The sequence below is a fragment of the Fistularia commersonii genome, chromosome 1, assembly GCF_037954325.1.
Source record: "Fistularia commersonii isolate RoL2024-O1a breed Wild chromosome 1, RoL_Fcom_v1.0, whole genome shotgun sequence".
Taxonomy (NCBI): domain Eukaryota; kingdom Metazoa; phylum Chordata; class Actinopteri; order Syngnathiformes; family Fistulariidae; genus Fistularia; species Fistularia commersonii.
The window spans coordinates 23837165-23981343 of NC_141284.1; the positions used below are offsets into that span (position 1 = coordinate 23837165).

The following is a 144179-nucleotide window of genomic DNA, read 5'->3' on the forward strand; positions in this document are numbered from 1 at the left end:
GCCGTCATGTCATTTTTACATCTCCATGTATTAATCATCGAAAATAAGATCGGACAATACAACTGTTTCTAATATATCTGACTGTTACCGCTGTGGCTACATTCTGATCCGACATTATCTCGAAGAACATCTTAATCTTGCAAATATGCAGTTTTGCAGGCGCAAGCGGTATTTTGTTTTTGTTTTTGCAACAACTGCAATTTCTATCATTTATTCAATCTTAATGTGTAATCAAAGACTTGCCAACTTTTTCCACCAACATTTGATTCTCACATGTGACCTCCTGCCCTTGTTGTTACCGACAGCTCTGGTAGAGGGTAGCGATGGAGTGAAACGGGAACCTCCTCTCAAAGTATTAGTGTAGATGTTTTAAAATGTGTGTGTGTGTGTGTGTGTCGGGGGGGTGGGGGGTCATTGATCAATCATCTGAATTGAATTCAAATGGAATAGTCAGTGATCATTCCAACCCACAAAAAAAAAATCCTAAAAAACACTCATCCGGCAGTCATGCTCTCATCATTGGGTTTCTTATTAATGTCATTCGAGTTGAGTTATATTGACCAGAAAAACACCCATGTTCCACATTTAGCTACATACCTGACTGTTGTTGTCATTTGATGGTGAAAATAACAGCAAAATGTAAAAAAAAAAAAAAAAAAAGAATTACATAGGTTAAAAAAAAATGGTCAATTAGTGCAGCGAAATCATTTTATTTTTTGAGTCTTTTAGTTTAAAAAAATCACCACATTCCCTTCATTTTGTAATGGCTCCACACGATATTGTGTATCTTTCAAGGGTAACCTTGGCTGCATAAAGGAGCCAAAAAGTCCTTTATGTCGACATTTCTATTCAGTGAACTGTGCTGCTGGATATATGCATAGGAAGCACTAAAAAAGGCACTTTATAATGGTTCAAGGATACTCAGCCTAGAAGAACCTAATATACGCCTCACTGCCAGCGAAGGGAGGACTGCAGGTCGAAGCACTCAAGGAGAGCAGAGCGAGGTGTGAACATACAGGGTGTATTTACAGTGAATAGATGGCAGATGAGATGAGGTCTGGCTTTAATAGAGCAGAGACCTGTTCTCACAGCCAGCTGCCTTCAGAGGCCTCAGAGGAAAAGTGCCAAGGAGAGGTGAGGAGTGAGGAGAGGGGGCTGGGCTGGGCTGGGCTGGGCTGGGCTGGGCTGGGCTGGGGGGGGTGTTTGTATGCATTTAGAGTTCTTGGGGCCCCGGCAAGAATAGACCCAGATGAATCGTCACCTGTGAGGACCGTGCTCAAAACATCAATAACAAAAAGCTTTCAGAGAAGCCAAAAAGGAAAAAATGGTTGAGGTTCAGTGGGAGGAGTGTGTGAGTGTGTTCGGGTGTGCTGTTGTTTTGTTTGTATGTTAAACTATTCCAGGACAGATTTTTGTGTTAATCGGCAGGATGAATGTTTATTGGGAGGTTGGATTTGCCAAAGAGGTGAGCGCTGACTATCGGCCTTGCTATTGACGTCCAACGAAGAAATGTGTTCAAGGGTCACGGACAGCTAATTCATGGAATCGCTTCTCATATTAGAGCAGGAGTAGGCAATTATTTTGGCTGGCGGGCCACATTTCTTAATTCATTTTTATGCGCAGACCAACTAGTTATCATGTCAATGGAACAAAATGAAAATTGCAATTTAAATATTGAAATTTTAGGGCATTTTATTTCAACTTCAAAATCAGTAGTGATCATATAAATGTACTGACATTATTTCGTATGTAATCATCCATAAAAAATTCAACAAAAGGAAAAGCACGGATTTTTTGAAATTCAAATTGATTGAAAATACTTATTAAGATATTCAAAGAAAATAGTTTTGCGGGCCGGATAAAATAACAATATGGCCCATAAAATGCCCAAGTCCGTATTAAAAGAAAGAAATTTTCTGCCATTTGGTAATCTCTCCTTTTTTGAACAATGGGTATTAGTAGAAATCTCTTCCTATATCCCATACCAAAACTGGACGGAAAAAGTTTTTTTTTTTTTTCTGCAAAAGCTTTCATTGCAGAGTCCTCCCGAAGTTTGCAAGGCGGTTTTCTGTAACTGCACGTAAGCGTTGTGCTTCTGCACACCGCCATGCCAACAGCGTGTGTATTATGGGATGCCTCTGTTACAAAACACAAATGCCAATTCCTTGGAAGTCTTTTTTTCTTTGTTAGCGACACTGAGAGACAGACAACCTTGGATGGTGATAATAACTTTGACCCCAATGTTAGGGTCAGAGAATCATGGTGCTTATCGTAGTATAAACCAAGGTCTCCCTAATATGGAGGATTACAATTCCTTGGTTGCAAACCAATGTTAAAAAAATCAGCTTTTCTTTTTTATTTTGCATTTTTGGTCACTCGTTGACCATTATTTGGGATAATAGCAAATCAAGGGATAACAACCAACACCCAACAAGCAGCTTGTGATTTCTGGAACCTGGACGAAGTTCACTAAGAGACAAAACGGTTTGCTTGATTTGAGACATATAGATCGTCATGGGGTTTCGGAAGGATGAGGATTTAACAGAAATTCATCCATTTTTTTGTTTTTTTACCTTCTTCTACACCAGATCCTCATCTGCCAACCACAGTGGAGGGTTGCTCTTTACAGACCTTTCCCTTTCTGCATGCCCATCATCTCCATCTGTAGTTGTCCAAATTCAGCTGAATTATCATTCTAGAAAGTAGTCAGCTTCTTATTGTTTATTAAGCATCATTATTTTATGCTGATGTTGCTGTGCTTCCCGTCGGTGTGTGTGTGTGTGTGTGTGTGTGTGTGTCTGTCTGTTTGTGAGTTTGCGCAATCTGGGTCAGTCCATTACCTCTGGGTCTGTCTGTCCTTTTTGAAACATCTACAAAATAAGTGCTTGGCGATGAAACCATTCAGATGCATTTTTCTTTTTAGGACAAGGAATGCTCCGTGGATGTTGATACAGACCTTGAGAAAGTAGATTCAGGAATGCAGTGGATATTGTGTTCTGGTGCGTTACGCTGTATAGCGATACGTGCTATTTTGTGGGTCTATGACCCGAGAGTGCTTGAGTTTAGCTCAAATATAGGCAACAGAACTTCTCATTTAGGTTTTTGAAATTTGGTACTAATATGAATCGATGCTAGAATAGAGTTTTTCAACGCCACTGTAAAAGTCTAAACCGGTTAACCCTATAACATGTGAAAGTAAAAAAAAAAAGGTCTTGGAAATGGGTACAAATCTTAGAGACTATCCCAAATGTTATCGGGGGTTCATGGGCCGACCACATAGAGACGTACACACATTTTGTGACTGGGAGGAAACCGGAGAACCTGGAGGAAAACCCGTGCAGACACAGGGAGAACATGGAGACTCCACACAGGCCGAGCCTCCTGGCAGAATCGAGAAACGTATAAGCTAAATATAAATATTTTAAATCACATTTTTTTAATATATATTATACATGGATGAATATATGTTGTTTGTTATTTTGTTAATCGTTTATTTTCTTTTTATAACTTTATTCACGGGGTTATGGTAATGAAAGGTTGTTTTTTTTTTTTCATTTAGTATTTAGTATTTTGGCTTCATTTATGTTTTGTCAAGTGTTTCTTCTTTCCTCACCCTTGGAACCTGGCTAGAAAGACTCATCAGCCTCTGCATTTGCAATTCTGTGCATGGGACATATAGGAGGCCATTCCTTCCTACTATCAAGATATCTGCCATTTTCCTTCAGCCTCTCTCTCTCCTTCCCTCTCACACACACACACACACATGCAAATATACAAGCGCAAACACACTGATACAAACACACACAAGCCTTTACAGGTTCTCCCACATTTTCAAACACAGCTTTTAAAGCATGTAACGGAACAGACCTTCTTCTTCTTCTTCTTCTTCTTCTTCTTCTTCTTCTTCTTCTTCTTCTTCTTTCGGCTTTTCCCTTCAGGAGTCGCCACAGCTAATCCACTTTCTCCATCTAACCCTATTCTCTGTATCCTCCTCTCTCACACCAACTAGCTTCATGTCCTCATGTAACAGAACAGACCTTCGAATGGAAAGCCTCGGACGTATGCATGAGCATCTTAAGATAACCTCTTCTGTCCCACATTTACAGGCACACACACACACACACACACACACACTTTGGTCATACTGGTCCCTTAGAGCTGTGACATAACGACAGTTAACCGATGTTAATGACCCCGCACACACACACACACACACAACCACACATCCTTTGACTTGTGTTCTCAAATTCTTAAACAGCAATTTGACAGCTGTGTTGGTGCTTGCCAATGATGTCATGCAGAAAGCTTTTAACACGGCGAGGTGTGTAATATTCATAAGGAGTGCACCAGTTACTGTGTAATAAACGTCTGAAAGTGTGACTGTGAGCAATACTGATCCGGTCCTTTGGTGATGTGGTCTGATATAATATTAATACTAGATGTGTGAGATAGTTTCTACCCTGCTGTTCATTCTGCCCCATTTCTCACATGCAACCCACTCCCTCATACACTCGAGCTATGGCACAGATTCTCAGTTGGAGCTTGTTCAGTGTCATTCCTCAAACCGTAAATAGAAAACACCTGAGTGAACATCCTTTTGCTTTTGCCTGTCACAGATGTGCTTCTGTTGCTTCAACTTAAGAATGTCGTTTGTGAGAATATCGTTTCTGAATAACCCAACTGGCCGCTACACGATTAGATATTCGGCTGTTGTTTGGTCGGTCTGAGACCGGAGCCGAACGACAAATAGTCGTAATGTTTAAACAGCAGAGGAGCAGCAACGGCATAAGAGGAGATCACGCATCGAGACGTCCGTGAATCAGCCTGGGATTAGACCGTGGAAAATCCCAGTTTGGCATCAACAAGGCATATTTCTCAGGTCTCTCCTGGTTCATGTCAGATTTCCAGGGGGTAAACAATGGCTGCATATCAAATTCTCCTCTTGAAGGAAGTGGCTAGAATCCAAATGCATTCAGAAAAAAAGTAAAATGCCAGGTGTCGCCTCAAAACCCGATCAGACGTCCAGCAAACATTTTTTTTTTTTTTTTAGTGCAAAGACTGTTCCTTCCAATTTAAAAAAAAAAAAAAAAAAAAACGCCAGCCAGGTCATTAAACACCTTTTGGCAGCACAAGCCATCTTGTTCCGGAAAAATCTCAGCCGCACTGAGCGGTAATTTATCCTCAAAAGCTACTGGCCTTGCTATCCACCACTTCAAGAATCATGACACATAGCTGGGATTCTTGGGAGCTGGCTGAGGAACCAGAGGGAGAACCGCAGATAAAGGACAGATTGCAGATACCATTCAATGGAAGTTCACCAGAGGACCGGTCAATGCGAGTGTTGTGAGTCATTCGGCACAAAGCGGATTCTGAGTGGAGATGACAAAAAGCCGACTGACTCAGGGCAGGGATTCGATTCCATGTGGGGTTACGGCGAGAAGGGCCTCATTTAAGACACATCAGACACGGGTTAACCGAGATAATGCGGTCGATCGATTAGCCAGCACAGAATTACTGCCCATTTCTGAGAATTTCCAATGTCATTGTCATCTGTATTAAAAAAAAACACATTTAGCGCATATGGAAAACATACAGGACTGTCTCGGAAAATTAGAATATTGTGATAAAGTTCCTTATCTTCTGTAATGCAATTAAAAAAACAAAAATTACTTTCTCGTGATATTCTAATATTTTGCGATAGGGTTTTTGAGTTTTCTCAAGATGTAAGCCATAATCAGCAACATTAAAATTATAAAAGGCTTGCAATATTTCAGTTGATTTGTAATGAATCCAGAAAATATGACATTTTTGTTTTCGTAATTGCATTACAGAAGATAAAGAACTTTATTGCAATATTCTAATTTTCTGAGACAGTCCTGTATATGCTGAAGATATATTGATGCATATCACTGATTTATTTGTCTGTGATCTCCCAACATCAAAATCAGTCAATTCCTGCAAAAATGGTCTGAGGAATGAATCAATTTCAACACATCCTCACTTTCTCCCTCTTGATTTTGTCCTTGTGTGACTTAAATCCTTTAAAAGCCACTGACGGATGCAATACGGGTTTTCGTTTTATTTTCCTGCCAACATTTTTTTGTGAGACAATTCAGTACACCGTGGAGGTGTCATCCATCTTCCACTGATTTCTTACGGCACACAATCTAAAAGAAAGATATGTCTTATAGCTCTCTATCTGCTCCATCGGCCAATTTTTTTTGCACCTCCCTGGTCACTTTAGACCACCGACATCCTCTGGATGACTCCATACTGTCGGTCGTGTCTCGTGTGTGACGGGAGTGGAGTTGCACAAAGACATACGCCGACCAACTGAACACGAGTGGGAATATCTCGATTTAAAAGGAGCACCGACTTTACAATCTTTAGACTGGATACACCCTGAATGATTCACGACTTCAAAACACAGTAAAATAGACATGTTTTAAAAAAAAAAAACCCAGCCCATAAATAATATGGCCTACACTTGACTTTTAATCACAAGTTGAAAGTCTTTTAGCAGCCATTTATCTTGCTGGCATTCACATAACTGAAGTACATGTAAGGAAATAGCTTATTATGTGTGTTACATTGTCCTTGGTTGGTTTACTCTTGACAGTTCAAGGTTGCTGATTATTAAAAAGGGAACATGTGGTTTCACTCGGGTCGGGAAAGATTGATGAATATGGTTTGTTGGGGATGATGTAATGTGACGTGAATCAATCGCCGAGACCTTTTGTCAAAAAAGTCATGCGGCGGCGGCGGCGGCGGCAGGCATGGATGTGAGGAGGCGTAGGTGTCGTGCCGCTCGATCGAAGAGAGAGCAATATTCTTCGCAGCAGTGAGGAAGGGGAGGAAGCGCCCTTCACTTGTACCTGCGCTGTATGAAGTTCTTTGTGATGCGGTGGAGAAAAGGACGCCGCACAATTACGCTGAATCATAAAGTACAGAGCGTTTCATGAAATCATCACTGGCACATGAGACTCCTCTCACTGAAGCCGATCTTGCCTGCTTTATGTAGGACAGATGGCTCACACGAAAAACACATTTCACATTTCTCGCTCTCAATTAATGGATGTTAATGCATGCAGTCTTATGTGTAACGCAATTCACTTTCAAATTCCAAGGTGAGCGTACGCTCAAATTTGAATATTTCTATACTATAAATATCACACATTAATATACAGGTAACCCTGATTAACATGGAGGCGTGAACATCCTTGAAACTCCATTTGTGTTTCGTCAACTGCTTATTGACCCCTGACAACGTCACCGTTCCTGTTATTTTTAACAGCAAATCCAAAATGTTGGATTATCTTCTCATGGCTTGTTGTTTTGACCTGTGGGCCAGTGTCCAGCTGAGATTGACCCCCATTAATATTAAGCCAGATGTTGGTTTTGATGCTCAGTGCGTGGAAAATGTATATTTATTTAATGAGGCCTTATAATGACAAGCCTGCTGGCCATCTGGACACCGGGGACAGACCTCGATGAAGAGCGGTAAACAGCGAGCGGTGAGAAAAACTGTGGTATAAAGACAACAACATCGTAAAGTTGTCAGAGCTAACTAGCGCTGTTTTTTTTTCAGTAGAAGTCGGAGGAACAGTACTTACCGATAAAAGAAAAGAAGGGGACGAGGTTTAATACACTGCGGGAGATTTGTGAATACGATGTTTTCAACAAATTTAAAATACTGCGTCATCAATCCTGCATCCAGCAGGTCTTTTCAATTCATGTGTAATAGAGATGGAACCCAGCAGTGGCTTATACTGTATGTGACGGGATTACATTTTGCTATTGCTGCTGAGAAATGAGCACATAGTAGCAGAACATCACGAGGGCACTGAGCGGCTCCTTCAGCGATAGACTCCTTCAGCCCAAGCATGTGAAGGAGAGATTTCGCAGATCCCTCTTGCCGGCTGCTGTTTGACTATATAACACCGAGTTCTGCTTTCAATAGACTTCGCTTTCAATCATTCATTCATTCTTTCATTCATCTTCTCAAACGTCCCACGCATTCACTCACTCGGACACTGTAGGCATTACTACCGCGGAGCTACAACTACAAGTATCGCTGTTGTTCGGTGCTCATTGCAACCGTGTACTGTTTGTACATTGTTATATTGTTCAGGTGTAACTTGTTAAGACAAGCTCTACCTGTTTATAAATACTGTTAACACTGTTTATTCTAAGTTGCTTTATTTTTGATAAATTTCTTGCACTGTCTACATCCTGCTGTGAGTGGTTGAAATGTCCCCACTGTGGGACGATCAAAAGATTATTCTATTCTATTTTTCTATTCTAGTCAGTATTTTAAAATGTCTTCAATGTTAAATCTCAACCTTTTTTTTTTCCTCATGAAGTGAGCACTGCAGTGCATTCATTGACAATTTGAAAGAGCAGAGGGGGCTGCCAGCTGCTGCTGTCACTGAGGCAGGTTTAAATAAAAGGTGACGCACAAGTTGCGAATGCACGTGCACTTACTGTTACTCACTACTCAGTTACTTTGTGCCCCAAAGAAAATATAATCATCTGCAGGAAAAACAACCGTAATAGATTCCTTGATGTATTTGTTTTGTTTTGTTTTGTTTTGTTTTGTTTTGTTTTGTTTTGTTTTGTTTTGTTTTGTTTTGTTTTGTTTTGTTTTGTTTTGTTTTGTTTGAGCGGCGCCCACACGGAAACAAATGCAAACTCCACTTTCTTCTACAGGGAGTTCATTTTACCATCACTGAAACAGTTGAATCTCTGTCATGACAGTTCAAGCAACTGCACAAATATGACAATTTGTCAAAATCACAAAATCACTGAGTCCCAGTAACATTTATATGGGAAAGTTTCGAATAACGTTTCAAAATGCATGAAGTCATTGTACGGTGCACTTTAAATTCAGTTCACGTTCTTAATTTCTTATCTCGCTCCATTTTGTTCCTATTATTCCGCCGACTACTGCGGTCTCGTGTTAAATAATTATTTTTATGTTATCTCTGGTTTTTAAAAATTAATTCATTCATTCATTCATTTATTTTGATGTATGCAAATTGGCTGCTACTTCGCTGTGGGATTAATAAGGAGCTGCGTCTCTCTCGGTGGATATCAGCGGAGGAGGAGAACATTGTTGTACCTTCTCCGCACGTACGATGCACCGACCTGTGTTTTAGGTCAGACTAAGCTTTTTCTGAAATCTCTCTTCCACTTCAGCGTCATTTAATCTCAATTCCGTTTTCTCCCTCCAGCCAGCGGTCAGCCTGGAGGAAAGATCAATTTACAACTTTGAGAGATAGCAGCTCTTCTACATGCCGCAACACAATTTATATGGGGACCTCATCAAAAAAGAACATTTAAAGAAAAGTGAGGAGAGCTCGGTCTACCGTTCAAAACATATTTATTCCTTGGGCCTCATACAGGATTGAGGTTAAGAATATGTTTAATTTCTTTTGCATCAACAAGCTGTTGTGCCAATGTGACTCCCACTCCCGCTCATAGAGGAACGAGAATTCTTCTCCCGCAGCCAGATACGCCACGGAGGGACATCAGGAGGCAGAGCAGCAAAGCCTGCAGCTTCAAACATAAAATATACCCTTTGCTGCAAACCGGGGTTTTAATCTTAACATTTTTACATGCACAGCTTTAAAGCAGTAAACCTTTTTCCAAATCTGTATTCAAGAACAGATGCTAGACTAGTTTGTTGTTTGAGCTCTCATGTCTCACCGTGCCTCCTCTTCTCCCGCCCTTTCTTTTTTCCTCCCTCCCCGAGTTGTCGGTATCCTCACCCTGTTGTTTCCCACCATCACTCCATCGCTCCGTAACTAATGGTCCTTAAATGCAGCTCCAGCTGTCGCGGCATTGGGACTGAACGGCAACGATCATGAGTTATTATCAGCGGCGTGCTGACTGATTGTGCTAATGTCCGTGCTGATCGTATTAATGCCAGGACTGATTGGAACACATCCATCATAATATTTCTTGCCGTGAAGAGGCAATAACTGGCATTATGCCGATAATGAAAAAGACTGTTAGTCTGAAGATTAAAACTAAACAGTGATAACAAGGGACTTCATATTGGAGAATTACTGAGCACATAAGGGGAAAGTGCTGCCCTGCCCCTCCCCCAACTCGCTGTTATGACTTTCTGATGATGTCCTTCCTTTTTCTCCTTTACATCCTATTTCATCCCTTTTACTAATTGCAGACTAAATACCCTATTTTCAGCCTCTTTCAAAACGTTCACTCACTCGTTCACCGCTCTCCCTTGCCGCGTCCTCTAACCCTGCGAAATCCTCGCCTTGGTTTCAGACCCCCCCCCCCCAACGCCCTTAATTCAATCCTTTGTTTTCGATCTGTTTCTTTTTCCTCATTATCCCTCCTCTTTGGCAACTCCTCGCCATCTTCATCTGACTTCTCGCAATCCTTCCCGCTCCTTTCCTCGTTTTGTCATATTTTTCCTCGACAGTCCTCGCTTTTGTTTTTTTTTTTTTTTTCACTTTCTCTCTCTCTCAATTTCTTACGTTCTCTCATCTTCTATTGTTTGACAACCCTGGCTGCTTCACCTATTTATACCCTGCAGCTCCTGTGTCTGTTTCTGCATAACAGCGAGGGGCTCTTACCGTTTATGAGAGAGAGAGAGGTGGGTGGGTGTTGGTTGGGAGGCAGAGAGGGAGTTTGAAGAGTTTTAATGAGCATTGCTCGCACTTGTGACAGGGCGGGAAAGTGATGGAAAATAAAATGCGCGTAAGCAAAACCATGATGTGTGTGTTGGCGGGTGGAAAGTGCACGAAGATTTCCTTATTGGATTTTATTAATTTTTAATTGAGGTTGGGGGGAGGGGGGTTACTTTGTCAGCGTCCTGTGAGGATCAGCGGAGTAAGGGCCCATCCAGCAGAGACACTGTTAACTTGTGCAATCAATATGCGGGTACATGTATAGTCTGTGTGATTGTGTGTGTGTCTGTGTGTGTGTGTTAAACTGATGAATGGCCTCGCTCTTAATGTTCTCAACCGCTCGGTAGACTAACTAGATCATTTAATCACCCCCACCCTCCACCCGCACTCCTCCGCACTGTTTCTGCCTCTCTGCCAAGGCGTACTGCGGAGGTTGGGCAACAGTTATTTTACAATTCATTACCCCCCGGGTACGCGCAATAGTGCGCACTAGCGCGGGAGGGAGGAGATCTGGGAACGAGCTGCATCGTCCTGCCTGCTGCTCGCAACTTTGGTGCGGTGTGACAGAAGGGAGGAGTTCAGGGTGGAGGTAGGAATGCATCAGGGATCAGCTTTGAACCCCCTTCTTGTTTCACTACGGTGATGGACAGGCTGACAGATGAGGTTAGACGGGAATCACCGTGGACCGTGATGTCGGCGGGTGACACCGTGAGCCGTAGTAAAAGCAGGGAGCAGGTGGCGGAAAATCTGTTGAGGCGGAGGTATGACCTGGAAAGGAGGGGAATGAAGGTTAGCTGCAGCAAGACAGAATATATGCGTGTGCATGAGTGGGATACAAGTGGAACGGTGAGGCTACAGGGAGTAGAGATGAAGAAGATGGAGGATTATAAGTACTTCGGGTCAACGGTCCAGAGCAGTTGTGGAGAAGAGGTGAAGAATTGCGTTCAAGAAGTTTGGAACAGATGGAGCAAGGTCGCAGGGGTGAGGCACAACAAGAGAGCAGCAGCCGGAGTGAAAGGAAAGGAGTGCAAGGCGGCCACCTCGTCTGGTTTAGAGACAGCGGCATTGAGGAAACATCGGGAGGCGGAGATGAAGATATTGAGGTTAGATGGATTTGGAACGAGTCCATCAGAGGGACAGCACATGGAAGATGTTCCAGAGATAAAGACAGATGGAGATGGTTTGGACATGTGCCGGGCAGGAGGTCTGGAGGACGACCTAAGATATGGGGTGTCAAACTCATTTTCACCGAGAGACACATCAGCATAACGGTTGCCCTCAAAGGGCCGCATGTAACCGTAACAGTATAAATGTAACTAAATGTGATGTAAAATAAATATAGCTGCGTGACTCTTCGGCACGCTGGGTTTCAATGTTTCCTGACAGTTCTGTAACTCGGTCTGCGACGGCGATATTGGCAAACTGACATTTTTAAAAGTCTGTTTCTGGTCAGGACACACCTGCTCACAGACCTTCAGCATGTATTGATTCAAAAAGACAAAATCTGCAAAAGACTTTGACGCTCGGGCGATTTCTTCAGCCACAATCGAACTAGCTTTCACTGCTGCAGCGTTTTTGGACGCGGCTTTCGTGAACGCATTCCGCTGCCGATGTAGTTTGGCTTTTAATTCTCGGACAACTTGTTTTTTTTCTGGAAGGCTAACTTTGACATACTTAGCTCCGTGTTTGGTGTCAAAATGCCGACATAGATTGAAATCTTTGACAACCAACACTACCCAAAAATACAAAAGGCATAACGTTTTTTCTCCTTGAAGCACAAACGTGTTCACCTTTGCATTGAAACAGCGTTCCGTCTGCATCACCTTTTCTCTTCCTAGACATTTAGAGATTATTTGTATTTCTCAATTGATGTGGAGACACTGCAATCTTACGGCGGGATGCCGTCATTTCGCGGATAAATTGATCGGCATGAATTGTGGGCAATGTAGTTTATGGTCAATGCGTGAGTTTGACTTATTTATTTTAAGGAAGTCAGACCTTTTAAGACATTCTCACGGGCAACATAAAATGACATGGCAGCCCACATTCGGCCCTTAGTCCTTGAGTTTGACACGTGACCTTAGAGGAGATATATGGATGGACTGAAAGAGGATGCAGGAAAGGGTTGGATGGAAGCAGATGATTTGCTGCGGCAACTCCTGAAGGGGAAGAAGAGGAATACCTGAAATTAGCGTTAATGCTGAGGAATTGTTGCTGCAAACATCAGCAACTGGAAAAAAATAAGTTTTCGAAGCTGCTCTCAAGTTCAATGCATCAGCGTGTTCATCTGGTCGGTTCTTAACTGAAAAAGACTGGCTGCAGGTTAAAGAGCGGGCTTTATTTTTATCTTTTATTCATATCATATTTTACGACGAGTGATCATATTTTCATGCGTGTGTGTGTGAGTGTGTGTGTGTGTGTCGACAGCAGTAATGAGCGCTGGGCAATGGGATACCCAAAGGCAAGGTTCCCTGGCAGGGTCGGACTCAAGGTCGTCTGGATCCGATCCAGGCGTCCAGCCTGCAGTCTGCGGGAACACACGCGCTGATGGAGCCGCTGTTAAACAACGGAGGGAAGCTGTTTGCTTTTTTTTTTTTTTTTTTTTTTGTGAATAATGCTTGCAATTTTATGGGAGGAAGGGGGAGTTCTCCGCTTCTCCTCGTCCCGTAGTCACAAACACACACACACTAACACGCACATAGAAACACACTTTATTCGTCCCCAAAAGAATGAGAGATTCACGCTCCGCCAGCTAAGACTCTTAGAGTCTAGGTTATTAATGAGAGCGTGTCCTTACAACGTAGCAGAGGAGAGGAGAGGAAGGAGGAAATATAACAGTAGAGTAGGACAGTACGAGGGTGGTAAAGGAGAAAAATAGTCAGGGAGGCAGGAGGAAAAATGGGAATGACGAGAGGTGAAAAGAAAAGAAAAGAAAAGAGAGGACAAAGTACGAAAAGACACTGGTGGAAAGGTGAATATACGGGGAAAAAACGAGTCAGGGAGCAAAAGAAGGAGTGAATTAAATGGGCGGAGAAGAAGGAGAGGGGAGGAATGGGGCAATTTGGAAATGGTGGTAGGTGGAAAATACAGTAAGTGGGGTAAAAAAGGTGGGCTGAGGGAAAGGGAATGACAACAAGAGATGGATAAGAAACAATAAAGAAGGAATCTGGACAGGAGAGATGGGACAACTGGAGGCAGAGAGGATGAAGACAAAACGGCATGAGTGGATTTTTTTTTTGTATAGTACAATAATAAACAGGGACAGGAGAAGATTGAACGTAAGAATAGATCCGTGAGAAGAAGTCAGCATGATTCTCTCCAGAATCGTCCCCATGACGCCTGTTCTAGTTTGAAGACAGCGCCACCTAGTGCTCAATTACATCCACGTCTTCCTGTACATTAACGGTGGCCAATCTGGAATACATAAGGACACACACCGTGTGTGTGTGTGTGTGTGTGTGTTGAGTATACATGAGGTTAAGTTTTCATTAAATGTGTTTTTTTTTTTTTTTTGACAACTTCCACTGAAAAAAAAGCTTGGCTTAAAGATGACCTGAAGATTGATTTTTTTTTTTTTTTTTTTTTATTTTTCCAGATTTTTAACACCAGAGTCAAAAAGATGCTTACCTTCTCAAAAATGTTTCACCTATTTCACACACACACACACACACACGCCAACTGGATGCTGAGATGGAGTCAGGTCCACGGGCTTTGAGACATCACAATAAACGTAACCAGAACAAATAGACTTCTGTCGGTGAAAAGAAGAAAAGAATTTTTCCTTTTCAACACATGCCAAAATCTCCATCCGCCATTTCTGCTCTCTGTGAGCTTTATCATTCACACCCCGTGTTTCAAGCTGGGCCTCGTGTTTGTGTGTCACCAGCGGGGGAATCATTTCAAATCAGATGGAAATGAAGTGCCTCCCCTTCTTTCATTTTCACCTCAAACCTGTTTTTAAGGTAATCTGCTGATTTTTCACGGCATTTTCGGAGTTATCAGCCTGTGCGAGTTACTCACCCACTGTCCCGAGGACAAGGCGAGACCGGCTGAGGGCTTGTTTTTGCTCCTGATAATGTGGAACTGACTTCATCACCACACTGCTGTTTATCTGAGTGTGTAAAACGCAGGCAACCGCAGCGCTCGGGGCACTCGCTCAAATCTCTCGAATGTGTGTGTGTTCATCAGCGGATGGTTGAATTAAGCCTACAGGAGGGCAGTGCTTGAATCTTAGCACTGCGAGTGTCGCTTTGACTGAAATTTCGGACAGGATGAAATTATATAGAGGCAGCCGTATCGAGACCTCCATATAATTGCATTTGCAGTTTTGACCTTGCCAAATGTGTTTTATCCCATTTAAATGGCAAATTCTCTGTTGTTCTATTAGTGATAAACCTCAGACTGATCTTAAAAACCAGCAGCACAACAAATGGGGAAAAGATTCATTTATTCATTCAGTCACGCTTCTGCTGAATTCACCCACATACAGAGACATCCTACCATTCACCCTCTTGTTTAGGATTGGCAGTTAACTGACTGCGTCATTCTGGACTGTCGGGGGAAACCGTCGAAGAAACGGGGAAAATATGGAGACTTGACACAGGAGCGTCGTCCAGTCTGATTTGAAGCGCCAACCACTGCGCCGCCCACTTAATAGCAAAACAAACTTCCATTGAATAACAAAGACAAACTGAACATTAGAATGTGGCAGTTCAAAGAAAAATCCATTTTAGTCTTTCTTCCAAATCCTCATTTGTTCAAAACTCTGCACTTAGAGTCTCCATAGTAACCCAGCATTTCAATAGCCAAAAGCGGGACGGTGAACTCTGTCACAACCATTTTGCCAAAGCTTTTCTTGCAGCCTTTTGTGTAACATAACTTCTGGCCTGCAGCATATGTGTTACTACAAGGTGACCGGTAGCCAATGTTGGCATATAACATCTGTTCGGGCACCTGAGGAGACCGGTTTTAAAGAAAATATATTGCAGCTTATATTGCTGTTGTAAGATAGAAAACGGATGACGGGTGCTATTTTTTGACGTTGACGCTGGATTTCCACCACACACATGGGCAACAGAATGTTCCGATGTCAAAAATCTCCTCGAGTTGGACAGAAGCATATAGTATCGGCCTGTCGGACGGCCTCAGAGCTGATACGGGCCGGCCGAGGAGGCTGCCCCTTCGACGTCTGTGGTGTTTTTTGAGATCTTGACTGACATTCCCATCTTTGGAACACATGCTTTTGTTAAGACATATTTCTCCATTGCCATTCATTGTGAACTGAAGTCCTTCCTCCTCTATTTATCTCAAAGATGAGGCTGCTGCTGATCTCATTTACATCATCAAACACAAGGCTGACATTTCTATCAGACAGTGGGCCGTGGTGTGATTTTCCAATTTCCACGTTATGATAATTCTACTGGCCCTTAACTCGCTTTCTTTTCCTCCTCGGCGACGATTACACGGACCTTTGCGGAGGTCTGCGCTCTCTAAGCGCACTTCTCGCGGTGAATGTGATCTGCGGAGCATTATAGGACCAAAGCGATAAGCTCACTGGTATCTAATCATATTCTGTGTTCCTTATCGGCTCCAGGACGCAGGCTGAGGACGGGGGGGGGAGTTGGAAAGCGGAGCAAATATGTGAGGGATATGAGAGTTTAGAGGGGGCGGGTGGAGATTTAAGGGTCTGCTGCACTAAAAGCATATAAGGAATCAGTGCCAAGCCTCATGTTCCTATTCACCCCACCACACACACACACACACATCGTGTAAGAAGAGCTGCCACTTTAATACAACTTTGCACCGTGTACATGCATTTGTGTGCATGTGTGTGTTGAGGTTATCAAGGGTGCTGAGGATGGGTGGTAATTGAATAATGACAGTAACACCCCTGATGGATTACCTGTCACTCTTCCCCCTTCTCTCTCTCCATCACTGTCATCCTTCTCTTCTCTGCCGCATTCGCCTCACAACCCACGGTCAAATTGTCTCCTGTCCGCGCTGTCACCCATGCCAGCCCAGATAAAGACGCACGCAGACACACAAGTTGACACGTCATCACGGATTCGCACGGGCTAAACCGCCGCCGTAAACGTGTGCACACATTCAAAGGCGTTGTCTCAGAAGACAGGCATCCACGTATCATACACAGAAAAACAGCCAGGCGGGGATTAGGAATTCAGATGCCCCTGGGTACGATATGTTCCAACTCCCCCCCCCCCACACCCGAAAAAAAGAAAGTAGAAATGACTCCCAATCCTTTGTCTTTCTGGAATTGACGCCCACAAGTTTGTTGGAACATTTAATCGGCAGGAACAGGTTTTGTTCTGTTTTTTTGTATTTTTGCATACATGCATTTTTGCATGCAGTTTTTCTGACAATACTAAGATTGTCCTGCTGTTCACATCATCGGGACATTATTTCTATTCTTGTATCAGCTTCACTGAGAGCACATGCTTTGTTTAGGCTGCAGGAATATGGACGCAACATGGGTTTGAATTGTGAATTTCAAGGACCAGCGGAATGAGAAGTATGTCAAGAACGTTCCAGCCTACAATTTTGCATTCCGACACTGTAATTTGCATTCATTAAGACGAGCGTTGAGAAGACTTCCCGGCTCAGATAATAAAATACATCCTTATAAATGATAGGCTTCTGTTGATACTGCAGTCAAACACTTTATGCACCCGTCACGGTGTGAAACTTGCTTTTCATCAGTAAATCTCGCATTATCGCCTGTGCAAAGCCTGCTTAAAACCAATGTATACAACATACAGCGGTTCCCCCGCTGTTGTATGTGACATTCTAAAGACCAACACGTAATTCAACTCGTCTAGAATTGGTTCCTAGTTGTACTTTATTCCCTGAAAGAAAGTTAGATTGAATTAATTTTTCTGAAAAGCAGGTCAAATAATAGTTGCTCTGAAAATAAGCTTTCTTTTTTGCTTGTTCTATCCAAACATAATTATGGCAATAAAGTTCCTCCAAACAGACCTTCAGATGCAAATTCAGTGATTGCACCCCTGTGGGCCGATGACTCTGCGGTCGGAGTTCAGTAGGTCGGTAAGCAGAGCGTTCATCGCCGACACTCTGCCTGCCACATGAACCCAACCACGCAACCCTAATACAGGTTGACATTTGTTTTCTTTTTTCTGCAAACAAGCCTGGGGATAAATCTCTTTTTGTTTGCTCTATCAGATTTTCAGCTCAGTCATTAATGGGATTTGTAAATGGAGAAAACTTTGCACGTCCCCGCTGCGAGGTTGGAAAGCGATCACTCCTGTTGTTTGTTCATGTTTTAGGTTGATTGAGAAAGCATCGGTGGGGTTTTCTCCATAATTTTTACCTTTCATTATCCCCCCATTGTGACCAGTGTAGAGGATCTCTATACACTCCTCCTCAATCCTCAGGGCTCTTGCACATAAAATCAGCACTAGCTGAGAAAATCTCATGTTCTCTACCACGTATTAAAATGAAAAAAAGCCTAATTACGTATTAATTCATAGATAGACTCCTTCAGGGGGAGTCCTTCACCGCAGCAAAACAAAATACAAATATATACTTGATGGCAACAGCATCACCATAAAGAAAGGGTATTTTATCAGTCAGTGTGTGTGTGTCTTATTAAGAATTATCCTTGAGGCGAAAGTTACATTTTATTAAGTCTGTGATCGTCATGGTAAATTCCTTGCAAACAATCACCTCGGAATTTTAAAAATTTCTCAAAACCTTTGTCGGAGGAGACGGGGGAACGAAATTGCGGTGTTTTTCTGAAATCATTTAAATCCCAATTTGCATCATTTAATGTTTAACATGTGTGTCCTTGTTGCTCATATTCCGAGGTATTTACAATGGTGCTGCTCACTATGCACTCAAAGAACACTGTCTTTTTTTTTTCTTTTTTTCCTCATCCCCTCAGGGTAATGTCTCCTTTGCAGAATCACACTGCCACTTAAGGACAAGGGTGAGTAATGCCAGAGATGTAAATGCAGTTCATGTGGGCGTGTGGAGGCAAAGACTGTTTCAAATATTTTTGACAAGTGTTACACCCTGCATGTGAGTGTTTGTTTGAAGGCAAACGACAGCCTGTACTCCAAGGTGCTGTAAAAGTTCAGATCCTGTGGGCAAAATGTGGATGAAGTTTCTTTTGTTGTTCTCGCGGGAGCTCGATGAAAGGCAAATATTGGACAAGAATTAATTTAATGGGCATTTCCAGTCCTCCACATTAAGTCATTACTTTAAAATAATAAACTTCCCAGTTTGTACTGCATAAACTGACATCCCGTCCTATTTCTTTTCTAAAGCCTCTCTTCATCCCATCACCACTCTGAATCTTGATAAGCCGTCTTCTATCAAACTAATATTTCATTCGTTCAGTAGAGGACATACATATTCAATGTGAGCGATCATTTTTGCCAGTTTATACAAAAATGCTCTTAATGAATGCTGTCCAGTGATTAATTATGGATTGCTCCCTCCTCCTTCATTGTAGTGGAATCATATTCAGCTTGAAACTGCATAGCTCCTGTGGTGTTTTGCCATTTTCCCCCAAATGGGTGCGTCGGGAGGAGAGGAGACAGTGAGGGCGGTTTTGAGTGACACCCAAAAAAAGCCTTCCCTTGCTTCTTGTACTTGCTGTTATAAAGAAGCTGCCCTGCGGTGGCTTCATGTTGATAATATAGAGGCAATGAAAATGTGGGACATTTTCTCAAGAGAGAAGTGGGACAGGGAAAAAAAAAAACGGTTGCACGGCCCACCGTAAAGTGGGACACCTGGTCATTTTATAGGAAAAGTGTCTTTCTAAATCACACTTCTAAAACCGACTGGGCTCCGTTAATCTGTTGGTCTCATCACAAAGCCCGCACATTGTCACAACATCCATTTCTCCTCTCTGCACAGCATGGAGGAGATGATCACCAAGAATGCCTTTATTGGTGAAGAAGGCCAACAATTCCCACGTCAGTACAGAAATGTATCTCAGAGTTCAGCCTGAAATTAATAACAGGCTTCAGCAGTCTGAGATGTACATATCAAGGGATACATTCAATATATGGGCTTTTAAAATTCATTCATTTATATATGGAAGGAAGCCAAAGAACCTGGAGGAAACCAACGCAAACACAGAGCACAGAGACTCCACAAAGAAAGGCCTCCTGTAGGAATCAAACTGTGAGGCAAATTCCCTTTTATATTTGTTTTGTCCCCTAAGATCAAGAATCTAAAACATCCGTCGGCACAAGGTCAGAAATATCTGCAGATGAGTTTCCGTTTTTTATTGTTGTTGTTTTTTTTTGTATTTGCCCATGACTGATGGGTGGTCTTAAAGAAATGTAAATACACAATAATCTTATTTTGTCCCCCCTGAATTATTTTATCATAGTGCTTGTTTTAATGGTTTGCCAACATTTTTGTTCCTTTTGTAGCAATCCGCTTCATTCTTTTTAAGAAGCCTCAGGAAAATGTCTTTCGGGACAAACAAGATACTGTCCATAAGTACACAAAATGAGCTTAAAATGAATTGTACATTAGCCAGAGAACATACAAAATCTATTTTTTGAAAAATAAATGATGTATTCTATAGTCAAATTAATGATACTAATTCTTTTTTCTTTTTCTTTTCATTTTCTTTTTTTGCTTGTAAAGGGCCTGCCTTGTAAATGCCTAAATCTTGATAGCCAACACAAATACACCCACTCAAGACGACAGAACCGAAGCTTCTGACTAAAACCTATCATAGAATATGTTTTTTCCGCAACAAACAAGGACTTAGTCATTTTAGGAAGGATTCGTCTCTCGGCCAACGTTAAGGGAGGGAATCACCCTCGCCAGCCAGCTCACTGTCAACTTGGAATTACATTTTCAACCACTCAAAACAAAAAAATATTGCTCCCTGCAGAAATATATTCTTCTTTCTGAACTGTTGCTGGCAGTTTATTACCGCTCAGACATATTCGGCCTGTCACATCTGCAAACTGAATCAATAGCAGAACTACTGAGTCAGCCTGCAGTCATACAAGAACTGGTGTGACACAAATACTTTATAATCTGTGTCTAATATCATTTATTATCAGATCAATTTACTGTGTAGATACTGTAATGGCAAACAGATTACATAATGTCACCGAGGAAATGAAACACATTTGTGTGACAAGTCTCCTTTTTCTGACAGACTATCTGCCCGCCTGCAGGCAGAAGAACAGCGGCGACGTTGGACGAATCTGCTGGTGAGGAGCCACATGTCGTCACCATGGAGACCCCGCTTTCCTTTGACCGTAAAAGATTTATGAAATGTCTTCGATCCACGAAATCATATTGCAACTGCTTTCAAATAAAAATGTATTAAGCTATAATATAGATGATATCTATATTTAATAAGATGTACATAAAGGCCACATGTACAGTGAACTTCTAAATTACTTGTTACTTTTGAGAACTTTCCAGAGTTTCAGCTTTAGATTTACTTTATCTGCTTTATATTCTTTACCTTTCTTTATTTGACACCAACAAAACTCAGCTTACAGGCATTGTTTCACAGTGAGTTTAAAGGCTCTAAATTCTTATTGTCAGTTAATAAATCAATAAAAATATTGTCAATGAATTAATAAACATTAACTCACCCATATTTAATGTATATAATCTTTGATATTATCATCATTCATATATAAAATTAATAATGGTGATAATGACATTAATTTATTATATTTTGTCAACATTTAATCCTCCATTAGATGAATAAAAAAAATTGTGGATATTTTGACAGTTTTCTCCCCTGGTACTCCCTTCTATAGACAGACATAGTATTAAATACTTTTTTCTGAATTGAGACAACCATATAATTTACCAGAATAAAACCAGACAAGTGCACATGCACTGTGAGCAGATGAAAGAATTCCCACTGGCAACAAAATAAAGTCAAAGTCGCATTTGAGTCCTTTTAATATGCCTACAATTTACTAACTTAAATCTTTTCAGCTGCTGGGTGACAAAAAAGATCCAAGCGTCGAAATCTTAAGTGGAGGAATAAAAGACTGCTGAATGACTTCCCGATGGTTGAAAGACTGCAAAGAGGCTGAATGGGTTGGTCTTATTGGTGCATTTGATCAAAATGTCCAGTGAGAGAGCCGACACCAGCAGTACTGCAATGCAGCTCCGACAGCTTGCAGCTAAACAGACTTTCTCTAAGGGGTTAAAAATGTAAACCAGATGAAACCAGGCCAATCTGTCCATGCTCGGCCGAGGTCTGCATACATGTGCTGTTGCATCACCTGCACACCTGTGTGGTCTGGCTATCTGCATCGGTGAACCTCAGAATGTCTCCATGGAGGGCTTTGTGTGTGTGTGTGTGTGTGTGTGTGTGTGGGTGGTGTTTGTATGAGCGTGTATGTGTGTGACCTCTATATTTTCTAACCTCCCTCTGTCCAAACGCTTCCAGTTGTCCTTGCCTCCCTTTTTTCCAAACATCCGAGGGGAAGACAGTGGACAATTTCTGAGGGAATCTGTGTGCACAAGGCAGAAAAAGTGAGAATAAACAAAACAGACTGTAAGTTGCAGTGGCTGAGATTTCATCGAGCAAATTTAATTTTCTCACAGATATTTTGTGAGGATAATTGGAAATTGGCTAGGAGGGAGAAAGAGATTATTCTATTTATCTCTATTTGTTTAATTGGTTGGAAGAAAATGAAGGTTCGCAGCTCCACACTTAACAGTCATATTTATATCAGACCTCTTTAAACAATTGAACGGTAAAAATAAGCAGCGCCACAGCTACAGTCATATTATGAAAACAGATATCGCTATGTAGAAAAGCCATTGCTGACCTGCACAAAATAACTTTTTCTTAATCAATGCGACATTTATCATATCGCTTGCTCACACTTGGGGAGTATTTGCATCAAGCAGCCAATGCAACCACATGATGGGACCCCATTTTATTTCAAATGGAAGACGTTGGGTTTGCATATTCACATCTGCTTTTAAAGCAAAATTTATTTATTTCTTTTGCATTATTATGGAGTCAAAAACAGAAATCTGAAGAAGAGAACTCAATCCAGTTTATTGCTAAACTCTACTGTGCAGAAAGAGAATAATCACAGAGGCGATGTCAATTAAAGCTCAGAATTGTGTCGTTGGAGAGTATGTTATACATTTCACAGTATACGCGTCTGTTTTTCAAGTGGGGCCATGAGGATTCAGCCCTTTACAATATCTAATTACAAGCCCCAAAAGCAACATTGTGCAGCAATCTTTATCTCGGACTAACAGTTTCAACGAAGCTGGATGCTACTCTGACTTCTAATTTCCAATTTGAATGTGCATTATATTCCTACTAGGTTTTAATACCGCATTCAAGTGATACAAGCTAAGTCTGAATTCTCACAGTCAAAACAATGCAGGGCATTTATAGAGAAGCCAAAAGAGGGAAACGAGATGGTAAACTCATCCTAATGACTATGCTATTGTCTGGTTCTGATTCATTCCAGTGGAAGATTTAGGAAAAACTTTTATATGCATTGGAGCAAAAGTATGGGAAACTTAATAAGCACTTTTGTGAAAACAAACGATATTAATCTATGACTTAAGATATGTGTGTTTTACCACTCTTACAGTGTTCAAATTTTCCAAGGGGGGGGGGTGCAAACCCAGCTATCAACGGAACGACCGGCGATTGTCGAGAATATTCTTGCAGCAGTTAAGCCAGCAGAGAAGTAGTCATCAGTTGCAGACCCATTTCTAGACAAAGCCGGAGTCTATTGCCGCGTCTGCCGCTGTAGCTTGTTAAGCGAACCATGCAACACGACTCCGCGTGTCAATTAGCCCCATGGAATCTAGTGACATTCAGATGACAGGTTTCACCAACCCAACTTACATTTCCATGAGAAATTCAGAGAGGAGGAAAGCGCTTGCGAAAAAGCCACAATATTATTATGTCCTCGCACCTAACACTACATAATGTTGCTTTAATATGGCGGTAGAATAAATGATCCCATGTATTTTAAGCTCACAATTAAGTGTCATATTACCGATATATTCAGTAGTCATAACTACTTGATAGATACATAACATACCCCCAAAAAACACAACAGATGTCTATATCATCTTTTGTGTTTCCATGGATAATTAAAAAAAAAAAAAGCAATGGGAGGGAAGGGTCACAGTAAGCCCATTTGGAGAAGTTCAAGCTATGAAAAGCTTGTTGAAAATAAAAATGTTTTTAAAGAAAACTCACGGATCACCATCGCCTAATCCCTTTCTCTTAAGTGTGTAATTACAGTAACGAGATACCAGGAAGCTGGCATGGCTCGGCCCGTGATACCAGACGTGAGAAAGCAGTGATCCAAAGTTGTGAGCTAAACAAGCCTTGGGAAAGTGGCAAGCCTGTCGGCACACAAACACAGTCCCGCATAGTCATATTAACTCATGTGCACACATGTCTCTCTCACACAGACACACACACACACACCCACACACACACACACACACACAAACAGTACGATCTACCAATTATGACATAAGAGCTGTGGGAAATAGTAGATAAAGTACGCGAATACACAGTAACTGAGACCTGCCCGCTCAAAGTTAATAGCACCCATTTGCTCAGTGTCAGAGGCAGAATCTGTGGGAAGAGGTTTAAAGCAAAAGTTTCAAGAGAAAGCAATCTTCCAACATACCTACAGGGCAGGAAACCAACTATGAGCAAGTTTTGAGTTCAACCTGTGACTTCTACAATATCCTCAACACATAGCACTCATTAGACAGTATTTTCATTCCATCATCTTAACTATTTGTTACTTTTTTCAAAGCAGCGTCAGTTTTCCGTCTGTTTAATTTCAAAACCTATATTTTTCCAAAGTTTAGGCAATAAGCCCCTCGCACCGCAGTCCTATGCTGCCGGCTATCATTACAAAGACATAATGACTCAGAACGGGTGGTTGGTATTCAGGGAGAAACCCAGCACAAAAGAGGGAAATGGATGTGACATGGAGGCACTGAGTTACAGAGGGACACAGATGGCAAGAAGGGAAGGCAGAGAGGAGGCACAGAGACGGGCTGGAAGTTGCTGCGATAGATGTCTTCCTCCTGTTTCATCAGCAGAAGCCTGTTGGACGGAACACGTGATAATCAGAACAGCTGCAGTGGTTGTGCACGCACACACACGCACAGTACCGACACCAATACCTACACACATAACTTTAAATGGTACGATATAAATACATTTGCTGTGCTTTTGCTTTCCTTTACCTTTTACGAACAGATCAACAAATTACCACCTTTACACACATGAAAGGGTGTACACGATTCTCACCTTCACACTCAAAGGCCCGCAGCGCAGTGGTGTAAGAGTGGCCCAGCCAGGAGACGAAGCTACCCACAACTCTCTGCAGGTGGTGGGTGATGTCGCTAAAGAGCAGATCAGATTCAGCGTAGCCCGCTGAGCTGAACAGGCTGAAACCCACTGTGGCATTACCGAAGGCATTCTGCAGGAGGAAGTGTGTGACAGCGCTCACTGCTTGAAGACATATAAGGTTGTGCAGAGGCCTGCACTTTGCGCGTGTGTGTACGGAATGATCAATACCATTGCATATATGATGTGAATTGAGATTCAGTCAATGCATAGGTATTCGCAGATATGCAGCCAATGCACTTTCTTCCATGTCCCACCTGTAATCGTTCCAGAAACTTCCAGACACGACACTTGTCCTCCATGCGCACCACCACAGCGTTGGTAGGCACGGCTGCCAGGTGGCATGTTTGATATTCATCCAAACCTGCTTCACTCCCATCAGGGCACAGCAGCTTTAGGTCCTCCATCTCCAGATCCAGAGCCCAAGACTCCTGGTTCCTTCCTGCTCAGATCCAGAGCGAAGGTGCGTCACATTAATCTTCTTTTGTTTTGGACAAGCCTTTAAGTTGATTTTTAGATATTTTTTTGCGGCAGTCAGCTGGCCCAGCTCAACTGTTATTCTAAACATTCTGCAAAAGCACCTTCGTTCATGAACAGCACTCAAGGGCCTATTATTCATTGTTCTACTTGTTTTTGTTACTTCAAGTTGACTTTTGTGTACGTCATTAGAGGTTAAAACAACCGAATACTGTGTTTTCAGAGTGCCAATGGGCCATATCAAAATAATGTCTGATCTACGAGATCACCTCACTGGTCCGATGAGAAGTTAGTCATTGTTGTGACTGGAATCGGGCCCCGGTCAAATTTTGTAAGACTAAAATGATGAGTCTAAATATCTGGACCAAAGTACAATATGTCTTTACGGCACCATCTGCACTTCCTGTTTACTGTCAGACCCAGGCTATGGTCTTTCCTGGCTTTGTGCTAAGCTAAGTCAAAGAGCTTGTGGCTTTACTTGATATCTCTACATGACATTAATGTGGAATTTCCCAGAATGTTGCATCGGTTTACTTCTCTGAGCCGGCAGTTCTAGTCATAATGGAAGAATTTTCAAATGTTCAACATCTGACCAAAAAAAAAAAGGAATGCAATTAACATTTCAAGTAACCGATTAGCTTGTAAGAACTCATTTGTAATTTTGGGAACTCCCTGATTTGTCAAGTAGTTCACCATCAATTTGAAACATGGATTTCTTACACAAGATTAAATCAGTGTGTTGACTCTTAGGATTGTGTTATTTTTGAGTTTTAACCAGGGCACCTAAAATCTCGAAAAGCAAAGAGAACCCCGTTTAAGCAAATATAAGGTGGAATGAAAACGGTAGACCTCCTGCAAGCCACCCTAGGATCCCAAACAACAGCATGGACTTTCTGTGTTTTCTTGACCCCGGTTAATTGATCCGACTCCAGACATATCTGAACCATATGAAAGGGCGTGCTTCGTTAAACAGCGGCAGTGTTTTTGGAGCCAGTGTCAAACTGCTCCTTCTTGGCTCTACCAGCAGAATTTGTGAAGCATGACTGAGATAATGTTCACCATTAATTTTGGATGTTGCCCAAAGCAGATGCAGCAAACAGGGATTTCGGGCGATCCATCGCTGGACAAAACGCCAGACGGACAGCGGCAAATGTAATGCCACTGGGTGTGGATCTGACCATCTGCACGATAGCGATGCTGCCGTCGTAAACATAGCGAAACACTGACATCCTGTGTCTCAACAGCGAGTAGCACTCACACCACTAACGACTACATATTAACCTTTCTCTGTTACAGTGTTATTTGACAATAAACTATGTAAAATTCAACACTGACCATCCAAGTTGTCAAAGACCGTCGTGTGTTTGACAAAGGCCACGTCGCCGAGGTTCTCTGCCACACACCTGAAAGAAATCCAGCAAACATAAACAACCAGGCTGAGCACGTGTGTAAATAAATCCAAATGTTAATCGGTGAGAAAATAAGCCAACTTTGGAATGCACTGATGTAAGAATGAAACACTGGAAGTCATGGATAAGACCGCGCACCTCAAACGCACCACTGCAACAGTCCAGCTTCAGCACAATGATACACTGTATATATAGTAACTACATTATGTCATTATTAACAATTTTACCATGTATGCAATGAGCGTAATTGACAGTTATTGCTGTATGTCATCGTTTACTTAAGGTCCACTTATTTTAATGTGTATGCATTCTTTTTTTAATGAATTATGTTTTCGTCTGTCACTCCTGTCATGTAATCTTTTAATGACAGGTTCTCACCCATTTATCACAGTTTTTCTATTATTCTCATCATCTTTTTTCTTTTTTCCTAGAGCAGACAGCACTTAATTAGCCATTATTTCCCCCTTGCGGAGATAAAATGGTTGAACTGGATATAAAGAGACACAAAGGCAGATGTCGGAACCACCTTTCCCATCTTAGTGACGACGCGGTACCTCAGCGCTCCTGCCTCGCCGTAGTGCCTCTCTCTGTGGTTGTTGGCGCAAATGTGTCTGTCGTTCTCGTCTCCTATGCAAGCCTCGCACAGGTTTTTGGGGTTGTTCCCACTGGGATCATGCTTGGGGTCTTTGACACCCGGCACACAGCTGTAACCGAAGAAGTTTCCCACCACTGGTGGAAAAACATGGAGTGGGTGAATGGGGAGGACGGATTTAAGAGGCTGCTAAAAACAGATTAATGATGTTAGTAGATGCAAATGAACTGCATTTTTAGAATGTCTGTTTGATTAATGCCGCAAATGGGGGACTATTTTCATTTACTCTATTGTTTGGTTTGGGCCACGAGATTGTTTAAACGACACTGCATGCTCCCATTAACTTGATGGATCTGATAACAATTTCACAACATGACACATTGCATTGGAGTTGCTGACAATTATCTAATGTTACAAAAAAAAAACAACAACACATTTTTGGGGTATTATGTACAGTGTAATACTTCTATGCTGGGATGGCTGAGGTCACAGCAGATGTAAGGACTGTGGGAATATTCTGATAACACTGGCTAATATTGGCAACAAGTTCTTCTCAATACAACTTTGGTTAAACTTCCTGAAGACTTGACATGCCAGATTTTTTTTTTTTTTTTTTTGTAAATGTTGCATTTTTAGTTGTTGAGCAAAATTGTGAGAAAATTATTGAGACATCCCTGAAACAGTCAGAGAAGCTGCATGAAAATTTAGCATCACGGTAATATCATTTAACATAAAATTACTTCCTGTGTTTTTAAATGTTTAATAGAAAAAGACATTATCAGGATAGGATAGTTATGCTAGTCAGCGTTGGAGGAATGTTTTCCTGCTGAGGTGACACAGATGAATCAGCTGTCATTTTCTCACTATGGGAAAAGAGGATGAATCAGTGTTATCCACGAAAATGTCCCACTTTGTCAGCAGCCTGAAATCGCAATCTGTTCAGCATTTCATACACATTTTCCTACCAGTTTCACTTTCACTTTCATGCTGCTGTGGTCTATGACCTATATCCTGTTATCTCTAACCCCCTCTGCCCTTTCACCGCCTAGTCCCCCATAACAGATTGACCCTCCTCCCTCAGAACCTCTTATTTTCCAATTCACACACACATACATCCTCGCACTGCGTCGTCCCACCGCGCTCTCCCCCAGCTCTGCCTCACCTCGGGGGAAGTTGCACTGTTCCCCCACACTGATCTGGGAGGTATTGACTAGATAGCCAATAGGAACGGTCCACCCAACTGTGGTGCGCATGCCTGGGTGGCAGGAGCTGCGCTCGTGCATCTCCAGTAAAGACAGGTCAGATGAAGAGCGACGGGCTATTGCTACCACATAGTAGCTGATGCCATCTGGAGAGAGGGAGCCAGAGAACGATTACACGGAAAAGCAAATTGGAAGAAATGCTGAAATATGACTCACATTTGGCTTTTGGCATTGGCATTTGGCTACCGATGATCCAGCCACTGACTTACCCACTGCATTGTGGGATTCTCCCGCTGCCACTTCCAGCCCATGGCAAAGGCCTGCTGCATAGATGTCATCTGCAAACATGGTGGCCGCATCTGCTGTCCCATTCTGAGACACAAACAAAAAATGTTTTACGATTACTTGCAGGGCACTCGCTCTTTTTTAAAACCAGCCCAACAAAGCCCAGCTCTATTTTTATTGGTACCTTAATTTTCTCCATGCAGTCTCTTGTATTCAGGCCGCGAACACACTGTAAAGTCCCCCTAACATGCCGAGCTGTTGCGTTCCCAGCCAGATCCAAACACTTCTGCTCCTCAGCATTGGATATTACACACCATGAGACTGAATATGCAAATGAAATGAGAAATTTACAACATATAACCGCCCATATTTAGCATTCCCATGAGTTACAATCATCATAAGCATTTTCAACAAACCTGTCGTTTTTTGATTGGAGACACAGCTGACAGAAAGCAGAGGCAAAAAGAGGAGAAAAGTTCCAGGTGGTCTTTTGTGGAAATGCATATTGCTGCGGTAAGAAACTGCTTTGGGAAAATACTCTATTACAGCGGTGATGAGGAGCAGGAAGATTTCATTGCAGGAGAGGAAAAAAGACTAAGCCACTACTCCTTCCTCTTATAACCTGGGTCTGAGTGAGTTGGAGAGAGGGGGAGAGCGTGCAGAAGGTGGAAGAATGAGCATAGATGTAGGAAGAAGAAAACATTACATTATTCCCCTATCCCCTCCTCAAAAGATAATCCTTCCTCCGTCTAATGATAGCAGGATAGCATTTCCCTCCGATTATTCACTGAGACTGATCCGTAGTGGGGGTATAGTGGTGGACACATGTAGCCTGGGAGCAGCCGGGGTCACTTGGTGCAGAGTGTCGATCGGGGGTCCTTAATTAAAAAAAGCAGCGGACAATGTTCCTCTGTGCTGGAGCCACGTTGATGGAGAACAGATACTGGACGGGTCTCGTTTTTAACTCAGTGGAGACTAAACCCTCAGGTAAGCAAGAACAAACAGCGCTGGCTATTGTTCATGGTCCAGTGGAGGGAAAACATATCAGACACTTGATACAAGTCATGCACATGAAAAAGCTTCACTGACAATTTTTTTTTGAGTAAGATAGAAACTGTGTTAGCCAAAAATTTGATCAATGACACTAATAACCAAAACAGGAGGCGACGGCTGAAGATGGGAGTGATGGAATAAATCGCCCGATCCTTTAATTTGCAGAGTTATGCAATTTAAGACTTGCATGATTGGTCAGGTGTTGAGAGACCAGATTGGTTTCCATGCAGGTTTTAGAAAAAAGGGAGAGGAGTGATATCTGATCCTTAGCGTGCATGGTTGAAGAAACAAGGAAACACAAAACTACTTTTGAAATCAAGAAATGACAGCCAGACTGAAATGTTCCCAGCATCTCTTGTGAGTAAGAATATTGTATCTGCACTTCGCAATGTTCTACATCATCTAAATAAATTGGTATCGCTAACAATTCAAAAGGACCCCATTCATGGCAATAAATACTTGCGTTGTTTTTCTGTTTTTTTCATGCACAAACACAAGAAGGACTTAAAAATGTTACTTCCACTCATATAATTCTTGCACAAATCCTCACAAAAGAAGAGTCTTCTCAAAATAGAATTCCCTGTGTGGTACAGGAACTGCTTAACAAATTTGAGTCTTTAGAATCAGCGTGATACCAATTTTTTTTTGTTTGTTTGTTTCCTTTTTGAAAACAGATGCAAGGATTTACAGGCTTAGACAATCTTGCTTTGAAAAAAAAAACATCTAAGCTTGGTAATGGTGAAATTCACTGTTACATTCTCACCACGCCATTACTGTGATCTGTCTTTTCAATATACGTGCTTTACCTTTATGTTTCTGACAAGATTTTGGTTTCACTAAGCAAATTTTGAAAAACACCTGAGCTGCTTTTTACCTTATCTTTTTTAATTTACAACTTAACAAGGACTTGGGATTTAAACTAGATTGCCCTGTAAAAAAATAAATAAAAATTCTTGTATACTTTGCATATTTCCCGACCCACCGGTTTCTAATTTCAGTTTTTCTGATTGCCTTTATATATTAAAAAGAATATGGTATAATGCTATATAGTGAGATTTTTAATTATGTTGTTACTTGTGTCACTATCAAAATGTTGAATTATTACATGATTTATCATTTATAATTTGGAAAGCTTTCCTTAACTTGCTATGTGATGCATTATAATTAGGATAAGAGGATTTTCAATTAGAAGACATATTTTGCAGCTATAAGATAATGAAATAACAAATAATATATTTATCTGGAAATAGGTGTATGGAAATAGATGTATGGAAAAGAAATAACTTGTTCAATACCGCAGTTGAGTCACCAACTTATGCAGTTATTTTCATTTGTACTATGATCATCTTCCAAAACTTCATTTTATCAAACATTTTAAAAAAATCCTTAAAATATTAGCACAGCTTTTAAAGTCGATATTCTTCGTTCTTTTCCTTATTATTGGATTTAAAATTATAATTGTCTTTGGCCAATCACGTTATCGTGTCGGCTTCTTTTAGCTCGTGACATCTGGCAACACGCGCCCCACAATGCATCTCTGCAATCATGTTTTGGTGACGTCATGTGTACTTGGAAGGAAAACAGCCAGTGGGTGGGCCGGGTCGGGTGTGTTCCCTGTTTCTTTTGCTGCAAGTCACTGCTGCACCATTGTTTTAAGTAATTACACGGGTATACACATACGCATCATAGAATGAGGTAGACACTCTTATCCGGGTGTGCCAGGTATGTAAATTTGACGTATTGTTCACTTCGGGGCGACATCGCTTTGTGCTGTACAGCTAGCTTGCATGGCTAACAGTAGTAGCTGTAGCGGCAGCTGGCAGCCGTCGGTCTGACTGGCGCCGTGGAGGCGCCTGTCTCCAGCCAATAAAACCGCCTGTTAATGGCCCGTCGGCTACAGCAAACAATTAGGTACCCAGTCTGCGGTGTTTTCTCTGGTGGGGTTAGCTGATAGCTGTTCTCGAAAGACTTGTTGCTTGACATTGAAATTAAAGGATATAGCCTGCTAGCTAAGGTGTACAACATGCTACTGTAATTATTAGCATTCAGACTAACGACTACCATGAGCAATAAGCTAATCAATAAAAGCGTCTATAACCTAGCTTGCTAGCCTCAGGGCCATATGATGATCAGTCACGTTTATAAATGTACTCGTTTTGATTGAAGACAAATAGTTGGGGGGCTTGCCGAGCACAGTTGACTCTTGTTTTATGGTCCTTAAGTTGTTGCTTGGTTGAGGAAATAAGCGGGATCATTAGGAAACATGAAAAGGAGTAAATGCAATTATCCACTTTACTGTCATGAACTCATTAGTCGTCTCTCTGGCTACTCTGTCCCTGTCTACGCCAGTGCACTGAAACATGGGTGGTTGCTGTATCCACATCCTTCTGGTCCTCCTCCTGTGGGCCCTGCAGACATCAGCTGAGGACGCAGGTAATGTGCTCACGTCTTTACTCGGTGGATTATTGGTGGCTGATAACAGGCGATATGTCATACAACACCAGGATATCATCGTCAAAGACAGACAGACGTGCATTTACCGTTGTGTCCAAGGTATCACGTATTTAGAAGACAAATCAGAAGTGTTGCTAATTTTTATTTAAACTAAAGTTGTGATACCTACAGGTATAGACAACCATTTGTCAAGTGTTCTGATTGGTTGGTTGTTTTTCTGAACTGGACTGTTGATACTCATGTATACATGGCACCATGTTTTTCCTAGTCATTTATCAGTGTGCAAGTACATAGCAACTGCATATGTCCAGCAGAAGCAAAAGGGCATTGAATGGGTTTATCGCAATTCTTCATTAAAATATCCAAGGTTAATTGCTTTGAAAATACAGTTTTGTGTCTGAATCAAAACTATAAAGGCAATTTATGTATAGTTTTGATTTGTTTTTGAAAGTGTTTTTCTTTAAACAAAAACTGTGTGTCTCACCCTTCAGTCGTAACAAATGTTTTGTTCAATTCCAAATATCTATGTTTCTAGGCAACACACTTACTTACAGTAAATGTCCAGGATACTTCATGTCAGGAACCTTTATGTACTTAAAATTGGGTATCAACCAATATGTAACTTTTTTGGTCTTCATGTTGCTTACTTTATAATAAAGATATTTAAGATTGCTTATTGCTGTCATATTCATTACGTTGCTCATGAATTTGAGAATGCATTCACTGTAGTAGATGCGTTTAAAAAAAGAAACTCAAATCTTTGTCAATGTTTGAAAATCTTTTCTAAAAACATTTCTACTATCTTTTAACCCCTTGCTGGCTGTAGTAAGTAAAACTATTCAACCCAATTTCAGCGTCACAGTATTTGTTGGTATGGCACCATGCTGTTAATGCATAGTTAAGGCATATCTCTGAAAGTGATGAACTCATCTTATCTCTTCCACAGATGGACAGCTGGTGTGTCTCTGTGATAGTTCAATATGCCTCCAGGGCACCCAGTGCCGCGGTACACGGTGCTTCTCCTCTGTCAATGTGGACAGCAACGGTGTGGTGTTCAAGCGTGGTTGCCTCATCGGGGCGGAGAAAATCCGCTTGCAATGTTATACGGCGCCGTCCTACAACCAGGCTATGTACTGCTGCTCACAGGACATGTGTAACAGCAACACCACCCGGAGTGCCCTGATGTCTCTCCTGCCGTCAGGTGCGTAAGACAAACACAGTCGTTTCATTAAGTGTGCTCTGTGTTTGTCCTTGAAAAAACATAGATATTGACTAATAGGCCAAAAGCTTGTGTAACATCCCCATCCTTTGAAATGTCATCTTGTAACAAATAAGAAAAAGTAAACAATCGTGGTGATATCAAGTAGTTCTAAAAACAGAATCAAATTCATTTTCAGACAGTCAGGACTGTTTGATTTCTCTTAAAAATCTCATAAATTCATCATCTTATTGCAGTTTTCCTTTTTTCTTGATGTTCGAACTTGTCTTTGCTTGCGAACAGCCCTAGAAGGTGAGCCAGGACTGTACCAGGTTGAGATGTTGGCTCTCTTTGTACTGGCTCCAGTGGTGGTTCTGGCCCTGCTTTCAGTAGTGTCAGTACTAGCCTGCAGGAGGCTCCACCACGGCCGTCTGCAGAGGCTGCAGGAGTTCGACACAGAACAAGGGGCGATTGATGGACTCATCACCTCCAACGTGGGGGACAGCACTTTAGCAGTAAGACCTGAGATGATAACACTGAAAACATGAGGAGAAGCAAACATTATTTGTTATATCATAGGTGAAAATAGTCTTTACAACTTTTGCATCCATGTATTTTTGGCTTTGATTTTGAAACTGTGAAAATGAATTTCTGTGTTTTACTGTAATTTAGATCCATTTATCAAATTAATTGAAATTTTACCCAGTTCATATGGTATTTTGCGGTGGTTGATGATGGCTTGTTGCAATTATTATTATTACTTATTTATGCTGAAATATTGTTTTCAACATTGACAAACCACCATCATTCCAAGTTCGTAGTATATGATGTAGAAAAAATGATTTATGGATTTCGTTTAGTTGTTTTTTTTCCTCGAATATATCCTTCAATGATCAAAAAATATTGATTTTTTTTGTTGTTTTTTTTTTGCGATGTTGGTTTTTGAAAGACAAAAAAGTTGACTCATAATGTCTAATTGGTACACTTGTGTTTTCATGCTCGGGTTCATCGTGTTTATGTTACGTACAGCTGTTAGTACTGACATCACTGATTGTTGTCTGTCTATGTAGGACCTGTTGGATCGCTCGTGCACGTCAGGCAGTGGGTCAGGTCTTCCTTTCCTCGTTCAAAGGACTGTGGCTAGGCAGATCAGTCTGGTCGAGTGTGTGGGTGAGTAAAACACACCCTCCTGCATGATTTATTCAAATCTATGTCATTACTTATTTATTCAGTGACTTCAACATCCCTTTAGGGGAAGGAGATACCCAGGAAACAATTGTCACGGACAGTGAAAAGTAAATGATGGAATGATGGCGTTCTTCATCATATTATGTATTACTGATTAAGCTTAATGAAATATATCAAACCAGCTGTCGGGTTCTGTTTTACTTAATGTTTATTTGTTGAGTAGGGTTTTTCAAAGACAGGAGGATGAGCTAGAGGTCGCAGAGATGAAAATGCTAAGGTTCTCTTTGGGAGTGACCAGGATGGATAGGATCAGGAATGAGTCTATCAGAGGGAAGGCTTATGTTACATGTTTTGGAGAGAAGGTCAGAGAAGCCAGACTGAGATGGTTGGGTCATGTACAGAGGAGGGATAGAGAATATATTGGTAGACGGATGCTGGAATTGGAGCTGCCAGGAAGGAGGTCTAGGAGGAAGGCCAAGGAAAAGATTTATGGACTAAAAAGGATATGAAGGTAGTTTGTGTGAGAGAGGAGGATACAGAGAATAGGGTTAGATGGAGAAGATTGTTTTCGTTGTGGCGACCCCTGAAGGGAAAAGCCAAAAGGAGAAGATTAGTTGGGTTTTTCAGTCATACCTAAAAAGAAAAATCTTACAAACCCTAGCACACACCGTATAAGTTTGTTGCTCAACAGCCCTAAAAGCCTCACTCAAATCATCCAGCTACTTTTCTGTAATCCAGTTGTACATCTGACAGACAACACAGGAGAGGCAGCTTATGCCCAGATCTTTTCATATGGTATATTTATCTTGATTTAAAAGAAAAAAAAATCTTATTCTCTCATCCATCCATTTAAGGCAAGGGGAGGTATGGAGAGGTGTGGCGAGGCCAGTGGCAGGGGGAGAACGTGGCAGTGAAAATCTTCTCTTCCAGAGATGAAAAGTCCTGGTTTAGAGAGACTGAGATCTATAACACTGTCCTTCTCCGACATGAAAACATACTGGGTGAGTCTGTTGCACGAACAATATAACTCCTATTGCTCTCCCACACCACCAGAGGGAAAATTCTCGACAGATGTGGTTTTACTTTTTCTACCATTATTTTATCAGTTTCTCTCAGATATTTATTTCAACAGATCAAGAACCAATAAAACGTCTTAGAGCAAATCCTTGATTTCATTTTGACAAATTCTATTTTGCTCTACATAAGATCATTGATAATTTATCATCAAACACCGTCTTTAGAGTTTCACCTTACTTGCACTGAAGATAAAAGCAATAACAGCAGTACCTCCGTAATATCGTGATTAGATGATTGGCACGGACAGCAGGAACAGGAAGAACTTGCCAGGCTTTATTGTAAATTAAACTCTCCCTTTTCAGGCTTCATGGCGTCTGACATGACATCGAGAAACTCCAGCACCCAGCTGTGGCTCATCACCCATTACCATGAAAATGGCTCCCTGTACGACTACTTGCAGCGCGTTGCCATAGAAACCTCCGAGGGCTTGGTGATGGCTGCCTCGATAGCATGCGGCCTGGTGCATCTCCACACGGAGATCTTTGGCGCGGAGGGGAAACCAGCCATCGCACATCGAGACCTGAAGAGCAAAAACATCCTGGTCACCAAAGAGCTGCGCTGCTGCATCGCAGATCTGGGTCAGTCTTTGCTATTAGACAATGCTGATGTTTGTTTTCATCACTTTATCTTTGAAAGAGTTTGCCCTTGGGTCGGGTTTTCTTCTTTGATCCCTTGCAGTTCCAGTTTTGGTCCAGTATTCCTGTCGAGATTGTCACCAGCTCTGAAATTGTCTCCATATATTCCCAAGTGTTGCCATTTTAAAACCGATGTAATTAACGTGTAGGAAGACTTATCTGTATCTGTTTTTGATTGGCAAAATGTATATAGGTTTTTCATGTCGCTGTTTGGTAAATTGATTTGCCTTCATCCGTCGGAAATGTTGCAACTGGCTCGAACTTAGATGTTCGATTTCGACTTGAAATGGCCCGACAGCATATCTCACAACATATCTCAAGCATCAAGTCCTGTGTGTTGCAGGTCTTTCTGTCACCCACTCGCAGACGGACAATCTGTTGGACGTGGGCAACAATCCCAAAGTGGGCACCAAGCGATACATGGCGCCTGAGGTGCTGGATGAAACTATTCAGACCGAGTGCTTCGACGCCTACAAGAGAGTGGACATCTGGGCGTTCGGGTTGGTGCTGTGGGAGATAGCGAGACGCACATACAGCAATGGTGAGTGGGTAAAGTGGAACCTCTCATTCCCCAGAAAGGTTCTGTCGGTTTGTGAAAACCGCTCAGTCAGAGCTCAGCGCGTCTTTTTTGGTTTTGCTTTCAGAACACTCAAGTAGAGCCCGAGGGTTCTCCATGTGCTGGGCTCGGCTCGGTTCGGTCTAAAATATCAGAGTTCATGATTTATCGTTTGACTTTTTAACATACAAGGAGCATTTTCTCACTAAAACTCATCAGGTTTATTCTTTGTTGAATTCATTAATGAATTCCAAGAGTAACTTGGGAATAATTCACATTTGCAATAAAACAAAAAAAATCTAAATCAGCTATGAAATGAGAACCTTGCTCAAGGTCTCAAAACAAGGAGCGGAACCTTGATTTAAATCTTCACGCAGAAACTGTTGGCAAGTAATTGAATCTGACGTGTGATTTCCCATTTCAAGCAAACGCTGCTGATCCATACTGATCGAGAATTGTCCGTCTGGACTTGATTTGATTTCTTTTTTCCTGTGGTTCCCAGCTCTTGCTCAACACAGACTGAACCAGTTGTGTTTTGATTTCTCTCTCATTTTGCCTCCCAGGCATCGTGGAAGAATACAAGCCTCCATTCTACGATCAGGTACCAAATGACCCGAGCTTTGAGGACATGAGGAAGGTGGTGTATATTGAACAGCAGAGGCCTTTCATTCCCAATCGCTGGTTCTCAGACCCAGTAAGTAATAAAACCTTCAGCAAACACTTGGGTTTCCTTGGGGGGGGTTCAAATGCAAAGAGAGGTGCACACCGGTGTCTTTGCTACATGTGTGATGGATTCATTCTTTTTTTTTTTTTTTTTACCACGTTTATTCCTCCAGGCATATCAAATGACATAATGCTGTAAAAACCGATGAGTGTGATTGTAAAGTTGTATCAGAAGGAACGACAGGCACCGTCGCGATATTATCATCGGTCATCAATACAACAAAATTTATATCCAAGTCTTTTCAGTGTAGCCATATTGATCCATGGATACGTCTAGTTAAATTACTGACAGTGAACACAGCGGAAGAATACAATGTCCTTCTCTACATCACTTCGCATCACAGAGCAATAAATGGTGCTTTGTAGGGGACAATTTTGCTCCCAAACACAGGTACTGTGAAAATGCAGCACTTCTCCTTCATGCTTCATCCGACTGACGTGTTTCTCTCCACCTCTCCCCGTTAAGACTCTTTCTGCTCTGGTGAAACTGATGAAGGAGTGTTGGTACCAGAACCCCTCAGCCAGGCTGACAGCGCTACGTATCAAGAAGACCCTGGATAAGATTCACAGCTCCCTTGAGAAGGGCAAGGAGTCGTGAAAGGGCGAGGAGCTCCAGAGGCAGCTGAGTGAAGAGCCACGGAGAAGGAAAACGTGACCGGAGGGAAGAATTGTTTGCATCATCCAGTCTCTTCCATCCCTCGTTCTCTCACCACTTCCTTTTTCCCCGGTTGCCTTCCAGTGACCTCCTCCTCACTGGTCTGAGGCCCGCACAGACATTTGGATCTGTCCTCAGTATTAGCCAGCCTTCACTACAGAACATCAATCGGTCGCCAGCATGTTCACACAGACTTTGGACTGCTGCTGTGTGACAAAGGTGGGCAACCTCCATCCCAGTTCTAGGAAGCCCATTTAAGACTGTGCTGGCCTTCTTAAACACACATTCACTTCTGTGTCTGATCTCCTGTCTGTGTTTTTGGCATCGGACAATCAGAGTTGTTGAAGTGATTTAGCTCCAGTGGGAAAGGCCACAGTCACATCCACCCACAGAGGACAAGAGCCAACAGGATCAAAATGTTTTTAAACTTTTAAAAAAGTTGTATAATATTTATCTCTTACATCTCCACCAGAAACACTACTGAAGATGTGTAAAACAATGGTACTTGACACTAACTGAATTTATATATAGCCATTTATTCTATTGGACTTACTCTACTCGTGACATTACTGTCGGAAAGGGTTCGTCGACAGAAACTGAACTCATCAGATTCATGGAGAACCCTGGTAACTTTACAGATACATGTGCACCCCTGCGCTTCCAGGACCAGACGCGTGTGAAATACCTGCACATAGAAATTAGTTCTAGAGTCCTAAAGTATTGAATTAATAAGTTTCTCTCATAATCTCCACTTGGCTGATGAAGAGAAGGATGGCCCAGCCTGTTTATGCTACAACTGGTGGTTTTTGGATTGTTTTTTCCCCCTAGGTAATGAGCGGGATCCTTTTGGCGCAAGTCGTGCCTCCATTTCGGCTCGTCCCCCAGCATGCCAGGCTGTGTAAGATATCGACAAAATGGAAAACGCTCCATCTTTATTTGGAAACTATTGTTCAACCTGTGTGTGCAGTTACGGAGGAATATGTTCACAAAAGCTGGTTTTGTTAAAAAAAAAAAATGTAGCTTTGTCTTTTTATATGTAATAAAACATTTACAGTGCTCTTACTTAATTTTCAGCTATCCAGAGTTATGATTCAGAAAAAAAAAAAAAGATCGGTACAGAGCCGGGCTGTGCCCTGAATGTGTTAAGAAACTTTAATGACAAAAGAAGAAAAAAGGTGATTTTTTTTTTTTTTTGCTTTTTTTTGTAGATTTACTGAACCAGATGTTAGCAGCAACAGTACTCAAAACAGAGTTCCTACTGTTCACTGTGTAAAGCAGCAGCCAGTCTTTTCTTTACCCATGGTCTGGACATTAATACAGAGCTGTGACTCCAGTCCTTTGACAGTCTTAGCCTTTGTTTTCCCCCACGACAGTTATAATCAGGGGTGATCATTGCTGCTAATGATTTTTTTGAGTAATGTACTGGTTGCCCCGCTGCTGAACTGAAAAGCTCTGGTCTTTACAATTCACCATTTTCTGTGAGGCTTCCATGTCTTTAAAGTGCTGGCTTTGTGCAAACAAAGTTTAAAAACAAAAAGCCAGTCAACAGGCTGTTTGTGGTGTGTGACCAAAAGGGTTCTCTAGCTGTGACCACGGACAACAGTATAAAGTATCAGCTGCTCCAAACGTCATCAGGATCCATGAATAAGTGTCAGCAAGAGTTACGATCAGTGAGTTCATTTAAGGTTGTCAGGTAAAGTCTTGTAAGGGTTGAGAATCCCTCGGGGGTCAAACATGGCCTTGATGTTTCCCATCATGGCGACAGCCGGCCTGGGTTTACTGTAGTAGATGTAGTTCCTCTTCTTCAGCCCCAGGCCGTGCTCGGCGCTGATGCTGCCCTGAAACCGGGCCGTCCACTCGTAGACGAAGGGCTCGATGGCAGCCAGGAGAGACGGGTCTTTGGCCGGAGAGGTGATGTTGAGGTGGAGATTCCCGTCCCCTGCGGAAAAAAAGATGGGAAAAGACTGATTCTACCTTTTATTTAATGCACTAAATTCTTCAGCATTTACATAAAATCAATTAATAATAATGAAACCAGACATGACGAGTCAACATATATAATCATTGCAGAATCTTTATTTTTTCTTTTGATACTTAGCTTTTGTAAAACTTTTTCTATCGTGATTTTTCAGCAGAGTGTAGGTCATCTCATGAGATATTCAGATAACTTGTAGCGCTCTTATTTTTCAGAATGTATTCACTAATGTTTTAATCTTGCTCATTTTCATCAAATAGACTGATGGTAATTTAAACATTTTCTTGATGATTTTTTTTTTCTTGATCTCTATTTGGTGATATCAGAGTCATTTCTGCTCATTTTATTTGAAGGGGACTAATACGTTTGTCAAGTGAAATTATTGAGGAAAGAAAAGTGAGAGCAAAGACATGTACAAAAGCAGCAGATGCCATTAAACTGCACATCCCGACAAAAAACCCGACTATTGGTTCAACATTAAGCTTTTGCTGAAACGTACCTACGTGTCCGTATCCCACCACACTCTTGGGCCGCTCCCCGAGGTGCACCCTCATGTCTGCCACCAGCTGATAGACCTTCTCCACGGGAAGTGAGATGTCGTACTTGTAGGTGAAGCCGTCGTGAGACAGTGCCTCTGCGATGCGCTCACGCATCGACCAGAGCGCCTTCACACCACAGAGGAAAAAAAAAAAAAATGAAATATGGATTATTACATTTATTTTTTTCTCCGATCTCATCAGGCGGCTGACCTACGCTAATTCTTTTTGGTAATGATTAGAATATTACACTCACGGAGTTGCCCTGGAAACTGCCCACCCGGAATTACCTGAATTTTCGATTCTTCAGTGGCAACCGTCCCATCGCTAATCAGTGATAATGTCATCGCTTCTTCTAAAAAGTTGTGGAGTTTCTCTCCGTCATGCTTCGGGTCAGACCCGGACGTTTCGATGACGACATAGAAGGGGCAATCTAAAACGTGGTGACAACAGGTTTGGTGTGGGAGTTTGTTTCACTTCATTTCTTGCAGTCAATGAGTGTGTTTGAAAGGATACCAGAGATGGGGTTGGAGAGTTTTAGGTGTGTATTCAGTAGCCTCATGCATTCGCTGTCCAAGAACTCATAGGCGGACATGATCTCTCCCAGCATGCCTTTGCACAACTGGAATGTCTTCAACAGCTGGTCGAACGTTTCGCAGCCTAGAAGCAAATACGGGACCACCGTTAGCTCATTTTGAATTTAAACCGCCATGAAATCTGTTCATACTCCAGAGGTGAAAGACGGAACCTTACCCAGGAAAACCACGTTGACGGATTTAGGTTTCTGTGGACAGAGGATGGACACAGCTGTGATGACCCCCAGCGTGCCCTCTGACCCGATGAACAGCTGTTTGAGGTCGTACCCTGTGTTGTCTTTCCGCAAGTTGGCCAAGCAGTCCAGCAGCTGCCCGTCGGCTAGGACCTGCACACGTCACAAACAATCATTTTATACTACCAACACGCGTCATATCATATGGGGCTTTGCAATATATATTAGCATTCATCAAAAATTTTATAGAGTTTTTTTATGACTAATGATTTCATATTTACATAATCACATGGATCATTTCCTTGCAAAAAAAAATACAGTTCATTTCCTGCCGAGTTATTTCTAATAACCTCTGCATTCCCTGCAGTAAATTCATCCCTTGGTACTAGACTCACCACCTCCAGACCCAGAACGGTCCCGTGTAGGGAGCCGTATCGCAGCAGCCGCAGTCCACCCGCATTAGTTGCGACGTTGCCCCCGATGTGACAGCTTCCTTTCGCCCCCAGGTCCAGGGGCATGATGTGCTCTCTCTCCTCCAGGTAGTGAGACAGGTTTTCCAGAACACAGCCTGCCTGGCAGGTCAGAATACCTGTCAGGCACAGAAAAGAAGAACAAGGTTATGATATTTGACACCCTCTGACTTTTTTTCTCTAATGAAAAGGTAGGGCTACTCTGGATCGGGGAGGATTTTGGAGACGGACCAGAAATACTGTCAAAGTTCAGGATCTTGTTCATGAGAGCTGTGGAGAGAATGATCTCGTCGTAAACCGGGACGCTCCCCCCGACCAGCCCGGTGTTTCCTCCCTGCGTGTTGACCGCCAGGCAACGACTGTTACAGTACCTGCAGGTGAAAGTGAAGCGGACAGGAGAGCTAAGTATCTGATACAAAGTCATCTGTGGGTTCTGGGACAGTTTGCCTACTACCTGCCAGAATTTCCTGGTGAGATCATTTAAAGAATTTGTATTTTACCTGAGAATCTGAGAAACTTCCTCTGTGGACTGAGGTCTGAGTAAGAGCTCGCTGGAACCTGCATATGAGACACGTGCACGTCTGTGAATGTGTGGTCTAAAACTGTTTGTTTTGCGAGCGGAAAATGCTTTATCTACCTTTGACTGACTTTAGCCAGTCGATATTACTTGACTCCAGCAGGTCGGGGTCAGTCAGGGTTCGGCCCGGTAGAAGCTTTCTGAAGAAATCCAAATCTTCCTGTGTGACCCTGGAGAAAGGCCGCCTCTCTGGGGCTGCGGAGGGCGACATCTCCGGCTCGCCTTTCCCAGAGTGCAGCTTTCGAAAGCAGTCGCCAGAACGCCGTGAGCATGTGAGAAGAAAGCCACTGCGGACATCTTCAGGTGGACAGCGGAATGTGACTGCAGTTGAGACCCTCCTCAGATGTCTCAAAGACACACTCAGCCTTAAAGTCCTTTGCAGAATCCCAGCCATGACCTCAAAGAGTCTGGAGATGGGAGGACAGGTGACATAAAAAGTTTCAGTTAAAGTACTTTCACAAGTGACATGCATGTTAAAGAGATTTACATTTTTTGATACAGGTATGCAAAATACATTTCCTTCAAATGATTTTTTTCCTAGGTAAGTAGTTGAGAATTATTAGAAAGTCAGTTGCACAATGAGGTATTTATCAGAGCTCATTGACTTCTGGTCTTTCGGTAGAAATGTCACAGCAGTACAAAAACTACTAACACATTTTTCTTGTTTTTAATCAATATGGCCATTTGATTCAAAGTTGACACTGGTGTCGGTCCTGTTGCATCCTCTCCTGTTAAATTGAGCCTTTGGCAACTCCTCCCCCTTGTGACTTAGAGTGAAACTACATGTAGAGACCAGTGGAAAAGACCCCGGATGTGGCTTCACAAACTATGAGGAATTTCAGAGTAATTTTAATTCATTACTGGCTCTTCTCAGTATTAACTAGGTCCAATTAAGGGTTTCTTAAGTGAGGGGAAAATTCAATTAGTTTTATTTGAATGTGCATACAACAAAAAATGAAGGTGTTTTCTTGTTTCTGTATGGAATAAAATATTCCTTTAATCACTCCACAGTGGGAAAATTTCAATTTAGTATTGCAGTAGAGGTAGTTAATAATAATGTGCAGCAGCAAGATACATAAATATGAGAAGAAATGAAAAATATGCATTAATAATTAAAAGAAAGATAAAGAACATTAACAATATATAATCAGTATAAACGTGCAAAAAGTGGCAACTAGCAGTTTACAACAATGTTTGCAATACCAATGGTTGAATGGATCTATAGTTTATTGAATGAGTGAATCCGTGAAGGAAGGAATTGAATGAAAAGAAATGAAAAGTCAAGGACCTGCAAAATCCCTCCTTCACACACTTGGGGTGAAGGAGTCTGACGCTAAGGAAGCTGCTCAGTGTTGCGATGATGTTCTGCATGGGTTGGGAGACACTGTCCATCGAGTCCACAGTCCCCCCCACCATGTGGTCTCATATACTTGGAGATGTGTGTGTTTGTGTGTGTGTATATATATATGTGCGTGTGTCCAACAATGGGACAGTTCAAATGTGGAGTTTAAAGAGTGAGTGGACTGGAAAAATGTAAAAATTAAGAAATTATTTATCATTAGCATAAGAATGAAGAATGTGTGAAACACCCTTTTCAATGGTCTGCCATATTACCTTCTTTGGGTTTTAAAGGTACACATCATATGATGTAACTATTTTATACAGAGGGAAAAGCATTTATTCAGCCCCCAAATGTGCAAGTTCTCCCACTTATAGATGAGAGAGGGCTGTAATTTTCTTCACAGGTACACTTCAACTATGAGATAGAATGAGGGGAAAAAAAATCCAGAAAAATCACTGTCTGATTTTTAAATATTTTATTTGCAAATGATGGTGGAAAATAAGTATTTCAACAAGTCAACAACAAAAGTTCATTACAATACTTTGTTAGCAATAACAGAGGTCAAATATTTTCTGTAAGTCTTCACAAGATTTTCACACACTGTTTCTGGTATTTGGGCAGTGATGTTTTGGGGCTGTCGCTGGGCAACACAGACTTTCAACTCCCTGCAAAAATTTTCCTATGGGTTTGCGATCTGGATACTGGCTAGGCCACTCCAGGACCTTGAAATGTTTCTTACGACGCCACTCCTTGGTTGCCCGGGCGGTGTGTTTGGGATCATTGTCATGCTGAAAGAGCCGGCCAGCAATGCCCTTGCTGAGGGAAGGAGGTTTTCACTCAAAATCTCACAATGCATGGCCCCATTCATTCTTCCCTTTACACGGATCAGTCGTCCTGGTCCCTTTGCAGAGAAACAGCTCCAGAGCAATATGTTTCCACCCCCATGATTCACAGTAGGTATGGTGTTATTTGGATGCAACTCAGCATTCCTTCTCCTCCAAATACAACAAGTTGAGTTCATTTTGCTTTCATCTGACCATAGGACATTCTCCCAATCCTCTTCTGGATCGTCCAAATGCTATCTAGCAAACTTCAGACGGGCCTGGACACGTACTGGCTTAAGCAGGGGGACACATCTAGCACTGCAGGATTTGAGTCGGTGGCGGCGTAGTGTGTTACTGATGGTAGGCTTCGTTACTTTGATCCCGGCTCTCTGCAGGTCATTCACTAGGTCCCCCCGTGTGGTTCTGGGATTTTTGCTCACTGTTCTTGTGATCATTTTGACCCCACGGGGTGAGATCTTGCGTGGAGCCCCAGATCGAGGGAGATTATCGGTGGTCTTGTATGTCTTCCATTTTCTAATAATTGCTCCCACAGTTGATTTCTTTACACCAAGTTGCTTAGCTATTGCAGATTCAGTCTTCCCAGCCTGGTGCAGTTCTACAATTTTGTTTCTGGCATCCTTTGACAGCTCTTTGGTCTTGGCCATAGTGGAGTTTGACTGTGACTGTTTCGGGTTGTGGACGGGTGTCTTTTATACCGATAACCAGTTCAAACAGGTGCCAATAATACAGGTAACCTGTGGAGGACAGAGGAGCCTCTTAAAGAAGTTATAGGTCTGTGAGTCATATATCTTGACCAAATACTTATTTCACTAAGGAATTTGCCAATTAATTCATCAAAAATCCTACAACGTGATTTCATGGATTCTTTTCCCCCATTCTGTCTCTCATAGTTGAAGTGTACCTATGATGAAAATTACAGGCCTCTCTCATCTTTTTAAGTTGGAGAACTTGCACAATTAGTGGCTGATTAAATACTTTTTTTTTACCCCACTGTACTATTGAATTTGTTGGTAATTTTTTTTCAATTGCAGATATTTTGTAAAAAGAATATATATATTTTATAGGCAATGGCTATATCAAAAAACGAATGAATTGGTAGGCAGGCAGCTCAAAATAGAAATATGTAAATTATGTTGAATTGTGTGACGGGGTTGGAAATAAAGAAGTTCATACCTCCTCCCAATCCATTTCGAACATGTAAATTGATATATTTGATAGCCTAAGGTGGGAAGCCAATCTGCATTTGTTTTTTTGTTGGTCTGTTTAGTTTTTTTCCCACCGATCTGTTTGAAATAAATACTAACAAGGAGCAAAGTCTTACATTGTAGGAAACTCCTTAATGCTTTGTTGACTATCTTTGATCAGCTTTTATGGGAACACACTAGATGCTATATGATTTCTCACTGATTTTCAAACAGTTTTTGATGTTTTGTAAATTTAGCTCAGATTTGCAGTGAGCAATCACAGTCGTAGATAAACACTCTAGACTCCACCCTTTAATAGAGGCTCAGTAAAGGCCACGAAATTGCAGTATTAACATAGAACATCAGCAGAAGCTGTTGGGCTTCTTAGCATTAGGCTAAAGGAGGCTCACAAAGTTGTAGCTGTTACAGCTGCAAAAGGATAATGGGAAAGGTCCTTGGGCCAGTCTCCCCACAACACATTACTATATATTTGATTTGTGTCAGTACACTGTCCACGCTTACTTTCAAAGCGCTTTTATTTAACATATAAAAACTATCAACCAGTATATAATTGTTGTTTTCCTACTCGCAAGTAAATGAACCAATGTCCAGTCCACTTATTTTTCCCTCCTCTGTGTAAGAACATTATTGCAAAACATTGAATACTCTACACACTGATTTACTCAATTTCTATTGATTTCAACATTTTCCCAATATGTATTAGGTTTCCAGCATTGATGAAACATATTTACTTTTCTTCTGAATACGAGAACTCTTGTGTCCTTTGATTACATAGCTTCTCAGGTCACGTTTACACCCCTGTTAGCTCGACTAGCATGACTTTTGACGGTAAGGTATCAAAGGAAACACCAGTTACTCACGCAGACTCTCGGCCAAGTAGCCCAACCGCTTAGTCCATGCAGGTTACGAACATGTCACACTACTATTGTGAATATTTATCGCAAAGTTCAAGGCGAGTAAAGGTTACGATCCCGTAACACGGTGTTAACTAGGAACACATTAACCGAGCAGAAACCGGAAGCTGATAAAGGGTCTGAGAGCTTGAGCCAATCAGAACGGTCCTTTCAAATTGGGCCAATAGTCGAGTGCTTTTCATTGGCGTAGCTAAGTAGAGCTACCACGCCCCCCACGTTAGTCTGTAGATAACAGATTCAGTATCTACATGTTAGTCATGGGCTTCAATGTTTTAAGCATCTAGTCTTGAACATGATTTGCTTCAAATTCCTGTACGTTTCAGAGAGCTGTGGCTAACTGTTGACAGTTTTCATGCTAAAATCATAAAAACTTTTTGACAAAGTGAAAGGAGTTTAGGGATATGTAATTGCATATTTATTAATATAATGAATGCTGCAACATCTGCAAACGGCATTTTCAAAATGTTGAGAACTACAGTATTATTTAAAAGTGACTGAATTATGATAAAATCAGCAGTAAGTCTACTGAAGCATTCGAGTCTGTAGTTTCTCCTTCATTTTACCTACATATGACATTACTGACTTAACATCTTTTTGGCAGACCAACTTTTAACATCTAGCAAAAGAAGCACACCCGAAGTCCAGGCATACTGCTTTCTCCGACTGTCATGGATTCTATAAGCTCTGTCACAGTATCTTTAACGTGCTGTGGCGTCAATATATATAAGTTATTTGTGAAGGGAAAGTCTTCTATAAATAATGCCCGCCCGACCTGGCCCGAAGTAGAACTATTAAAACTTACTGAACAACAGTGGAAAAACTAGGAAGCTTACAAGTTTGAGATGTTTAATGTCAATTAAACCTAGGAGAAATCAAACCCTTAAAATCTTGACCAATCTAAATTCATTCATATCAGATGCTCATGTATATTTCAAACATTTCTGTTATGCGTAATAAAAGGGCCAAAAACTGTTACACAAATAGAAACTTTTTTTACTGACAAAATCATATTTCCTCATGCATTCTGTAAAGTAGGCAACATGCAAGATCTTCTTATTTTAATTCAACACTTCTTCACTTACAGTACCAAATCTAGAATTTTCTCTAACTTTAATGCACCTCAGCAAATCCCCAGAATGCTTCACATTAGGTTCAGTGTAACAGTCTGTTTCCAGAAAACTCCCAAGTGTCCATCCATCTTCCTCCGCTTATCCAAGGTCGCGGGGGCAGCAGACGAAAAGAGAGATCCAGTTATCTCTTTCCCCAGTCACTTAATCCAGCTCTTCCGGGGGTGTCCCTAGACATTCCCAGGCTCCCAGGTACCCCATATTCCTGGAGCACCCCCCACGATTCCTTCGTGGGATATAGATGATTGCCTTTGTCAGGTCTACAAAATATGCGTAGGCTGGTTGGGCAAACTCCCATGCACTCTCAAGGACCCTGTTAAAGGGATAGAGCTGGTCCACGACCAGGACGAAAACCATAATGCTCCTCCTGGATCCATGGTTCAACAATCCGGCGGACCTTCCTCTCCAGGATCCCAGAGTAGACTTTTCCGGGGAGGCCGAGGAGTGTAATTCCCCTGTAGTTAGATCCATGAAGCGTACTACTTTGAATTAGTACCCAAACACGCACAAACATTGTCTCTGTACAGCTCACTCAAATCCGGTCCCTCCGTCTGCAGACATGAACACTTACAAAAATACACAAATACTCTCAAAACAATGGATGGCAATCACGTGACGCGGATGCAAATCTACACATGTTTCTGCTGAGTTCGGATGCATAGTAGCATCTTCCTCTTAGCTCTCAGAATAAGAGATTTTGAATGAGAACTCTTGTCTGACTACCAACGTTCCTCATGTCTTCAATAGCACGTTGTCTCTGTAACGCTGCAACCTTGCTCAGTACATATATGATAAGGTGCTAGAATCTCCTTCCCGCCACAGACTTCAAAACTCACTCATATTTCCAGCAAGTGTTATAACTAGATGTTGAGCAGTGATGCTCAGGAGAATCCAGCTGAATCAGTGTTTACTGCACACGGCAGGCTCACGTAGTAGGGTCAGTTTGAGGGGGCACTGCCCTCAGCTGTCGATGGTCATATTCTGAGATGAGCCTCTTGATGTGGGCCAGTTTATTGTGGAGATATTCACAGCGACTCTTGTCCTGGCTGTAGTTGGGGTTGGACTGTAAGGGAAAAACATTTCATAAGGACTTTGTAAAGAATAGAAAGATGGGAGTTTTTCTCATATGAAGCAATGAGTGAATAAATCTGGCCCTCCGTTTAATGAGGTTACCTTTTTTATATTGCAATAATCCTGAAGAATCTGATTGTGAACAGTCTGCAAGAGAAGTTACAGGAACTTTATCAAACTTTTTGAGTCCCTTTCATTTCCAAAATCATGTCCCAATTACCACTGTGACTGAATAAATGTGTCTAGAAAAATAAGTGATCTCAAATTGGGGTTTTTCATTTTTTAATGACCATTTTACCTTGTATTTATGTGAGTCGTGGTGTAGCTGTTTCAGTTGAGCGTCGAGGTCCAAGAACTGCCGTGTCACAGCATCGATGCGAGCATGTAAATCACGATACTCGCCGTACTCTTTGTTGAACTCCTGTTTGTAACTCTGCCGCTGGTTGTGGCTGCAGATCGCGGTATACTGCCTGACAAGAAAAACCAAATAGGCAGGATGATCAGTATGCACTTGGAGCACGTATGCTTAGATGTATCGGTGATTTCAAAATTAGCCGCTCACAATAAATAATCGGCAGTATCGTCGTCTGCTTGAAGCTTATTGGCATCAATCATGTTTTCACCTGGCTCTGCGAAAAACATCATCAAACAGTTAAGAAGTAATAAGAACATCAATCATAAGGTCTCATTAAAAAAAACAGTCATCACCGACTCACCTGAACGGTCCGGCGCAGCTTTATGTGTTACATCCCCCGAGCTGCCATCTCTCTTCCTGTTTTTCTTTTCCCTGCGTCTGTCCTTCTCCTAGAAAAAAGCCACAGAGAAAAAAAAAAATACTGACCGACGTGATATTTTGATTATAAAAGAAAATCATCATCCACTCATCAAAAGACAATAAACCATCACGTCGCATGGAATATTATCATTTGGACATTTAAATGTCAATGTCATTTCTCATCGGTTAAACTAGATTATTGACAGAGATGTATCAACATCCAAATGATACTGGCGGGTCAAGCTCAGTGCTTGCAGGGAATGGATATACAACAAAAAAAGAACAGATATTGGACAGGTAAAATCAGCCAACTAATTCATTTTAGACTGAAATCAATCATTGGAATACCTTACAAATCTCTTTATGATCTGGAGGAACCACACATATAGTAAATTCAAGTCTGCAGAATTCTTGCTCTTACCTGGTCTCTTTGTCTGTGTTTGTGTTTGCTCTTCTTCCTCTTGATTGTGTGTCTGTCCAGATCAGGAACTTTAATAGGGGACACTGAGGGATCAGAGCTAGGTTGTGGAAGGTCCGTGTGGCCCTCTGGCACCTCTGGGGTGTCAGGAGTCATGTCTAACCTGTCAGCCTCTGCTTTTTCCTGACAGGTTGCTGATAAGGAATCAATCAGTTTTCGGGGATCGAGTAAGTGTTTTTGCCCTTCGTCTTCCGACTCTCGTGTGACAGGTTTATGGGTGGATTGTTCAGGCGTCCTCGACCTGTTGGCTGTTTTGCTCGACAGGTGTGATATCCTGGGCTTTTTGTTGGCCAGGAGGTGAGTGTACTCCTCCTGCACAGAGTGTTTGGGGCGGTGCGCCGGGGAGGAGTTAGGTGTGTCTCTCAGAGGACTGACTTGGGCCTCGGGGACAGAGAGGAGGTTCTGCTGTGGCTGAAACAGTCTCCTGCAAAGCAATGAGAAATTATTTGTGATTCACGTGTTTACTTTGCATTCAAATTGTTCAAATTGTTCAATTATTCAAATTGTTCAATTTTAATTGTGTTGGGCGATGTTTAGAAAATGGATTACAATACTTAAGAACTCATATATATCCCCAAGTGCAACCAGGTGTTGAGGAATTGAGCACTAGATGCATTCAATTAATAAATCTTTTTTTTTTCTCAAATACAGAATTAAGTAGTGGTTTGACAATATTTTCATTTAAAACTGTTGCAAAACAGGATGAAACTGAAAAACTTTCTCAAAGCAGTAAACAATCCTTTGATTTATTCAATAACCTCGTGGATCAATAAAGTATTTCTAATTCTAATTCTATATTGTGTTGTTTCATTTATACATTTTTGAGACACAGTATTCTATTTTCAGATTTCTAGTTATTTTCTTAATCCCTTCTGAATCATTCTTATGTGACGATGTTGAGAAAAAGGTAAGCAAAAATAATGCCTAGTGTTTCAACAAGATGGAAAACAAACAAAAAAAGACAGACAGAATTCAACAGGGATAAAAAAATTATTTTAGCAGAGAATGATCTGAAACACGTTCATTTTTTTAATCTACCCAGTTATGCTAATCCATAATCTGAACGTAACTAGAAAGACTATTACGATGTTACAATCCCAACAATAAAATTAAGGAAGACAATAATTGTGGATGTCTGTGGAGGGTCTCAGTCATCCAGGTCATGGTGAATTCTTATCAAAATCTTATTGTTGTGGCAACTTGACTTGAAATTTTTCACATAAAGATGTTGCCAGTTGCCACGACAATAACATTTTGACAAGAATAAACCCTAATATTTATAACACAGCCTGGCTAGTAGGCTTTTTGAACAATGTAAGTCAAACCATCACTGCTCTTGATAAATTTTGTGAAACTACTTCTGTAAACACATGAATAACATATGTAATTTCTCCCTTATACAAAAGAATGTTTGAGTTGTTTGATACTTGGAGACTATTTTCAAATCAAATGGTCAAAGAGAAGATTCTCTTTGCTCCCTGAAAATCTGAACAAAAATAGAGCTCCTGAGGGTAGGATATGTGTTTCCAAAATATTCCGCTCCAGTATTGAGTAGACACAAAGATGATGTGGAAACTTCAGCCTTCCAGTGAATAAACTAGTTATTTCCTAGAAATACAATACCAAAGGAAAGAGTGGGCTAAAAGGCATGTCGTTTGATTTCAAACTTGACCTATTTTCATGTCTGGAAATTCTGGAGGAACCAAAATACACATGACCAAAAGTGAAAGAACAAATGGATGCGTAGTTTAAGAGGTTAAAGCACCATCTTGTCCATTTTGATCAGAAAAAGACCTTTGTTGTGCGCTTCATCTTTCCTTTAAGTGGTACAACCATCTAAGGGTAGACACATCTGTGTTACCTGACAAGGATTCGTTTTAGGAGCTGCTGGTCCCCTGATGTGTATCCTGGCCAGTCCTTTTGGAGCTCCTTATACAGATTGTCCTTCAGTACAAAGGTTTTATCTCTGCTGAGTTGGCCCACCTACATGAAAACAAACAATAACACTTCGATGTTCAAAATTCAGGAAAACTTGCGGAGAACCAACACAGACATGATTTGTGAAGATGAGGAAGGCCACATACAGCCCCTCGTGGTCATTTTATAGATACTTTCTTCATGTTAAAAGTTATTCTAGCTCTTGTCAATTAATGTGAATTGTCCAATACATTTTTATTACACTTAAAGTTCTTGTCGGGCTTTTTCTCAAGTGGAGTTGCCTATAATAATGTGTCATGATATCCAAAATAATTAGTTTACTTTGTTTACTATTACTTCGTGGTTATCATATATTTACAGTGAATGAGGATGTCGGCTTCGAACATTGCATATGGAGGGATTATATGCTGAGGGTAAGAAATACCCTGGGGTACAGCTCTGTACAGTATTAGGAATGGCGTTTCTTTCACTGATTGGCAGTGGGCAACCAGCTTTGGGAAATTACTGCCACCTAGTGGAATATGGTGTGTAATAGGGTTTCGGTTACTTATTTCCAAGGTTTTCTAGATCCCCAACGACACCTATGTGATTTAGCCTTTAAGAGTGTAATTAGCATGTCCACTTAATACTTTTTAAGCAACTGCATGATCTGCTGGAGCTGGAAAGGTATTTACCTCTGTTAATATAGAGTCAAGCATGTCTTTGTCCCCTGCTGTCAATCCATCTTTTTGCAATCTCAAGATCAACTCGGGCTTCTTGTATGGTCGCAGAGCCAACAGGTGTTTCACTCTGTCACTGATTTGCCTATCCAGCACATCCGCCATGCTCTTCTTGTTCAAGGGACAGGCTCCTTTCTTCGCTTTGGATGTACTGCCCACTCTCCTGCTGTTGCTGAGGAGTGACGTAGATGAGCGAGGCTTGGTGAGGCTGGCCAACGCTGGGGCGGGAGCACGGACTGTGACCTTCTTGCCTGCAGGGCGGAAGCATATCTGACATCAAATCCAATCCAAAATAAAGCAAGGACATCTTCAAAAGCAGTCACGTTCATAGGATCCTGGCTGAGGCTCTCACCATCAAAGTTAACCTTGTCTGTCCCATTTTCAAAATGTTGCATTTGAAATTGCACATTAAAAAGCCACGTCCGGTCTGTGTATGTCTGCTCGCTAATGTGGCAAGATCTGTCTAGATAAGATACCACGAGTAGCGGAAAACACATTTGTCTTCTGGCAAACACTAGTTTCAAAGACAACCGTCAGAACTACACTTGTGGATTGACAAGATGAAAATTAATTTGTGTGACTAAAAACAACTTTTCAAATAACTGTAAAAGGAGGGTGTATTTGTATGTTTACATGATATTAGCACATACTTGCACGCTTTTGGTTAATTTGCATAAATTGTCACAGCAATATTAAAAATGAATACATACAATAATTAAAAACATATCCCGCAGTACATTGTCTGTGAATACATGCCAGGGGTTACTACACTGATGTGAGCAACCATGAAGATATGACTGACAACATTTAGCAGGTGACTGCAGCACATATTTATCTATCTTTATCTAGAGTCAACACATACTGCAAGTCCTACCCTGGTAGCGGCCACCATGTTTAATTACGATGGCCCCCCGGCTGCGGGTCTCCTCCTCTACCTGGGCCATGTTCTGCAGAGCCTTGTCGTACGAGTCATCTGTGGCATTAATAGTTATCTTCTTCTGAATCACCCCGAGGCATGACAGCTCCTCTGCAGCACTGGGGGGACAGGGGAAAGTAAGGTTTCAGGGCAAATTCCAATATACATTTTTCATATGAATAGGGAATTATGCAAAGAGGTTTTAACATTTAGCTTTCATACAATTTAAATTGACTTCCTTACAAATCCAAGCTTCTCAGGCTAAATAGTCAGGGCGACTGAGGTTTAACTGACTAGAAGACTTTCGTCTTAGTGCCAATATGGAAAAAAAAGCAGGCAATGTATAATAGTATCAGACAAACCAGACTCCAAAGGCCAGGTCTGAAATGAACAGGTACTTTCCACGTTGGGGTAAATGAAAATATACAGTATGTCTTCCCCAATAAAATCTGTTTGCTGTTTCAGAGTTATCTAAAGGAAATATTTTATTTCCTAAATGTACTGCCTCCTCTAGTACTGGACTACTCACTTAATTTTCAATTTCAAAAGGCACATTTTAAATGATTATTCTTGTTTACCCAGTACAGAGCTGTTGAACACAGTCAAAGCTTCCATGTGGTTTTTCCCGGGCAACATTATTCATTCCAAACATGAAAACCCTTGCTTCAGCTCCATCCTTGGAGCAAGGGATTGTGATTTTCTGAAAGGACAGTGCATTTCAAAACCAAGAATATTTATATAATCTAGGTTACAAATAAGGCTGGGCAACACATCAGTGCTATGTAATATACTGGAAGTAATCTGACTGTAATGCTGTACGGCATGTTTTTAACATGAAATATCCTAAAGATCATTGTCTGACAATTATTTGGTGAATAAATAAAAATTTTGCTCTTGGCCTGACAAATTTACCAACAAAAAAGGAGAGTAAATTGCAACATTCCTTGATAAGGAAACAAAGTAAACTAACAGCAATAACCAGCCTTAAAAATAGCAAAAAATGACCTAATGATGAGAAAGAAGTCTCCTGGAAATTAGGATTACATTTCCGATGCTTTAGAGAGGCACAAACGATTATTCACGTTTTATTAGACATGAAGATTTTCAATACATACGCAGAAATTGTGCTGTTAGAAGTTAATGACTGGATAAATAATTAATAAGCTCTTTTCTAAAAAACAATATGAGCACTCTGTTGCACATACGCCTCTGTATTATGTGTGACAATAAATTGACGTGTTCTTACCCCTTGGTTTCCACTGAAACAGATGGTGGGATGTGCAGTCCAACCCTGGACACACACACACACACACACACACACACACACACACACACACACACACACACACACACACACACACACACACACACACACACACACACACACACACACCACACACACACACGTTTATTGCCCCTTGACTCACAGACCTGGTTCATCAAACAGAGCAGTGGACCCGTGGGGAATCAGCCTGCAGGTACCATTGTAATGTACGTGAATACAAGTGACCTTTTCCCAGTGAGGATCCGTGTCCAGCGGCTACTGTTACATGTTAATGTGTCACGCCAAGTGGGTTACGAAGAACCGCACTGGAAGCAGAGTGGGGGAACCGGACATGCGCAGTACGACGGCGCACACGGCTGGCTGCGTGCATCACGTCAGTACTCCGGGACGTCGACAGAAAAGTGCGGTTTTTCACCGGTAACATTTCCAGGCAAACGTTGCCGAGACATGGAGGAAGTCCACGCCGCCGGACTTCCTGTTGCCGTGAATCACCGGGGAGGGGTGGTGAAGTGGTTTCCCAGTCGGGTTGTGTTGCGCCCGCCTCCTTTCTCGCGCAAACTAGCTCAACTCCCCGTAAACAAAAACAAGAAGGCGGCCAAATGCTAGCTTATTTCCGCGTTAGCCTGTCCGCTGGTCCCCACAACACAACAGGCATCCTCTCACTGGGAAGTGTTTCCATTATGCAACACGTCTAAGGCTACAACCCCCCCGGAGGTAACGGTCAACTTCGGGTCGGCCCTTAATTTCCGAGCAGGAATTCATTAGAGCGGAGGGGAACGTGACAAACAGAGGCGGTCGGCGGTCGGAGGTGACTCGGTCTCAGTCCGCCTACCTTTCCGTTGTGAAAGGTGCTAATAGCTCTTGCCGCGCTGTCAGTGAGTTTGACGTGAAAGACGGAGACGTTACCGCCGTGGCTCACTTCGCCGCCGGACAGCCCGTAACACTGGCTCTCCCTCAGCGCCGCCATCCCGCCTCCGCTCCGGACCGGAGCACTTCCGCCCGATATAAACAACACCAGTCGGTGGAAGACGAGGGAGGGAAGGAAGGAGGGATGGGGGAGAAAACAAAAACCAAAAACGAAAAAGCAAAAGCAGGAGCTTTCCCGCTGGTGTTGCTGTTGTTGCTGTAGTTGCTGGTGCTCCTCTACCGCCGCGCGCTCCTCTGGAGTGCACCGCGTGACGTCATGACGGCCGAACTCAGAGCGGATTTAATTGGTCAAGAGACATAAATAAACCGTGACGTAGGACTTACGTAACCCCCTCCTTTTTCGACTCGCCCCGTCCTTTCACGTCCGGGAATTTCCTCGGCGTGATCGTGAGTGTCTCAACTCAAGTCCACTAACATGGGGAACAAGAAAGACGTACGTTTTCTCTTCCTGTCATCAGTTCACTGCACAGCTCGCAGGTTCACCTTACCAGTGTATTTACTATCATGTTCTGTCTTCACTAAATGTAAGACTAATGCCAGTGTTCTATTCTGCAGGTGCACGCCTGGGGAGAAAAAAGAAAGTAGCATGAGCACTGATTACAACACACCTACAACGACAGTGCATATTATATCACACCACGATGATGTAAGATGTTGTTGTTCTTATCATTATTATCATTACCAATGTCATTGTCATTAGTATTATCAATAATAATATCAACACAACTTCTTCTTCTTCTTCCTCTTCATTCGGCTTTTCCCGTCAGGGGTCGCCACAGCGAGTCAACTTTCTCCATCTAACCCTATTCTCTGTATCCTCCTCTCTCCCACCAACTACCTTCATATCTTCTCTCACTACGTCCATAAACCTCCTCTTTGGTCTTCCTCGAGACCTCTTGCCTGGCAGCTCCAACTCCAGCATCCGTCTACCAATATATTCACTATCCCTCCTCTGTACATGACTGAACCATCTCAGTCTGGCTTCTCTGACCTTCTCTCCAAAACATCGAACATGTGCCGTCCCTCTGATAGACTCATTCCTGATCCTATCCATCCTGGTCACTCCCAAAGAAAACCTCAACATCCTCATCTCTGCAACCTCTAGTTCTGCCTGCTGTCTTTTGGTCATTGTAACAGTTTCTAGTCCATACATCATCGCTGGTCTCACCACTGTCTTGTACACCTTTCCTTTTATTCTGGCTGAAAGTCTTCTATCACATAGTGCCCCTGACACCCCTGTCTCTTCACCTCTTTTCCACACTCTCCGTTGCTGTGGACTGTTGACCCTAAGTACCTGAAATCCTCCAGTTTCTTGATCTCCACTCCCTGTAGCCTCACCGTTCCACCTGAGTTCCTCTCATTCACACACATATATTCTGTCTTGCTGCGACTAACTTTCATTCTTCTCCTTTCCAGAGCATACCTCCACCTCTCTAGATTTTCCTCTACCTGTTGTCTGCTCTCACTACAGATCACAATGTCATCCGCAAACATCATGGTCCATGTCTAACCTCGTCTGTCAGCCTATCCAGCACCATCGCGAACAAGAAGGGGCTCAGATCTGATCCCTGATGGAGTCCCACCTCCACCTTGAACTTCTCTGTTACCCCTACAGCACACCGTACCAGTGTCTCACAGCTAGCATACATGTTCTGCACCAGTCTAACATACTTCTCTGCCACTCTGCCATACTTCTCTGCCAATCAACACAACTGCTACACTTATTAAAAAACGTATGAGGGCACTTCTCTGATAATAGTGACATTTTTAATTATACAGTAAACAGATTCAAAAATAATAATCAAACATGATCAATGAAAAGCACAGATATTAAGTACCACACCAACAACCAAGCTGGTGAGGTCAGGTCTTGGAAATCAATGGTGTACCATCAACACCCAGACAAACATCGCTAACAGGCAAAAGTGTTATTGTCCTTGATTATTATTCTTCTAATTTTAAAATATATTTCTGCACTTGATCATTTCAATAATTTTTTTCAGGATCATTGGAAATTGTCCAACAAAAGATTTCTCAGAAAAAGCAAGAAATTACAAGCATAATAGCTCATTACTTACAAGTTAGGAACAGATTAGGGATTGTAGATGTAGCAGTGATGTGCTGAAAATAAGCAAGAAATATTCTATAAATCAGGAAGAGCTTGAAAAGTCACCACACGCTACTTTCTTACTTTTTGAAATCTAACAATGTAACAATATAGCATAATGAAGAATGTTGGAAATGAGTAGGAAATAAATGAAAAGCAGTTTCAAAAAGGCTCAAATATATCAAAAATAAATACATAGATAAATTAATTTATACGTATCTATTTCTGTATTTTTCCATTCACTGACCTGTGGAGGAAAGAAGAGGAACTTGGCCCTAACTTGATTTACCAATTAGTTGACTGAGAGTCTCGTAACAACATCAAAAATCAAATTATTTGTTTACCCAAGAACAAGTATTGTACTGGTGTAAGAATAGAATTTATATTGGTGTTGAAAATAAAGCAAAAAAAGGCCCTATGATTGAGACTCAGGACACTGCTCATTTCACTTTGTCATTTTGCTTCGGGGAGTTTTTGTGAGCGGGAGACGTCAAGATAGTTTGTGAGTGAGTGAGTCCCTGCTGCTGTGTGGTTCCAGCACCACCTGATCTCTGTTTGACTTGGTTGCACAGCTAACATTTGATGGCTGCTCAAGTGACGGCTCGTCAAAATGCTTCAACAGAATAATGTACAAAAAACACAGAAATGGCAAAATACAAAAGAGAGCACAAATTAATCGCACTTTTTCAGACAGGAGCGAGTTACTGCTTGTGCCCCTTCCATGTCTCTACCAGTGTTTGAAGCAGATGGTGGTCACCAGTGTGGGAGAGGCGTTCAAAGCCGACCAATATCAAAAGAGCTTAGAGTCTTTGTAGCACAGCGACTGACATTTTGGGGTTTCAAACCGTTTATATCTTTAAATACATAGCTGTGGCTGCACTGTGTCCTCTGATCCACTGGTACATGGAGGGGAGCTCAGGACAAAGCGGAGACTGGATGAAAGTTCACAGCACCAGATCTTCTGCAGTTTATTTAAGGAGCAACACGCGACGGTTGTGATTTAACATCACTATGGATATGAATTAAGTCAAGATGACTGCAGGATTTGTTTGTGGAAAAACACAGCCACTGCAAAGACGCAGTCAAGGTAAGTGTCATGTTGCCCTGACTGTGTGTGTGTGTGTGTGTGTGTGCGCTGTGGATGCATTTTCACTCATCTTAGCATCTTTAAGAGTCTTATCAGTTTAGGTATACTGATATTTTTTTTCTGATCGATGACTAAAATTTGAAAGAATTGTCAAATATTAGAGTTCAGTATAATGACCCATTAAAATTATTATTATATTAATCTTTTATTCTACTTTTATTCAATTTTTCACACACTTATTATGCAATATTTATTGTAACTTTGTTTTTTTTTTGTTGTGTTATTTTTTACATTGTCCCTATCTGGTTTCCAACATAAGTTTTCTTATTTTTCAATAATTTAATGCATCAATCCATTAATGCATCTAGTTGAGGCTGTGTTTTATCTCTTGGCAGCAGTTTTGTAAAATATTGTGTTTCCTCTCTCCAGGCCATGGGAGACCCGCTGTCTGACTGCAGCCCCCTCATTACTGCAGCCGCCTCTGGGAAGCTCCGTCTGGTCCGCCTGCTGGTGGAAGGCGGGGCGCAGGTCAACGGACGCAACTCCAGAGGAGAGACGGCTCTCTTGGCCGCTTGTAAAGCCCTCAGAGGGGAACCCGCTGGCCCGGACACTCTCAGACTCCTCACATGCCTGCTGCAACACATGGTCTGTCCGTCTGAGACTAATGTATCTCCATTGAATCTCATAACCCATCGCTGCGGAATCATTAAGACATAGAGATTTGCTTCAGGTTTATTTAAGATTAAAGAGCCTTACTTGAAAATTGAACATGCCATAGTATAACAAAGATATGTATGTTTGTGTTATAAGGAGGCCTGCTTTGTTTTTATGTGCTATTCCGGTAAATTGCCAAGACACGATATCTTAAGTAAAGTTCTCCATTTGACAGGTTTGTTTTTGTTTTTTAAGAGAATAATAAATGTTTAGGTTCTATTCTCTTTATGAGAATAAAGTTGTTCCCATCTCATCTCATCTCATCTCATCTCATCTCTTCAAGCAAAGTAAGGAGGAAGGATTGGAGCAGAAACGAGTCTATCAGAGGGTCAGCCCCTGTTAAATGATCTGAACAGAAAGTCAGACTGCGATGATTTGGACATGGACGGAGGAGGGATGTGAAAATCTTGGTAGAAGGATGCTGAGCTTGGAACTGCCAGGCAGGAGGAAGACCAGAGATGAGATTGCGGGATGGAGGGAAAGAGGATGGGAAGTTAGTTGGTGTGAAAGAAACAAGGTTGATGGAGGCATATGAGTCGCTGTGGCGACCCCTGAAGGGATCAGCTGAAAGGAAAAGAAGAGAAGCATGCTGTGTGCGATTTTAATGTTCAGTGAATGAATGTGGCTCAAAGTGAATCAAAAGTCTGTGGTAGGGAGAACAGCTTGACTCAGTTTTACAAAGAGCAATGATATCTAAAGTTTTTTCAAGTCAGACTGCAGTGATTCAAATTCAAAGGCTTACCCTAAAACACTCACTTAGAATAAATCTGTTTGTAACTAAAAACCTTTCATTTAGGCGTTTTGACTGAATAACAAATGTAAAGTTCTCTTACTTTTCATTCACTGAGCCTCTTCAGGGACGGTTTGGAGCCTTCCACTTCAAAAACATCTGCTCCGACCCATCACCGAACCTCAGCCACTGCAAAGTTCTCATAAACAATCCCATGCACACTGATGGAGTACTGCAGAAATCTAATCAAGTTGTCTTTTGTACCAAGCAGGCGGATCCCAACATACAGGACCACGCTGGCCGCACAGCCCTGATGTACGCCTGCATGGAGCGAGCAGGCACCCAGGTGGCGTCGGCCCTCCTGTCTGCAGGGGCCGACCCCAGCCTCGAGGACCACTCTGGTGCCTCCGCCCTGGTTTATGCCATCAACATGAAGCATCAGCCCACACTGAAGGTCAATCAGGGACGGGAGGGGATTATAAATGTCAAAATCAATACATGTGATTTATGATGCACGGAGGAAATAGAGGATAAAAGGACAACAGAGGAGAGATAATTCTCTGCATCTGGTTCTTTCTATTTGTAGAACATGTAAAGTAAAACGTCAAATTTTTATATCATGATATTTTACTCAGGTTTTTTTTTTAACCCACAGCACTAATGTTTAAACATCTCTACTGAGGCAAACAGGAGAAACACAGAATGGATATTTTAGTTAAAGATCTGTCAAATAAGCAGACTCCAAATGTCACTTCATTTTAAGGATCCTTCCTGAAATACAAATAAATCCACTTAGCACCTCGCTAACTCTCATGTATCTAAGGTTTTAATGGATGCCTGCCGAGCCAGGGGGCGTGACATCATCATCATCGCCACGGAAACGGGTGTGAATGGGGACCCGGTGACCAGACAGTACCTGAATGTTCCTCCGTCTCCGAACACCTCCCCTGTGTCCTGCATGTCCCCTTCTGACATCGTCCTCAAGACGGGCTCCCCCAGCTCATCTGATGTGCAGAACGTCTTCGACTTCAGAGGAGTCAGTGAGTGTCTGATGTTGCATTAGGCCGCCTCCCGCTGCACATTTTCAAAACACAGGTGGAAAAACCAACTATAGCAAAATACAACAGCCCTGCAATTTAGATGTGACTCCATACACACAGTAATATTTGAAAAAAAAAAAATTAACTGATCTTAATTGCCATTGAGAGACAGAAACATAGAAGGAGCCGGCCAGCAGCTCCCAATTTACATGCAATATCTGATATCAAAAATCACAGCATTACATAAACTATCAAACAAATCTTTGCTAATTTTCTACAGATTGTTTTTAAAGTGGTGGATGATTCTTAGATCATCCCTAATATTTTTTCAGAGAATTTCTTGGTGATTTCCAGACATATGATTCTTTTGGCTTGTTTTCAGATACTTTATCAACTGACAGCTAAACATGCAATTATTATTATGGGTTTGACGCTGTCTATACATCCTGGTCCTTCAAATGTCATAGTTTGTGTTTTGTTTGTTGTTTTTTTCTCTTATATGTGTGTAATAACATGGGTGTTGTCTGGCTTTCTTACCTTCAAGTGTGAAGCACTACGGAATGCACACTAAATACATACCCCTCAGGGAGGCTGTAACAGCCCTGTTAAACAGAGGCAAGTCCAGACCGATGAGAAAAACAAATACCTGTGGTTGAAAACATTAAATGACTCCTGACAAATGAAGATGGGGAGTTGCCGAGGTAACATGACACTGCCTGGTGACTTTTCGCACAGAATTTGCAGCATAGATGCAAAAAAAAAAAAAAAAATGACAACAGAACTGTCTGTAAAATAAATTGGAACAAGAGAAAAAATATGATTAAAATCGTAATCATCTTTAACATTTATAATATATCTCATTAGAATTGAAAGAAAAAAAAACTCCATGAGGATGAAGAAATGGATGCATAGCTGAGATTAGTACTATGCGCCCCCTAGTGGTACTAGCCTGAAGTATATTCAGATTTACATTTAGTATATTTGTGTTCTACTACTGTTCAGTACACAGAACTTGGTAATCGCTACTTCAGTTACAAATATGCATTTTATAAAAACGAGCTTTAAAATGGCAGATAACTGCACTTATACCACCAAAATCTAGAGATTTAATACCTTGAGAGAATAAACGAGTAATGTATAAATAAATCGATCAAGTAGAACAGCAGTATTATATGAACATTGAAAAAAAAATCCTCTAAATTACTATAACATTTTGAAAATATATTCAATGAGACACTTATACCACCAAAATCTAGAGATTTAATACCTTGAGAGAATAAATAAGTAATGTATAAATAGATCGATCAAGTAGAACAGCAGTATTATATGAACATTGAAAAAAAAATCCTCTAAATTACAACAACATTTTGAAAATATATTCAATGAGATTAAAAAAAAAAAACACTATATGATAGCATTGGATAGAAATGGGTAGAAAAAAAAAAAAAGGACAGACGCATATATTTTTGGGTTCTGTTGGAGACTCTTGGGGGAAGCCCATCCTCAAGCCTTGGCTCTCCTGCTTCCGTCAGGCAGGGGGAGCGAGCACAGCAACAGACGGCCCTCCTGTGGGCCCCCGCCTAGATCCCTGCCGCCTAGACACAGAGTGCTGTCTGAGCCTCGGCTGGCCGTCCGCGACCTGGACTGCCTGAGCAGAGCTTACAACGAAGGCCGGAGGGGGGTAGGCAGAGCGGATTTGGAGGGGGATAGAGGGAGAGAGGAGTCTGGTTCAAGGGAGAGAGGGGGGAGTCTGGTCCAGAGGAGGGATAAGAGATATGGAGGAGAGAATTACAGCAGCCAACGTGAAGATTTCTTCGCAGGGGTCTCGGAGTCGGTCCTCTCCCTTCCGGAGATGTGCTTGTTCCAGGCAGCTGAGAGCACAGCGGCCCGTCAGACATGTCTGCCCCCTGGGAGGCGGAAGCCAGACAAAACACCCACTCATCTACCCCCATTCCCGCCCCCTCCCTCCCAGCTCCGCAGGAACACTCTCCCCTCTCTCACGCTCGTGCCGCCTCTGCTTCACCTTCCTCCTCTGGTTGACCCAGCGGGCTCCCGCCTCCAGGTCCCCCACCCTGCATCGCCCTACATCAGCAGGAGGGGGGTGTTCTGGCCTCGCCCTCCCGGCTCATCTCCACCCTCAGCACAATGCAGAGCCTCGGTGAGACCAGGAGCGCCGTCTCCGCTGGCGCCCGCCCCCTCCGTCGCCTCCCTGGCTTCTTGCTCCTCTGTGAGGAGCAGGTCACTGCAGCGTCACTCAGTGCAGGCTGAGAACTATTAGCGTAAACGTCACAGTAAAAACCCTTCCGGGTGTGTTGTTATTTACAAAGAGTGTCATAAACCGTTATTTTTACAACCCTTGTAACCAATTCGTTTGCAATGCCCTTCTTCACTCAGAAAGTCCTCACTTCTCAGAACAAACCTTTGATTAAAGAAGTGAATCGTCAAAACACTCATGTCACATGTTGCAAAGTGGACCTTTGACAATTCAACATCTTTGTTAAATTCTATTAAAACTACTGCTGGATTTTGTGCACCAAGCAGAGGCCAGGGCCAAATGCATTAAGATAAAATAAAAAAGATACATTCAATGTTTGACATCTTAGTATCTTCACTAACGGACCCTTAAAATGTTTCAAAGTTATTCTCAACTCTGCAGACTAAAATTCTAACCAATTCACCTTCAGACAGACTGGATGTTCGTGTCATTTTGAAGGGAGGGTTCGAGATATTCTGTCAAACAGTACAGTGTGGAGCCATAATACATATACTCAAAAAATAACTTCATCCATCAGCTAAAAATGCAGAGAAAGTTGAGAAACAATGTTATCATTAATCCAAAGGTTCAAAGATGAGTCATTTTATCATAGACTAGGATTATTCCTTAAAGAATCCTACTGTTCATGGCAAAAGAGGTGAAGTCATTTTATTTGTTTTTAATATGTATCTACAACAAGGGGGACACAGGCAAAAACGACTGACAACTGGATGAAAATTAAAAACAAAAACAAAAAAATACATTTATTATCAATGCAGTTTTCCCACCTTTTTTTCCAATAACATTTTTTTTTTGCCTAAAGAAACTTTACAATATAAAGAAACATACGAAGAAGGAACCTCTTATTTTACTACACGAGACATTTAGGATCTGAAACTACCCTAACATGAGATACAAAGCAACTCCCCAAGGTCAGACTGCCTCATATTCAATACTGCTTTGTCATCAAGAGGAAAAATGAGGAACTGAACAGAAAAATCCCCCCCACATTCCTCTCTCAACCCCACCCCCCTCCCCAACGACCCACCCTGTTAATGTTACAGTATTTTACATCAGCACAATAGAAATACAGAAATGATCAATGTTGTGACGGATTTTACTTCCAGGACAGAAAGAGGGAGCGCGCGAGAGCGGGAGAGAGAAAGAGAGACTGCAATTTATACAACAGTACTTCAAAGTGCAGGGGAGGAAACTCCTTTCCCACACTCTCTACCTCTTCTCAGTGACAAGAACACGCCTGTCCGTTTTGTTTTTCTCTTTTACATTTCTCCCGCCTGTTTTAAATAGATTAAAAATCCTTCATAGTAAAAGTCTGTTTTCTGGTCCCTGGTGGTGGGATGGAGAGCCAGTGTCCTCTATGTGCCCTGCCTTCAGTTTCAGTGATCTGTTGTGTCGAAAGAAGGTTAGGAAGCTGAAATGCAGTGACGGTGGGGGACAAGGAAGCAATTTACCATGAAAAGAAAAAAAAAAACTGGCCTCTTTCTTGAAAAGTTTCTGTCAAAAATGGTGAAAAGTGTGTGAATTTTTTTTTTTTTTTTTTTAATAGCAACCTCATGTCAGTATTTTTTCCAAAAACAGAGGCAGAGGAGGGAGGCTTTTGGACAAGAACTATGTTTAATTTAAAGACTTTGAGAAAATGTGTGTGATGGTGACCTAGCTAAAAGGTGTTCACACATTTTCCCTCATGCTCTCTCGCTCTCTCTCTCACATACACACACACACACACACATACAGACACACACACACACACACACAAACACACACACACACAAACTATAAAACTGCCCTCCCTCAACACTACAGCTCTGTTGCACAGTAAAGCCAAAACGTTTTTTGTCTTTGATGAGGTGAATTAGCATATACTCTTTAGCAGCTCCAGTTTCTTTTTCTCAACATTTACTGAGCACACACGCAGTCTGTCTCACACGCACACACACACACATACACACACACGCACGCAGTCAGTCGCCCGCGTCAGCACGTTTCTGATCGCCTGTTGAGTTGTGATTTTGAAATATCAAAACATGTCAATGATATCAAAATGCATTTTACAGTATTTACAGAAAAAATGAAATCAAAAGATGGGAGTGTTGTACAAAAAAAAAAAAAAAAGAAAAGAACAGGAGAGGGATGATGTGTGTTGACTGCGTGTGTTAATGCTGGCCCTTTGGATTGGTGAAAAAAGGGGGGAGGGGTTGGATGAGGCCTCCATGAGCAAAGGGAGGGAGGCCACTTGTTACAGTCAACAGAGCAGAGCCGCGTCGCTTCCTGAACATTTATAGACACCCAGAATCCCATCTGCCCTCAACCAGAATCACAAGTCCTTTCACGGGAGCCGAGGTCGTGAAGAAGGAGCACTGTAGGTAAGAAAATCCAAAATCTCTGCCGGCTGGACCGACAGAGTTTTAAAAGAAAGGGACTAAAATAAAAAAAATAAAATAAAAAAAATCCATAAATCACAGACATACAGTACATCACAGTGAGTTTAGGACTTACCAGCAAGTTAAGCAAACAAAAAAACAATCCAAGTGTTCACTACACGTCAGCAGAGAGACGAGAATGCGGCGTACGAACATGTGGGAGTGCGGCGGTGACCGGAAGTGGGCAGCGTGAGAGGGAGCAGCGTGAGAGGGGATGTCGGGGCATTTTTGGGAAAACGTCAGCACCTGCGACGAGGCTTGAAGAGAAGGGTCTGATGGAATCCGGACTGACAGAGATAAGGAAACACTGCTGACTGGATCTGTATATTTACACAGTTGCTACTAAGTCTGCAGTTGACAAAAAAGGGGATAACACTTAAAAAACTAAAAAGAAAGAATAGTAACTGACTCATGAGACAAATCAAAAAGTACATAAATAAATAGAGCTGTGCATTTCTCTGCATGAAGCTACTAAAAAAATGAAGCTGGTTCTTCTGATCTGGAGTATCAGATTTAAAAAGTTTGATCAAGAGTTAAAAAAAAAAAATCCAATTAGCACCTCTTACCTTTGGGGGGCAGTGTGGTCACGCCGAGTAAAATATTTGCACATTTATTACACAGCAAATAATTTCTGATTTCTGTGCACTTCATCAAAGTAATGTGCCCTTACAAAGAAAATAAACCAGAACCTAACCTTAAAATGACCATACCATTATAATTAATAACAATAATAAAAATAGCAATGATACAATACATTCACAAAATAGGAAAAAAAAAAAAAAAAGTTCACTGATCATCACAACACCTCTGTTCAAAATGTACACACAGAGAACAATGTCGGGAGCTGAGGGGTCGTCCTGTCGGACCCTTCACTGAATAAGTCGGGAAGAACACGTTAAAAAAATTGACAACCAAAAATCCAAAGTCATATCTGTGGTTGAGAAGCTTCCAGGCAGCTGCTGAGAGACCCAACATCGTGTCCTCAAGGGAGGGCTGCGTTACTCAGTCTCCTTTCACCCCTTCTTTTTTTTTTCTTTTTTTTTGTTTTGTTGTTTCCTCCTCTCCATATGTCCTCATCCCCCTTGCTCATTGTCTAGACCCTGACAGGAAGCCAGGGAGGCCGGAGTCAGAGAAGAGGCTCTTCCTGTTGCTCTGTGACTGCTTCCTATTCAGACCGGTGGCCATCTTGCATGCTCCTGGAGGGCCCGTCTTAATAAGAGTCCCAGCATGCTCGAGGGCCGTCCCAGAAGGCTGCGTGGCCGTACAGTTCCCCGGTGAGAAGGGGGGGGGAAAGAGGAAGGTTGGGTGGGGGGGTAGAGGATCCCAGGAGGGGTGGGGTGGGGGGAAGGCAGAGGGAGTGTGTAAGGAGGGGGGCGGAGGTGGTCCAATCCGAGGCGAGGTAAGGATTGAAGAAAAATGAAATCAGGTGCGGGGATACAAAAATAGGAGGAAAAATAAACAAAAAAATACGAAAAAAGGAAAAAAAAAAAAAAAAATCACACACTCATCGTCATGTTGGGAGAATACTGAAAAGAGAGAGAGGGGGAAGGGGAGGAGGGCACAGATGAGTGGATATGTAACTAACATTTAAACACCAGGGGGCGCTCAGACCCAGCCCTGAAAAGCTGGAGGAAGGTCCAGCCAGGTTACAACACAACACAACTGACTCAAGAAGTCAAAGCAGCGATGGACGGATCTGATGACCAAGGCTGCAAATCAGTTTTACAGGCAGGGATTTTAAGAACGTTTTTAACATTTTGGGTCACTTTCTTAGATATAATTTCCCAATTTCTTTTAGACTGTATGATCAATTGTGGAGATTGGGTTGTTTAGAGATTGGGACCCAGACCTCGTGACCTTTTTTTTTTTTCTCCTTTTTACAACAGTTTGGACAAAAGGATTTTATTCAGTCTAAATAGTCGGCCTCCTCAAAGAGTAAACTGAAAGTGGGTGTGTTCTGTTTGCGGGGTAAATAAACCTTGGATGATTTGGTCTATTTTGTTTATGACAGGAAGTTGTGCTATTGGAAGAAGCTATTGGGCCTTTTTCAATGTGCAAACATTCTTTTATGGGTGGTGTGTTGGTGGAGGCTAAACGGGGTACCTGAGCACAAAAACGACAACAGTCACCGAAAGAATTCAATGGGAGCAGGTCGGACAATCCGTCTATGCTCACTCCATGAATCTGACAGGGTAACTTAAGGAGGAATGGCCAGACATTTACTCCTATGGAAATGGAAAGACTGACAGTGAATATTAATTAATAATGAGTATGCCATAAAAACCACAAGATTCTCTTAAGTATATCGGAACCATAATGTTACGCCCTGAAACATAATGGCCCAAGAGATTATTTCTTTTCGTTTTGCCATTCAAAGTTCTGCCCAGTCGGCAGCGAAACCGAGATTCACTGTAAAGCTCGGTTTGTTGTAAATAGAACAAATAGCTCTATTTCAGCAGCTAACGACACGACTTTGACATATTGGGATATTGGGTCATAGTCAAACGTATGAGATTACTGCAAATGAACCTTACGCACCTTGTCACTTTAAACTTCATTATCTTTTGTTGGCTAAGAGGGGCTACCTTGTATGATGCTAGAGCAATGTGTTTGATTGCTGCAATAGTTCATTTGCAAATGTTGGATTCCTAAACTCTGGCTCTATTTGACACAACACGCAGCCCTGCTGTTGATTTCTTGAATCAGGGTACATGAAAGCATGTCTTGAAAACTCCAGCTGGCACATCCCATCTCTCAAGGTGGAAGGATTACAGGCCACAATGTTACACAATGCCAGGGACAGCCCCCCTCCCTCCCCCACCTATTGCACACTTAAACAAACTATACCAATATTTTAGGATTCATTTTTGCTTTGTCCTTACCTTACCTACTGCTGAATAGAACGTATTAATTCAATATTTGTCATTTAATCCAATGAAATCACATCACTGATACAGAGGGTAGAGAATGAATTTCTAAGTGATTAGTTAGCGGCTGCAATGCAAGCAGAACATATGCCGATGATTTAATCAAGTTCTATTTTTCCTTCCGTTGTCTGCTCCAGGGAGTGCTGGAAGCATGGACATTTTTGAATTGTTGTATTTACAGCGTGTGTCCCAAATTGTTGAGCATTTTGGACCTTGACAGCCACACAGGTGTGTTACTAGTGAAGGCCTATTTGGTTCAGAGCTCTTTTAAAAATTAATCAATGCTGAAATATGTTTGTGTAGAAATTACTCTAACTTTACACTTGAAAGGACCCTTTCAATAACAAACATAGTGCCTTTTCTAGTATTGCATCTTTTTAAGCTCACAAAAATAGGAATTCTTTGACCAAAAAATAACATTAAAAAGGTTTGGGACCACACACAAGAGAAAAAAATTAAAAAAAAATCAGACTCTTCCAACCCTCTGCTTGCATTCTTCCACTGGTATGTAAGGACACCAAGGATAACTGTTAAGGGTCATGATAACTGTTAAAGGTGCAACTTACACTTTCACTTTGGAATGGGTTCAAGAAGTTCCCGCCCATTTCACCATCATCTCTCGGCGTCCCAGGAGGGTTATTCATGCCCCCCATGTTATTAGGGGAACTCTGACGGGGGTGAAAGGACAAAAGATGATGAAGACCATCTCGTAAACACCAATTTTGTAGGTGTGCAAAGTTGAAACTCGTTGTGGTCGTTTGTTCACATTTTAGGAAGAAGTTAGGCTTCAAACGTGGCTAACCACGTGCAACGTCTTGTCAACCAAGGGACCTAAATTGGGGGATCTGGTCGTAGTTGGACTTTAAGGCAATAATGTAGACCCTGCATGAGGGAATCAACCTAAAGACCTGGGTCTGCTGTTAAGAGATGCAGGTTTTCTTTGTCATATTCTTTGAATTGTTTTGACGAGTTTAGTTTGAAAACGTGTCTCTAGTTGAGACAAATTCAACTACTGACTGACAAGTCCAGTAAATGTCGGGCATTTTCACACCTGCTTTTTTTAGTCCTATTAAATTAAAGGAACAGTGGTTTACAAAATTGGGTTTGACTTACCTTTGGCAAGCCATCCATATCCCCAGACCCTGAATTTTGAAAGGTAAACATAAAAAGGAAAATAAACTGTTAATTTAACACCACTTAATTTCTCCATCAGTGCTTTGCCAACCGTCTTTCAGCCCACCTAGTGATCCGTTCATGTGGTGTGGCTCCATGGCTCCCATGGCTCCCATTGGCCCATCAGGTCCAGGTCCCATAGGGAACTGACAGAACGATGACAATAAGCGTAGCAAACCTGAGTGTTTTCACCTTCATATTACAATGGGACAAAGATTATTTTATTAATCCCAGCTAATTTACAATCAATTCTTATTCAACTCGGTTGGTGCGCATTACATTTATGGCTCAATTGTATTTATGCCCAGTTGTGTTGTTATGAACACTAATTGAAGGCACTGTTTTGTAATTCATAAAATCACTGCTCATATTTACAGCCTAATTCCAAACAAATTGTGAAACTATGTAAAACAAACACTATATGAAAACAGAGTGCAACAATTTGTAGATGTTTTAATGCACATTCAATACAATACAGTGCAAAGACAAGCTATACTTTAGGTTCGGCATTGGTTATTTTGAGAAATTATATACCCATTATGAACATGGTGCAGACAAAGTGGTGCAGAAAAGTCTGATCAGAGGGATGTTTTCCATCAAATTACATCACCTTGCATTTTAATAACATTCAGCGAGAGCATGTGAGGTCAGGGGACACAGTTAAAGTTTTGAAAACAGCGTTCTTTTCCGTTGTTTCATAACATACAAGTTCACTTGCTCTACATTCTATATTTGGCTTCACGTGCACCAAACAATGTGGGAAGGGGGGGGTGGACTTAAAGGTGGCCTGCCTAATATTCCCACTTCTTTTCTTTTAAAAAAAAAAAAAAAAAAAAGAAAGCACATAAGAAATAGGCTCTGCATTGTCTTGCAGAACTAGCAGATATATTCCCGAAAAAGATCTTGTCTGGATGGCAGCATGTTACTACAAAACCCGTGTGGACTTTTCAGCATTAATGGTGCTGTCACAGAAGTCGCCACGCTCAACACATGGGCTCTAACATGCCCCAAACAAGCTCAGAGACTTCCAACAACAATTTGGAAACATGTACTCCTCAGATCATAACATAATTCTGCTTTGTGTGAGTTGATCTCAGAACCGCTCGGGCCCAGAGAACTCAGCAGAGTGTCTAGCTGCTGTTCATATGGGATATGGCTGCAGATTTGCACAGTGCAGTCTAAACTTGTACTCTTAAAGCTGCAAAGACCTATGGGTACTGACCAGGGTTAACTGAAGTGCAAGCTTATTTCATAATATCCTCCATAGAATAGCGCCTGATTTTTATGCAGTGTCACCAGGGACATTGAAGGACTTTGTCCAGCAATCTTCCTTGCAAGAGTTTCTCAAGATTCTTTGAAAGCAAAATCCCTGAAATCCTTCTAAGTTCACATTGGAAACAAAATTCTTATATTGCTTGACTGTTTGGCCACACCAATACACAACCCTGCATGGACCTCTTTGAGGATTATTGACCCCTTTTTCATTTTCAAAAACAGTTATGAAACTATCCTTTGTTACAGATTCACCTCTCAACCTGTGAACTTCTCCAACTGGAATCTTGATGCGAAGCCAAAATGTCAACCAAATTATTGTATTCTGTTGTCATTTCATGTTTTATGTAGCATCATTTCAAAATCACTCTGCAAGTCCCCTATTACTAGGCCATGGAGCGTTACCAGTCCATGGATCATTTTATATATGTCAAGACACACGCTTGAGAAAACAAGTAAAAAACAAACCTCAGTAAAAATAATAACTGAAGGGTTCTCAATGACTCATCGTTATAGTGAGTTGTATTTTTGATGCACTTTAAACTTGATTTCATGCCACTCATATAATTTTATATTGTGTTTATCTACCACACCCTGAAGGTCAGCCCATCAAAATATTGTCTTACATGAAACAATTCTGTTGTGCAAAAAAGGGTTGAGGACCACTGCTATAACACACACACACACACACACACACACACACACACAAAACAACAAAAAACTAACAAACAAACAAACTAACACACACACAGTTAAAAATGAATACACTGTTACGTTATAGCAACCAATAAACACGGACTGACTTACATTGGGTCTGTTGCCTCCTGGCCCAATGGGATTCATCATTGTATAGATGTTTTCACTGGAATTAGTTGAATCTAAGAAGACAGAGGAAAAAAAAACAGTTATATAAAACTAAATTATGTGAATCATGCATAAAAAAACTTTTCTCAACCATTTATGCTCAAATCTAATATTTCACAAACTGAATAAGTAGTAGACATTAAAAATGGGAACATTCAGATGTGTAGTGCTTGAATGGCAAGAGACACATTCATGCTTGATCAATGACGGGGACATAGAGATGAGACTCATTACAGAGACAAGTGTTAGTGTTGGGGACAGTGTTTGGTGACGCACCACCTGGGCTGGGCATGATGGGAGTTCCAGGTGGACCTCCTCCGCCTGGGGGACCCTGCAGAACAATGACAAAAGATCTTAAAATCAAACTCATCTAACTGCTAGTAAGTCTGCAGAAAGAATTTCAGGAAGGTTTGAAACTCACCACGTAGTTTCCTGGAGATGAGGAGGAGTAGGCTATCTGGAAGGGGGAGGATGAAATCAATCAATACTTACGCCATCGGACGAGAATATAAGAGAGGCAAACCTGGAGAGGCTCTACCGAGTAAGGGGAAACACTTTGAAGGGTGATAAAATCCAAAAAGCAAACTCGCATCTAGTGAAAGCATAGTACTGATTAACTTGGTCACAGGCTATAGTTTGAATGTTTTTAAAAAGCAAGTGCCTCATCCAGAAGAGTGTCTGTCATAAGAAACTGGCCAACACAGAGCAGAATATATGAAAGCGGTACAAATTAGCTCGCAAACCTTGCTAACAGCTACTACATCTAAGTAGATAATGATATCCTGCACTGAGGTAGTTAGCACACACGTCATATCACAGTATTCCAACTCACAGAGTTAGCATTAGGTCCTGGCCAAGGCCCTCTTCCTCCAGGACCCCTAAAGGTACAATAATGGAGAAAAGTCAGTCAACTTTAAGGCGGTAAAGCAAAAATGGGTGAGACGATGTGAATTGAGCAACCAACTCTTAGGAGATACACAACATTCAATTACTCACTTCCCTCAGCGTAACACTGAACTGGTATTTTTTGTTTCTGTGAACTTACATGTTCATTCCTGGCATGGGGCCACCCATTGTGTTGGGAGGCCTCATTCCTCCATAATTCTGTTTGAAAAAATATCAAAAGAAGACACTTTAAAAGGAGGTAGACTGGGCACAATTATCTCCTAATTTCAATGGATTTTCCATCTGTTTTTCTCATAATATTATAATATACATGATCAAGCAAGACCACACAACCATGAATGTGCACAGAACAGCTCCATACTTCCATGAAGGTCTAGGGGGTTAAAGATTGCTTTTGCGACGTAAAATATCCCTTCCTACTTTAGTTACAGTCTTATTTCCTTGGCCCGTGCTCCACCCCTCAACTTATCATTTCCATAGTTTTTTTGCGTAGCAAAGACCTTCACTCCAGACAATGTCAAGTGATTGATATTTCATTATGTTGAAGTGATCTGCACAAGGAATTAATCGTGACTTTCCTGCAACAGACAATAAGGATAAGCAATGATTGCTAAACGACGAGTCATTTTTACATAAACCTGCTCAAAATTAAAACTTTACCTGTAAAGATAAATAAAAGAATAATAATAAAAAAAAAAAATAACTGAGTAGAACTAAATACGTCTCCTGTCAGGTGCAAGCCAACAAGCAGGACAGTGAAGTGATAAATCAAATTCTCCTTTTATTTGGTATTCCTGACTTTAATCAATTTATTACCCCATTGTCCCAATAATGTTTCCATGCATTGACATTTGTAAAGAGTGAATTAGGACTTGAACCCTAGGGTTAGACTTGTGACGACATAAACATTTAAGACTTTCAAATTATCATTGGCAATTGTTGGTCACAATAAGGAAATTTGTCACTGAGTATTTGAATAATAATAATAATAATAAGAATAATAAGAATGACAAGTGCGGCGTCTGTAAACGTATCTTTAAAAACATAATTCAACATTGTATATCGTACCTGTGGGCCCATGGCCATTCCTCGAGGAGGGTTCATTCTCATTGGACCACCCATGTTAGGATGCCCTGAAAAGAAGAGACACAATCACACATGTTCATGTAAATCTTCCAATGGCTTGTCAGGTATTAAGACATGCCAAAGACTACACCCTATTCTAATCCCATTACTTATAACCCTCTGGCCACAGAAGCTATAATCTCCAGTAAAAATCACCAGACTCTATTCTGGGATACAACCAATTCCAATGCAACTAATAATGACAATTTATAATTATAAATAATGACAATTTATAATTCATCATGAATTTTTTAATCTAAAAAAAATTGTGATGTTTCATTTTACTTCTAAAATGGAGATGTGGATTATTGTCTTGGTATGAATAAGAATAACAAAAAAAAATTGCTTTTTTTGACAAATCTAAAATAAATGCATGATTATTTTCCTGAAAATGATCAAGAAACGTAATTTACCAACAATTGCAAAGCAACAGTTCAGAAAGAACTGGTAAATTGGGTACTGTTATTTAATTTTTCAACATGCATACTGAAAAAAGGTAATTTCCTTGATAATAAATCGGATTTTTAAACTGACATGCCTGACCATTTGGATAAGAAATATGTGCAATGTAGTTTTTGGACAACCAAGGAAAAGTTGTGCTTTGTATCATATCAGTGAATGGACTTGTGATTATTGGGATTCGGTGGTTTTCTCCACCAATTTTTTTTGGTCCTTTGGGGCATTATACTATGCAGCACACATTTACTCTTTTTGAGAGAACAAAAAAGAAAAACCCCAAACAGCATAGAAAAACCCCAAACAGCATAATAACTTTAATTGAAATTGAGGGTTTGCTCTTTTCTTTTCCTGTTGCCCTGATTCTTAAAGTCTTGTGGTAGTTCAAAATCAATATCAAAATATGCTGAGTGAAATGCATCCTGTACCTTGCGGTCTTGTCGGGTCCAAACTGTTTGGCAGAAGAGGCTGAGATCCTGGGATTCCTCCAGGAGGCTTAAAAAGGAGCAGACGTGAACGCAGATTAAAATACAGGAAACCCGCTTTACCTCACACAGATTATTCTGAATTGTCAAGTAGTTTAAGTGGAGGAAACAAAAAAAACTGCACCATACCTGATTTGGCATTCGGAGTGAGGGGCGCGGTCCACCTGGATACCGCGGCGACATGAAAGGCTGCAGAGAAATGAGAGTGGAAAAAACAGGAAATGAGACAAAAAAAGGGACAAAACCCCAACATTTTTAATATTGATAAATTGGAGAGCACTCAACAGGGGTAAATAGAGGACACACAGATGGACATGGTGTGGTTGGGGGATGGAGGGTGACGCGGACAGCATGTTCATCAACACGAGGAAACAAAAATTAGTACCAACACAGAAGTCTGTTTTATTCCTTTAATTCTCATTTGCACATACAAAACACACTCAAAGCAAGGATTTATTTGTGTATGTGTGTGCGTGCATTTGTAAAGACAGCACAACAGCTTTCCTGCACACCCTGCTCTCACTGTGGTGTAAGCTGATTCGGCCTGTGGTCTGCCTGGTGTAGTTAGACACCTTGGGCTAACAACACAGCGCAAAACCTTAGAGGAAGCTTGTTCACACTCTCACACAGAAGACAGAAACCAGAAACCACAAGAACGAAGCGCCGAGTCGCCGCAGTTAATGGGCAAAAGCTAGCTTTACCTCCAATGTGGCTCTTGTAGTTGCTGTTCTGGTAAAGTGTTTAGGAACGGATTGTTTCTAAGGTTCTTACATCAAATTCACGGAAATCCAAATGGCAGGCTAGCGACCCAAAAAAATTCAACCCTGCCCTGTATATGTATTTAGCTAATATGTGTATACATGTATATATAGTGCCTGTCCCTTGATTTATTTATTAGCTGGTAGAAAGCGTAGGGAGAACAGTGTGTGTGTGTGTGTGTGTGTGTGTGTGTGTGTTAAGAGCACAGAAGCAGATAAGTGTGCAACCCCCCACAAGCTGCTCCGGGGGAGGGGTAAGGAGTGAATTATTCATCCCACACGGGGACAGACGATTCTGGGCCTCAGAGAGGAGCAGGGCCTGCCGCCTCGGGATGTACGGCTTTCATAACGGAGCTGGCAACTGGAGGGGATAACATCTACGGGGAGTTAGCCAGAATGAAACTAGAACTAACAGGGCTGGAGGGTAGAGGAGAAGCAAAGTGTGCGTGAATGGAAGAGAGGGAGCGTGAGAGGAGGGGGGAGAGGGCCTGTGTGTGGGTGAGGGGGGCTTAAGAGAGAATGAGGGGAAGAGGGGTGGGTGAGAGAAAGTGTTTATGTCTTACCTGGCCATGGGGTCCCATCATTGGGTTGCTGGGGTTGTGTGGGGGGGGCTGTGCGTGGGGGGACTGCTGAGAGCCGGGTGGTCCCTTTAAGAAAGAAGAGTGATATCAGAGAGGGGAGGGGCCATGGGGGGGGGGGGGGGGGGTTACACCTGGAGGAATTAGCCGGTCAAAATAATGGAGAAAGAGGATGGCGAGAGGGGAGGAGTCAGTGGGGAATCTTGAGGTTGAAGAGGAAGAGGAGCAAGAAGGAACAATAAAACGGGACTATTTCGGCATATCTGCAGCATAAAATAACAGCTATCAATCATCAGTACAAATTCAACAGAAATAAAAAAGCACTCTTGTTGAATTTGTGTTGATAAAGTCCAAACAGTGCTAATAAATTGGTTGAACTCAGATTCCAAAAATCCCTCGTCTCCCTGCGAGGGGAAGTTCAATGGAAGTGTAGATTCACTCTAGGTCACAAGGGGGCAGAGTTGCCAAAGGCTCACTTCAACAGGACAGGATGCAACAGGACAGGCTCTAGTGGCTACTTCCAATCAAAAGGTCATATTGATAAAAACAAGAAGTTGCGAGTTGTTTTTCGTTCTTGTTTCCCGACTCCCTCTATGTGAGGCGCCGCTGGTCCCGCCATACACTGCTGTGTAATGGCTGACATTTCTCCCTGAAGACCAGAGGTCAACAACCCCGGATATTTAACTTAAGCAAAGAGTGTTGTGCAACTCGGTGGCTGGGATCTCATCTGCGTTTTTCTCTTTTCAACTGAATTAGGGAGAAAAGGTGTGTGATGTCACATACAACTTACTTTGAATAATGTGTATACTAAACAAAATCAGCAAGGTTTCCAAAAATCAGCAGGAAATTATTTAGAAATGGCAAAATGCTTGCTAAAAAAAAAATCAGCAGGAAATCACTCTTGAGCTGGATTAAAACATTCAATGTACTGTGGAAACACTATAAATGACTTTTTTTATGTTGTCTTTTTGGTGTGTTAACCTCAATGTAATGATCTTAGTTTTGGAGTATCTTTAATCCTGGTGCCCTGAGTGATGAAATATTCTATATGCATGCACACATACGCACACGTGCACTCAAACACACACTGGATTTAAAGTTACAGCATTTTAGCCAACATCATCTGGACAAAATTTCTGATGAAACAGCAATTGAGCAATTCTGTTTCCAATAAATAAATATATTCTGAACAGGTTTATCGAAGTGAAGTGCCATAGGAAAAACAACAACAACCATGTTTACAGCAAATAATCAAAGCTCTGGTACAATAAGGTCCCTTTAACACAACTTACAAAACACACACGCACAAACACATAGCCACACTCCTCCACCAACGTTATAAATAGCACTTCCATGCCTCTCCCATCACCCTCTCACCCCCCACCCTTCCCCTTGCCTATTCACAGCTGTACTCTCATTAGTCCCCCCACTGCTGTCGCCGCCCTCCCAGCACATTGCCTGGCTTGCAGCAGAAACAATGGAGTGCTAGGTAGCCACAAAGAGAAGCGTGGCACCACAGTCCTGGGTGCACTGATCTTTCACATTTCTCTTCTCTTCCCTCTCCTCTCACTCCCTCTTCATCCCTCTCCATCCTTCCCTCTATCGTGTCACTTGCTTTTTCTCACCTACTCTTCTCCACCACCTTATCGTGCTCCTGCCAAATGCCAGCGCTGTCCATCATGCTGCTGCCTCTCTGAGAGGAGCGGGTGCGTGTGTTGTCGTATTGGTGTATGTTTCAGTGTACTGGCAGTGATTGTGCATCTCATTCTTTTCACTCTGCAGACAGCCATCTCCCACACTTTCCCTTCACAAAGCTGGGACGGGGTCGGAGACGGAGATGGAGATGGAGGAGTGGAGAAGATGAACACAGGGTGGTTGAATTACAAATCGCTTGAAAAGCTTAGCGAGAGCGTGCCATAGATGAATGAATGGTGAGAGTTTCAGAGCCCCCGGTGGGTGTCAATATCAAGAAAGGAATAAACATTGTTTAGTGAAATATGATGAGAAGGAAAATACATTAGTGCCTCAAACTACTGGAGATGTCAGTTCAAACAAAGTAGTGCTTTAAACTGAAAGAATTAATGACAGGAACCATGTTTCAAACTCAATTTCAAAGATGTAGAACAACAGGAAAAGGTTGCCATGAGAGGTATATTTGGGAAAAGGCATATTAAACCAAGAATTCTGCCAATTAAACAATTTGCAATACTTAACACAGAAAAAAATCACGACACATCATAACAGCAAGACTGTATAGATTCAGCTATATGAAAGTAAGCCTTCAAAACCACTCCTCTGACAGAAAAATACAATGGCAATGGTATCAAATAATACTCAGACAGGTATCATCTTATGTCTGAAAACACTTGCTTATATCACATGCCTGCTAAAAGCCTGCTGCATCGGTTACTTGTTTGTGGGTAGTAAGAGCAGAAAAATTGAGTGGAGAAAGATAAAAAGAAGTGTGTATTGGGAGATAATGGAGAGATGGAGGTGTTACGAAGTTCACAGGAGCGTAACAGAAAAAGCAGGCGGATCATACCTGGAAGAAGCCTGGAGGCATGGGACCACCTGGCATGGCATCGTTGGGGGGCATGTTGCCCATCACTGGACTGGGTGCTGCTGCTGCGCTCTAGAACACACAAACAATTGATCAAATATGACATTGTGTTTCTGTCTTAAACTAAATGATCCATACAGCACTGTGACAGGAACCTACATAGATGCACTTTCTAGGAAATGTCTATGGGTGGCAGTGTCTGCACCTACTAAAGTTTTGCTATTAATTATTCAAAAAAGTTCTTTCTATTATAACCTTTAAACTTTTCCCTCATGTCTGTGAAGAGACAAAGAACAAGTGAGTAAAGCACAAGTCACTCTCTTTTTCTCACAACTAATGTCAAATTTGAAGTAAAGATTCAAGGTTAAATTTTAGCACATGCTTTAGTTGTATGGAATAGAAGTCTTCTATGAGAAATGTTTACTCCAAAGCTGCAGGGAGAACAGACCTGTCCATCCCGTGCCTTGGCTGAATAGAGGGGGTACATTAGGCTGCACACTTTGTTGACTCTTGATTTGAGGCAATATCATTTTCAAAAGAAAGGCATTACAACTTCAGAAATTTAGACCGGTTATTTATTTATTCTTATGTGTGCATATTTTGAAAACTGAAGTACTGTGTACGATACAAAAAAAAGACTAAATCATAAATAAATAATAATGAACAAAAAAATATTGACTTATCTCCAACTTCAGGGTGAAGATTATAACAGCGTGCTGATGCTTTACTGCTCTGCAGGTAATGTTTGCCTCCAAGTCAGATTGGATAAATTAAGTGGCTTTAAAACCCACTTCCCAAGATATCTAACAACGGGCAGCAGGAACACAGTCCTGACGTGGTTCAAAAACTGGTCTACACTCTGATCCCTCATCTAACCAGGCAACGCACCTTTTAGTGATTTTAACATTTTAATCATTGTTCAAAACCTATTCTCTTCCTTTCCCAAACAATTCACTTGGGTGCAGTGACCTTTGCTGGAAGTAAACAGAATATCTCAACACACTAAGATTAAAAATACCATCACCAAAGAGTGTTTTGGCAGTGACGCTACTAGTCAAAAAGCCCAAACCATCTTTGTCAGGTGTGGGGTAGATGTTGAACAGATGTTCAACCTTGTTTAAACCAAAATTTAGTCCATCAGAGGAACAATTATATGGAGTTAATTTAATACGTTGATTTGTTTTTGCTCACCTCATATAAAGACAAATCCCTGGAATATAAATCCTGAGACATCACATGAACTACCTTTGAACCATCCGGATAAAGATCTTCTATTTCTCTGGAGCTGCTGCTAACATCATATCAAAGCAAGTGCAACAGGCGAGCAAAAATCCTAACCATTTACAATTCTGTCCTTAGACAGGGTCTGGATATTCATTGGAAGACTGAGGATCACTTTATAGTGGAATGTACTTTTTTATTTTCATGTGTGTGTTTGTGGTGATTCAATACACAATTGGCTAACAGTCACCTCTTTACACTAGCTGTAATTGGAAAAGTGTATTAAATGGCCAATTGGATTTTGGAGACAGTATCTTGACGCCAACAGCGGTTTTTAGACGACACAAACAAAGATTCAAACAGTATCTTGAAATACCCAAATACAGTGTCAAAGGCAGGTATAGATGAGTTTGCAGATTAGTTCTACAATTAATGGCTCTTTTGGAAGACTGAAAATGGAGGATGTTCTAAATAGTGTAAAACTCTGTCACAAGGGTTTCTTCTGCTGAGACTCCTAGAATTATTAAAGAGGCAAAAGTTCACAATCAAAAACTCAAGCAGAAAGCATCCAAAAGAGAAACCCAATATGGAATTTTATCACCTCTAGAGGATGGCATTAAGAGTAGCCAATGAACTTTTGCTCAACATATTTGCAAAAAACATCTCAGCTGATACTCAGACAATAAAGACAAATCAAAACAATGGTTTAGCACTGGAGTCGAGGTGAATGATTTGGCCAGGGAGATAATATGATATAACTATTCTTGTCAACACACATACACGGAGACGCATGTTCAAAGTGCTTACATAAGCAGGCCAGAACAAATACACACATGCACAAAAATACTGACGCACGCACGCACACACACAGTTGCATCACTGGCTCATAAAGCGAAGCTTTTCACAGCGGAAGCCGACAGGAGAGAATGGGCTCCAGCACCATAACTCGGAGGGGGTTTAAGACCCAGGGGATGAAATGATTCTCACAAACACACACAGGCACGTGCATACTTACGCACACACACAATTCCACCAGCATGTACACCTAACGAATACACTACACGCATGTGACACGTACTATATGCTTGGACAACAATGCAAAACTACCAATTACACGCATGTGCACAAATACATACAGTCGCTGCCCTTCTCCTCCTGACTATCTAAATCCACCACACAAACTGAGAATTCACACACACACACACACACACACACACACACACACACACACACACACACACACACACACACACACACACACACACCTCCCCCATCTTTATGCAAATTCTGCTAGTGAACATGAGCAGGCCACTGAGTCCCTGGGGAAGAATCAGGGTCGACTGTCTCTTTCTCTTTTCCATCCTCCCCCCTTCACATCCATTTCCCTCAAGCTCTTCTTCTGCACACTTTTCCCCCTCCATCTTTTCTCCTCTTCGTGACCCTCCTCACTTTATTTTAATGGCAGTGAGACACGCGCACCTTCCCTGTGCCCCAACCCCGGTACTATTCCTCCCTATCAAAACCTCTCATTCCCTTAACTCCCCCCACAACTCCCCCAGTAGGGCGTCAGCAGCTTGCAGAAGCTGTTGCTATGGAGACAGGTTCTATCTGCACTCTGTCCCCCTGGCATCCCCCGCTCCAGGAGCAAAGAGAGACAGAGAGAGGATAAGACGATGTGAGAAAGAGAGAAAGAGAGTGAGAGAGAGAGAGAGAGAAAGAGAAGGCATGAGAGCAAAACAGAGAAGAGAGCGAGTTAGAGGAAAAACAGTGAGACAGTGGAGGGAAAATAATGGTGAGAAAAAAAGAAACGGAACTGGAGTGAAATCTTTGTTCACAATCAAATCACTTGGTCACAGTGTTTTAGACAATTAACAACCAGTATTAATGCTTTTGCAGCCTCCAGTTTGCTGACTGAAATTGAATACAAAATGAAACCAAACAGAAAGCACACTTGCCATCAGCAAAAAACAAAGGTAGATTTAGTATGCAGTGGGTCTTTATTAAAACAACTAGCCTGGGGAAATACAAAAGAATTCAACCACCCCTTTTAATTTTTTTTAGCAGTGCCCGCAGAATCACCTATATACCTTTGCATTTTAACTCTATGCTTAGCAGTAGGAGTCACAATACCCAGTGACAGAGGTGTCTCTTTAAATCAAAAAAAAACTTGACTCGCCAAGAAACGTAAATCTTCTTGAATTTGTCTTGTTGTCATCACTCCCAGCAAACAATGACTGCCAAAGCAGACAGAACCAACTCTGAGACAACCTTTATGCAAAGACAAGTTCAAGAAGACAGTAGAATCCACAGTGCACATTAGTGCAGTGCTAATTAGTTGATAAAACGAACCTGGATGTGCTCGGGTTGAATTATTCATTTTCAGGCTGAATGTATGGAAAAGAAATTAAGAAGTTTGCTGGAGAAGTGCCGAGTGGCAGCACAACTTGAAAAGGCCTTTAATGCCTGACATGCAGCAGGAAGGAGAAGAATAGGTTTCTTTCATTGACGCTGACTGAAAGTTCAACAAAACCCAAGAGAGTCATTTTCAAATATCTGGGAATATTTACACTGCTTTAACTGTAAACTATATTTTAATGGTCCTCCTCTGCAGCACTGTACAAATACACTGTTAAAGTATCTTGAATCCACGGCTGCACAAAAATATTAAGTACATTTATTTGATAAATGTCTATCTATAATAGTGTCTGGCCTGCATACCTCAACTGTAGCACATCTTTGTGGTGATTTCTGGGTAGAAAACTGCTTAAGCAAGGCATTTTAGCGGCCCTTCAAAAACAATAACTAACACTAGCTGAAAACATTGGGAAAATGTACAACTACACACAATTTTCAAAACTCAAATTAAGTAGTTTGGAACATTTATTGCACACTGGTTCTTGCTTTCTGGCCAAGTTTCCTTTTTCTTTGCAGTTTGCAGTTGGTACTGTGAACAAAGATTATGCCTAGGTGGTATGTTGGTTGTGATGCATGCCATAAACATTGATGATAGCTCAAAAGTCAAAAGAGCAAAAACAGTTGCATTTTCTGCATATTTACCACAGAAGTTAAAAAAAGCTAACGTTTAGGAATTACTGATCACTGTGGAGTAGGGCAGTTGGAACTGTCAGGGATGAGGTAAAAACACCATTTAGAAAAAAAAAGATGATTTTTGAGATAAACGATTTGAAGTGAAATCCTGACAGAAATTCCTACTTCCTGGTGAAAATGCCGAAAAATATCTGCAGAAAACCACTATGGGATAGTAGGGGTCTGAGTCCCATGTACCTTCATTCTGCGGATTGAGACCTAACAAATCTGTAAATGAAATGGTTTTTGTGGGGAACAACAGGCACTACAGAAAGCTTTGCTGCACCATCTGACCTGAGAGCACAGTGACAGACACAGGACTAGACTTGACTAGATAAACAGGTAACTCTGGTAGAAGATGTGGAATTCTTTTAGTTTTTAGCTTTTTGCTTTCTTTTGGTTCTTGTCAAAACTGTTCTTTGTTTATTAGGCTTTTTTGCCTGCTACTGTTTTTGAATATCAATTTACACTATTCCATAGTTAGTTTTAAGTTGGAGAACATGGACTTAACCTGAGAAGGACTGAGCTGATTTGATGATGTTGAATGCCGTTACTGTGTCTGTTTATGTTATGTGAATGTGAAGGTTGCTCTTTAATAAATCTGGGTCAGTGTGTTCTCAGCTCATATGCCTGAGCTTCTGAGCGATAAGAGATAAGCAGCATCCAGATTCAATTGCAAAATATAAGGAGGCCCTGCACTATCGGGAGTTGACTTAACACATTCTTTCTGTATCGTCATTTAAAACATGGAAATGAACTGACCGAGTACAGGTAGAGGAGTGTGAGGGTGTGCGTTTGTGTACTTGCATGTGATGCACTCTAATGGGAGACCTACGATAACTGCAACAGGTTCATAATCAAAATAGATGAGTAAATGAATGAAAAGCTTTGAAAATGACAGTATTTGATGTAGTTTAAAACAGAAAACTTCAACCTTCACATCCCTGCTACGAACATCTGTTGTCTGATTGAATACTGTTAGTTTGGTGAGGTTACTCAATCTGAGGAGGGGCATTTTTTCAGCACTATCTTAAAAAGGATTACTGAAATAAATGTGCAAACACTGTGCTACAGGGGCACTGTGGTTAGCACTTCCGCCTCACAACAAGAATCCTGTTTCAATTCCAACAGAGGCCTTTATGGAATTAGTAGGTCCTCCCCTTGTTTGCGTGGGTTTCTTCTGGGTTCTCCTGCTTCCTCCCACAGTCCAAAAACACCCAGAAGGTTAATCTGAGATCCTAAATTGCCCAGAATGTGAATGACAGGATGAATGGCTGTTTGTCTCTGAATGCGGTCCTACTATAGACTTGTGACCAGTCCAGGGTAAACCCCTCATCTTAACAAATGACGCTGAAGTAGGCTCCAGACCAACCAGAGTGTGATAAACTAATATTATACTGAGCTCTCAGGCAGGACGGCTGCCTGAGATTTCGCTCTTTATGTTACGTACATAAGAAACCTTTGATTTTTATAGAGGAACGTTCAGTGTGTTTCAGATGAGATAAATAACTATGCTGTACAATGATGGTGCATTTTGGCAAAAAATGCTGTACTCGTTAAGGTTTTACTCTACAGATGTGGCACCCATCAAAGACACCATGTTGTAAGAGCCCACAATGATTTGCATCCGTCCATTTTCTACTGCTTATCCAGAGTCAAGTTATGGGGGTAGGAACTTGGACAGAGAACCGCAGACACCCCTCTCCCGACCACTTCTTGCAGGTCTTCTTGGGGAATCCCGAGGCGCTCCCACGCCAGCCAAGGAAAATAGGCCCTCCAGCATGTCCTGGGTCTTCCCAGGCCCTCCTTCCGGTAGGATGTGCCCGAAATGCTTCACCAGGGAGGGGTCCAGGAGGCATCCTGACCAGATGCCTGAGCCGCCACATCTGGCATCTCTTGATGCGTAGGAGCGGTGGCTCTACTCTGAGACCCTCCTAGATGACTGAGCTTCTCTCCCTATCTCTGAGGGAGTCTATATACCCTCTGACGAAAACTCATTTTGGCTACTTGTATCCGTGATCTTGTTCTATCGGTCACTACCCACAGTTCGAGACCGAAGGTGAGGTGAGCCCACAATGTTGATTAATAATCTGTCACAAGACAAAAAGACTAATGACCCGATGAAGTGATACAGTACAGTATTTAGATAGACCTGCAATGACCCCCCCCACCCAAACACACACACACACAGGACCTAGCGGACAGATCGATAGTGCTCAACACATTATTGACCTCTGCCTGATACCTTTCACAGGGATAAAGACAGAGACATAAACACTAGATGGAGTGAGGAGAGGCTAGAAACAGACAGGATGTGGTGGTGTGTGTGTGTGTTTACGCATGATCTTGCCTAAAGAGGATACTACTCTACATTCTGGTTCACACTGATATGTACCTCATCATGGTCTCCTTGACCTGCTGTCCTCAGCAAATAAGAGGCGGGGGAGGTGGGGGAAGAGGTGGAGGTTAGCAGGGGGTAAAAGTAGAAGGGATGGGGTGAGTGTGAGGAGATGTGTGGAAAAATAGCTGACTGTGGTGTTCTTGCTAATATATCAGCCCAGTCAAAACAGTGTGATCCGCTCTGGAGCAACAGGACATGGCTGCTACGCTCGCTGTTAAGTCTGACAAACAAACACACACACACACACACACACACACACACACACACACACACACACACACACACACACACACACACACACACACACACACACACACACACACACACACACACACACACACACACACACACACACACAATTTCTGAAACCCCAGCTGGTCCTCCAAACTGCCATGACACACACAACATACACACACTTCCCCAACACTGCTGCCAATGTAGCGGTTCTGAACCAGACAGGCGGACTCATGCACATGGACACACGCACACCGGATGACAACACTAATACATGCTGCAGACACAACATCCACTTAGCTCACACTCCAGAGAGAAGGAAGAGAGGCTGGGATAGGAAATGAACAGAACGTGAACAAGCATGAACCAGAATATGTCTAAAACTGAAGAGGCTGAGGAATCAGGGCTTAGACAGTGATGCTGCCTTTCTTCTCACTTTAACCACCAACTTCCATCAACTTAGTTTTCTGTATTAAGGATAATACAGGCTTCACACCAGCAGCGCAAGACCATTCCAAGTTAAAGGAGAACATGCAATGAATATCAGGAATTTGAGCTTTTTTTTTTTTTTTACAATCTACAGTAAAGAAGGGAAGGTGTGTGTTTATGCTCCTTTCTATCTTGACCAGCCCAGCAAGTGGTACTGCAAGTGTGTGTGGGTGCTGTGTGAGCTTAATTTATACCCAACATATGAAACGGGGTATAAAAGGAAAGGATGGCAAAAGTCCTCCTTCATTTTATGCTACTGCTCACGAACCAGGTCATGATATTAATGGGCCCTCAACAATAGTATTTTAACTGTTGTAGGGGAGAATGTCTTGAAGTTTTTCTAAGTCAGGTGGTGACTGAAGGTTTTGCATTTTGATTGACTTGATTTAGAAAAAAAAAATCCTCAGCTAGGTGGCAGTGCCGCTCTATCATCAGAACTTATGTGTTGATTTTATTTCCTGTTTATTATGTGTCGTGGTTAGCCCGGGTGAAACAACAGTTTGGATTTTGGCAATGGACTGTATCTCCAGTCTGATGACTCCTCACGAGTTAAGCTTTGGCAGTTGCCTCAAGCCTGGGACGCCATTCAAGACTAGTTGTGGTATTCTATTTCTGTCTTAATTGTTTTGTCTTAAGAGTTGTTCAATTAGCTAAAAGCAGTAAGTAGTTGAGAATGAATTCCTTTGCTTTGACCTGTGTACGAGTTAGTACATTATCTAATGGTCAACCATACACATCCCATCTGCACCCGTTTTTCTACTGACAAGTGTATGTCTGAACTATTTTAAATGACAACAGTAAAAATGTAACAATGCCATAAAAATGAGCATACATGAGTTCCTATATGTTGATATTCATGACTCAAATGGTTTGTTGGTCAGTGGAGAGATGCTAGACCTACTAGCGAGCCACTTGTAGAGGTTTGTAGAAACAGCACACCTAAGTTTTGTGGTAGTGAGCCATATTAATTGCCATCACTGTGTTGTGTGGCTGTCCATTTTCAGAGGTACCCTCTGCCTTGAACACTGTAGATAATGCTAAAACAGTTCAGTCACATCGGAATAACTATGATGAATTTGTGGCTGTTCGGCTCCCCTCTCTTATGGTCACGTCCCTGTTTTGCGCGTTCAGGTAAACGACTTTGAGTGATCCTCATGTGTTTGTGTGGAGTCGAACACGTCTGGCTGCTGCCCTTTGTGCTTCCCTGTGGAAGTGCAGGCAGGACAAGTCTGTGTGGCGACCTGATCAAGTTTCTTTTTTTTTTCCATTTAACAGCTCCTGGAGGACCCTGGTTTCTTCTCTGCATACTAAATGGCCGGGCAGTAGCAGTGCAAACCATTATTTGTAAAAACAGGGATGTCAGTTTATATCACACATGACAAGCTGGATGGTAGCATGCACATTTACTAGGATCCTTGTTAACAATATGGCACAACGAGGGAGAAAGAAAACTAGACCTGCGAGATAGGACAAAAAAAAAATTCACAGTAAAATGTTTCATTTTAGTTTGTATTGATCAATCCTTTAATGACCTATTTTACAATAATAGAAAAAAAGTTGGAATTTACAAAATACATGCTGGAAAGGTGACCCCTCCCATTTTACGGTTTCCACAAGGATTTCTCATACTTTCTCAAAATTATTCTTTGACATTTGTAGAACACTCAATCATAAATAAATAAATAAGAAAGGGTGAACATTTGGCTCATGGCACCAACCTTTGGAGGTCTGTCATTAGCAGGGACGGACGTTTGCCATTAATCCGTTTTTGGTGAAAAATTCTAGTTTGCAACTAATACCCTATGGCAGTACTTTGTGTACAATGCGTTTTTCTGTAAATTTTATGAAATACTGGGCGCTTACATCACAACATTCCATGTGAAATGAACAAGATACATAACTCAATCAAGGTTTGGCTATTTCATTATCCATATGTAAAATATTATGAAAAATGACAATGAATTTACAATCTGTGTAATTTTTCTGTAAAATCTTTCCCCGTGTTATGATGTTGTTTTTTACATTTGCTCTTTTTAAGTATCTTTGACTTGCGTTATTTCCTTTTTTGGATTCAATTATACCCTACTCTGGTGTGAGCTAACAATTTTTTTCGGCTAAAAAAAATATGTTCCCTATAGTATGGCAATAGGAAACATTGAACCTAAACAACATTATACACTGGTTTCCTTTACTGTATTATTATTCTGATCAAAACCATTTTGTTCTTCATTTTGCCTTTCATTCTGCTGTGACTGTCTTTACAATTTAGAAAAGAAATAAAATGATATTACTAACTACATCCAGCATTTCTAGCTAAGTTTAATCTAGCCGGTAATTGAATTAGTTTTAAAAATCCTTTCAGCCTAGTCACCAGATTGATCAAAAGACATTGGTGAAACTTTATTGATAATAAATCACTTCTAAAATTACAAGAATCCCCCCAAGCACAAATGTAACCGTAAAACACAAGCAACAAAAAATCAGATTTAAAGCACTGACAAAGAACACAAACAAAGACTAGGATATAGTTAAGAAGTTTACAAAATGTATAATTACTGTCCAACATAAAGGAGTCAGATCTCTGTGAGATCGACAGAGAAATTATTCAACTGTGCTTGAGGTATTCAGTGTTTTTGAGTTGAGGATCTGAAATATGATATTCGAATGGAATGTATAGTAATGACAGAAATGGGCATCTGAGCCTCATTGTATTAGTTTCTGACCATACTGCCTGCCGGCCCCTCGAGACTATTTAAACTGATGTATTTATCTAAAGTTTAACTAAAGTTTAATTTAAGCTTTTTTTTTTATAGACAGTCCAAACTAGCATCCTCTCATCTCCACATACAGCTGTCTGTGGGGCTTCAAATACCAATCTCCTATAATTACCAGACTTAAAATAAAAAAGGACACTGGCCTATCTTTATCTCCTCTCTCTCCCTGTTAGGACATTTGCCCACTCAACTCACTTTTCAAATACCTCAACTGTCTCATTTATGTCATCATATTGTCTGCAATGCCCTCTTCTCTTCTGTGCTACTAGGCATTGTGGGTAAACTGGTAGATTAGCCAATCAATCTTCTCCCGAGAACGGAGGTAGTAGTGGTGGTGAGAGTGAGGAGGGGGCAAGGAAAGCAATAGAGAAAGAGAGCTAAAGAGAGGGCTTGATAAAGTGAACCTGAAGAGAAGGGGGACAGGATCGTCGGTTGGAGAAAGGAGTAGGATACAGTAAAGGAGTGAAGAGGACAGCCTGAGGTTGTACGAAATAAAAGCAAAGAGAGTAATAGAGGTGTTGGAGAAATCATACAGGCAGAGAGGAAAGCGGCAACAGGAGGTGAAAAGACAGAACGAGAGTGATGACAGAATTAAAATATGTATTAGCTGCAGAGCTTTAAAACAATGCCTAATGTCACTTGGTAGTCTGTTGTGCTAAACCAACAGTTTAATACATAGTAACCTTTTGCAGGAGTGACAAACACATCTTCTAATCAATTATGAAAAGTTAGAAGGTAGCAATTGTTGTTGTTCTATCTGTTGGGAATCAGTTCAGAGAAAGTTTACATTCTAAAGCACGACAAAGAAACAATGTTATAGAAAAAAAGCAAGTGAAACTACAGCATCATTGCGGATGGAGGAGTATGACATCGATCATGATAGCAGTTTTGATGTGGAAATATTTCTATTATTAAATAAATTTAGTATCTTGTTATTATATTAGTCGAGTCGCATCTGTAGATTTTGTGATGTTTTCCACATTCGCATTAGAAAAAGTACACAGCATAACTCCGTTAACATTATTACAGTTTGAAAACCTAGAATTATAAATATATATTTTTATTCATTTCAATTTTCTAGTTATTGTCTTATAACTGCTTTTCCTTTCATGTTCTTTAATGTCCAAGTATTTTCATGTGAATTTTCAGGTAATTTTCTGCTGATTTTCCCCCACTTTACTACTGATGTTTATTTAATTTGTCTGTCAGTTTCATAAAATTGTAGGTCAATTTTGGGCAGATTTTTAAGCAGTGTAAAATTGCCAATTTTCTTTTAATACTTTCTTTGCTTTATTTTTTTTGTAATCAAAAGATATTTTGCTCCAAAACAGTGGAAACATAAAACCATACTTATCAGAAGATTTTTTTTTCCTCTGACAAAAGCAAAACAACTCATACTGAGATAACGGCGAAGTTACAAAAGAATCCAATTTAATCAGTTGTATAAGGAAAGTCAGAGCGGTTGTAAACAACAATATGTCATTGAAGTGTCAGGAGGGACAATACCTTTTCATTCTGAGATTTGAGTTCATTTGGGCATCAAAGAAAACTACCCTAAAGTAGTTGACGACAGCCCACTGAGAATAGTAAAATATATTTGAAAAGGTGTAAATGAGAGAGTGAAAGGTAATTTGTCCCAAGATGTGGCCTTGTGCTCAACTAGCGACCGGACGAACCCCGCCTCTCACCCAAAGCTTCAGATCCCTTCCTCAACCCATCCTGAGGTGCAGTATAAGTAGTATAGATAGTGAATTAATGACTGAATGAATATTTGAAGTGAAGAGACAACTTTTTTTCCCCCCTTTTTCTTATTCATTATCTCTTGATCAATCAGAAATAGTTAAATAATGTCTGATGACTAAAGTACTCACTTAAAGCCGGACTTAATGATTTAATAGAGTAACCAGAAGGGCACTTTATCAGGCCTTTTTTTTACATTTTTAAAACAAATACAGTATGTCCCATAAGTTCAACAGCCTCTTTACAATGGCTCAAACAGAATCAACCTTATCCTGCAATGGTCAAATAATGAAAATCAACATGATGTCATTAAACCTTCAAAGAAGGAAATTTTCCTAGTGATGTCAGACGATTTCAAATTTCAATAAAGTGAGAAAGAAATCAATTGCACACTACAAAACTCCACAACATCCAACAACCAAATTAAGTTGACAGACTAACAGGCTTTCTCTCTCTTTTATAAGCAGTCTAACGTTAAAAAAAAAAAAATAAAAAAAAAAAAAAAAGCAAACCACAACCGTAAACCTTCGCAGCATCTCCACAACCAGCAGAGAACTGTGATAATGCCTCGTAAATGTTGGCTAGCAATCCTGCAAACCCCAAAAGACTAAGAAACTCCTGTGAGATAAGGTGAAATATTTCCTCTAACCGACTCATTCTTTTGAAACCAGTAGAAAGGACCTGTACTCAGAGACCAGCCTCAGGGGGGGCCGGAGCCAAAATTAAACCAGTCCCGTCTTCTTCACTTTATCACTGACAGCAAGAAACCGAGTAGCAGAACCATCTACATGTATACAGTCACACACACACACATACACCACACACACATACACAGTTAGCTGGCACCAATCATGTGAGCCCCTCCACCCCCACTTGTATGGGTTGCTTGCCAAAGATGCCCCCAAAGTGCATGCGCGCGCGCACACACACACACACACACACACACACACACACACACACACACACACACACACACACACACACACACACACACACACACACACACACACACACACACACACACACACACACACACACACACACACACACACACACACACACACACACACACAAATCCCTGGCTTAGCCTCAGCCCAGTGCTGGGATTACCGGATTAGAACTCTATTCCATTATCTCCCCACACTAAACAGCACACACACAATGCCACACTGTCTTGACCAGAAAGGATAGGCTGAAGATGGATGCACAGTATCAATCATAACACGTGACATTTACACACACACACACACACACACACACACACACACACACACACACACACACACACACACACACACACACACACACACACACACACACACAGACTTACAGTCACTTTCTTTTCCTATTTGAAACAAAACTCTCTTTTTATTCTTTTTCAGCTTCACAATGTGAGCAAAACGTCTGGTGCCAAATACCTCAGTGACACCTTAGGAGGCCCTGTTGGAGTGAGCTAGGCCAAGACCCTGACTCCCTCCCAGCTCTTTATTGGTTGTTCAATAGCTGACCTCTGACCTCCATGGGGTACAGGACTTTCTCCCTTAAGTCCTCAGTCTCACCAAATGATTCATCAAGGATGTACACATTTACACACACAATGTAAACACAATCCCTGGACTATGACAGGCTGTTATGAGTGCTGACGTTCCATGTTTTAATAGCATTTATACATTTATTCAGGATTTGAACAGCAGTAAAGTAATTCGTTATCAATGAGGTAAATGCAGAGATTTTTTTCAGAGCTGTGTAATGTTTGCTGACAACTCATTGAAAACACAGAATAAATAAATAAAGAAAGAAAGTTCCGACTTGAAATGTTAAAGATTCAAAGACAAAGTTATCTTCAATCTATTAATAGATTTTCCTTTTGGATGTAATGAACTTTCTGCATCTAGAACATTTTTTCTGAGAATTCGTAAAACTAAAACAAACTGGTTGCAGGAATTTACACTGGTACTCAATGCCTTTATGTGCCCCATCTCCTAGTTTCAGCCTCCTACTCTGTTACCTATCTGTAGGGTCAGCCTTTGGATTTCTCAAAGATAGCCCTGAAAAATATGATATAACTGATATAGCTTGGAATTCTCTATTTAAATTTTTGATGCGTGTCACATTAAAAATTGATTACTGACTTATTTTATGACAATGTTGCTCAGTGTATCCGTTGCGCAACTGCATTTTGCAGCAATAAAATGAGTAGGAAAACCAAACTAAAAACTTCTATCTCACTAGATGCCAAGATTTTCATCCAAAATCCATCCTTTACTTCAGCAATACAATAGTATCTGAATACTTGTCAGGAGTCCTTGAATGAATGAATATCATTCTCCACAATAAATTTCAGAAGGTTATGTAAAAGATGTATGATTAACATGATTAATAGCACCAAACTAAATCCTTCTAGGCAGCTGGTTGTTCGTAAGAAAAATTCTTCGCTAATTGATTCCCCCTGTTATATTCTAGGCCAGGTTGACTATGTGATTGTAACTTCAAGATCCCTCTGCATTTGTCAAGTGAAACGTATATTCACACTTTAACATATGTGTGCTTGTCTCTCGAACGCATACAATGAGTTTAACACCTCAATATGCAGAGCAAATTCTGTTGAAAAGAAGGAACAGCCGCAGAGGAGGTCAGTGACTACTTACATAGTCATGGAAGGCCTTGGCCTCACTGGAGTGCTCGCATGTCTCCCTTCGGTCTGGAGCCGCACAATACAAGTCCCAGAATACACTGGAACGGAGAAGTGGGCAGAAGAGGTCAAAAGGTTACCAAACAGAGTAATACAAGCAAATGTGGAACAGCTATTCATAACCCATTCACACACTCTCACTATCACCATAGTGCTCTTAAACTGCCTCTTATACACTTGAGCATCATTGTGAGGGGGACACAGTGCCGGTGTCACCCCCTCAATCAACCTTACACTCATTCAAAAAGCATGCACGCACACACATACACACATACTGACATGGACAATTCACTGACTGTATTGCCAGGAATTAACTGTTGTACAGACTAAAGCCAAATTAATATGGTAGTTATCATGGACTAACTATCTAAATGTAGTTCTCCATTGATAGAATTTCCAAGTGTTTGGTTCAAGAAAGGCCAGACAGAAATCACACACACAAATTGTGCCTGTACAAACATCAGTTCCAGCCTATTTGGATGGCTCAGAAACATACACACCTCCAGACAGCCCTGTCCACTAGTGTAGTTACTGTCTAAGAGGTCCTAATTGGATCAGTCTTTGTGTATTGATTCAGCCGAAGTGCTATAAACCCAGTAAAACAGAGACGCTTGTTAACAAGAGACCTAATAAGGCTGTCACTTCATATGTCCTGTTAACTTGTAGGACACACAAACGTACTGAAAGAACAAAATCTCAATTACAAGTTCAGCACTAGTCTCACCTTGCTGAGCTTATGAATTTGAATTTCTGGATATTTTTAACTAAAAAGTCAACTTATTATCCAATTTAACCCTGCAGCATGATGAGGTTGGGGTGCAGATAGCTATCCGAATGTGTCGATCAGACACACATCCACTGGAAAAACTAGAGTTCAACTCAACAATATTATGTATTAAAAGAGGAAAATCACTCGAAGCTGAACCCAAGTTTTCTACCCCCAAAAAGCCGAGCACATATGTTTAGTGAAGGGTGTACCCAGAGGATAAATCCTATAAAACACCAGGTGCACTTTTTTTAAAATCACATTACATACAGAATGTAGATTTGCAAAGGTCTAACCTCATTTCATACCTAAGTGAAAAAGCCATTAAACTAATCTTGCAGAGTCAGTCAAGGTTTATATTGTTCAAGTAAGACATTCATTATTGTTAAATCTCTAAAGACAAGTTTAGTTCCTATCTTGTTTATCATGATTTGCCTCGCATCCACCCCTGAAAAATTACAGTACATTACTGTGCTGAAGATAATTTGACACTGTTGAATCTGCAATTTTCCATCTGCTAGATTCGAATTTGTTCCTTTGCTTGACTTTTTAAACTATTGTCTACTAAGACAACAACTGAAAGACTAAACTTTTGTAAGTTGCATAAACACCTTTCTTGGAGGGAAAAAATGTGATTAAAGAAAAAAAAGATTACTTTTGAGAAACATGACTACATCATGCCCCCACCCTCACCCAACCCCCCCACCCCCCCACTCGGGGAGTTTGAGATCTTTGGGTCGGCTGCATTGGACTATAGGATAGGTGGTATAGATAATATGAATGATTGAATGAATGAATTTTTTTTCACTCTGTCCAGGTCGTATTTCTTCTTTTCTACAACATGCATATTATTATTCCTCCAATTTTCAATAATTTACTGATACATTTTGGGAATTTCATGTCATTATCTTGGTCTTTTCCTAGGTAAAAGGAATTTCAACAGATTTCTTACCAATTTGCAACCCCCTCTTTCTTAAAACTACAGTAATTTCCAACTACCTATCGTGTCCTTTCTGGCATTATATTAAAGCAAACTTTTACTATTTTCATGGTAATGTGTTGTAAACATAAATCACTGTTTTAAATATTTCTTTCTGCTCAGGACATTTTGCTTGGTCTCTTATTTTCCGCATATACTCCATACCTGGGTTTTACAAGACAAGCTGGAACTCTGAAACAGCCACACTCTAGACTGACCAGGTTAATCAATCAACCTTCTGGTCTGGTCAGTCTCTGGCTCCCTCCCTAAAGAGTCTGAGAGTTTGAAGGATTGATCCAAGTCTCGAAAGTCTTATCTAATATCTCAAGTGGCACGAGCTTTACCCAATTCAAACTTTTTAACATTCTGCCTAATCTCTGGGCCGTGCTATCTTATAAGGGAACCATAAGCTATTCCCCAAGGAACCAGCTTTATTTATTATATGACATCAATCAATGCTATTCTGCGTTTAAGTGATATCCTTGAACTTTGAGGAGAAATGTGATTCATAGACAGTGTTTGTTTACTGAAAATCTAATAGCACCGCAAAATCGAGGTGTTTCCTGTGGGTATCTTAGCAGAGAGTACGCGATTGATGGGGACATCCAGAAACAAGTGAAATTTCAGATTTGTGATTAAACTGGTGACCCCTGGGGTCAAATCTTAGCCAGGGGCTGAAATGACAGAAGGGGGGAGGAGGCAAACAGGACGGAGAGGTGGCACAAAGGAAGCTGGAATGCAATGGGTTAATCTGCTAAGAATCCTTCTCCTCCATGAACAAAGGAGAAAAGTGGGAGGTGGGGGGAACACAAAGGGTGACGAGGGGGTGAGGAGAAGATGGAGGAGGGGGATATAGGGGGGCTGTTCCCTAACCATCTGGATCTATTGTTTCTGGAATGGGGGGGGGGGATGGAGAAGGGGGGCAAGATGGAGAAGGAGGGGGGTCACGCCCTCAGCAAGACTGGTCACCCCCCGAGGCTTAGACTCTGCTAGACCTCTCTGTCACACCGTGACTGGGGGGACCTATAACATGAGTTTGCATGTGTGAGAGAAGGTCAGACATCTTGGACAGTTACTTCCTGTTTTTGTTTAAAATCAAAATAAAAACATTTGGTTTAGCAACTCCTGATGTTGCAGGTATTATTTTACAATGGTAATTTTAGCTAGTGTACTGGTCTAATCCCTTTGAAATTTATAACATAATGATGAGGGTACTTTGACTTCTAAATTAGCTGATAACTTCTAACAGCTCATTTAATTAAGCTGTACCACATTGAAAAAAATTCAATAGTTTTTACATTACTGTGTACTTTGGTGGCATCTTGGTATAGGTGAATCATATTTTTCATTCCATTATGTTCCTGATGTTCATGTCATTAGATCTACAATCTACCTTTTTCTTGCATGACATCCACATCTTCCTTACTAAATCTACATTACACTACGCAATTATTTCAACTTGGAACAAAAAGGGATACAGTAAGTAGCAGTCCAAGATAGCAAACCTCTTAGTGTGTGGTCCAACACCAGGCCTCTAAACAAATGTGACAAAGTGGCTAACCATGTAATCATACCATCACATGAGTTACGTTGCGAGAGAAGCGGCAGTAAAACAGTGCAAACATTTTTGGTGCCTAATAGTTAACGTTGAAGCGATCGGTTCAGTTAGATAACATCTGCAAAACCACGGAAATGTGCAACAGAGGGGCCATTGAAGTCGGAACCTCAGGCAAGATCCATCTAGTCTAAGGGACTGATAAAAATCACCTGACGTCAGAGCATAAACACAGTGAAAGGTGGGTTTTCATCTAACCGTTAACCTTTCTTTAAAATCCATTTTGCATCTCTGCTATTCGCAGACTGGTAATTGATTAAGAAGCTTGGAGGCCTTTCATAAAATTGTAAGTTTGCTTCCTGTGTATGGTTTTTGTGAGAAAATTTGTTGAAACACATGTAGATAAGAAACAGAAACTTCCAACTTATGAAATGTTTTGAATTGAACACTTGATAGACAACTGGCTGCACCAGGACAACTCTACTTACATTAAAACTTTCTCACATTGTTTTTTTAAATTAACTGACCATTTTAAAATCCAATGTTTTAGAGACGATTTATTCATGCCTTTGGACAAACACTTACATTAAATGTTTTTTCCTGAAACCCAGTAACTTCACTGCCTTGAAAGAGTCTGCAGGTTTCCATTAAAAAACTGATCAGATATACATTTATCCCTAATTGTTATGTTAATTTTAGTAGATTTAGTGAGACAAGCCCTTTTCTCCTTCACCTAAAACACACAGACACATTTCATTTCCTAGTTCAGTCAGTCAGCTGATATCAAGCTTATATCAAAGCGTATGAATTCAACATTAATATTAGATTTAAAATTCCACATGGATATTCAAAATTCCATGTTTTCATTCTATTGTTTTTAACTCAAGATCCATCTAAATTTCAATCACTTGTTCTCAACAGTGGTTTTAGTACTTATAAGACATTATTTCTCAGCACCGGGTCACAGATTCACATGTACAGGTGCAAACAGAAAGTCTTATTTTCATCACATGAGCTAAATGTTCACCAAATGTTTTTCACCCAATGACTCCTTTGGCTATTTTTTTTCACAAGGTGATGTAAAGTAATCTTAATGAAACCTTTGATGCTGCCTTATCATAATTTGGAACCGTTTCTTGCATCAAGATATTAATTTACTCGGTTGTTCAAAAACAAAGCCGGTGAGAATGACACTCACCACCACCATGAGTGGAGAAATCCTGGGGGCTCCCCTAATGTAATATTCTTCTCCCATCGAATCTGGAGGAAACAAACAAAAAAAAAGAGTCACTTGCACCCAAGAGAAAACATTAGGTTTGCAGTTCCAGGGGTTTCTAATATATAATTGCTTAAAGTTTAAGTGGCTACAAATGCAATGATAGAAACCTCCAACTTTCTGATTCTTGTATCACTTGCACTACAAATCTAAATGTAATATACTTGTTTGACAATTTACCAATGTACCTTATTAAATGAATGTAGAGTGGAGTACAACAAAATAAGTAAAAAGTAAGTCCTTATTTCTCAAGAATAAAATGTTTTACTTATAGATGAGGGGGTTGACAGTATTAAGGATAGCTCCTCTGAGAAGTATCAAAAACTGAATCCACAAAAAAACTCCATTAAATTGAATCAACATATCTCCACATCTTCTTTCAAATCTTCAATGAAGGACATGGAGATAAGGGAAAGAAATGAATATCCCAGAAACCTGGCTTATTAATACACACAGTGTATGTGTGTCTATATATATAGACACACACACACACACACACACACACACACACACACACACACACACACACACACACACACACACACACACACACACACACACACACACACTTCCAGTTTGCGTCTTGCTGATGTTCAGTTAATGTTTTGCTGATTTATGGAGGTATTTAAATTTTTTTTTCTTTGTTGTTACCGTTTTATGTACTATTTTACAATTATGATTTCCCCACTAAGAATGTACCAAAATTCAAAAGTCGAAAACCAACAATTAAGCTCTGTACCTGACAATGATGACAATGTCTGGAGTCGAAAACTGTACAATATTTGATATACATTGTCCAGCACATCTCAAATGTAGATTCATGTTTGAGGAAGGATACATGGCAGGGCTGATGTATTTTCCCACATTACTTTGATGTAGGTGTATCTATCAAAAATAGAAACTGGACAAGAGACTAACTGGAATCCTAAACCCATTTCATTGTTATGCTTCCTGTTTGTGACAGAGCAGCCCGGTTGAGTCTGCGCTCTGTTTCTCGAATCCACAATGTGCTAAACTAAATGATAACACAAGTGGAGACTGCTTCAGGTGTTCCTACATCAAGATTCACTGTGGCGTACAGTAAGCAGGATGTGCTGTAACTTTATAGGATTTGCTCATGAAAAATGCATGCCACACCTTGGGCTCATGTAATCATCATGAGTACATCTGTGCTGACAACGTGCATCTGAGAGGGCTGGAAGGTGTACATCTCTATTGTAGAGGTAAAGTGCCTCCAGTTTTGATTAAAAAAAAAAGAATGTGGTTGTTTTACGTTCATAAATTTTCCAGCCTTGCATTTCAGGTTAGGTTGTGGGTAAAACGTGCTAATGGTTTTTAATCGAATCACCTCCTACTCAGCTGTAAAGTTTTAAAAGCACAAAGGGTGAGTGACTTGAAGTTGAACCAGTTTGCACTTTACCTCAGACAGGAAGGTCTGTGCAGACTTCTGTGCTCCCACATGTAGCAGGTACTCGTACACATACAGTGCTAATCTGAAATAAAAGGGAAAAAAAAGCATTAGTGACTGAGTCAGGCTGGTAAAATCTCAAGAACAATAGTCAGACTTTCTCCATATACAAATCTGTTCTGTTTTGTTTTGTTTTTTTAAACTGAAGATAGATTAAATGAAACGATAGGCAGCTATCTTTTTAAAAATATCCCAAACATTTTAGTCAGGACATGCTGCCAAATATCAATCACTCAATCAATACAATAGTAAATGATACCAGGGATTGTGACATTACAGATTTTGGTATTTATTATGTAAACTTATAGAAAGGTTTAATACACTTGTCTTATTGGTTTTGAAAACCAAGGAGGCCCGTGGTTGATGTCCAATGCATTATTTCCTGAAGCTGAAACAATTTCTAATGTATAAGAAACATTCACACATGACTTTGTGCAAAAAATAACCAACAATCAACTCCATAAATCACCTCAAGTCAGCATACAAAAAAATTGCTAGCAGACAAAAGCATCTTGTTTCTCGGTAGGTTTTTAGCATTTGCAAACACGTAAATAAGTGGGGGTTAGACTAATTAGTGAGTTTAATAACTGATTGAGATATCAATAACTTTCACAATCCATGGGTTGCTTGATTTATTAAATGTCAGAAAAAAGGTGAAAGTAGTGAAAGCAAAGATTATATCTGCAAATGACGATAGCCAAAATATGTTGATCTAAGAGAAAAGGGGAACAAAAGTAGACAATATTCACATTTAATGAGGTGTTACTGGAGAATTTTGAATATCTAACTGGTTATGAAAAAAACACATTCAATTATTTAATAATTGACCATTATTAAAGTGCTAAGTCATAATTTGGTGGCAAAAATATGTGAGGACAAAGATTTGGCATTATTTTGTTATTATATGTTAACAGCATAAAGATGGAAATGTAATTATTAAGAAAACGCAATTTAAAACAATTCTTTATAACTGACCAAATTTTGCGGATTTTTCTCTTAGGGGGTTGTTGATAAAGTCACTCAAACGTCAAAGGCTGAAACAAACGTCCCACTCTCGTCCAACTATCGAAGCAAAACTGCTTGCTCAGTAAATGATGGCCAAAGTGATGGAAGCCAAATTTGAAAACATTCACCATTACTTTGTTTATCTGTTTCATTTCTATAAAGTTCTTGAGCAAGAGGTATAAGGGAGACAGGAACCTCGAACTGATGACCAAACATCATCTCTATGCCCCCTGCATTGATAGGTCAAGCTCCTAAGAATCTCTCAGACTATCCTCAAATCATGACAGAATCCGAAACACTCAACCAGCATGACAAGAGATCGCCTTCAATATTGCAATGACATATTTCTACTTGGATTATAACAGCCAACAACACTTGAAAACGGCAATCCACCAGGGCCTATTAACAGTCACAAGAATCACGCTGTGGAGTGGGAAACCCCTATTGACCTAACATTGTACTCCTAACTCCTTCACTTAGTCATGTTTAATAGGCTGTTAATGGACCATCAATCGACCGACAGTGGGGATATGACAGTGGCCCATGTGCCCAGAGCAGACAGTCCTCTGACACACCGATACAGCCCTAATGAGGAGGCCAGTGGCTCAGTGTCATAGATGCCATCATCAGTCGATGAACTGATCAATGGAACATGGTTTTGGGATAATCGGACAGTTGTGCAGTTTGTTTTGACAGCATGGAAAAAACCTGTTTTCACCTGTATTACTTTTGAATTGTTAGCAATACCCATGGCTGTCTAGGCATGTTATACTTATTTATGATGAAGAAAATGGATATCACATTGCTTAGAAGTAAAATTTTATCATACTATAAATAAGTACTTCTATTGCCATGCAAAAACAGTTAATATATTTTCATTAAGTTATTTGATAAAGTTGAATTTGCACATTTTTATATGGTGTTCTCTCTTAATATGTTCAGCCGTGCTGGTAAACAAATGAGGGTCTCCAGCAACTTACTCTTCATAACTTCATTTAGTGCATCTGAAAAGTGCAGTGCAAATAAAAAAAAGATCTCAAATAAAATTCAAAGAGAGGGGGTAAAAGATCCTGGGTGGCATTTGGAAATTCTGTCAAGAATTACAAAGAAATAGTTCTACAGAACATTTTTTGTATCTTCTACTCATTGACCAGATTGTTATTGGGAGTACAGAACGAATTTCATTTTCATTCTGTGTGTCTCTTTTGTATGACACAAATGTTATTAGTAAACATTGTTTTAGTTAACATAAATAGAAGGAGCAAGGAGTAAGTAGCCACATGGGATTGAAAACAGGAGCTTGGATTTCTCAGAGGATAAAAGACAAGTATTTCATCAACGTACTATTGATGAGAGAAGGGGCAAAAGCAACAAGTGCTTTAAGTGGAGACGACAACTTGTTCTTACTATTAACAGATGATTGTTTAAGAACTTAAGAATATAGTCTGTAGAATACACAAAATTGAGACCGTTTCAACAAGGAGCATTGTCTTGTCACCTTTAACAATCATCAAAAACAGTGACAGAAAAATATGAAAGCTTCAGCATATTTTATTAAACATTACAAATACAGATTTTAGAACTACTCAAACATTAAGTGTGAGTAAGTGATCTCTTAATATAATGGTTAATTTTTATCTAATCTTCCAGAAAATGACAAAAATATGATAATTACTATAATCACAATGCTTAATTGTCAAAAAGTCTGTAAATGTTTTTTGTTTTTTTTTAAGATCAAAGGTATCTGTGTGTCTGGTTGGTCCAATGAGTCCTGAAACAGCATTCTTCAGAAGCCTTCCTTGCATTCTCCGATAATGTTTTGAGAAAGAGACTCATCTAGATCTTAATGAATTTTAAATCATGCAAGGTTGATTAAGTCTAAGAATTAAAATGTAGAATATGGAAATGAGCATCGGATGTCGACAATCTACATCTAGGAATCATTTTGAATGCATTCCCAAGTCCCTTTAACAAGACTGTTTTGCCTGGTTCCATGTGGGACATATTAGAAAATGGAACAGAATTTATCAACAAAGTGGCTTGGAAGATTTATATTTGTAATGGTTTGATAGAAGATGATGACAAAATAGTTGGTTGTTATCAAGCAGTGAACTAGTCATACAGCAGAATCAAGGGAAGATCAGGACCAACTTAAAGCCCATACTCTCTTGGTGGTCTTCTGTTATTTCGTGAACACGGGCATGCTAGTCTAAACCCAGGACTCCTCCTGACCAGACCATTTTAAACCCACAACTCCCTGCATCTATCTGACACCTGTTAGTCGTACACTACTATTAATGGAAAGTCAAAGGCATTGTGTCCGAAGCAATCACTCCCCAAGTTGATGAGTTCAATGTATGAAATTGCTTGGCCATAGACACAGGCGATAGCCCTGATATTCAATAAGTAGACATTTGGAGGAATCGCTTCTGTTGAGAATAGTCCAACTGACAAGGGCTAGTTTTACTCCTGCCCCGTCATGGACTCATGTCAACCTTTTGTGCAAACCTAAAAGTTGACAGTTGGGACAATGTACCAAATGTAGATGTATTGACAAAGAATCATTCTCTACCTGCAGATTTAGGAGAACGTGGCTGAAATATGGAAGGATAGTGGGGTAATTCAAAAACAGCCACAAATCTTCAATTTGGGGATTTTTGAGAAAGGTGCCGAACAGCATTTTAGAAAGAGTAATTTAAAAATAAGAATAACAGACTGCTGATATGGTGGTCACTTTTCTTAATAATTTGACCTTGAGATTTGCATCAAAATTATGTTAAGCTGCAAACACATTAATTTCCGCATTCACTGCCAAGGTATAAAAATAGTTGTTAGATAAAGCTCGCAAATGAGTTGTTATTACAATGTCATATTAAACTTAGAATAAAAGATGCAGGTGTTATTTATTTCCAGCGTTGTATCTTACCAACTAGTTAACAGCCAAGCAAATGCATATTCACCTTGGCTATTGGAATACGCGTTGATGCAGTGACGTTAGCGATGCTGAATGGAAACAATCGAGTGAGCGCACACCCTGCAACACAAATTGTGTGACACCTTTTCCAAACAGGGTCTTCCTGCATACAGAATCACTCGGTTATATTTCATGCCACAATAATGAACTACATTCGGTGACTCTGTCAGTCAGACCTCAGGGCTATCAGACATGTCTGACTTCTGTAATCTCTATGCTAATCATGGCAACTGCTGCTAAAATGCTGATTATTTGTTTAGGACTCCACCACCACCGCTTGTGAATCTTTAGGCTACTGCTCTCATTCTGTGCATTGTATTAAACTACCTGTCAGGGTCACCATTAACTTACTGTTTGTCACTGGAACACTATGTTCAGTGCTAAAATAGCACGTCAGTCAGTGTGGGTCAGTCACTGGTAACCAATGACATCAGTATTATTGGCGTAATTGGTTACTGTGGCAGGCTGAAGATGTGGCTAAATGACATTGAATCACTGCAACGGAAGCATCCAGCTCGCCATTGCAGTCATGGTCAAATCTGTGGGTAAAGTTCATAATGAAGGATTGAGACCATGAGTGTGCACATATATATACACACACATAGGTGCACAGACATATATGGTATGTAGGGGGGGGGTTTATTGAGGGAAACCACACATACTTAAATTTTTGAATTAGAGGCTAGGGATGGATCAGACCAGCTGATCTTAGACTACATTTGTGTATATTGCAAATTGTCATATCACTTTGTGAAAAAAAACCTAGAGAGCTTGCTGTTGCACTCTGTCAACAGATTATGTTTTGCTCAATTTAATATTATACATGGCAACTTTTTCATTTGAATATGTTTTTTTTTTATCTTATTAGAACTCCAAAAGTACACTCTTTACAAAATCCACTGAGCCAAATGAAGGCAAATTAAAAGTGAATACATGTAAGATGCCTGTTCACATTTATGCCTCAATTTTGCACAAAACTGAAACAACCAATTGTGTAATATTTAGCGTTATATGACTGGTTAAAAATGGCAAGCCTATCTGGCCAGACTACGTACTTTTAGTAGACCTATAAAGCAATTAGACCCTATTTCAAATGTATTGGTAGCTGAGTCACGTTGTTAAAAGCGGCAATGGTAGAGGCTCCTCATCTCAGCGGACTATAAAAGCATGTCAACGTCTTCTTGATTGACAGCAGGCAGGTTATTGTACAAACACTGTAAGTGAACAAACCTTAGCTCCTAGGCATTGGCAGTGTGCGGTTTGAAGAACAATGACCACACCAGCATGTGGCCCACTGCTTCTCAAACTGGGAAATGGAACCCACTGGGGAAGCATGGAGCCCCTGCAGTGGGGCATGAATGAGTAGAAAAAGTATGGACTGAAGCTCAATAAGTTTGGGGTATGAAGGAAGAACAAACAAACCTCAGTTAACTGATACCCCTATGTTAACTTTTCTCTACACCAAAGTTCTAATTGGATGTTTTTTAAACTAATACTTTCCTCTATCATTGTTCAGTGGGGTCTGCAAACTGATGTATGCGCTGTACTTTCCCTAAAAATAATATCAGTTAGCTCATTCAACAAAACCACAGTGTAGGACACGATGTGAGATAATTTCCTATGAAGAATTAGAAGACCTATCATGAACATTACGAATTAGGGGCTGGTCATAATTTATGACTCCCAGGTTACTCCATGAAATATGAAAAAATAACTACCGTCCTTACTTGAAAGAAGTAAAAAATAAATAAATAAATAAATATATGTATAGTTTTACAGGTACTTTGTAATATTGGGGACCTCCCAGCACAGGGTGGAGAGAGTAGAAGTGTCTCAATTAAACAAATCACAGTAACTTTTCCATCTGCCCAACCTACAAGTGACACTTTAGTGCGAATCGCTAACAATAAGAGAGCACCTATTGGGCTGCTCCTGTCAGTTCTTCCATCAGTAAAATAGACTACATCAGTCTGAAAGCTTCTTGTCACAGTGACACAGAGCGGTGTCAACTTGACCCAATTTCTTGGACGCTACATAACCTAATTAGAGACAGAGGACCCTGCCAACAGCGACCATCAAGACAGCAGACTGTTTACATCAACACATCGTGTTGCCGTGATGTGAACATTGCTATGAAGGAATAGAGCACTGCATATGACTCAAAATGTGAGGAACATTAAACGTAAAACTGGAACGATTATATTTCTCCTATGTTTTCGTGATCATGTAAGTCTTGATTGATGAAGCACGCAATCCTGGCACCATTGTAGCAATGCACTCGGTTCAGTAAACGATACAAAACTTTTGGTTTGAATGTGAAGAAAGTTCATCGTCTCCCTCTTAACATTCGAAATGGTATAAATAACAATCCATTCAACAATTAACAGTTTGTACAAGCTATTATATCATTATTATTATTATAAAATCATTTTAGTAAAAATATTCAACAGAATTTTTATTTTTTTTGCTTTTATTGAACACCCATAAGCCTGGGGGATAACACCACGTCAGTGTAGAAATGCTGAGAAGCTTATAACCCCCCCCCCAAAGTTCTGAGGGTACAGCTGTAATCAACTTGACATTTATTTTTTTTTTAAGGTGGTGCATACACCTTTGTGAATATGGACTCTTGGTCATGGTCTGTGTTGTTATTATTATTAATTATTGATTTATTTTTTTTAACTTATTTAATCCCTCATAGGGAAATTCGTTCTCTGCAATTAAATGTCCATCAGCACCAGGGGAGCAGTTAGGGATTCAGTGTCTTGCTAAAAAACACTTTGACACACTAGGAAGAGCCGGGAATCAAACCAGGAATGTTCAGTCCTACAGACATTTGCTCTATCTCCTGCACCACGCCTCCCTTTCCTCTGCCGCTCACTGTCGCTGATCAAATAAACCAACATATTCTGGCTTAGCATGACCATCTCAGATCACACATCCCATTAGTTCTGTATGAAAAAATTCAGGTCTACTGGTACAAAGATAATGATGCCATTAAATTAATGAAAAACTGGACAATCCAACAACACATACAAAAACAAACACACACACACAAAAGCAAATTTCTATAGTAGAGACTTTTGGCAAGTAAAACAAAAAGGCATTCAGAGAGCAGAAACGTATGCTGCTGTAGACAAAATCTCATTTCTGCTGGACTTGAAGAGGCCAAAGACTGCCACTCTGCCAACACACACACACACACACACACACACACACACACACAATTGACCACACGGCCAAGGGAATCTGACCACTTTTTGTGGCTTCAAGCAATTTGTAGGTCACAAAGCTCTCTGTGACCACTGGTGTAGAGTGTAAGTCACTGCCACTTGCAGGTCAGGCCTTCCATTGGGCCACACACGAACACACACCTTAGCACTTAAATATTTACAGATCACACTTAAATACCTACAGGTTTCATTGAAACTGATATTAACAGTTTAGAGAAAGCCACCGGAGGCTTTAGGAGACAAAGACCACTTCAGAACAGTGATGCTGTTTGAGCCTGCCTGTTTGCCTCCTTGCCTTCAAACGCAGAGTTCCCGTTGTAGGGAACAGTTAAGGACTTAGTCTGATGTCTGTGGATAGGAGGATCACACTGCAGATCCAAGCAACCCCCCCCAGAGTCGTTCAATAAAATTTTCATGTGTGGTGTGTGTATGTATGTTTTTGTGTGGGTTTGCAAAAGGGACTGCGTGTGTGTTTGTGTGTGTCTGTGCACCTGGCCTACTGCATTATTAAAGTTCAGAAGCCAGCTCATGGGGGGGGGGGGGGGGGGGGGTGAGGAGAAGATGATGATGATGAATGGGAAAGAGGGGAGCAAGAAAAAATTAGCAGTTTGTGGGGGTGGGGGACCTCTAGTTTATGCTGTGTGGGGGGTCGGAGAAGTCCAGACTTTTGGGAAAGGGAATAAGAGCCAATGTTTCTAGCTTCAAAGGTCCTGTGGTTGAATCAAAGTTTTTCCCCAACTCCAAATCCCTCCCTTGTGGTATCAACTGTACACACCTGCCCATCCTCATGCTGTAAAGAAAGAAAATTCTCTCAATATCATGCCATCTGACATGACCTCCTGACCTTCGCCGCTGCCGTTCCCTCTATCACCTCAGAGCTGGAACATCACGCATGCATACACTTAACTCCCATAAAAGTAAGATATCTCCCAGACGTCCATGACCGGCGCACCTAACATCCTGCATGAAGCTCCTGACAAAACCCCCTGTTTAAACATGGATGAGTCTGCCCACCATATCTCCCTCTCTCAACTCTGACGCAAAGCTGAGAGCAGCTGCTTCAGTCTGTCTCAATAATTCAACACTGACGTGTGGGGATGAAGGGCAGCAGAGGATGGGAAGCCAGAGATGAAAAGAGGAGACATTAGACGAGCGGTAGGCGAAGAAAAAGGACGGAGACTCGGGGGTCTGAAATTGGAGGTTCAAAACTTGAGGCGCTGAGTGAGACGCCCGCCTCAACTTCGCACCCCGAGCCGGAGCGATCCCGTCCCGTTACAGGCGGCCAGCCCCCGCTGTGCACGAAAAAATAAGAAATGGCCCGTCCTGCAGAAACACTGGACTGGAGCTGCACGCCAACCCGTGTGTATTCGCTTTAAAAAACATTAAAACACACCGCCGGGTTCTCGACGGAGCAAAGTTTTTGCGAGACACGCTGATGTCTGCTAGCGTTAACTTGCAGGTAAATGAGTTTACCTCCCGATAAGTGTACGCACGCAGACTTTTTCCTTTTTTTCATTGATGTGTGCACGATCGAGGAAGGTGTTTCCCCATCACCTCCAACATTCGTTGCGTCTACCGAACGGCGGGTCTCCGGAACGCAACAACAGCCGTCCAGACGGAAGGCGTGCAGACAAAGAGATCGGAGGCTACAGATGCCCGAAGCTAACGCCACCCCAAGTTTAGGAGAAACCAGCCGCTCAACTACCCCAACACCACCACCACCACCACCCTCCTCCTCCCCTCGCCCTGGACGATGCAGGACTCGATCCATGGCTGTTAAACACGGGTTTCTTCCCGGGGCTCCTTCAGCCCGCAAACCCACTCCAGGAGGAGGGGGGAATCTAAGCGGGCCACCAAGTTGTGAGGTCCCCCTCAAGACGGGGACGTCGGCGGCGGCAACGACGACTCACACACTCACTTCCCCAGACACGATGTTAGCTTGTTCACCGTTATGTTTTACATGATAACCCGGGATATTTGGAAACAAAGCCCCCCAGCTCCTCCTCCTCTTCCTCAAACAGCTGTATTCTATTTTTACCTGCCGCTTCGGCGGGGCGACACAAAAGCCAGGCTAGCTACAATGCACGGCGTCACTGCCCGAGTGCATTGTTCCATCTAGCCGGGGCGAGATGAAACTTGACCGGGATGCCCCCTCCAGGCTCTCCGCCATTTCCACGCTTTATTGCCGGTACAATACAAACAAATAAATAAATAAAAACACGTGCGGCGACATTCGCGCCGGGGAGAGGCGCAACTTTACGGAGCCTTGTCAGGAGAGAGAGAGAGAGAACACGAGAAAGGAGTTTAAGAACCGGCGGCTAACTGCTCCGGCTAACTTCCCAGCCATGCATGTGTAGTTTGGAGGGAGCCGAGCGAAGTGGCGAGCACCGCGGGATTCTAACTACCGCAAGACTTTTTGTCTCCCCCCTCCTTCTCTCCCGCACTCTTGCTGTTCGGGACAAGAGCCGGGAGAGCTAAGGGCGGCACACACACGCATAAATACATACATACATACATACATATATACATATACACACACACGCGTGTGTGTGTGTTCTCTTGCCCGAAGTCCCCGGCGCTCCACATCTGTTAGCAACTTTAGCCAGCTAGCAGACTCCCGGGCTGGGTGTCTTGTGACAGAAGCAATCATTTACTTACTTTTCTCTCGCTTGGCTATCGGATGGGACCACAGCTCCTTTGCCCTTGCCGTACATCTTGGGAAGCTGTTCTGATACTTTAGTTTATCCCACTCGACACCTGTCAAAGAAAGCTACCAGGAAAACCTACTATCTCCATAGCTACCCAGTTAGTGTTGTCTCTCCCTCCCTCCCTCTCTCTCTCTCTCTTGCGCTCTCTTTGCTCCGGTTTCCTTTTTTTCTACATCCCCAACATTGCCCACAAATCAGGCAGGGTTTCAGCCGGGGGGGAACTTGAAACCGTCCGCTGGTGGAGCTTTTTTTTTTCTTTTTTTTTTTTTTCAATCGCTGTTCCTGGATTCGGCTCATCCCCCCCCTGTTGTGACATGGTGGGGGCTTGTTAAAGCCACAGTGTCTCGTTTTTTTTTTTTTTTTGTTTTTTTTTTTTTTTTTCCCTCAAGTTCAAGTTGTCTTCTGGAGAACCTTCAAGTTCCGGCCTCTGCCGCTTGATTTTCACCTTTTGCGAGAGGGCACGTCGACGTTACCCGGAAATAGCCTTTTTGTTTTTTTTGTTTGTTTTAAAAAAAAATCCTCCCGTTTTGAATGGTGCATCCCGGTGCATAATGTGTCTTCGGCCCCCGAGTGGCCCCGTGGATCGCCCGAGTATCTCTTCAGCGGTGCGGGCAACGTTTACCTCAGCACTTAATCCACGTAAAGAGAAGGTGCCCCATATTAATTTCCCCCACTGACCCTACATAGTGCACACAGGGCCGCTGATTGTAGTCATTAAATTACCTGATTATGCAACTGGAAGTCCGGAGCCATAGTGCCCTCATTGTGCTTCAAGCTGCACTCGGCCACCGGTTCCCAAACTGGGGTCCAGGTCCCACCGAGGGCTCAGACAGACCTGCACAAGCGCAATTGCCTTTGCTTGCTTGTGATAGTATGAGTTTTCACACATTTCACTACTTATCTGGCTGCACCGCCGATGGCAAAGTAAGAATTCTATCATGCAGTGTACGCGTTTCTAGACTGCACGTATGACAACAAACACTTTGAATCTTGAATTTCATTTACCGGTCAAATGATTATATGCACATGAAGCCTGGCATTACATATCTTTCATTACCCTTCTATGCACCCCAAACTTTGCATATAACTGTTATGCAGATGATAGAGACAATATTACATATTAGTTATTTAAAGAATAACTGGAATAACTGACTGGAAACCAGCTGGACATTTACCATGTGGCTGTAAGGGCTGCAGGGTTTTGGAATTCAGGTAACCAAAATTCAATACCGCAAGGTCCCAGTGTGATTCCGATGTGAAAAGCAGTCACTGATAATGTGTTATTTTTTTCTATGTTGTATTTTACTAAGTTCTGTTACAGCAGTCAGATGTCATCCTGAAGTATCCAGCTGAGGCTACTATGATCAAAATGCTGCTCACATGTTAAAGAAGCAAAATCAACTTTTGGTACTGGGATTATTTTCTTCCGATATAGTAACATCAGGTGTAGATGGGTCAATCCGCAGTTTAAACAACCGGAAAAACATAAATTTTTATTTATTTACTGGACTGATGGGGTCACAACGGAAAATGCAACCGCTTCATTCATTTATTTAATAATTTCTTTATGCCATTAGAACTGGTTGGGTAAATCTTAGGTAAATTCAGTTTACAAATGCTGGGTTTAGACGTTTTGACTCACTGACGTACTTTCACAATCAGCAAGCCTACTTTAACTGTAACTACGTGTGCTGCAAGTATGGACTATTCAGGTATGGCCGTGGCTGCTGTCTCTCTGTAGCCATGAAAAAAAAAAATCTGTGTTATATCCCTTTAAGAGTGTGTGGAGAGCAGTTGCAGAGTGTGTGCGTGTGCAAGTATGCGTGTGTGTGGATGTGTGTAAGGCAGGGGGCAGGCAGTGTGTTCTGTTTTCGTGCTACTAGCTGTGGGAAGGAAACAGCTGACCATGTGTGTGTGTCTGCGCGCACGTGCATGCACTCTCCTGCATACATGCGCCGAGACAAGTGCACAACATTGTCTGTGTGTGTGTGTGTGTGTGTGTGTGTGTGTGTGTGTGTGTGTGTGTGTGTGTCTGAAAGAGAGAAGAGAAAATGCATGTGAATGTGTGTATTTGGACTGGTTTTAGTTTGTGTGTGAATTCAAACCTCCTGTTCAGCAGACGTCAACTAGCAGGATAGAATGAAGGGGGGCCCAATTCGAAGATAATGCAAGAATATGACACGTTTAAGAGGCATGCTGATCAACAGGAGCACACTTTTAATTTCATAAAAAGCAAATCATTTGTCTAATATATAACATATATTGGATGAAGGATAAGTGGCAGAATATGTATATATTTCCTCTACTTTATATATCTCCTTTATATATATATATATATATATATATATATATATATATATATATATATATACAGTACATATCATGTCTCATGTCACCTCCAAGGCTTGTGACCCTCTCTTTCCCCAAATGTGATTGAGGCAAACAAACGTTGCCTGCAAACCTGCAAACAAACAGAAACACATGAACACTCACGCATACACTCACACACACATTCACATACACATTCACATACACATTCCCAGACACAGATACAGACACAGACACAGACACATACACATTCACATTCACATACACATACACATACACATACACATATAAATATCATATTCTAAATATGATTTGGAATTATGTGTGTTAACTTTAACTCCATCACCGTTACTAAAATTGTCCTTTTTTTTGTAAGTAGCCTCAACTGACAGAACTCTTTTGCACTTTGCGGTCTAAGAGAGCTTTACGTTCACATATTTGCACACCTATAACGAGGAACAAACCAGATCATTGAGAGTAAGTTGGGGTTAGGTGTCTTGCCTGAGGACATTTGCACAGCATGCATGCAAGAGTTGAATCACCAACCCTCTGATTGGAGGGACACCCTCTCTACCAGTTCAGCCGTCCCATATACGCCAAACCTGTCTGTAACTTTTCTGCCAAAAATTTCACCATGCTTTACAAACTAAGCAAGTTTTAGAACATGTAGGGGTGGCGTGGCGCAGGAGGTAGAGCAATTTTCTCTGGAACCGAGCATTCCTGGTTAGATTCCCGGCTCCTCCTAGTGTGTCGAGATGTTGTTGAGCAAGACAGTGAATCCCTAACTGCTCCCCTGGCGCTGGTGGACGGCAGCCTACTGCTCATGGTTCATCCATTATGGTTTAATTGCAGAGAACGAATTTCCCCACGGGGATTAATAAAGCATTAATAATTATTTATTTTTGCAGATTTTAATCAGTTCATGTCTGTTTTGTTTTCCTCTAGTATCGCAACAGCTTCCTGATCTTTTCACAGGTGAATTGAAGTGGATTTTAAGGTTACTTCAAAATTATTTATTGGTAAATTTTTTCTAGTTCTTGCAAATTCTTTATTGATTTTTATTTGCTAATTTCTAGGTTTATTTATGGTTTATTTATTTTATGGGATTTATTGCTGATCTTTTACTAGGTGTTTCAGTGAATTTCTTGTAGTTTTTGGTTCAATTACTTTGAATTTTTTTTTTCTGCTTTTTAACATTTAGGTAATTTATTCATTTATTATTTGTTTCATATTGATTAAGTACATACTATCCTTTTTCCATTGTATTTGTATTTCTATTTTATTGTATTGTATTTCCATTGTAGTTTAGTGAACCTGAAACACAGAAAAATATGTTGACACTAAAGTATTAAGTAAAATAAATTAGAGAGAAGAAACATAATTAAACCAGTAAAATAACAAAAAACTGAAATTCTTACTAATTTTTATTTCAGCTGAAAGGAAATATTTCCAGTGATATCATAATTTTTCATTAAAAAAACAAAACTGTCAATCACCCTTTCAAAAAATATTAAGCATCTGCTTTGTGATCACCGTGTGTTTCAATGAATTTTACCGAAATATTGCTTAAACACTTAAACACAGTGCTTGTGTGTGTTTGTTTGTGTGTGTGTGTGTGTGTTTGTGCAAATGTATGCATTGGTCTCCCTCATTTCTCTCCTAATTGTCTATTTTGTGGTGAACTGTTGAAGATCTTTGCGCTGCTGGGTATGAAAAGAGCCTTAGAAATAAAGTATTGTTATTAATACAAAAGTGGATGCAGGGCACGACGGGGTGAGAGAAAATCCTTGAAATTTATCATGTTGTAAGATAACACACACACACACACACACACACACACACACACACACACACACACACACACACCTATGCGCACATATGCATGCACAGACACACACACACACACACACACACAGTCATAAAGAGGGAGAATCATTATTGGTCTTCTTGTTTATTGTTTTCAAAATATTTTGTAAAGATTTCTGTCCACATTAAGCGCACACCTAGAAAACATTAACTCGCTGAAAGTGAATCCACTCTTTCTTCCCCAGCAGGCAAACAGTGCAGCCGCATGTACCCTTACCATTAAAGAGATGATTCAGGATTTTATCACTGTTAAGCAATGATAAGACAAGAAGTCATAAGACAAGAAAATAGATCCCCTTCCACACACTTTTGGCAGACTCTTGCTAGTTTGCTCAAAACAACATTAATTCAGTCTATTCATATCTATGCCACCTAGCCTGCACTCAGGGTGGCAGAGCTGCTGGAGCTAATCCCAGATGTCATTGGGCGAGAGGCGGGGTTCACCCTGGACCGGTGGCCAGTCGACCACAGGGCCAGACATAGAGACATAAAACCATTCACAAATCTGGGCAACTTAGGGTTTCCAATGCAACTCCTGCATGTTTTTTGATTGCAGGAGACCCCGTAATAAACCCATGCAGAGAGGTCCCCCTGTCAGAACACCACCAGGGACCTTCTTGCAGCGAGAGAGGAGCACTCATCTACTGTGTCTCCCAGGACAACAAATAGTGGCTCCTAACATCCTGCTGCACGCATTTCATGACCGGTGTGCTATTTGTTTTGAGGAATAACTGTGAAACTACAAGACATTTTCAGCACTGATGCAAATACATTAGAATCAGAAGCCCTTCTATTTTCACATCTCATTAAAGGGATCGTATAAAAAAAGGGGGGGGAATTTCCCAAACAGTTGACCTGTGAGCTAAACACACATCTTGGAAGGCTCAACTCATTAAAAACAACCTGGAAGGCGGCTAAAGCCTCATTAATGCTCTGGATTTCTGTTTTTGGAATAGAAATATGCATCTGAAAATTCATTTTCAAGTGTCACACTCCTGATCAGGACACAGGAGCACACGACGGAGAGGAAGCGATGGCGTCTATATGGCCCCAGACCGCAAACTCTCTCGGTGTCTCATCACAGCACCAGTATTGATCCAAGACGCCACTGATCCCCGGAACACTAGCCCTTCCTCCTTTGCACAGAATAAACATGAGCAGTTTCACTGTGTACTTTCTCTGTTTCCTCTCCTTTATCAAATGCACATGAGCAGATAAGCCGGTTGGTGTTTCATTCACATGAGTTCTTTCTGTATATTCAACTTTCCAGCCATTCACGTGACGTGATGATTTTACTTTGCACGGGGTGTAGAATAGCCAGTAGTGGGTTAGTAGTACCGTTGCTTGCTGCGTTTAATTATAAATGCGCAATTATCTCGGCTTGTCATTGTTTCAATTTGTGTCCCTTATAATAAAATGGAGAGAAGCTGAAGTCAAATAAACTGATAGATGTAATAATAAAGGTCAGTAACAACTTCAAACAAACCTCCCATCACATCGGATGGTGCGAATCTCATTTGCAGCTGCTTTTCAGAAGCGTTAGTTCGGTGCCTTCCCAGTTGTTTCGTTGCGCAGTGATTTCCTAAAGCCCCTACATCTGCAACCCCTCCAACACGCTCTGATGCCTACGGTGTCCTGAACTCTGCAGTAACACAAACAAGCCTGCAGACGCTGGGAAAACCGCTTTTGGTTGGCTAGGAATAGGAGTGAATGATGGTTGGGGCTGAAATTTATATGTCAGCACTGACCTCCAAACTACACATACATATATACTCTGTACAGTTTCCATGTATGTATAAAAGCAGTGATCCAGTTGTGTTTTTGGCATAATAAGGAATTTTGAAAATAACAAACAGAAACCTGACGCGGGATCTAAAACACGAGTTTGGTCGATAAAAATGTCCTATTAGGTCAGTGTCATGTAAGCTCTCACTATGGTGGTGATTTTCAGGGTCATTTTCTTTTCTTTTCGATATAATTATTCCCATTACAGGTGATTTTAACTGTAAACAAACAAATAAATAAATAAATAAATAAATAAATAAATAAATAAATAAATAAATAAATAAATAAATAAAAGGGAAAAAAACAGAGTAAAAAGCAATGAATGGTCAAAAAAAAAAAACCTTGGAGATCATTATTTGTAACTGACAGCGACCGTGGTTGACAAAAATATTTAAAAATCAGAAGCCATAATCAGATATAACAAGATTCAGTATATATTGAATGTTCTTATATATTGAAATAGTGGTCAGCTCTTTCTCCTCAAATCCCCTCAAGTCTAACTCAGTTTGTCTTTTGTTTTCACTTCATCACTCACTCACTCACTCCTTCCTTCCTCTTCCACATCATCATCCTCTCTTCTGACCCACTTTTCTGCCATCTCAACACTTTCTCCCTCTATTTTTTGACGTGCGCCCACATTGCTCATCTCCCTCTCTCCTCCCCCTTCCCCTTCTTCCACTTTTCATTTCTCCCTTTAAGCTTCTCTGCTATTCATCCTCTCCTCTGTGTCTTTCACTTCTTCCCGCTCCTCCGTCACACTCCCTACTTTATTTCTCCCTCTCCCTGCACCTTTCTCAACTACCTCGTTCCTCCTCCACCCGCATCTGCATCTCCCCGCTCTTCCTCGGGCTCGGTGAACGTTCCCCATCCCGTCTCCTCTCCACCTCCATCCATTCCCGGCAATCTTGCTCTCCTCTCTCAACCTCTACCTTCTCCATTTTCTTCACACCCTTACATCCTCATCCCTTGGCTTCATACACCTCCTCCCCTCCCACCTGCACCACCCCTACCTTTCTCCCTCCACATGAGTCATTTTGTGCCACCACCCACCCACCTACCCACCCCACTCGCTGTGCCACAGAGCCACTCAGGACAGACATTCATCAGCAGGCTGAGATGATAGATGCTGCTCACCAGCTCCAGCAGCAAGTTGGCCTGGGATGATGCCTGATGCATACAGATGTCACCTGGCTGCCTGAAACACAACAGAAAGCCCACTCAACTTCGCACTCACACACACACTCGCACATACACACACACACGTATAGGGACAAGCATTCCCTAAACCGCCCCCAGCAGTTCCAAAAGTGGTTGATTTTCCAGATATGTCACAAAAATAACACAACTTGCAGAAGGGTTGCACATTTGCAAGATGTTACCTCTTCAGATTTGATCTAACTTTTAGAATGATTTATTAGGTTACTTTCTTGGTTATTTGTGCTACTATGCTCATGTTCCTTTTTTTTCCACAAACAGATTTACAGATGCAAAGGGGTAAATCAGTAAGAAACGACCTAACACTGAGGCAGAAGTCATCGTCTTATAAACATGAAAATTTGAAGAATTATTTTACCAGTCGATCACAGGGCCACGTATGGGTAATTTTAGAATCCTCAATGAACCCACAGCATGTTCACAGGAAGTCAGGCATGATTTAAAAAAAAAACTGACCTAAAATTGTCTGATATGATGAACAAAATACATAAACCTGCAGCAAATTGCCTAAAAAGAGCTCAGATATGAAACTGTTTTTCCAAAGAATTAATCAAAAATCAGTAGGAATGTACAACCAGTTGGTGAAAAATGAGTCTGAAAATAAGCCAAAATCTGGAGCAAGAAGTTTACTTGAGATATACATGGAATTACAACGGCGTTTGCAAAACATGACTCATTTGTCATGAGTTACCACCTAGTTATAAGAAGCAACTGTAAAAAAATATCAACAAATTGGACGGACGGACGGACGGACGGACGGACGGACGGACAGACAGACAGACAGACAGACAGACAGACAGACAGACAGACAGACAGACAGACAGACAGACAGATAGATAGACAGATAGATAGATAGATAGATAGATAGACAGATAGACAGATAGATAGATAGATAGATAGATAGATAGATAGATAGATAGATAGATAGATAGATATGGCATCAGCATCACAACATACAGTAAAAAAAGGTAAAGTACAAGGACCATTCTATACAGAGACTATGACATATCTATATATTCATATGTATGTAACATAAATGGGAGTCACTTCAAGAAACACTGTAGATATTATAAAAAAATATAGAATCAAAATTATAATTTAGCTTTTCACACAATATAGGATGAAATAATTTATCAATGAACTGTTTGATGACGGTTTGCTTCATGATCTCAACCTTTATTTTGAAGGGGCAGGACCCGAGTAGAAGGAAAGCGACGGGTTACTGTTATCCTGAAGCTGATGTTTATGCGCCAATTTTGGGTCCTATTTATATTACCAAGTGTTTATACTGAGTGTGAATTATTGATTCATCAAGTTGTGTGTGGCTCAATTGCGACCAAATGTTTCATTCTCGTTTGATGAAGTTCTAGTTCACGCCGGAAATTCAATCCATTCTTTATTTGTTCTATTAAGTTTTACAAAGCAGGAAAGCAGCGGTTAGATCGAGGCCGGCGCTGCTTTGGTGTGTGTTTGCGCAGTCTGGCAACAGTGTGAGCGCGACCAGAAATCGTTCATTTAGTGTGACAGCCAGAATCTCTGGTTAGACTCAGACAGCTGTGTCAAGACCTTTGTCCTCTGACAGCGGCACAAGGACCCTGTTTTTCCCAAAATGCAGTACACAGCGGTCCTTCGATGTGCTAGATGGGGATATCTTGAACAAATATCATCCTCAAGTCTATCTCTCTAGTTGTACAACTTTGTGAAAAAAATACCACATCAGGAGTAATTTGCACTAATGTAGTAAAAACTGTGACACAATTCAAAGCCTAACAAAGTAGATTTGCTGCCAAAACAGATTAACACCTGAGCGCCCAATAACTAATCAAAATATTGCTTTCAGTGAATGCTGCGCGTCAACTGCTGCCTTTTAGTGTGGTGAACCTGCTTGGTTTGAGCTCAGAACTGATATCGATGTTTGTTGAGTGTTGTTGTGCTGACCTGCAGCAGGAGGTGGAGACAGAATTTTAAAGGTGTTCCGTCGGAGCGAACTACACGGAATCTCGCTGCTTTTCCGGTCCACGTTGAGGGCATCCACTCGCTGGACGGTGGTTGTTTCCACAAATGAAGTTCTTTGATGAGATGAGATGAGAACAACTTTATATATCCCGAAGGAAATTGTTGTGCCAGAGTTTCAAGCAAAAAACATAACAGTAATAGATAATAGCAGGAAGGAGGGAGAATAAGAAATACAATAAAATATATGATATTTGTGTTGACACGGGAGCAAAATCTCAGTTCTATGTGATGTTGTTGACATAAAATCACAATGATGGTTAACCAAATAATAAAAAGGCGATGAGTTCAGCAGTCAAAATAGTTAATTTCCTCAAAGCATTCCTTTGGCTTGCAGGACAACAACAGACCATCATCACTTGTTGACTCCACTGTCTCATGAACATTTTTATGGAATACCTGCCATATATGCATTATCTTGTCAGATTTAATGTGAAATTTAACATCATGATAAAGCTGTGCACAGTTTGCCCTGTTTTAAAGCGTTGGCTCTGAAAGGGAATATGTTAAAGACCATTCTTTAACCACACACACACACAAACACACGCCGAATGTGTGTTGCCAAAGGGAGTTTGGGGAATGGAAGAATGCATTACAAGTATACTTACTTGTCAGAAGGAAGTAAATGCACGTGTAATGGTCTTGGAATGGATGTGTGCTGAAGATTGGTAGGTATGTAAAATCCAGGGGAGTTGGGTTAATTGGGTCTGAAAAAGAGGTGGGAGACTCTTCTATGACAAGCTTATTTACATAGTAAAGCTGTAATTACCCTAACGAAGCCCCTATCGTATCGGGGAGAGTGCACGCACACACACTTACGCGCACGCACATGCACGCACACAACCCCAAAACAAGTTAGAGCTCAATCATGCCAGACCTGTATTTTTCATCACTCCAGATTCCGCTTAGAATCGTCCCATTCACACGTTCGTTTCTAATTGAATGGCGTTGTTTGCCAATCAGTCGGCTTGTTGGAATGTTTCCATTAGAGCTCATTGGCTTCTGAGAGAGTCGTGGGATAATTCCAGTGCTTTCCAATCACCACCTTCCTTCTCATCCCTCTTTGCTCTTTTGTAAAAACTCAATTCTCTTTAGCCAAAAAGAATGGTAACTTCACAAATAAGTAATTGCTTTGTGTCACATGCTTTTATATTTGGAATTATAAATGATTGTTTGCAAGCACGCACTTACATATGATGAACTGATCTTGAATTAAAAAGAAATTCTTGGAAACCCGCTTGATATTAAATGGATCTACAACTTATAATTGATATTTATTTAAAAATCAGATGAAAATTGGGATGAATACCGAGGAGTGGTCCAACAGTGATGAAGAATTACTCCCAATAAGTTCAAAAGAAATAACCAAATAATGTCAAAAGAATTTAAAAAAAAAAAAGTTATATGCTGCTAAGAATTAGGATCAGATTTTCTGAAAAACAACCCAGAAACATTGAGAATATCATTAACAATTCAAACCAGCAGGCTACAAAATTATCCTTGAATTATGAACAAAATTGTCCAAAATTCCAAATCAGGGAGAAGAACTTTTTGATTTCACAACATGTTTGTTAAAAATAATTTTTGTGCAACATGAAAGTGCCTGAAATTACCCCAGTAGTGGCTACTTCTGTTGTGTTTGGGCTCACAGAGGTTTAATCTTAATCCTGACACATGTTTACAGATTCAATAATTATTCTCTTGTCAACAGCTACTTGCTTAACTTACTTGCTTGCCATGTTTTCCCTCTGCTCTGTTCTAATGTTTTCTTTGCGTTTTTGAAAAACCTTATGGTCTTGATTGTGTGTGTGTGTGGGGGGGGGGCATGAAATTAAAGAGGAAAAAACATTGGAATCAGATGGATCAGCATATTTCAGTTATATGGCTGCTCCATCGCCACAGGTGTGTGAGTGTGTGTGAGAATGGGTGAATGTTATATAGTGTAAGGCACTTTGAAACAGTAAGGTGTAAAAGCACTCTATGAGTTCAGACCATTTACTTTCGTAGTATGTCTGCCCTTTGAGTGCTTGCGAAATGTGTCTAAACACCAATATGATACTTATACTTTCATACTCGCAGCGGGCTTTTCTTACTCCAGGGTCAACTTGTGGGTCCATGAGATGTATAAAAAAGTTCATTCTAAGACCAAAGAAAAATGAATTATGAAGAGCGATTATTCAAAATAAAAAATAACAACCCTTTCTGAGAGGTTTAAGTGGCCAGTATTCATGTGAGAGAGGCACTCTTGTGTCCCAACTTGTTCACAGAATTATTCCGTCAAAAGTAGTCAATGGAGTAGTGATGTCAAGGTCTTAATTTATTTATTGTATATATGTATATATATTTTAAATATATATACATATATATGTTTTTTATGTATATTTATATTTTTTAATATATTTTTCATATATATATATATATATATATATATATTTCATTTGTTGTTATTTTTGTGGGGAATCATATTACCACTGAGTTTTTCAATGTTATTATGAAGCGCTTTAGGCTGAACTATAAAATTACACATTATTATACTGCAATTAGAGTGCCTGCACAGAGGCAGATATTACATAACTATGGAACATTATTTAAAACCCTTTGAAGCCTTTTATGATTTCGTGGTATGTAGTATAAATAAATGAATTTGAGACACTTTAGGAACTCTTTCCATGGCTCGGTGCTGTTGGATATGAATGAGAGTTTCCCTTTATTTGAATGGAACAAAGCCCACGGTGCTGATGTGGGTTTGTTGCTTGGTCAACCTTTACAACAAAAGCCAAGATAATATTTATGAAAATTAATGTCCTATAAAGATATGCTTTTTTTTCTCTCCCCCATTTCATTTTTATAACCTTTTAATGTGTAATCTGACGGCATAATTGGCCACAAACTTTCTTTGACCTCCATCCATGTGTTTGAATTTAACCAAACAGGACACAAATACAGTAGCAGCCATTGAACCGTTCTCTGAACTTAGGTTCAGGGTACCTCTGCAGCTGGAACCCCCAGGTTCAACATTTCTGCGACTGAATCATGTGGTTGTCACAAAACCCAGCGGATGGGGTGGCGGGGTGGCGGGGGGGGGGGGGGGGGGGGATCTCATCTTGGTGAGTCAGAGTATCGCTTTATTTCCACAGGCCACAAACCAATAAATGGTGAAACGATCCGCTGTTATATTTACATCATACATGCACAGTTTCCTGTGGTTTCAATGCAGAAATGAGAAAACTATGGATCGCTGGATATTTAGGACCTTCTTTTCCTGGTATTTGGGGGCGGAGCATCTCAGCGTGTTGCAATGGGAAATATTTGCAGATCCCGGTACATTTGGACTCTGTGTGGAGAATGAGAACTGCAAACTACAAGACGGGATGGATTCACACGATGGCTGCTGTCAGAAGCAAACTTCAATGTTAAATTTGCATGTAGGAGAGGCAGGTTCATGAACTGAGAGGATCATCTTTGTCACAACTGCATAGAAAACAAACATGGCCAAAATGTATATTCTTTCGTTCTATGTATAGTGCTATACTGCTTTCCATGCGTGCAGGGTCACTGGGGGGTGCTGGAGCCCATCTCAGCTGGGCAGGTTTCACCCTAGAAAGATCACCAGTCGATCACAGGGCCACATAATGCATAGAGACATGCAAGCATTCACTCAGCTGGGGAATTTAGGCTCTCTAATTAACCTACTCCATGACTTAGGATTGTAGGAGGAAACCGGAGAACGCAGAGGAACCCCACGCAGACACGGGAACAACATGTAGACTCCACACAGAAAGGCCTTGCGTTAGAGTCACACCAAGAACCATCTTGTTGTGAAGCGGATGCGCTCACCACTGCGCAACTATGCTGCCGACACTATATTTACATAAAGCCACTTGATGGTGATTTTCGAGCACGACGCCCAATTCATAGACAAGAATCAGACACGTGTCCATCCAGATGCCTAGTTTCCATGACTACAGATTGGAGGTGGAGCTGAATGCAGGTTAAACAATTTTCCATTTCAGTCAAAAGCCAAATGTCAGGGGGTTGGGGTGGGGGGGTGCTGACCAGTGGACGAGGGTTAATACACCCCCCCATACACACACACACACATTCACACAAATCATCTCTAAAGCCCACACCTCTGCATTCAAAAATGGACCGCAACATCAAATATTCATCCGCAGAAGCTTGTGGCGGTGTCGAAGCATTTTGTGGTGGGTTTGTCCTTTACAGTGATGTAAACTCAGAGAAGCAGCACCTACCCGGGCAGCGCCCAGCGCACCCATCACCTCCCTCAGTCTCTGCCCTTCCCTCTTTCCACACTTCCTAGTCCAACAGGAATTTAATCTTTCAAGCCATCTTTGTTTTTCCTTTCCCCTATTTTCACTGCTTCTGCTTCTTGGAAGACCACAGACTGCCTCTGTATGCTGATGCCCCCCCCCCTTCTCTGAGCCTGTCTCTCTCTTTCTGTATCTCTATTTGTCTGTCTCTCTCTCTCTCCCCCCCTCTGTCTCGCTTCCTCTGCACCCCCTCCTCGTCATTTGTTCTCCTCTCCACTTCTCACCCCTCCTGTTCACCGTACACACACATTCTTTTCCATTTTTTCCTCCATCATGACTCCCTCATCCGTCTGTCTGTCCGTCTGTCTGTTGTGAAGCTGCGCTGTACGTGCCACAGATTCAGATGGCAGTCAAATGGTTGAGGGAGACAAACATGGAGACACATGCATGCAATTACATGCTCACACACACACACACACACACACACACACACACAAATACATATGCAGACCGGGAACTGCACACACAGACACACACATACTCATAAGCATGCCAATACACATGTCTTTGCAAAAGACCCACACACCTGCACACTCTTTTACACCACAGTGTCATAGATTCGAGTATTTCACTCATCTCTCTCCTTTAGTTTAGTCGCCGGCAGCACAAAGCCATCAGAAAACCTAATGCCGGAAATATTCATGAGAATGGAGACTTTTCTGGGAGATTAGAGATGAAGACAGTGGGTGTTGTGAAATAGGGTGGGCTGTGGTGCAGGGAAGAGAGAACAGTATGGAAAGTCCTGTCTTCAGCTCTCTTTTTGTGTACTGTAAGAAGGCTATATGATGCTGTTGGTGTGTTGACTGTTCTTGTGTTTGTTAGGGGAGGGAAGGAGGGGAGGACAGCGGAGAGGATAGGGAGTAACTGAGAGGAAAGAGGTCAGCCTGGGCTTATGAAACTTTTTTTTCTACCCCAGCCCACATCTGACTGGGAAGGACTGTGGTCTTACAAGAAGCAAACACACTGACAGGAACATGCCTTTACAGACTGACACGTAAACACACACATGAGCACACACACACACACACACGCACACACACACACAGAGTAGCACAGCACAGCAGCATATTAACAGTCTTACACCTACAGCTATGGGAGCGTTTTGAAACTCATCTCAGTTTGAATCAGGGAAGCTGAGGAAATACTTCCAACTTGTAAAACCTGAGGTTTTCAAACTTTTTAGGTCAGCCCCCTATTCCTGCCAAGAGAAGGTGTAATGGACTTTCGAATTTTAGATATTTTTTTTGTAAATTCTTGCTTGCTGTCATTTTTTAGTAGGTCAGAAAAAAAAAAAATCAGGTCTGGAAAGTACTCGCTCATTATCTTCTCTAACATTCATTTGTTAATTTTTGGTAGATGTAGTAGATTTATATTACTTTTGGTATTGATAATACCACCAAAAGAATAGGAAATACCCAACAAGGTATAGAATTCCATTCTGATTTCTGCACATGTTTTTCTTAAATGTTAATTGTTATTATTCATTCATTATCTATACCTCTTATACTGTATTCAGGGCTGTGCTGGATTCTATTCTAGCTGTCAATGGGCAAGAGGCAGGATTCCCCCTGGACTGGTTGCCAGTCGATTGCAGAGCCACATGTAGAGACAGAACCATAGGTTGAGGCGCTAACCGCCACTCCACCGTGCTGCTTCATAACCAGTATTTCTCTGAAAACTTATGTTTTCGTCCCTGTGATTGACTGGCAACCAGTCCGGGCTGTACCCCGCCTCTCGCCCGGTGACAGCTGGGATAGGCTTCAGCATCCCCGTGACCCTGAACGCAGGATAAGCGGGCAGACCTTGGATGGATGGATGTTTTCGTACCTTTCTTGGGTCATTTCTAAAGTATATTTCCAGGGTCATTGAGAGCTCTTATTCCTTGTGACATTTTATAGCAGTTTTTTGGCAAATCATTAGCATTTTCCTCCTTGCCACTCCTTGGCAAGTGACACATATTCTGTACATTGCTTTTGTGTTATCATTAGATTAGATTAGATTAGAATAGATTAGATTGATGCCACTCTCATGACAGCTGAACATGAAGATAATCGTCAGGGAACAGCAGCTAGCCTGGCTCATTCCAAATATAAAAACTCCAATGAACTGCTAAACTCATTAGTTAAGAGGGTGTATCTTGTTTGTCTAATCTGTACACACACTCACACACGCACAGGCAGACTAACAGCGGTGTGAGAAGGAATTAGAAGTAACTACTCCTTGTAGTTGAGTGGTAAAAACCACAGCCACGTTGCCAGGCAACCGGTGGAGATACAACACAGATGTGTTGGGGTGGTTAAACTGCTAGTCTTTGGAGGTTGACAGTAATCTTTGTAACTTGAACATTACTATCAGTATGTACTTGGTAAATTAGAGTGTACACATTTCTCACACACGGTTCAAAATGGTAGAACTGCAGTGAGTTTGCTTCAAATTGGTCAATGAAAAATATGATTTATTTGATTGAAAAAGGTTTATATTTCTTTCAGAATTGAGTTGAGGTTTGAATAAATTATAAAAGCCGTTCAAACGAGAAAACGGCATTTCCGCATGCAGTAACAGATTTTTTTTTAAAAATAATTATTACTTTTTTATTTGTTTCTTTATTTAAATTTTTTGGGAAGTGTCCCTTTGGTGTCAGTCATAGTTTCATATATTGTTGTTTTACAGTACAACAAAATTACAAGTTCACTTTGTGTTCTAAAATATTTAAGAGGCTTCAAAATGGCAATTCAACTATATAGAATAGAATAGAATAGAATAGAATAGAATAGAATAGAATAGAATAGAATAGAATAGAATAGAATAGTCTTGGGTACAGAGATGCAATTCGTGGGCATCAAGTTATCCACTGATGATATTTCTCAATGGTGAAATGTACATTACGGTATTGCGTGGTCATGTTGAGTCCCACTCGATTTTCCGGCCCAGTTCTCTGAATCAACAACCCCAGAGTTTTATCTGGTGGAAGGCAAAGAGCTGACATGTTGAAACTGAGTTCAGGAACAAAGACATGATTATTTAGAAAAATATTTGACATTCCAAATTTTTCCCTCCATCATGAATATGACGCCTATAATTTATTCACCCATTGGTTTATTCATTATCTATACTGCTTATCCTGCACTCAGGGTTGTGTGAGAACTGGAGCCTATACAAACTGTCATTGAGTGAGAGGCAAGGCCACATATACACACATGCAACATTTCACCCTCTCATTCACACTTCATATAGAGACACCATTATTCACCCCTTCATTCACATCATATGGAAACATTCAACCATTCACACGTCATTTAGAGGCGCAACCATTCACACTCACCCCCTTGGTCACACAACATATAGAGCGCCAGTCCCCAACTCAAAGGTTGGGGACAATAAGAGGAATGTCAGAGTAAGCTACACATCTTATACTATGCACGTTTAATAACTACTAATGGATTATCAAACCAACAGTGACTCACCGTGATGCAGAATCAGTGGGAACCCTGAGCTTTTTTCCGTGCAACTAGTTGGTCTCATCCAGGGATGATGGTAAACGGTGACACTTGGAGTGTGTTCCTTATGCCAAGTTTACTTCGAAATCTTGTTTGGGCCCTCAATAAGTGCTTTTGCTATTCATTTTCATTTTTTTTTTTTTTTTTAATTTAAAAAAAAAAAAAAAAAAAAAAAAAGAATCCAAGGGCCCGTCTTTCGATGCAGGGGGGCTTTGCCTTGATGTGGCAAGGTAGTTTTGAGGGTTTCGTGGCTTCATGAGCTAGCTATCTGTGTCACCTGTTGCGATCAACCCGTGGTTCAAATGCAACTCTAGGTATTTTCTTTTATAAGCAGCTTTCTTTTTGCCGGCACTCCGAGACCCTTTTGGTGTCTCATCGTCGGCTCTTTCTCCCTTTTCAAATAAGCTCTCCAGTGCAGGCCATTTTAAGCTTGCCGACTTACTTGCCCTAAAACCCTTGGACTGACCCAAGTGCAGAAGTGAGGCGCAGGTGAAAGTGGCATTTTTTTTTATAATTTTTTCAATACCTGGTTGACTAATGAAAATAAAATATATATAATTTGAAAAAAAAAAAAGAATTCTTTCTCTAGAGCCCGGTACTCGACATGGGGGCATCCAACCATTCACTCCCCAATTCATACACCTGGGGAACCCGCCGCTTGTTTTAGGATTGCGGGAGAAATCCAGAGGAAACCCACAAACGCAGGGAGACTCCACACAAAGAGGCCCTCTGTTGGAATCCAACCAGGGACCTTCTTGCTGTGAGGCAAAACCACTGCGCCACTGAGCCAGCTGTATACTTATTGTTGTTTCTTATTTCTTTTTTCACTCAAATTAGTGTTCTCTCCATTTTTTCCTGGCTCAAGTCCGCCATTCGCACCTCGGCCCACCTGATTTTGTCAAAATCCCCTTGTAGCGCCGAATAAAACTAAGCAGCGCATTAAAAGCCTTGTACTTTCCTGACTTCTAACATTCAGTTGATTCAAAACCTAAGCTCATAAAATACACAGCTAAAATCCAGAGTTTTTGGAGTTCCCTGAGTGTTTTCTCTGAACTAATGATGTAACTTTTCTCCATGATTCAGTAAAATGTGGTAGATTTCAGAGAAACTTTCAGTTGTCCACAGTACATTACCTCATATTATTATAATTGGGATATGTTTGATAACTGTATCTAAAGCAGTACATTCTAAAAATCACTGAATGGTAATGGGAGGATACGTAGAGTTTGCACAGTAATCTCCCGTTGTCTTCATAAATTCATTTGTATGGCAATCCTCGAGTTTTTTGATCCAGCGCCATCACGACCTGAGACTATTATAACGGTTTTTGATGAAATTCTTTGTTGAGTCGCAAACATATTTTTTTTGGGTGACAATGAGACAGAGTGAAGTTGCTGCTGTTAACAGATGTCCGTACAAAGTTTAAAGAGCAGAAGAGCCTCGGTGTTAATAAAATATTTAGATGAAGGTAAAGCTTAATTCACTGACACCTTTGCAAGGCGAGCTGAGATTTCTTCAATGGACAATCTTCATTTTTTTGTCCCTTAACACAGCATGCAAGTTCTACATGATAACAACTGCAAAGTTGTTTTATTTTGTTTAATTTCTGTATTTTAACTACAGGACTGTCTCAGAAAATTAGAACATTGTGATAAAGTTCTTTATCTTCTGTAATGCAATTACAAAAACAAAAATGTCATACATTCTGCATTTATTATAAATCAACTGAAATATTGCAAGCCTTTAATTATTTTGATATTTCTGATTATGACTTACATCTTAAGAAAACTCAAAAATCCTATCTCAAAATATTAGAATATCATGAAAAAAGTTATTTTTGTTTTTTTAATTTCATTACAGAAGATAAAGAAATTTATCACAATATTCTAATTTTCTGAGACAGTCCTGTAGTTAAAATACAGAAATTAAACAAAATAAAACAACTTTGCAGTATCTTAGTGGTGCCCAGCTGCATCTGAATTTATATTACATTACCTTTCTGCAATGCTTGATACACATGAGAGAGTTTTTGGTGTTTTTCTCCAGTTTTACTCCCTTTTCCTGCTATATAATCTGAGCACTGCGTGTAGTAGGAATCGGTAAGAAGAGCTTTCATGGTAAAATTCTACAATGCTGATGTAGAATCATACCTTTTTGACCTTTTTTTTTTTTTAAAACACTCGATTTACGACATCACAAAAAAAACATACATTTGGTTTGAATTCTGCCATTTTGCCAACTTACTTCTCTTTTTTTCTTCTTTTATGAGAAGAATTCACAACATAAAGATGTTCAGAGTTTTTTTCTTTTTACATCCGACCTGAGAGCTCGGCGACAGAAACACGTGTTGACTCGGACGTCAAATTGGATCCAGAGCGTGTGTTGTCTCCACGACGTTTGAAAAGTTACAGGACCTTTTTTTCATCTTTTTTTTTCTTGTTTGTTTTAATCAGAAACACACACTTGAGAGTGTGGTGGCATAATTGACTGCACAGACAGTCTACAGATGTTACTTTTTTGCACTGTTAGTGTAATTTTAGATGTTTTTTCGTTCACCTTCTGAAATTTAAAACGCAACGCTGTTTTATGTTTTGCAAGCCTGCGTGCATTTCAGTCAAACAAAGACATTTCATAAATCCATGAAAAAAAAAAAATCAAAAACAACAACAACGCCCATGTAGCTAAGGAAAAGAAAACCAATGAACGATGACATTTGAGAACACACAACGTTATTTCGGCAAACTACTAACTCACTGTTTGTATGACACTAGAGAGCGACCACTTAGACCACATATTCATTGTGGAGGTATAAGTAGTAGTTATGTGCTACGGTAATTCTTAATGTATCGCTAGTTGCTTATTCTCCTGGATAAAAGTTTGAGTGTTTTAGTCATTACAAACATGCACTAAATAAAGCCTTATTCGACGTTAGTTTTTTTCTCAATTAAATAAGCTCTTTCAACGCTTTTCCGAGCATGAGCTCGGAGGATGGATCATAATGTGGAATTGTTCTTAAGGCAGCGTAACTGTGTTAGCAGCACATGAAAAAGGCCAATTGAGAAAAGCACACCAACTTCATAATGAATATTCATTCATTCATTATCTATACCGCTTATCCTGCAGACTGGGTTGTGTGTGTGTCGGGGGGGGGGCTATCACAGCTGTCATTGGGTGAGAAGGGGTTCGCCCTAGACCTGTCAGGAGTCAATCACAGGGCCACATATAGAGACCTACAAGCATTCACACATGTGGGCAATTTAGGGTCTCCAATGAACCTCCTGCATGTTTTCAGACTGTGGGAGGAAACCAGGGAACCTGGAGGAAACCCACGCAGACATGGGGGGAACATGCAAACACCACGCAGAAAGGCCCCCCTATGGGAATCGAACCAAGAACCTTATTGCTGCGAGGCTTAAGCACGAACCAACGTGCCACACCCTTAATAAATATACAACATATTCATTTACCATCGTCAAACAACAACTGGAAGTTTCTTGAGGAAATACTCTTGGCAAATACATTTACTAGTTATAGAATTTGGCCATGCGGGATGTGATTACTACTACTACTGCTAAGGAATTGTGGATTTTTCTGCACTATTAAAACGTGTTTCCATTACATTGTAATTAACATTTTTTTCTACAACTGTGATAATAATCAAAGGAGAATTAATGGTTTTCCAACAGTTAAAAGAGAAAGGGGCTAATTATAAGCTTCATCAAAGAACAGTGTATTGGACTGAATTGAATATCTAATGCCTTCACGGAATTAACAAGTAGAAACAGTTGCTCTTTTAATTTTATCATAAAGGATCCTTTAACCTCACATTACTTTTTTTATGACTACTGTATCTGAAAAAAAAAAACTGCTCAATCAGTTGCCTGAAAGATGAGCGCCGTCAAATAATAACTTTATCTTTGATGAAAGGCCGACTGTGAGTAAAGACGTTAGGAGAGAAGTAAATGTCGGCCATTTACAAGACACAACAAATCACTGAGCTTAAAGTCCTCATCATACTTGATGATGACGATTCAACAAGATCAATACTGACAAATCATTTACTGGTGCCAAGTAATATAATGATGTGTGCAGAGATAGTCTGGGACAAAAAAAAAAATGACCAATCGTGCCAGAAGTCATTTAGCCAAGAAGCAGTCACAAGATAATTTTCAAAAATCAAATACGAGCAAAAGGGGATTAGAAGGCGCGTAGCTTATACACACTACCAAAGACAAATGAACTCAGGGTTTGTTAGAACCCCTTTACAAAAATGTAGTTAAAAAGTGACATCATTATTATTATATTATTATAATTAGTAGTAGTAGTAGTAATAGCCTTTGCAAACTGAAATGCTCACGAACCGAATACATTTTTCCCACTGAACTCAACATATATCCCATATCCCCAAAACATACTGCACTCTTCTGAAACTTTTATGGGTTTATTTGTGGTGGAAAAAACCGAGAGGAATTAAAGACAACCTTAATTATTACTGTGTTTCTGGTGTTCTCTCTCCTCTTGCCAGCACTTGTACTCGGCGTTTCCCTTCCCTAAATCAGCATGCAAAAATAAGGTCTTCTTGCAAATGAGACCCTCACTAACGCTTCCTCCAGCAAGCTGACTTTCATTCATCCAAACAGTCACTTTTCTACTTCTTCCAAGACTTGAGATCTTTGTGTCATTAACACAGTCACTCCTTTAGCCACATCAGCCGTGATTAGCACATCTTTGTTTTTCAGGTTTGACCAGACGGTTGTTTTAGCCGCACCATAGTGCTTGGTGAGATCGGTAACACAAACAGCGCTCTCACATGTAGTTATTATTTCCTTCTTCAGATCAATTGTAATTCTTAGCTCCCTTATAACACCTAAAGCACTCTAAACTTTTGGGGGGGCTTAATGGAGGCTAACTTGCTCCAAAAAAATGGGAGGACACGACAATGAACCATGCAACCATTTCTGTTGGTAGGCCGATTTGTTCATGTTTATGGGCATTTGTACCCTGAGCTTATTCTGTAATATGAAAATACCATACCTATAATGCCAAGAACAGCGGTCCCAAACCTTTTTTGTACCAGGGACCAGTTTTATGCTTGAAAATGTTTCCGTGGACCGGTTAGAGTCTAACCGGAATTTTTTTTTTTTTTTTAATTATTATTTTATCACTATTCTTTAATTTATTTTAGTTATCATTTGAGGTAGAGGCACGGGGGTTCAAATAATAACTTTTGTCAGTTTACAGTAGTTAATCTGAATACAATGATTACACTTTATATTAGGCAATTACAATAATTTTGCACAATAATATCAATTCACTATGTAATGTAGAGTCAGTGGGAGCCCTGAATTAGTTTCCCTCACGAGACGGTCCAATCTATGGGTGACGGGAGACAGCCACAGTTTCATTGTCTGCTTGTTTCCCTCCGAAAAAGCTCTACGGTGACTTTTGTTTCTGACTCATTTTTTTCAAGGGCTAGCTTGTGGTAGCTGATGTGGGAAATGATGCGACAGAGTTAGGTGCGGCAGCAAGGCGAAGTCAAAAACAGTGGTTTTTCAAAATGAGATCCGGAAGGTCTAATGAAAAAAAAATTATTTGTACCAAGAAAGATTTGTACAGAGAAATGATGGGGAGCGGGAGTTGGGGAACCCTGTCCTACAATACCTCTAAAAATAAGGATATAACATACAAAAAGTAAAAATTCCTTCAGAAAACTTGAAAATATAACATAATTCAATCAATCAGTCAATCAAAAAAAGCATCTCCATTTCTGCCTCTGTAAAATTTCAACTTCAAGTCTCTGTGTTAGAGATGATGCGCCAGTTCTTTTTGACTTGCAAACATTTGGCCTCTCGTTTTTAAAAAAATTCATATGTAATCATACATATGAGATTTAGTTAATTTTGAGAAGAAATTCTTTTGCAGACTAGATTAAGTTCGTTGGTACTTGGGTGGAACTCGACCATATCAACATCAACTCAGGATCCCAAACTTTCTCATTTCACAGCTGAAGACACAAAATGTCCAAAGGTTTGGGGAGTCGGTTACGCCGTGCTGTTAAAAAGATCATTTGCATAAGGTTAAGATAGAGTCGTGTTTCTGGAAATCCTGATATGCCAAACAGCCCGGTAGCCTGTCCGTTGTTCATCGACTGATTTGGTTTGCCACTGTCACACAGCAGCATAAAGAATGTTTGCTAAAAATGTTTTGTTTTTTTTCCACTTTTGTATACCATCAGCGATGAGACAAAACATTATCACGGTAATAAATGATAATACTTTCTCATGCAGATTGATAACCAGAAAAAAATATCAGAATTACTTTTTTTATTTTGAAACGGTTACGATCCCATTTCCCTGTCAATATTGCTGATTATTATAAGATTTTGTTAAAAAGACAAGATAAATTACTGCAGATTAATACATTTGCAAAAGTATGGATAATTGCAGAATGGCAGCAGAGTTTTTTTTACGCTCTGGTTAAGTTAAACTGTGTGTCTCGTTCAAATCCGCATCAACTTTGCAGAAGAATTTAATTCAGAATCGGTTTAGGCTCCGTGTGTGTTGTGAAAGCAGAAGCCTCTTGTTGCAGCAAACCTGCAGTCAGTTTGTGGGGACCGCAAGAGGGGTGGAAGGGAAAAAAAAAAGGGAAGGACAGACAACCAGAGATATGTAACGTTGTGCAACACTACTGTTCAGCGTTATTTGCTTTTAACATGAATAAAAACGTATCTGTCTTGGTAACACATTAACCATTATAACTTTTTAAGGCATTATGTCACCGAGTCTGCTTTTCATAGGTAACACTGTTTACCTCCCTGAACTGATTAACTATTACTGTGTTTCTGGTTTTGGGAGGAAAAGATATTCCCCGTATCTGAAAGAAAGGCTGCGATGAAGGCTTTTCGGGAGAAGCTGAAGCCCGTTGAGCCAGAGTTTTGTGCGTACGCTAGCAGCACGACCAGCCGAGCTGCCTGAGCCGAGGTTTTGTTTTTTCATCAACCCACTCAAAACAATCATAAAGTGTTTTGTTTTGTTGGGAATGGCTCAATGAGAAAAGAAAAAAAAAATATTGCAGAGCAGACGGAGTCTGCATTACTTTTCCATCTTCTTTTAATTTCTGAGGGAGGCAAAGACCTGAAGGTCGTTACTCAGGCATTGAACTGTGCGTAGTTCTTGAACTTGAAAATGGACAACACACACAGATTTCTCAATCATTCAAAGTGAATCTGGCACAACTAGCGGCCGGTCGCCCCCTCTCTCTCTCTTTCTCCATCCATACCAGATCATCATCCTTTCATTTCTGCAGCGAGGATAGACTTGCCATATCGCTCCAGTCAGGCGCATTGCTTTGTGTGAGGGTGTGTTTAGCAAATTTATGAATTGAAAACAGGCGTCTCTCTCTCTTGCTCTCTCACTCTTGTTAAAAACAAATCCAGCTTGACCGACAGTCAATCTCCCAACACCTTTCTCCCTCTCTTTATCTATCTCCAATCATCCGGTCAGATATCCTAAAACAAAGCAGTATATCTTTCGAAGAATTTGAAGTTGATCAAGCGTCGGCCGGTACGATCGGCGACGGAAAATAAAAATGATCCCGTAATTCATTTTTCTTGTTTGAGCAATAAATCGGTGTAAGTGGCTTGAAAGAAATACACTTTGGGCTGGTAAACACACTCTGATCAACAGAAAGAGAAGTAAACAGCCATGTGTTTGTTCCATTTCATTGTTGATCGGTGTGTCACCTCTACCTGCTTCTCCGTTGGTCGGTTTGTAGATAAAGATCCTATGTTTCGAAACACCGCTCCGCCATGTCACGGGCTAACTTTTGTGACTGTTCGCCTCTCGATACGTGACCGGCTTTTCGGAGCCTTGGTCAAACACCGGCCCTGACACACGAATGCGACGACTGACACAACCACCTGGTCTTACCCGTTTTCTTCTTATCATTCCTGCACTCAGTTCCTGTCATTCAGGCTTTGCCTGATGTCTCTGTAAGGTCATTCACCGTCTTAATTACTCAGGTCATATTTTGACCTTTTTCTTTTTGCCTAAATCAACTCCTTATTCAACGTATGGCGCAGTTTTTTGTCTTTTCTGGAAGGACTTGAAAAAATGACTTTTTTTAAGAAGGCAATGATTTGCAGAAGCCCAATTAGAATAGGTAGAATTTAACCATCCCACTGGCTGCAGGACAGTAACAGTTTCAGTTTGGTGTTCTTGTCTAGAAATTAGCCATTTACATTCCAGGATGATTGTTTTCTTTATTTCTAAAAAGGGGTTTTATGACAGCGTTGTTTCTAGAAGTCTCCGCAGCTGACGGTCAACAGCACAATGTTGCATGTGTGTTTTTAAAATGAATAACATAAGATGGTTCTAGAATATATATATATGCACAACAAATGTCCTTCTGTTTATACAAACAATTAGGGAGACTGTATCAATCAAGCGGTCATCGTCGGTCAGGCGTCTCCGATATATAACAATTCTGGAACTATTTTCTCCCTGCTTCTTCAAAAGTGTCCTGTCATACGGCTAAAACTGTTTATAACTATGACTGATTTGTAGCCGCTTTTTTTTCCTCTGATTTTCCAGAGCTTTGTAAATGTTGTACATGAAAAAAAAAAAAAAAAGAAGCTAAATATCTCGCAGATCTAGTCATAGTCTCAAGCAGTTGGAGCCTCCCGATGGTGAATGCCTCCGGGCGTTTCCCCACAAGCCATAAAGGGATCCAGTCAGGGCAGTGAAAGAAAAGTTTTAAAAGTTACGCAGAAGATATCTATCGACAGAATTTACACAAGAGCGATACATAAGTGGTGGTAACGATGAAGCGAAAGAGATCTATTTTTGTTTATCGTTCGTCTATCTCTCTGTCCCGAGGAAGAGTTTTGTGCGAGCGTTTGGATACATGTGTTGTTGACTGTCTCACCCCTTGGCCAAAACTACAGGGCCTCCTCTCCCCCCTGCGCCGGGCCCCTCAACCCCTCGCTTTCTCTTATTCTCAGCCATTCACTCTATCCTCTCTGTCGATCTTCTGCTTTCTCTCCTTCTCTACTCGCTCTCCTTCTCTTTTCCTGTTCTTAAACACACACACACACACACACACACACACACACAAACACGCACCCATACCTCCCATCCTTTTGCCTGTGTTCACCGCCCATATCTTTCTCCTTTCTCTCCACATCCCCCCCCCGCACTCGTTCCCTCCCCTCCCCCCTCTCTGCCTTCCTCCCCCTCTCCCCGCCAACCCGCCATCCTCCTGAAACAGAATGTGTGTTCAACCACATAGACACACACACACCCACGCGCATAGACATGCATGCACACACACATACACGCAGAAATTGGTGCTTGACCTCCCGTAGGAGTTGTTCTTAACTTGCTGACTGAGGCACGCTCTGTGTGTGTGTTTATGTGTGCGTGTCTACGTGCAGTTCGTGTTAATGTGGACTGTGGATGGGGGGGGGGGGGGGTAGCATGTTTTTTGTGTGTCTGCTGCTGCTGCTGACTCCACACATGATCCCCATTAGAGGCTGCCGGGAGTGGAGACACACATATACACACACTGCACATGCATTTACATCCCCACCTTCATACAGAAATTTACACACACACACACACACACACACACACACACACACACACACACACACACACGCTGATGGACACACAGCCATGTAGGCCCATATGAACATACAGGTATACATGCATCTTATACACATTCTAACATACATTGGGGTTCAGCGGGGGCTGATCCCGTTTCACCCCTGAGGCTTTTCCACAAACAAGACCCTGGTGTTGTGTCAGATTTTTATTTATTTATTTATTTCTGGGCATTTCATTGAGGGGGAAAAAAAAAAAAAAAAAAAAAAAGGTTCTCAGACACTAAAATGAAGCCTGTTCCAGATGCTTAAAACTGCCTTTCTCCAACCGTTGCAAATCTGAAATCGGAGGTGGGGTGATGTCATCACCGTGTTAAAGCTAACATAATTCCTAGGCAACCACAAGTGCCCTAAGAAACCAGATGTGCCACAGGGAAGGAGTTTCGATGCTCGCTTTGGTGAAATCAGTGAAAGAATGATCGCTGATGAGTCATTGATGAGGTTTTACTGATAATCAAGAAACCTGAAATCTGTGTGCAAGGAGTTTCTGAAAAAAAATAAAATAAAAAAATGCACCAAATTGTGGACATAATGGAATGAGAAGCTGGTGGAAAAGATAATTAATAAGATAATAAAAAGAGAGTGATTACGGGGGAAATAAGTGACCTGAAAATAAATTAAGATTGGATTTGGGGAGCGTATCGAGGGGGCGACTGCCCTCAGCTGTTGCAGTGTTGGACACCGATGTGGCTTAAAAGTTTCTAATGCATTGACTCTATATATCTTAAATCCGGAGGAATAATTTTTGGCTGTCAGACCTTGCCACTTGGTTGAGGGGTTAACAAATGACAATAGGATTTAAAAAAAATGGAAATTGGTGCTGAGATCGGTTCAAAAAATGTTCTATCTCTCCATCGGTTTGTAAGATTATGCCCTTTATCCCTAAATATATATACTCTGTTTTCTATTGCGAGTAACGAATATATATATTTGTAAATATATATCTAGGCTGGATAGGCTCAAGCCACGTTGTGACCCAGAGTGCAGGATGAGCGGTAATTCAGTGTCTGGCAATTTCTTCTAATTGTTTTACATAAAGCACATTTGTCAACACTTTCACATGAAGCTTGCTTTACAAACTCTGGTATTTACATCTGCCGTATGTAACAGACACAACGTTGTGCTTCATTTTCTTGGAGAAACAAACAAACTGCTAGACAATCTGTTAAACACTGTGGCTTCTCAGTCCATTTCCACATGATGGATAAGTTTGTTTTTTATTTGATAAAGATGCCACAGCTGATAAATCTCTGTCCTCTAACTGATAATTTGCCCATTATAGACATTGCAGTAGGTGAGTGGACAAGAGATAAAGAGACAAATATCTTTCAGGACCACACTACATTTACGAGGCAAATTGAAAACACTTTAACTACAACTTAATCGGCAGCAACGCCGCAGTTTGACGCTTCGTTTCTTTACCGAGAAGGTTATCTTTCTTTCACCGCTCATTTCAGTACCGGGCAAATTTTCAGGAAACTCGGTAGAGCAGCACGGAGCTTTGCCGCAGGAACAATATTTTGGGACGGATCAGTTTAGCGAAGAAAAATGGCTTGATTTATTTTTTTTACAGTGGCCTTATCCCAGTCATGTGCTTTACGGGAGCGCTCTTGTGTTTTCTTTGCAAAGAATTCTGATCAATATATCTGATCTGAATCACAGGGTGGGCACGTTAATTGCGTCTTTCCTCTGTAGGAGTTGCAAGGTCAGGCTTTTCAGCGCGACAGTCAGGGACAATCACTGTAGTAGAAGGTGTTAGCTAAGTAGATAGGTACGTAAGTAGGTTGAAACTAATTTTTGAGCAGTTTGTGCTTCGTGAAGTGTATAGTTTGCAGTTTCCTGTTACCGACTTCCTGCCCAGCTTGACATATTTTATGGAGTTGGACATGATTTGGATGCATATTTCCAAAAAGGACAGAATGAAGAACTACTTCAAGAATGGGCTGCTGCTCATCTGATCAAACAACAAACACTGTTTGAAAGTGTTTGGAATTGTCTTCAACTCACCGTGTTTTGACGTGGCTCGGACTTAAAGAAGCAGTTTGTAAGATTCGGGGGGCGTGGCTTGGAGAGCTTCACGCTTCTTACTCACTGACGAAAAAATAAAACAGGTTTAAATTATAGTCCAAAACAAACAAAACCTGCAGTCTCGAATGTCTCGAGATGCAAAACGACCGCACACATATCAAAAATCCTTGCTCGCGTCTAAGCCGGCTCTCTAATCTTTTTGCATTCGTAGAAATTCACGCACAGCCTTTTCAAGCTTGTCAGTAAGGACAATCACCGAGCGGTGCAACTTTAAATTGACGAAGTTTTGCTGTGTATGGGCGCCATACGCAACTTGTGAATGAGGGGGTGAATGCTTGTTTGTCCTCTCTTTCGGACGTATGAATGAGTGTGAAGGGTTGTACGTCTCTATATGTGGCCCTGTGATCGACTTGGGACCGGTTGAGGGTGAACCCCGCCTCTCGCCCCGTGACAGCTGTGATAGTCGAACCACCCCTTGCAAGTGTGAATGTAGGATGAGCGGTAAAGACAATGAATGAATGCATATGTGTATTATAATCAATAGTTCAAACAAGACTTGCAAAATATACAAAAGAAAAAGATCACATAGAATATGTTTTTATTGCTAAATTGTCTCTATCAACTTCTACAACACTGTCTCCCTCCTTAAGATTCAAGTCGACGTAAAGGACACAATGGAAGCCCAAGGTAAGGGACTGATACAATGGTGCGTTTCAAAGGGTGAAAATTACAGAAATATCTCTGACCTTTGACCTCGATCCTTCTTTTCACCCTGTATGTGTCCTCATTCCTCTTTTAGGAGTGTGATCTGTCATTTAAAGACTAACAGCGCGGGTTTGCGCTGCAAAAGCGTTCAACAACAAAAATGCACATGAAGACAAAAGTAAAATAGGATTATGCGAGCGAAAACACTTGCTCAGAGAACGCGCAGCTGAAATAAGCCTCACTAGAAATGTTCTTTATGAACCACTGCTTATGGAAATATGGTTTAAAAAAGACAACTGCGCGATAAAAGGAAACTGTCAGAAATTACAATGAAGGCACTTGCCTGAGTCTTTGGAGCTTGTGTACTGGTATGTATTGGAACAAAGTCTCTATAGAAGATGACCTTCTCTCTCGCTGTTGATGTGAAGGGTCTATTCTAAACTAATGAAAAATAAACATCTTAGTTTCAGCTGATAAAAAAAAGTAACTGAAGCCTGCTAATTAATATGCCGGTGCATTTCTATGGAAAATTCCTCTAAACGCCACACATACTTTCTTTATAGGACACTTTGGAGCTTTTTATGCAAAGTTAAAGAGTATCTTTATCAGTTAGTTAGTGGGTTTGCAAAATGTTTCTGCATTTTTCTATTTTAATTGTGATCAAGGCAATTACACTGATTTCATTAAACTAATATCTGACCCTTCGTGAGTAACTTCACTTGACAATGTTGGATTCTGCAGGAATCACTTCATCCCGTCTGGGAAATATAATAGTGACAGTTACATTAGGAGAAAGGGCCAATCCAAGAAAAGAATTATCTAATTTCCGCACATTCAAATCAAATCAAGAAATTCTCAAAAAGATCCTATCATATGTGTTCATAAAATCTAGTTTTGAAGAAGACACATTTGAACCAGACAGGCATGCGCGTTTTTTTAGAATCTGTGCATGCCGTAAAAGAAATACAAAGAAAGGTCGGGACTTGTAAAGAGAAGATCTAACTAAACCCAGTGTATCAGGTACCGAGCAGAAAAGTCATGATGGAAGCACGGATATACCTAAACGTAGAAATCCATAAGTCGACACAAGTTTCCTATGGAGTTACAAGTTTCACAATGTTCTAACTCGGTCAGAACATGCTGGAGCACTGAGGGGGTAGAAATTTCCACATAATTTCCAGACTTAAAAAAAGACAAATGAACTAAATACGTACATAAACAACATTCTTGATGTTTAAAGAAAATACTCGGGGAAGTGCGCCTGTGTGTTTGATATGTTGTTGTCAGGGAGCTGTCGGAGTGCCGTCCCTGCCTCGAACATTAATTTTATAGCGTCTTTGCATCGTTGGGTTGTTTACAGTAGGCTGAAACGGGGAAGGAGGAAGGGACACTGAGCAGGTAATGTGATTCCAGAGGCCAGATCCACACCCACGGCGTCATGGCCGCAGCGTGTGTGTCCAGATCACTATTATTATTGCTCCCGATAAGAGAGCGATGCTCATTTAATAATAAAAACGGCCATCCTTCTCCCTTAACATGTATGGAAGCTCAAAAAAATAAATAAATAAAAAAGCCGGATCATTTAATTTGTTTCCTCGTTCCAAGCCTCATAAATCCTAGGAAGATTATAGAGGGTATAAAGATCTTGATGGGTCATAAAAAGGGAAACAACAACTGAATTCACAACAACACTTGCATCACACGTTCAAATGTTCCACAATAACATAAAAAAAATGCACACTTCATTTAGGAAAATTAAAACAAATAGCCCTGAATGATGCAAATAAGTAACACCTCTAAACAGAGCATGACGAAGACACATAATGTATATCTTTAATTCATGAATTTGTTCCATTTTCCTTGTGTTTTCTAATATATTGGGAAAAGAGAGCCATGTCTGACAACCTGTCCATCTTGTAGCGTGCTAAAGAAACCGCCTATGCGGCTGCGATGATAGCATTTGCCAACATTCTAAGCGGCCACGATTGATTAGCACCTTGGTTAGCATGAGATGCTAAGTGTCGAAAACACAACTGCAAACCGACCTCTCTGCTGCGCCCACGACGAATTCGGAGATAAAAATTGCTACTCTTTATCTGGAAATGTGCTGAGAGGAGTACACTAGTACCATTTGTCGTGATGCAATGCTAAGCTAGCCTAGCGACGAAACCTAAAAAAAAAGTCAAAAAATCCACAAATTCCCTCTTTTTAGCCATTTGGCTTATTTGTACGGAGAGAAAAACACTCTATATAACCACTAACAGGGGCCTCAGTCGCCGATTGCAGATATGGTGGCCCCATGACTGTTTTAACAATCTAATAAACAAATTCAGATCGGAATTTGTGTCAGCGTCAGAGTACAGAACGCTGGATTTCAGAAATACATCGGTTGGTGCAGACACGTAACAAAAAAGTACGGGGGCGACAGACTGGCGAACCATAACAGGAGTTGGCATATTATAGCTTAGATAAGACAGGCTGCATGACAGCAGACTAAACATAAACACTCTGCAGGTATACATACATTCGTAGCGGAGGAATCTCTCGGCGGCACGGCAAAATAACAGCTGATGTACAAAGTCTGCATATCTTTTGCCTGCCTCGCTACCAATATTGGCAGAATTCAGATTTGCATACATAGCCCAAAGTATTACCCATATACCCGACAGTAGCAGCAAAAACAAAGGCAGCATGAGAGATAATCAGTCTTAAGTCCTCATCTAAACTACACCCAGTCTGTCCAATGCCTGCTGGCCCAGGGGATTGTCCTGGAGTTTTAATCCACTTAAAAGCAGAGGACCTCTGCTGCTGTTTCCAAGGGGCTTGACCCGCGATGCATGTACACGTGCACGCACACAAACACACGCGAGGACAGTCGTCGGTCCACGTTCGCGCACCTCCGGATAAATCCGGTCGCTCTTTGTAATATTTTTATTTCCTCACACGTTCGACGTTAAACTAAAGATAGGGGGTGCTTCTTCTCCACCTCTGTCCTTGTTTTAATCATGTGAGAATTTCAAAATATTTACAAGTCATTTCGAAAGGTATTGCTTGTTAAATGTACATCAAATATTCACAATCATAATGGGGCCAGAGAGAAATTTATGGTACACATCAGGCTGATGGATCGCTGAGGTGCAACTAGATGTTGACTGGATTTATTGAGGACGGGTCAAAAGTCATTCAACCATTGTTAAGCTTGACTTTCCACTGTATGTCCATTGCATTGTGTGTGTGCGTGTGTGTGTGACAGTGCGTGTGTGTGTGTGCAAGATCCAAGTTCTGAACTGTAAATATCACAAGAATTCCAAGAGGAATTTGCCCCACTTATCCACTCTACTGCACTTACACAAGTGCAAAATATAAACACCACATATGACGTTGCACATATTAATATATTTAAAATCAACTACAATAAAAATTGTTTATCATCAGGGGTGGGGGAAAAAAAAAGCAATATTCTAATTGTTTTATTTTTTTTTCCTGTCACGAATAGACTCATTGTCACACTTTTTTCTCTTCTTGCACCAACGTTTGTCGTTATCTAATTTGAAACGTACTAATTCCTTATTCTTGCGGAGGGAGGACGAACCACTGACTTCAACAGCTGCTTCATGACCCAAAAAACTGTCAGTCTTTCCCTGGAATAAATTGTGGAATATACCATTTTTGGGTACAAGGGGGAGACGGGAACGTGTATTCGCGTGTTTTTCACCGGCATGTGGCAGCGTTGATATTTACTTGCATTCCCAAAATAAAACTTTCGGAATCTAACAATCGCATTTGGGATTCTGTACATTTTAAGGGTTAAATAAGCGCAGTTAAGGATGCGTTTCAAAACTACTCCCCCCTCGTCTCGCAGCCGCGTTTCGAGAGGACCCATAGTAGAATCAATTCAGTGAGAGGGGAGCTTGAAACCGTCCACTCATGCTTTCCTCCGAGTCTGAGAGAAACACAGTTGAAGCGAACACACAGGCCGGTCGGCCGCAGTACATGCTCACAACAGGCAGGCTCCCAGCACTAATGAAAAACAACAGCAGCCTATCTGCATATAATTACCACAATACTCATCTAAACAATATGCAAAGATCTCGCAAGAAACTACACGTCACAGCTGGAATTTTATAGTGACACTTATCATCTTGAAAGGTCATCGTAATAACTCATTGTGCCACAGACGCAGACACGTCGCCGGGTTCGATACTTTTGCAGCACAACGCGATTTCCGCGGAATTGTGA

The 144179-nt window shown here is 41.0% G+C and overlaps 6 protein-coding genes across 15 annotated transcripts; 2 read left to right on the top strand and 4 right to left on the bottom strand.

Moving 5' to 3' along the window:
* Positions 1 to 23879: 23879 nt before the first annotated feature.
* On the bottom strand, positions 23880 to 29528 carry otomp (otolith matrix protein). Its single transcript, XM_086145955.1, has 10 exons — positions 29441 to 29528; positions 29209 to 29345; positions 29009 to 29111; positions 28700 to 28885; positions 27500 to 27674; positions 26872 to 26939; positions 25317 to 25501; positions 24961 to 25132; positions 24206 to 24270; positions 23880 to 24032 (listed from the first exon to the last, which is right to left on the bottom strand). The coding sequence occupies exons 1-10, from the start codon at positions 29526 to 29528 to the stop codon at positions 23880 to 23882; spliced, it is 1332 nt and encodes a 443-aa protein (XP_086002081.1).
* Positions 29529 to 31670: 2142 nt separating this feature from the next.
* acvr1l (activin A receptor, type 1 like) lies at positions 31671 to 39630 on the top strand. The gene is made up of 10 exons (XM_086155796.1): positions 31671 to 31799; positions 32427 to 32510; positions 33478 to 33732; positions 34033 to 34244; positions 34800 to 34899; positions 35772 to 35918; positions 36297 to 36572; positions 36973 to 37170; positions 37749 to 37879; positions 38375 to 39630. Exons 2-10 carry the CDS (start codon positions 32438 to 32440, stop codon positions 38504 to 38506), a joined length of 1524 nt encoding a protein of 507 aa, XP_086011922.1. The 5' UTR covers positions 31671 to 31799; positions 32427 to 32437; the 3' UTR covers positions 38507 to 39630.
* Positions 39631 to 39742: 112 nt separating this feature from the next.
* On the bottom strand, positions 39743 to 47287 carry d2hgdh (D-2-hydroxyglutarate dehydrogenase). Its single transcript, XM_086155787.1, has 10 exons — positions 47143 to 47287; positions 42951 to 43297; positions 42814 to 42871; positions 42545 to 42684; positions 42239 to 42432; positions 41828 to 41996; positions 41591 to 41734; positions 41365 to 41507; positions 41038 to 41203; positions 39743 to 40502 (listed from the first exon to the last, which is right to left on the bottom strand). The coding sequence occupies exons 2-10, from the start codon at positions 43282 to 43284 to the stop codon at positions 40240 to 40242; spliced, it is 1611 nt and encodes a 536-aa protein (XP_086011913.1). The 5' UTR covers positions 43285 to 43297; positions 47143 to 47287; the 3' UTR covers positions 39743 to 40239.
* Positions 47288 to 47596: 309 nt separating this feature from the next.
* LOC147237899 (RNA polymerase II elongation factor ELL-like) lies at positions 47597 to 56647 on the bottom strand. Of its 2 annotated transcripts, none has more exons than XM_086155815.1 (12): positions 56338 to 56642; positions 55467 to 55511; positions 54799 to 54920; positions 54179 to 54339; positions 53260 to 53555; positions 52509 to 52630; positions 50591 to 51071; positions 50111 to 50198; positions 49957 to 50023; positions 49693 to 49864; positions 49497 to 49541; positions 47597 to 49386 (listed from the first exon to the last, which is right to left on the bottom strand). In XM_086155815.1, exons 1-12 carry the CDS (start codon positions 56470 to 56472, stop codon positions 49249 to 49251), a joined length of 1872 nt encoding a protein of 623 aa, XP_086011941.1. In that variant the 5' UTR covers positions 56473 to 56642; the 3' UTR covers positions 47597 to 49248. The 2 variants fall into 2 exon arrangements, 1 of the variants encoding a protein (XP_086011941.1); XR_015106843.1 differs by having other exon boundaries at positions 49296 to 49386; positions 49693 to 49860; positions 56338 to 56647.
* A 127-nt stretch (positions 56648 to 56774) lies between these two features.
* On the top strand, positions 56775 to 64698 carry LOC147237900 (ankyrin repeat domain-containing protein 34B). 6 transcript variants are annotated; one of them, XM_086155867.1, is made up of 7 exons: positions 56820 to 56865; positions 56988 to 57078; positions 59408 to 59626; positions 60056 to 60271; positions 61339 to 61524; positions 61894 to 62110; positions 63931 to 64698. In XM_086155867.1, the coding sequence occupies exons 4-7, from the start codon at positions 60059 to 60061 to the stop codon at positions 64386 to 64388; spliced, it is 1074 nt and encodes a 357-aa protein (XP_086011993.1). In that variant the 5' UTR covers positions 56820 to 56865; positions 56988 to 57078; positions 59408 to 59626; positions 60056 to 60058; the 3' UTR covers positions 64389 to 64698. The 6 variants fall into 6 exon arrangements, with proteins under 6 accessions (XP_086012017.1, XP_086011993.1, XP_086012009.1 ...); XM_086155883.1 differs by having other exon boundaries at positions 61342 to 61524; XM_086155906.1 differs by lacking the exon at positions 63931 to 64698 and adding an exon at positions 62655 to 62929.
* A 309-nt stretch (positions 64699 to 65007) lies between these two features.
* LOC147237901 (single-stranded DNA-binding protein 2) lies at positions 65008 to 110818 on the bottom strand. 4 transcript variants are annotated; one of them, XM_086155838.1, is made up of 18 exons: positions 110462 to 110818; positions 100544 to 100616; positions 99046 to 99107; positions 94504 to 94588; positions 79892 to 79981; positions 77335 to 77418; positions 76143 to 76202; positions 75957 to 76023; positions 75016 to 75080; positions 74087 to 74145; positions 73874 to 73919; positions 73463 to 73498; positions 73321 to 73372; positions 72985 to 73055; positions 70973 to 71051; positions 70846 to 70874; positions 70299 to 70400; positions 65008 to 68331 (listed from the first exon to the last, which is right to left on the bottom strand). In XM_086155838.1, exons 1-18 carry the CDS (start codon positions 110515 to 110517, stop codon positions 68302 to 68304), a joined length of 1146 nt encoding a protein of 381 aa, XP_086011964.1. In that variant the 5' UTR covers positions 110518 to 110818; the 3' UTR covers positions 65008 to 68301. The 4 variants fall into 4 exon arrangements, with proteins under 4 accessions (XP_086011964.1, XP_086011980.1, XP_086011955.1 ...); XM_086155854.1 differs by having other exon boundaries at positions 65008 to 68056; positions 73318 to 73372; XM_086155829.1 differs by having other exon boundaries at positions 73318 to 73372.
* Between the last annotated feature and the right edge of the window lie 33361 nt (positions 110819 to 144179).

Bases quoted from the DNA above. Each gene is read 5' to 3' on its own strand.
- LOC147237901 (XM_086155854.1), bottom strand. From the start codon at position 110,517: ATGTACGGCAAGGGCAAAGGAGCTGTGGTCCCATCCGATAGCCAAGCG. The intron at 99,108-100,543 runs GTAAAGTGCAAA...TGTTTCCTCCAG, and splicing joins CACAGACCTTCCTGTCTGAG to ATTCGATGGGAGAAGAATAT. The intron at 76,203-77,334 runs GTAAGACATAAA...ATTTCTCTGCAG, and splicing joins TGATGGGACCCCATGGCCAG to CCTTTCATGTCGCCGCGGTA.
- LOC147237900 (XM_086155867.1), top strand. From the start codon at position 60,059: ATGGGAGACCCGCTGTCTGACTGCAGCCCCCTCATTACTGCAGCCGCC. The intron at 61,525-61,893 runs GTCAATCAGGGA...CATGTATCTAAG, and splicing joins AGCATCAGCCCACACTGAAG to GTTTTAATGGATGCCTGCCG. The intron at 62,111-63,930 runs GTGAGTGTCTGA...ATTTCTTCGCAG, and splicing joins CTTCGACTTCAGAGGAGTCA to GGGTCTCGGAGTCGGTCCTC.
- otomp (XM_086145955.1), bottom strand. From the start codon at position 29,528: ATGCATTTCCACAAAAGACCACCTGGAACTTTTCTCCTCTTTTTGCCT. The intron at 29,346-29,440 runs GTTTGTTGAAAA...TTGCATATTCAG, and splicing joins CTCCAATCAAAAAACGACAG to TCTCATGGTGTGTAATATCC. The intron at 28,886-29,008 runs GTAAGTCAGTGG...CCCTCTCTCCAG, and splicing joins AGAATCCCACAATGCAGTGG to ATGGCATCAGCTACTATGTG.
- d2hgdh (XM_086155787.1), bottom strand. From the start codon at position 43,284: ATGGCTGGGATTCTGCAAAGGACTTTAAGGCTGAGTGTGTCTTTGAGA. The intron at 42,433-42,544 runs GTCCGTCTCCAA...TGTGCCTGACAG, and splicing joins GAACTTTGACAGTATTTCTG to GTATTCTGACCTGCCAGGCA. The intron at 41,508-41,590 runs GTATCCTTTCAA...ACCACGTTTTAG, and splicing joins ACTCTCCAACCCCATCTCTG to ATTGCCCCTTCTATGTCGTC.
- acvr1l (XM_086155796.1), top strand. From the start codon at position 32,438: ATGGGTGGTTGCTGTATCCACATCCTTCTGGTCCTCCTCCTGTGGGCC. The intron at 32,511-33,477 runs GTAATGTGCTCA...TCTCTTCCACAG, and splicing joins GACATCAGCTGAGGACGCAG to ATGGACAGCTGGTGTGTCTC. The intron at 37,880-38,374 runs GTAAGTAATAAA...CTCCCCGTTAAG, and splicing joins ATCGCTGGTTCTCAGACCCA to ACTCTTTCTGCTCTGGTGAA.
- LOC147237899 (XM_086155815.1), bottom strand. From the start codon at position 56,472: ATGGCGGCGCTGAGGGAGAGCCAGTGTTACGGGCTGTCCGGCGGCGAA. The intron at 53,556-54,178 runs GTAGGACTTGCA...TCCGCCCTGCAG, and splicing joins ACATGGTGGCCGCTACCAGG to GCAAGAAGGTCACAGTCCGT. The intron at 50,199-50,590 runs GTAAGAGCAAGA...GCTTTTTTCTAG, and splicing joins AACACAGACAAAGAGACCAG to GAGAAGGACAGACGCAGGGA.